Raw genomic sequence first — 143,736 nt, forward strand, 5'->3', positions numbered from 1 at the left:
CCCGACGGTGCGTGCCGGGCTCCAAGGGCGGTACACAAAGGGGGGGGGGGAGGCTCGGCCGTTCCTCCTCTTCCCCGGGAGCTCCACCCACCCGCCTTTCTTCTCCCGGTCGTGGGGACCGTGCGGTGCCGTTGCAAGCGGGGTGTGAGCAGGGAGGGGATTTTTTTTGTAATATTAAAGGTGCAATTTAAAAAGAAATTAAAGGCGGGCGGGAAGGCGCCTTTCTCGAGCTTGGGCGCCTGGCCGGGCTTCGCGTGCCGCGCCTGCTGCCTGAACGCGAGTCCCCGGCGCCGCAGCCGCACCTGCCCGCCGAGCGGCGTTCGCTCTGCAGGGGGAGAGGCGGGGCGCGGCCAGCCTCTGCAAGCCTTGCTGCGGGCAGAGAGGCGAGCGAAGCCGGGCGGCTCCCGGGCCCTTGGCGCTGCAGTCCCCGCTTCGGCCCATCAGAAAGGTAAGCGAGCCTGGCGAGGGGGCACCTGCCGCGGAAGGGCCGCCCGCGTGTCCGCTGCAGCGCCCGGAAGGTCTGTTTCCGAAGACCGGGTGCGGGGAGAGCGGCGGAAGGCGCGGCGGGCAGGGCAGAGCCTTGCAGCCCTTCCGGGATGGCATTGAAGGGTGGCCCCTCTCGGGCGTCGCCGCTCAGGAGAAGGCGAACTCGCGTCCTCGGGAACGAAAAGGGCTCTTCTGCACCGCGCGCATTTGGCAGCGCTGCAGCGTCGCCCCGCTCGTGCGTTGGTTCGGCGGCTTCGGGCGAGCCCCTTTTGCAGAGAGGAGACCCCTGAGCCGCTTCTTCCCCCTAGAAATAAGGCGCATGCTCTGCCAGGACTTTACCCTGTACAAGAAAACGGTTTTCATGTTGCAGAGGTGATGTAGATTTCCCAGACAGGAGTGGCTCTCGGCCCCGTGTCATTCTGTGGCTGAGGGGAGGGTGCGATGTTTATTGGGATTGATATGATAACTGATGATGACTTGGACATTTGATGGCAATCTTTTGATTTATGAAGGCCAGCTGTTGATTTCTGGATGAGGCAGATTCTGGTGGGGGCTGGCAGAAACTGGAGTGTAATGGGGCATTTGAAATCTCAGAAATCTGGGCTGCTTGGTGTGGTCGTCTGTGGTGCACGAGAATCTCTTCCAGGTGATCAGCCAGCTAAACTTTTGTCAGTTGGAAAGGAGCTGATTCTCCTTTTCTTCCAGGCAATTAGTGTGTTGAATATTTGTTAACAGAAGTATTTGTGGGCATTTTATGGGCAGTGAGCAAGCAACCCTTGTGGACTTATTTCCAAGGCTGCAGGAACTGGTACTAGGCAGAATATGGGCCAAGCACTGGCAGTCTGATTTTGGTTAGCCTGGTAACGTTCAGAAGAGGTGAGTCCCCATAGCTGTACTTAGAAATCTGTTTCTTCCCCTTTTATTATAGTTTGATCTCAAATGACACATTCCAGAATTGCCTTTTCTATTTCTTGACATTTACAGAAATAGTTAAATACTTGTAAAATATTTTATCCTCTCAAAGCAAGATGGAGATCCCTCATTCTTCATAGGGTGTGCAGTTAAGTAGAATAGAATAGACTGGCCCTTACTTCTGAACAGACCTGCTTAGATGGTTCACTTGATCACTTGTATTTGGGGAGGGGTGGAAATATCACATCACATTCCATAAAACAAGCCAGAAAGGTCTTATTATTTTTGAATATTATTCAGCAAAATCTGTTTCCCCCCAAATTCTTCTCCCATTTCAGTGTCCATTTACAGACAACACCAAATAATTCTCATCTAGCAGCAGTTAACAACTCCATTGTAATGAGCATTCTGGGTTTCCCCCCCCCCCTCCTTGCAAAATATGTCTGTAATGGAGTGGAAATGGTATGGAATACTACGTTTTACTTATTGTGAATTACTTAATGCCGAGTAAAAGGGTGTGCTGTTTCTCTGTCCTTCTCTGTGCTTACGTTTAGGGACGGGTCATGGCTTGATGGTTGCTTGGCACGCAGAAGGTCTCCGGTTCAATCCCTGCCTGACATGTCCAGTTAAAAGCACCAGGTTTTTGTTGATAGGAAAGACCTCTGTCTGAGGCCGGGAGAGCTACTGCTAGTCTTAAGCAGACAAATACAGGCTTTGATGGACCACTGCTTCATGTATTCATGTGTTGGAGGGATAGTTAAAGCTGTTGACCAATACTGTAGGACAGGGCTTTTTTTCTGGGAAAAGAGGTGGTGGAACTCAGTGGGTTGCCCTCAAAGAAAATGGTCACATGGCTGGTGGCCCCGCCCCCTGATCTCCAGACAGAGGGGAGTTGAGATGGCCCTCCGTGCCGGCAATCTAAGCTCCCCTCTGTCTGGAGATCAGGGGGCGGGGCCATCAGCCATGTGACCATTTTCAAGAGGTTCTGGAACTCCGTTCCACCGCATTCCCGCTGAAAAAAAGCCCTGCTGTAGGAGATGTTGATTGTTCTGACTTTGGAAAACTGGATGAAGATGAGCAAAAGGATGTTTTTAAAAAGTGCTTCAGCCAGAACCAAGGCCTAGATGTTACTGAAATGAGGAAAGAAAATGGTCGGTGGCATTCTCCTTTTCATTCTCACGATAACCCGGTTGGTAGGTAGATTAGACTGAGAGTGCTCCTTGCTGTCACTGAAGGCTTCTAATTACAAAGGTGGTGCTTAAATTTAATTTTTAAAATTTAAATACGTAAACCCATTGTGCTCTGTGTCCCTCTTCTGTAACTTCAGAATGCCACAGTAGGTGATCCTGATTCCTGACCCTTTTGCTCCAAGAAGGGGTTAGGGTGCTCTCAGGTGCTAGGTGATTGCATGGAGACGTTGCTTGGTGTCACTTGAACTGGCGCTAATTGCTGTGTGCTAATCACCAAGTGCTGGAGAACACGAGAATTGCTTTGCCTTGTTCAGATAAACACCCGTCGATTTCAGCATTCTCTTTCTAGCAGCCCCTGGAAGCTCGAAAGCAGGGCATAAAAGTAGCAGCTGTATGCTGGTGCCTGGAACCAGCAGCTAGCATCTCCATACCGAAACTAGGAATTATTTATATTCTTTATGTCTAAAGTTGCCAAATGCCTGGAGAGAAAAAGTCCTGAGTCTTTATCAGAGGTCTGATAGGATGTTGTTTTGTGGGTGGTATTATTTACCTGTCAGCAATAAAAAGCTTCAAGTGCCCATCTCTGTGCATTATGTCTCTTTTAAAGAGACAGAAAATTTTTATCCAGACCTGTTGGCAGCCTTCCTCCTCCTATGTGCCTCCCTTTCTTATCCCTACAATCTCGGGACAAATAACACTAACGCAGGAAAACTAGCAAACCCTGTCCCCAATAAATGGATTAAAGCTAGTCGTTTGGTGTCTCTTGACTTATTTATTTGCTGCATTTGTTCTCTGCTCGTCTCTCAACCCAGTTGTTTACCTGAAAAACACAACTGCTGGAGACGTACCTACACTGGAAGCGCCTTTAGAGACTGGATGAGATAGCCAAGAGGTCTTCTCGGTTGATCTGAAAGACTGTGTGAGAGGAACCAATATTATTGTAGCATAAGCTTCCGAGAGCCACAGCTTTCTTCGTCTTCGTCTGGCAATGCATCTGACAAAGAAAGCTGTGGCTCTTGAAAGCTTATGCCACAATAAAGTTGGTTAGTCTTAAAGGGAATCTATGACAAATCTATGAATCGGTCAAGAAGCACCAGTTTTTAAATTGCCTGTTCAATGGATGTAAAATACTTTTGTGATGTGCTTGTTCCTTCAGTGCTGCCCCATCATACCCGTCTCCCATGCTGTATCAGGAACATGTGGATTTTTTATCACAAGACATATATTCAGGTCCTTTGAGTACTTTCTATGGCTAATGAGATGGTGGTTCTATATCAAAATTCTGGCATGGGGAACTACCCACGTGATCTGGGCTAGCCCCCCAGTCCAAACAAAATGCTGCTGTTCCCGAAATAAATGTGTATTTGGAGCCCTTTGAACAAGCATTAAATGAATGCTAAGGCTTCTTAGAACTAAGGCCTGGTCGCACTGCTTCACATTCACCTAAGTGGATTAAGGGCTGGGCAGCACCCCCAAATAGTTGGGGAGGGGGCTCACGGCAAATGCTCATACTTGAGGAAAGGCTTGAATGCATCAGGAAGTTGAGTGTGCGGAAGAATGAGGGTTTGTGGGATAAGGGGTGAGGAGTGCATGCCCCCCCTCCCATTTCTGGGTGTCAGTAGCCGATATTATTTTTCTAGCTCTCGGCCCCTGGAGTTGAGGATTGAATTTTCCTGCTTGGTGATTTTTTTCATCTTCCGAGATGGGGTTTCCACGGCTCCCCTTAGCTCAGATGATCAGACGGCTAATTAAGCGTGACATTAGCAATTTCTCTTAGGGCCTTAAAGTATGCTTACAAGCAGGGTGGATTTGATTTAAATCAAACTGATTTAAATCACGATTTAAATCACGATTTAAATCACTAGTCATTAAGGCTTGATTTAAATCATAGTTTTCTACATAAAGACTAATTCTTGCTGGTATAACTTTAATATGCAAGTAGATGCCTGCCTTACCGATAGGTAAAGGAACTTCATTAAAGTATTCCCAAACTGGGTCTCTTTTACGGCCTGCTGCCATTATAGGTTTTTTCCTCCAAGGAAATAATGTGATAAACCTCAGGTCATACACACAAAAGATCCAAAGACTTGTGCAGTATTGTGCTCAAAAAGTTTCACTTTCATTTTGTACTGCTTGCCCCTCCCTCCTCACACTTAGTTTCTTCTTGTGCAGATCTATTCCACTCCAAACAGTCAGAAAAATATTGTTTCTGTTTACTGAACTTCTTGAAACTTAGCACTGAAGGGGTTGGTTCTGTCTTCATAGGTTTGTAGAACAATAGGATTAAGGTCTTTTTCTCAACTCTGTTCATGTTATAACATTTTTGCTGTGAAGAAGAGGCATGTGATCTCTGCTGAGCTGACACAAATTCAGTTTTCAGAACTGCAAAACCAAGCATCTGTGATAATATCTTGTAGGCAGAGAAACTGCCCAATAATTTTACAAAAACCTCTGGAAGAGCATGACATTGTGAATGGATTAATGGAATTTATTTACCAAAAAAATTAAACATATACAGCCTTATTCTACGTAATTAAAAACTAATCTTTATTTCATGATGGAATAACCTTTGGATGGTAATATATTTTCCTCAAAAAGCATTTTATTTTAAAAAAATCCGATTTAAATAAAAAAAAATCCGATTTAAATAAAAAAAATCCGATTTTTTTTTTAAAAAAAATCATTGATTTTTATCCACCCTGCTTACAAGGGAGAGAGCAGGGGAGTGTGAAGAAGGACCTTCCATAGAAATGGGACGGCCAGCATCAGGGCCACACTTAGGCTGTGGGTGGCCATAAGCGCATGATGCTACCTTATCCTAAGGGCCGTGCTACAAGTGAGGAGTGACCCTTGCCTGGCAAGTGAACAGACTCACGTGTATTCCTCCCTGTTCACTTGCCGTTCACTTGCGCTCCACTTGATCACGTAGACCCTCTGCGTGCAAAGCAGTTGCTTAACCGCTGAGCCATGGCTCATTCTCACATCTAGCCAGGGAAGGTGTTTTGACCAGCCCGCGGCTCCTGAGATCAGCTACTGAACCTGGAAGAAAAGCCAGCAGAATCATAGAATCGTAGGATTGGAAGGGACCTCTAGTGTCATCTAGTCCACCCAGAGTTTGCTCTGTTGACCAGGCCAAGATTGAAGACCAGATTTTAAATGTTTATATCAGGCCTGACTGATCCTGATATTTCGTACTGCCTGCAAGTATGTACACCTTCTGTTGTCTTTTTTATCTGAACTTGAGCATGTGCGTTCCTGGGGACTTCTCTAGTTTCAAGATCAGCTTCATACTTCTTTTTCAGGCTCTTGGTTCAAGTTCTGGAGTTCCTTTTTTTCCTTTTTCATGAGCACAAAGAAAGGCAAGGGAACAGCAAATAGCATTGCAAGGGGTGCTGCTGAATTACACTCTTGCCACACCTGTCAAATGAATTAGGATCCTGAGCCACCCCTGGTAAAAGAGCTTTTGTTGACCTCACACGTGCCGAACAATGCAGTAGGGAAGTGCCCTTTCGTGGAGTTTTTAAAAGGGAAGTTCATGCACACCTCGGCTTTGTGAAGTGTGTGATTCTTCACCGTGTCAAGATGGTCTGCAAGCCAAACGTTCCATGTAGATCGGTTCTCTTTTAGTCCACAAAGGCCTCTGTGTGATGCAGAACCCTTGTTGAATAGCTCCAATGTGAAGCTAATGAAAGGTAAAATGATGCTCAGATAAGCTTGTTTTCCTGCCGTGGAGGTGTAAAACGATCATTATGCCAGGGGCCAAGGAGAGACTTTATGGCACAGAAGAGATGATGATGTTGGGACTAGTTCTGAGCTCCTTTTGTCTTAGAGCCCCGGTTAAGGTAGGAGAATGAAAGAGATGCTGTGGTCTTCTGTTAATGTACTGAATGCTGAGTGATGCCACCTCAAGGTGCTTAAGTATTGTTGGTTCTTCCAAGAGCCAAGAACTGCATGCCATATGATACTGATTTTATTTTCTGCTGCTGCTGTGTTAAAAATACTGGCTTTGGGTTATTACTACTTCATGCTGTTTTGGCTTGCTCATAGTGGGCAAGCCGGATGCTCTAGCCTCACCAGGGCTTTTCTTCAGCTGGAACGTGGGGGAACGGAGTTCCGGCACCCTCTTGAAAATGGTCACATGGCCGGTGGCCCCGCCCCCCGATCTCCAGACAGAGGGGAGTTGAGGATGCCCTCCGTGCTGCTCGGCTACTACAGAATAGTGAATGGTTACAAAGGTTATGAGATGATGCCTAATATTGCGCTGACTGGTGGTTCACAAACTAAAAATTTACAGCTTCCTTTCATACAGTCAATGCCTTTAATGTGTGTTTGTGGTAATTTTTACAGTAGCTTTTTGGTGCTGCAGACCGTTGTTATTTCTTAAGGTTCTTGAGGCTGAGATATTTGTGTCTTACAGGTTTTGTGGCTGATTGAAAGAGTTCTGTACTCATAGCTCACATCACTAACTGCCAGGAGTTCTGTCTTAAGCAGAGTGATATTCCCTTCCAGGGCTTTTTTTCAGCTGGAACGCTGAATGGTGGAATGGAGTTCCAGAGCCTCTTGAAAATGGCCACATGGCTGGTGGCCCCACCCCCTGATCTCCAGACAGAGGGGAGTTGAGAGGGCCCTCTGCACCACTCTAGCAGCGTGGAAGGCAATCTCAACTCCCCTCTGGCTGGAGATCAGGGGGTGGGGCCACCAGCCATGTGGCCATTTTCTCCGAGGGCAACCCACTGAGTTCCACCACCTCTTTTCCCAGAAAAAAGCCCTGTCCCCTTCTAAGCCCGCTGTCTTCATTGGATTTAAAAGGGGGTAACTCTACATAAGATGGCACTGTAAGCTACATCGTGTTCTAAGGCCCCATGTAATTCCAAGCAGCAGGTTACCATTCTCATTGAAAATCCATTGCTGACAACTTTGCCAAGTGAGAACTGGCGTTATCTAGAATCACAGGATCATAGAGTTGGAAGAGACCTCTAGGGTCATCTAGTCCAACCCTCTGCACAGTGCAGGAAATTAACAGCTACCTCCCATCACCACAGCCCCAGGGACCCCTGCTCCATGTCCAGAAGATGCCAAAATACTACTAGAGGCTGCCAAGGGTATAAGTCCACAACCAACACAGAAAATTCTCAATTACTGCTCCATAAAGCGCTCACGCAGATAACCTCACACACTGTATGTCCAAAATGCATCAAACCCCAAACACAGAACAAACATGAATAAACATGAACACAAACGTGATTCTTTTTTTCAGCTGATGATTCGAGTGTCACAGAAAAGGAAGAGTTCATCCTCCTGCCCAGCGCTGATATCGTTGTTCTTCCACGGTGAATGCTTGGGTTGAGTGGAGGCAGATAACGGTGTCATGCCAGAATAGGTTCTGAAAGTAAGGAGAGATTTCTATAACCAATTCTTTCCTAAGGATTTTTTGTTGATCTCATGGATGGATTTGCATCTGTGTCTGATTAACTAAGCCAATCCGTTAATTATTTTTACTGTACTGCTAATCAGTACAGTAAATGGCAGTTTAATGATCTGTTGACTGACTGCAAATGAAGCTGAGGAGACCTTTCCAACCTTCAGCAAAGTGGTGGTGGTGCCAGCCAGGACATTGCTGCCTGGCTTCCATTGAACTAATTGTGGTCCTTCAAGCAAGGCTGTGATAGATGGTCACTCCATCCGGAAAGGAACAGAGTGAGGCAGGAAGTAGATTTGGAACGTCACTCCTATGATGGGAAAGCTGATGTCCTCCTTTTCAGTGGAGAACACGGTGCACAGATAGATCAGAAAGACAACAACGCCGCTGGTACGTTAGGAGCCTGACTCAATGCCAGAAGGACCTCTCATAGGCTCATCACGGATAAAAATGGGACAGTTGTCATTGCAGCTTCTGCAGAAAATCGGAATTGCTCTTGTATTGTGTTGCCAACCCATGCAGGATGGCCAACTGCTGATCTCTCGGCAGCATCAGGCTTGCATTTTAATGTCTGGGCCTTGCAGTGTTATCTGTGGTCCATAGCACAGGAGGCTTGGAGCAAAGGAGGAGGAGGCAATTTCTACGCCTTGAGGAGTTCATTAATAATGGAAGCCATGAGGCACGAAGCCCCTTTTGGCCATTAACTGATCCATAGGTACGCAGGGAACAATTCTATGCTGGTCAGCTCAGAACAGTAAGACCCATTTTATCCAGTGGGGTTTAGTCTCAGGAAACTAGGGTTGCCAGCCTCCAGGTAATGGCTGGAGATCTCCCGGAATTACAACTGGTCTCCAGGCCACAGAGATCAGTTCACCTGGAGAAAATGGCTACTTTGGGGGGTGGACTCTATGGAATTATGCCATGCCAAGGTCCTTTCCCTCCCCAAACCCCACTTTCTCCAGGTTTCATCCCCCAGATCTCCAGGAATTTCTCAAGTTGGAGCTGGCAACCCTACAGGAAAGTCTAAGTAGCAGAACAAAGGGGCAAAGCCAAGTCCAGCCATAATCAAAAGATTAAAGATTCACAGAGCCGGAATAGATCCAGAGGAGTTAGCCGTGTTAGTCTGTAGTAGCAAAATCAAAAAGAGTCCAGTAGCACCTTTAAGACTAACCAATTTTATTGTAGCATAAGCTTTCGAGAATCACAGCTGTCTTGGTCAGATGCCTGATCGGGCGGAGGTTCACTTCGGTGAGCTGTGCAGAGACGGATTGTTCTATGCTGATACACCAAATGGGTTAGCTGAAGCTAGAGAGCCAGTTTACACAGCCTGCAAGTAGATTAAAAATCTTGGCAATGAATCTGTTATCAAGGGAAGATAATACAGCTGTTGTGGTCAAAGTATTAAAAACAGGTTAAAATCACAATACATACAATTGCAACAACTGAAATCATCAGTAGATGAAAAGAAGGCCTGTTTTCCGCCTGAGTATCTGCTCCACCCTTGTGGTGCGCTTTGTATTCTCTTGCCAAATTTTTGAGGGCTTCCTTGGCTCGAGATTCGGTTGTGTACAAAGTGCAGATAGCTTTGCAGTGGTGCTGCTTGTCATCAAAAGTGATTTGAATAGTTATTTTCCATGGAGGCGCTCGCATCCAGTAACTGCTGGCTCTTTGCAGCGAACAAATAGAAATATGGATAGTGTAACGTGACACGTTTTGCCCAAGACACCCTGAGGCGACTCAGCTATTTTGCTAATAATTTTCTGGCTTGCTTTTGCTACTAGGGTTCTTTCCTCCTCTTAATGTCTTGTTCCTTCACTTCCTACAAGATAGTGCTGTGCCTGAACTTCTTGTCATGAACATAAAGATTGAAGGCCACATTGGACGCCTTCCATAAGGAAGTAAATGTATATAGGAGTGTGAATTTTTATCCAGTCTGTGCCTTTAGGGCGATTCTTAATCTAGTAAGGGAATAATAATAATAACCGTGCTTATATACCACTCTTCTAGACGGATCAGTGCCCCACTCAGATCAGTGAACAAAGTCTGTGTTATTGTGATCCCCTCAATACAGCTGGGGAGCTGGGCTGAGAGGAGTGGCTGACCCAAGGCCACCTGCTGAGCTGGTGGCAGGAATGGGATTCCAACCCAGCAGAGTGCCGATTCACAACCCAACCACAACCGCTATGCTACAGAATATCTGTGCTGAAGTAGATTCTCTGTGGATCTCTCCCTTTCTGGATTGGACTTTAAAAAATGCAGTATGTATTCTCTCTGGTCATGTTCAGTTGAAAAATACAACATTTTATCTAGCCCCATTTATCTCCAGAAATCAATGCTTTCCAGTTTTGTGGCTAGTATACTCTAATACACAGTTCTTTTCTATTGGGGACTGATTCACCTCTGTTTTTAGATTATCCTTTTCTGTTTTCCTGCTATATTTTGTCTGAATAAGTGAAAAAGGTATTGTCAAGAAGAAAAAGCTTTGTAACCTGGAGTTTGCCCTATTACTGAAACCAGAAAGACACAGTTGGTTTACTTCTCTTATTGTTCTATGGAGAAAACTGATAAGGGGCAATATTTTCTTGGTGTCAAGGTAACAGAGTGTGAAGTTAAATGCAGCATTGTCTCTAAGGGAAGTAGATTGAAGGATTTTGATTTGTTTGTCTTGGTGATCCTTTAGAAAAGAGGAGTGCAGTGAACAAGCAAGATGGACTCATTCATCGAGTAATTCCAAAGGGGTGGCTATGTCAGTCTGTTGCACCAAAGATAAACAGGAGTCTTGCAGTACCTCAAAGACTGACAGAATTGAAAATCAAAGAAATAACTGGTTATGCAATACCTAAACATCCTGAAACAATATTACTGAGCTTGTGGAGAGATCCAACAGTACCAACAATCAGGAAAAAATTTAATATTCATACTGCTTGCTGCAGCTAAAATGTTGTTAGCGTCAACTTGGAAACAAGAGAGATTGCCAAGCATAGCACAATGGAACGGGAAACTGTGGGACATTTTCAACATGGAAAAAATAGCTGATCATCTTCATTCTATAGACAATCCACAACATCAATCAATGTTTTTTGAACACTGGTTACCCTTTCTGAACTATCTGTGCAACACCAATCGGTTACCTAATGCGGACCCTTATACATTCAAATCTTTTTGCTACAACTTGAACATGTATATTTACTGTACTTCACATAATGGCTGAATCCACACTTATCAGCACAGCGCTAAACAGGCAGAGTGAGTGTGTCTGGCGCATTTTATGATGTCATCACGCCATGATGCCGCTCTCGTGGTGTGATGATGTCATAAAATGCGCCAGAAAGACGCTCTAACTCTGCCTGTTTAGCGCTGTGCCAGTAAGTGTGGATTTGCCCAATGTTATTATCATTAATCTAGTCTATGAAACTATCTTTACTTCCAAGAATTGTTAAGCTTTTGTATTTTGTTCGTGTTATATGTTGTTAACTAAAGTTTTAGAAAAGTTTGGAAAAAAATGACAAAATAAAAAGTTTTTTAAAAGACTGACAAAATTTTGTTCCAGTGTAAGCTTTTGTGGACTAAAATCCATTTCTGTGGATTTCTTTCATCTGAAAAAGTGGGCTATATTCACAAAATATAGGAGAACTTAAGGGCCCTTCGTTAGTTACATGAGGAGGCGGTACATCTATCTAACATGACCCTTCGTGCTTCCCATTCTAACCAGAGCACTGCTGCCCAAATAGTTTACTTCTCTTATTGTTCCGACCCTATGGCATCCTTCTCAGATCAGTTCTCCAGTTTCCTGGGACAGATATCTTTTCTTTTTTGCCTATATTGCTCCATAAAACACTACGGTCACTGATCGAGCTATGACCTTCAAAGCCCTTCACGGGCTGGGGCCCTCGTGTCTAAAGGACCATATCCTCTCGTATGTCTTGTGCACAGCTACTGTCTTCATCTGCTGACCGATCCCTTCCTTAGGGGGGGGGAACTACCTGGCTTCCCCCAGAGCTGGGCCTTTTCCGTCATGGCCCCGTCTCTTTGGAATGAACTGCATGAAGAGGTATGGGGAGATGTGCTGCAAAGTCTTGTTTGCTGGGGCGTTTGATGGTGTGTAAGCAGCAGGCATCTTGGGTAGGAGTATTTGAGATTTTTAATTTTATTTGGTTTTAATTCACGTTTTAATGTAAGCCAACTTGAGCCCAGAGGAAAGGTGGGGTATAAATATTTTAATAAATAAATGTTGGTGGTGATAATCTCTTGAGTTGGGACAGTGGCATGGGGGAAAGAGCTGAATCCGTCTCTCTTCTCCTTGCCTCAGTTTGGAGTTGGATTGGGGGTCCTGTGTGGTTGCTGTTTACAAAGAACAAATGCTTAGGAGATCTAACCCATGGAGCTCCCATGGGCCCTCATAAATGCTTTCTGACCTGTGTTGCTGCGGCTGTGTCAGCTGCTCTGCTGTGATTAGTCTCTGTGCCATAAATCTTTCCAATTGTTCAGATTGTACTGGGGGGAAAAACCCTTTTGAGTTGTTAGATCAAGATGGGCAGCCCTGTAAGTCTGCCTGTAGCAGTAGAAAAGAGCAAGAGTCCAGTAGCACCTATAAGACTCACAATGTATGGTAGGATGTGAGCTTTTGTGAGCCACAGCTTATACCCTACCACAAATTTTGTTAGTCTCATAGGTGCTACCTGGACTCTTGCTCTTTTCTATTATTCCTCTAGGGTTTTTTGACAGCAGTTTCCCCCTCCCCTTTGCTAATGCTCAAGAACAATGAAAAGATAAAATGCTATTATGTGCCTCATCTGTGCCCCTTAGCCAAGTCTCTCTGCTAACACAGGGTCTAGAAGCGAACAATCACTGCTGTTCTCTCTCCTTCCCCTTCGATTTTATGAGGGCATACTGCAGATAACACACACAGAAAGTTGACATCCCTCTGAGTAGAGGTTGAGAACTTTATGAAGGGAGCATCATTTCTCTGGCACGTCGTGTAGACTTCACAGGGCCAGTTGGCTGCATCCAGGTGCTGAGGCCCTGTCATTGCTGTCTTGAGAGACATTCACCCTAGCAACAAAAATCTCCACACAAGAGTCGCTGAGCGCTTTCCTTGGTCAGTCATTCTTTCCCTAGCATTTCTCCACCCCCACCACTGGAGGACTTTCCCCTCACGTTCTTAAAAATTGGTAATTGCTGGAGCGCTGTAGCATTATAATGTTACAGTGCCACGAATCGATCTGCTAGTTCCTCTGAATTCCCAGCTCTTGTTTTTTAGGAGTAAATTTCTAGTTCAAGCCCAAACAAAGTTCTCTTGGTTGGCAAAACAAGCCAGGTTACACCCCTCAGCCATCCCCACGTTGAAGGGAGGCGCAGACATCCCAGAGCCTTCTGGGGCCTTGCTCTGCTCAGGTACTCAAAGGAGTGCTAGTCAGGGGTGCTCTTAGCCGATGGACAAGAACGGCAGCTGTCCCAGGCCCCGAGAAAAGCAGGCTCCTGCTCCTCCTTGCAGCCTGGCCTGTATGGGGCTTGGGCAGCTGGCTTCCAGAGGCAGCAGTGGCTCCCACCTGCCTTGCAGGGGGTGAGGCCTGCTTCTTGCTGGGCCCCAGCAAGGTGGGGGGTGGCAGCGATTTTAGGTAGGGTTGCCATCTCCAAGTTGGAAAATTCCTGGAGATTTGGGGGGTGAAGCCGGGAGAAGGCAGGGTTTGGGGAGGGAAAGGACCTCAGTGGGGTATAATTCCAGAGTCTGCCCTCCAAAGCAGCCATTTTCTCCCGGTGAACTGATCTCTGTGACCTGGAGATCAGTTGTAATTCCAGGAGATCTCCAGCCACCACCTGGAGGCTGGCAACCCTAACTTTAGAGCCCCATCCTGGACTTTTGCCCAGGTCCTCAGAATCACTAAGAGCAGAACCACAAGTGACAAAAGGCACAGGTTGGACACTTGTCAGCTTCCCTCAAGTTTTGATGGGAAATGTAGGGCGTCCTGGTCTCGCAGCTTCGCTCTCCGACTGCTGCCCAATGGACTTTTCAACTGTCACTTGTCCAACATTCCGCCAAGCTGCCTACATTTCCCATCAAAACTTGAGGGAAGCTGACAAGTGTCCAATCTGTGCCTTTTGTCACTTGTGGTTCTGCTCTAAGACTGCCCTTGGTGGCAGTGAGCTAGGAGGGAAGCCTGAGAATGGGGTTGATACAACAGGAGCTCAGGGTGGGGGATCTCCTACCCTGACCGGGGGGCTGGCAATCCTAATGGATAGAGAAACAAGAGCAGGGTCTCCATTATGGAAATACCACTTATCTTTAGCACTGACTGGACCGAACAGAAGCAAGAAGAAAACCCGGTGGTACTCTGTGTTGGCAAAGGCCGTTTCCACACATCCTTAAAGGGACGGCCCACTCACTGAAGGCTGGCAGCTTTTCCCCTTGACTAGTCCAGACGTCTCCATTTTCAAAATGGTTGCAGTCTGTTTGGCTTCTGTTCTTTTGGCTGAAAAAATGGAAGCCAAACAGCCTGCAACTATTTTGAAAACGAAGATGTCTGGAGGCAAGGGGAAAAGCCGCCAGCGTTTGGTGAGTGGGCTGTCCCTTTCAGGACGTGTGGAAACGGCCAAAGCTAGAGAGAAATTTTAGAAGCTAGTGGTCTTTCAACCACAGAATTGATAAAAGTTGTATTAGGTAATGTAACCTGGTAGTTGGAGGCCTCCCTGTTGTTTCCGCATGGACAAAGTCCCATTGAAGGTGGTAGAAGGTCAGGATGGCTCATCATGGACTGCTTTTTCTACTTTTAGAATTCCCCTCTTGGATTGCTAGATGAGGCATTTTCCGAAATAGTTCCAAAGCGGTTTGAAACCAGATGGCTGTGTTGGTCTTTTACTCTGGGAAATCCACATGATTTACTAATGTTAATTGATTTCATATATTCCAGACAGGAAGATTAGATAGTGACTTTATTGGGGAATCAGATGTTTGAGGCAGCTAAGGGGACTCACTCGATATTACAACAGGATGTTAAATATTTCTTTGAGACTTGATGTGGAAGGTTTTAAACAATTGCTCACAGGTCTTATTTCCTCAAAATGGTTACAGGCGAGAAAGGTAATTGGACGGTAATAAATCTTACTGGTTTTGTACTGCGATAGCTGTGGGAACATATGGATTTTTCAAAGATTTTGCTGTGAGAACTGAACTGTAAAGATAAACAAGACTTCTGCTGGTCCGAGCTTGTGGAATCCTTCCGCCTCAGCTACGTCACTGTGAACAACAAACAAGGCAAGAGCATGGCTCTCCTCAGGGAGGGGGTGCCTGGCCCAGCCGGTGGCTGACTCCTTAGCAACTCTGATAAACAGAGATGATTTCACAGCCCTCGTGGATAATCTCGGGAGTGTCTACTTGCCTTTTTCTTTGCTAGGCTTGCTCTTGAGATAAAGCTGCCTAGGAACAAACTAGAACCCTATAAAAGTGAAGCAAAAACCAATATCCTTTTTGGCCATTATGTTACCTTAGGAAGGTTAGCCAAAGGCCCCGTTAAAGTTAATGGGGATCATTCTTTTGATTTTGATTTTTCAATCGGTTTGCTTCTCGCTGTCTGGCATGAATATATAGTTTCATACTCTCTTTTCTTAACAGACCAGCCTTTAAAGGTTCGATTTCCTTTGAAAGCAAATGAGTAGACCTGGCTCACACAAGCATTGCACATCTCTTGATTTCTCTGTACTGGATCATAGATCCAGAGGAGTTAGCCGTGTTAGTCCGTAGTAGCAAAATTGAAAAGAGTCCAGTAGCACCTTTAAGACTAACCAACTTCACTGTAGCATAAGCTTTCGAGAACCACAGCACGGTTGCATCTGACGAAGAGAGCTGTGATTCTCAAAAGCTTATGCTACAGTTAAGTTGGTTAGTCTTAAAGGTGCTACTGGACTCTTTTTGATTCTGTACTGGATGATTGTGTAAGCTGGTTCCATTGAACAGCATTGTGTTTGCAGTGATGCTGAAGCCTCTGTGTTGTTAGATCCGCAAGAGCCCATTCACACATCCAAGTCATCACGAGTGTCCTCATGAATGTGTGAATCAGAGGCAAGCCGTAGATTGGGGTCCTCGCAAAAATCACGTTTCCTACTCATTGACACGGGAAGGAATTGCATCATTCAGCCAGCCCAGCGCAGATGGTTTCTTTTGCAGACAATACCAGAGTGATATAAGACAAGATGCAGAAGTAGCCCCCACTTATATAAATCAGATCTTAACAGTAGTAGTAGTTCCAAATTAATTACTGCAGAGTGTTAAGGGTGTTTGTGATAGAGTAGGTGGTGAGATTCAGAGAGCAAAAACTGAAACTACCATGTATGGGAATGTGAACTAATTCCAGAATAAACCATCTAGACAGCTGAATCTCTGAGGTTTATCAGCATCTTCTCCCCTTTGAAATCTCTTTTCAATATGCCTCTGTGTTCTGTTTTTGAATTACATTTGTGAGCAGCTGGTGAATCAGCCCTTCGTGTTCGTTTCTCTTGGTACCCAGAACAGATAACTTCAGTGTGGGAATTATCTTGTGGGGTTCCACAGGGCACAGTCTTATCCCCCATATTATTCAACCCCTTGGTAAAGCCCTTAGGAGAAATCATTCCTAGCTCTGGAATTGGATGTCACCAATATGCAGATGACGCCCAGCTCTGTATCTCGCTATCCAAAGCCCCTGCTGATGCACGAGAGGTCTTGAGTCGCTGACTGACAGCTGATCGGGGGTGGGTGGGTGGGGAGGAAGACTGAACCCAGACAAGATTGGAAGTGATGCTGGTTGGGAAGACGGAGGTATCAAAGGACACTGTGCTCCCCACTTTTGATGGGGTTCAGTTGACCCTTGCAGACTCATTTAAAATCCTAGGGGTTATTCTCGATCCAGCCCTGCTACTAGGGAAGTAAGTTAATGCAGCTGCAAGAAACGCCTTCTTCCAACTCAGTCTAGCCTGGAAGATGGCCCTCTTCCTTGACATGGCCGTTCTGGCCACCTGGATCCATTGAGACTAGACTACTGTAATGCACTCTACATAGGTCTCCCCTCAAAGTCAACTTGGAGACTCCGGTCGTTGCAGAATGCCACAGCTTGACTATTATCTTTTTTTTTTTAATAAAATTTTTATTGGATTAGAATCATTTAATTTCACACTACAATCAATTCCCCCATTTCCCAATTTCTAACCCCCTCCCTTTCCCCCCCTTTTTGTAGACTTCCAACAGTTTTCCAACCCTTTGTCCCTTTTCCCTTACTCATTTTAAATTCATCTATCTAACAAACATATACTTTCCCTTTATTCTAAGCAATAATTCTTTAACTATTTTTAATACTCTGTACCCTATCTTTAAGTCCCTTCTTCCATATTAGACAAACAATTTGTCTCACTTTTCATAATTTCAAATATTTCTATAAACCATAAACCATATAAACCATACATTCATATAAGTCAACAAATTTAACTTATACTCTATATGTTACTTTTCCTGCCTATCTTATCTTCATTCTGCTTTAGTTATATTTAATTATATTATTATTTTTATTCTACTTTGATTATACATCTATATAACTATCATCAAAAGTTATCGATCAATTTGACCCATATATATCTTCAGGTAGACTTATTCAATTTAGTACATCATACAATTTTTACCAAAAGTAATATTCGTTAGTCTGTCCATATAATTAGTTCTTTTCTATCAATATTCTATATATTATTCTATATATAATAATCTAACAAAATAACTGCTTAGAAATTCTCATTTACTTCTCCACCCCCCAGTAAAGTCACCCCCCTCTGCATTTTATTATGTTTCAATAGTTCTCGAACTGCCACAGTTCTCCCACCTCCCATTTCTTCACCAAATATTGTTTCAGCTTCTCCCAGTCTGTGTTGAACTGTCCTGGGTCAAGGTTTCTCAATTTTCTTGTCATTTTGTCCATTTCCGCCATATACAGCAATTTGTAAATCCAATCCTCAATAGTTGGCACTTCTTGTACTTTCCATTTTTGCGCATACAAAAGTCTAGCCGCTGCTGTCATGTAAAATAACAGTGTCCTGTGTTGGGCTGGAATGTCCTCCATTCCCAAGTTCAGTAGCAGGAGTTCTGGGTTCTTATTAATTTGAAATTGTAGAATCTCACTTATTACTCTTATTATTTCCCCCCAGTACTGCCTAGCTACCTCACACGTCCACCACATATGATACAGGGAACCCTCATGTTTTTTACATTTCCAGCATTTGTTAGAAGTGTTCAGATTCCCTAGCGCAATCTTCTTTGGTGTCATGTACCAACGATAAATCATTTTGTAAATGTTCTCTTTAATATTAGTACACGTCGTAGTCTTCATTGTATTCTTCCACAAGTATTCCCATGCCTCCATTGTTATTTCTTTGTTGAAATTTATGGCCCACTTCACCATTTGTACTTTAACTGTTTCATCTTCAGTATACCATTTCAGCAGTACTTGGTATACCTTGGAAATTTCCTTCTTGTCCTCTTTTAAAAGTGTCTGCTCTAGTTCCGAGTTCTCTGTTCTTATGCCTCCCTTTGCACAGTCCGAATTGTAGAGATCTCTGATCTGTCTGTACTGAAACCAATCATAGTTTGGTGATAACTCGTCCTGTGTCTTTATTTTAAGTTTAGAAGATTCTATTCGGGTTATCTCCTTATACGTTAAACACTGTTGCTCAGTATCGACAGCTCTCGGATCTATTACCTCATATGGAACCACCCATAGGGGGGTTCCTTCTTGTAAATAGTCTCTGTACTTCTTCCAAGTTGCATATAGGCTTCTCCGTATGTAATGATGCAAAAACATAGAGTTCACTTTTACTTTATCATACCATAGGTATGCATGCCATCCAAATATTTTTTATATCCCTCTAGGGCCAATAATTTCTTATTCTTCAGCATCATCCAGTCTTTCAACCACACTAGGCAGATTGCATCGTAGTAAAGTCTTAGATTGGGCAGTTGCATTCCGCCTCTTTCTTTTGCATCTTGTAAAACTTTCATTTTCACTCGAGGCTTCTTGCCTGCCCAAACAAAGTCTGATATTTTCCTCTGCCATTTTTCAAACTGCTTAGAGTCTCGGATAATTGGTATTGTCTGTAGCAAAAACATTACTCTTGGTAACACATTCATCTTAACTGCTGCAATCCTTCCCAACCATGACAAGTTCAGTCTATTCCATTTAATCAGATCTTGCTCTATCTGAGTCCATAATTTTTCATAATTATTTTTGAATAGATCTATGTTCTTTGCAGTCAGTTCAATTCCCAAATATTTCACCTTACTTGTTACTTCACAGTCTGTTATTTCCATTAACAGTTGTTGTTTTTGCTTAGTCATATTTTTACATAATATCTTTGACTTCTTTTTGTTAATATAAAACCCTGCCAAGCCCCCAAACTCCTCAATCTTCTCTATCACTTTTGGCATGTTCTCCATTGGGTCTTCTACAATTAACATTATATCGTCCGCAAATGCTCTGACCTTATAAGAAAAGTCCTTTATTTTTATTCCACGAATTTCTTCATCTTGTCGTATTTGTATCATCAGAATCTCCAATACCAGAATAAATAACAGCGGAGACAACGGGCAACCTTGTCTTGTTCCTTTACTTATAGTCAGTTTCTTAGTGGCCTCGTCATTCACTACAATTGCTGCATTCTGGTCTCTATAGATTTCTTTAATTGCTCTTATGAATCTTTCTCCCATTTGTAGCTTTTCCATAGTGGCAAACATAAAGTCCCAGTTTAGGTTGTCAAACGCTTTTTCAGCATCAACAAAGAAGAAACCAACCTCTTTATCACAACGCTTATCATAATATTCAATAGCATTGATCACTGTCCTTAGGTTATCTCTGATTTGTCTATCTGGCAAAAAGCCTGCTTGTTCCTCCTCAATAACTTCCGAAAGCCATCCCTTCACTCTCTCCGCCAGTATCTTCGCAAAGATTTTATAGTCATTATTAAGTAACGATATAGGTCTGTAATTTTTCACATTAGTCAGATCTTGACCCTCTTTGGGGATCAATGATATGTTAGCTTCATTCCAGGTGTCTGGAATCCGTTGATCCTTTAAGACTCCATTGATCACCTCTTTTAGGAATGGTGCCAGTTCGTTAGCCATTACCTTATAAAATTTAGCTGTAAGTCCATCTGGCCCTGGTGCCTTTCCTAGATTTGTTGACTGTATTGCCTTTCTTATTTCCTCATCCGTTACTTCGTTATTCAATCTATCTCTCCAAGCTTCCGAAATTACTGGGAGCTTCATTTTCTCCAAATATGTCGCTATTGATTCTTTGTTCACCTCTTTCTTATTGTACAATTTGGCATAAAATTTATAGAAGGCTCTACTAATGGCTGTCTGTTCAAGATACATTTTGTTATCTTCACAAATTTTATTTATTGTTTTCTTTTCCTTTCTCTTTTTCAGTTGCCATGCCAAATATTTCCCAGGTTTGTTTGCACCTTCAAACGCTTTTTGGTTCAATCTTTTAAGATTCCACTCCAATTCTTTGTTATTCATTGCTGTCAGCTGTTCTTGAAGTATTTTAATGTCCTGATAAATTTTCTTTTTCCCTGGTCTCTTCTTTAACTGTATTTCTTTGGCTTTTATTTTCTCCATAATCTCCTGTCTCTTCTCCTCTTTCTTTTTTCTGGCTCTTCCATTTAAGTCCATTAGTATGCCCCTAATTACCGCCTTGTAGGTGTCCCAAACCTTGTTGGTTGGTACTTCTTTATTCATGTTGTATTGTATGAAGAACTTTATCTCTTTTCTGAGCATCTCCATGTTCTCTCCCTCTTGTAACAAGTCCTCATTTATTCTCCATCCTTTCCTTTTGCTCCTTCTCCCCAATTTCCACATAATTGGATTGTGATCCGAGCCTACCATCGGCATTATTTCCACCTCCTTAGTCCATAACGCTAAGTCTTTTGAGGCCCAGATCATGTCAATTCTCGATAGTGTAGAATGTCTTGCAGAGAAGAACGTGAGTTGTCTACTTTTAGGGTTTTGTCTTCTCCATACATCTTCTAAGGTTTCCTGTTGTGTCAATTCGAAAAACAGCTTTGGTAACAGTCCTCTTTTCTTTTGTGCAGTTGGTGATTTTTTATCTAATTCCAAATTTGTCACTCCGTTGAAATCTCCAGCAAGAATTATCTGGTCATATGAAAGTTCATCTAGTTGCTTCTTCAAATCCTCAAAGAAGCTTTCTTTTGCTCCATTAGGTGCATAAATTCCGACTACCAGCACTCTCTTTAAATTCCATATACATTCCACTGCTATAAATCTGGCTTCCACATCCTTCATTACAAACTTTGGCTGCAGCTCCTCTTTTATATACAACACCACTCCTCTTTTTTTCTTATTAGAGGCCGCTGCAAAATCATTACCCAATTTTTTCGATTTTAAATATTTTACGTCCTGTTTTCGAATATGGGTCTCTTGCAAACATACAATATCACATTTTTGTTTTAATAGCCAGTGGAAAATGCTTTTTCTCTTATTCGGTGAATTAAGTCCATTTACATTCCAAGATAAGACTTTACACTCCATAATCATAATCTTGTTGCTGGTAAGTCCTTTTCATTGTCCCTTAAAAAACGCTCCATCTCTTGTTCAGATCTGATACGCTTTTTGGCCCCTCCAAATTCAAAGGACACTCCTTCTGGTAATTCCCATCTATACCTGATTTTCATGTCCTTCAGAATCTGAATTAGCGCTTTGTATTTTTTCCGATCTAGTAACACCGATCTCGGTAATTCCTTCATAATGATAATCGTCTTGCCATCAATCTCCAATGGATCTTGAAACTGTTTAGTCACAATCTTCTCTTTCATATTTCGAGTCATGAACTGCACAATCACGTCTCTTGGTAATTTCCTCTGGGTCGCAATTCTTGAATTTACGCGATATACCACGTCCAGGATAGCCACAACTTCCTCCTCCTCCTTTCCCAGGTATTCAGCTAACACCTCAGTAATCTGTTCTTGCGCTGTCTTTCCTTCCACTTCCGGCAAGCCGCGAAATCTCAGCTGCTTCTCCATGTGTTTACTTTCCGCAACCGCCATTCTTCCCCTCATCAATCTCATCTCTGTTTGTTGCGTATCAGCTAGATTCTCCACCGCGCCTTCCACTACTTTGACTCTCTGCTGTGTTCCTTGCAATTCATTTTGCATTGTTTCCATACCTTTCTTCACTTCTGACAGCTCACTTTTCACTGTCTGTTTAACCTCTTTGATCAGCTCCGGTTTCATGTCCTTAAGTTCTTTAATCACTTCTAAGAGTTTTTTGTCTAGATTTTCTATTGCCGATTGCCACTCTTTTTTCGACATCGTGGGGCTTGCTTTGGCTCGCTCCCACGAGTCCGCCCTCTTCCTTAGCTCCGTGGCGTAAAATTTAATATCCTTTTAATTTAAACGTCCCGGTCTTCTTGCAAAAAAAACTTTTAGAAAATCCAAAATGTCGGGCGTCTTTTCACAGCTTGACTATTATCAGGAGCTAGGCAGAACATGCATATCAGTCCCATTCTGCAGTTACTCCATTGGCTTCTGGTCATTTACTAGGCTCCGTTGAAGGTTTTGGCTGTCAGGCACAAATGCTTCATGGCCTTGGCTCCTCATGTCTACAGGACTGCCTCCTGATGCTCCTCCGCAGCAGCTTTGCACATCTGAGCAGGTTCTTCTGCAGGTTCCACCTTGCAAATGGGCAGAATCAGCAGCTGCCCGTACAGGTGCATTTTCTGGGGTGGTGTCCACATTCATTGTTCATTCAACGGTAGCTCCCCCATAGTCCATGATTCACTTTCCATTCAAACTACAGACTGTCCTCCCAACCCCCCACAGGGTGCCAGTCTTAGACGCCACCCTCTGCATCTGGATTGCCCATTCAGGAAAAAAACCTTCATTAGCTCCCACTGAGGAAATTTCAGCCATTCTTTCTGGGTCCTCCAGCAAGCTGTCTTATGAGTAGTGGAGTAAGTCTGTTGGAGCAAAAATAAACTAGATACTTGTGGCACCTTTTAAAGACATTTTATCTCACCACAAGCTTTCATGGTGGGATAAATCCCACTTCTTCAGATACAGTAAGTGCATCCTCACCATGAAGGGGTGTGTGTGTGTGCTTGCACAAAGTGTTGTCAAGTCACAGCTGACTTACGGTGGCCCTGTAGGGCTTTCAAAGTAAGAGACAAACGGGGGTGCTTTTGCCATTGCCTGCCTCTGTATACTGACCTCGGCCTTCCCATCCAAGTACTCACCAGGACTGGCCCTGCTTAGCTTCTGAGATCTGATGAGACCGGGCCATCCAGGGCAGGGCTCCTTTTAAGTGGAAGATGTGAAAAAATAATAAATCTGGTTCAAGGGGCCATGAAACGCAGGAAGTACAAGGTAATTATGTACGATTCAAGAAAAACACAGAGACCATTAACTAGTTGTGCTAAACTAGCTAACTCCTGCAATGGGTAGGGGAGTCCAGGGACGCAGTCTGGCGTTACTGAACACCACACTGTTGTTGCACTGGCAGAACATAGTGAGTATTGAAGTGCGAGAGGAGATGTAAATCAACAGCTGCGGCGCACGGGCTTTCTCTGTGGTGGCCTCCACCTTGTGGAACGGCCTGCCTGAGGTGGTCAGGAAAGCCCCCACTCTCCTGGCTTTCCACAAATGATGCAAAACTGAATTATTCAGGAGGGCTTTCTACCCAGATTATAGGACTGTGTCATAAAAAATAGTTCAGACAGATGCAAGATTCAAGATGGTCTTGACAGGCTGGAAAACTGGGCTAAAACTAACAAAATGAATTTCAGCAGAGATAAATTGAAAGTTCTCCCTCTGAGGTGGAGGACATCTTGGGTGATTCCCACCGTCCAATCAGAGAGGCAGGAAGTCAATTTTTCTTCCTCTTCCTTGATGAGTGGGACCACCCCTTGACTCTTCAGTTCTGTTCCTGCCTCAGGGGAGAGCAGTTCTTAGTAGGCTAGCTCTGCTGCCTTCTTTCCTTTTTTCACATCTTCTACTCACTTTTCTTCCTTATCCCATTCTCTTTCATACCCACGCTTCTCTCTACCTTCCTTAACCCCTTCCCTCTCTGTGGAGCGGCTGAAAGGAGATCGTCCCATCGGGGACAGATGGCCTCGAGGGAGTCATCGGACTCCGAGGACAGCTTTATGGAGAGGGCTGAGAGATGTTCCCCTGGAGCCGTCCTTCCGGCGGCGGGAACAGGCCCTGCTGGCACCGGCTTGCCTACTCGGCTTGCGCGGCTACCCAGCCATGGAGCAACACCAGAGGAAGCGCAACCCTCTAAGAAGCGGCCCCGACTCTCGCAGAGGGAGCCGAAAACACCTGCACTGCGGCCAAACGGAGCACGAAGATGGCGAGGCAGAGCAGAGCCCTTTTTCGGCGGGAAAAGCCGCGGCTGGCGATTTCCCGCCAATTTCGAAAGACGTGCTTGCCAACCCCCCGGCGGGAGAAATGGTGCCAAATCGACCCGTTTCCAGAGAGGGCTACTGCAGAGAAGCTCCAGATCAGCATGCATGTGAGTCTACTGCCACCTTATCACCAGTTATAAGGTCAGTAATTAGACAAACGTTGAGAGACGAGCTCAGGGCACTCTGTCAAGCAGAGGGACCCGGACCTTCGCTGACTGCCTCCACCAGTCGACCCGAGACGTCTCAGAAGGGTCTGAGCCAGAGTGGGTCATGGCCTACTAAGGTGACCAAAAAGCAATCCCAGGGATGGGTCCCGGACAAAAATCCTGGCTGGGCAGATGAAGTCTCCTCCCACAGTGAGGGTTCTGAAGAGGGGGAGTTTTTATCTGAGGATGAGCATGATATGGAGATCAGTACCCCCGAACAATCCAATAGGCTCTTTCAGGCTGATGATTACCAATATCTGTTAGCCAAGACTTTAGCAACCTTGGATTTGAGAGAACCCAGTCCAGGGGGGGAGGAGGAAGAAGATAAAAAACTCCAAAGACCCAAAGGGAACAGGGAATTCTTCCCTAGGTCGGATGAGAAACCCAAAGTGTTCCCATTCCCAGATTATTTCGAGCGTCAATTAAAAGCTGAATGGGCTATGCCGGGGGCTTGCAAACAGGTGCCAAATGCAATTAAAAAGTTATATGCCTTGCCTAATTTTGCTGCAGAGTTATTGCAGGTTCCCATTGTGGACGCTCCAGTGGCTGCTCTACAGACCCAAGACCTACTCGCAGAGGATGGCGAGGGTAACATCAAAGACCCATTAGACAGAAAAGGAGACGTGTTCCTGAGAAGAGCTCACGAAGCCCTGGCCTTCTCCATCAGAGCCTCCTCTATAGCATCTATCGTCTCCAGGGCATCCGTGGTGTGAATCAGGAGACTTCTTCAACTGCTCCCAGACAACAACAGAAGGCTGCTCGAGGGAGCAAATAGGATCTTAAACCCTGCACATTCGCGTCGGATGCCACTCTAGACGCCCTATCGTTTTCTTCTAGAGCGATGGCCGCCACCACGGCTACCAGACGTCTACTTTGGCTCAGAGCCTGGCCAGCAGATCTACAAGCCAAAGTCATCCTTATGGCATATCCTTTCCAGGGAAAGAAGCTTTTCGGGGACCAATTAGACAAAATTCTGGTAGAAACTAGGGACAAAAAGAAGGCCCTTCCGAAGTCCCTAAAGAGACGGGAAAGGCGGTCCTTCGGCTTTCAAACCTTCAGATCCCACCATACCCTGCCCAGGCACCGTCAAGACCAAAGACGTGGATGGAATCCCCCAAAATCTCAACCACGCAGAGGGAACTTCCAGAACAGGTTTAACAGGCAGCAGGGTCATCGCAGCAACAGGCAAGACCCCGAGGACAAGGGGCAGAAGCCCTGTCTTGCAACCAGCTCCGGTGGGGGGCAGGCTACTTCTGTTTCAACAAGCCTGGATAGAGTCCAAAGCAGACGCCTGGGCCACAGAAGTAGTCTCTCAGGGTTACTCGATAGAATTCGTGTCCTTGCCACTGGAGCGCTTTCTGATTTCCCCCTTAAAGAAAAATCTCCACAGAAGATCCATCACAATGCAGGCCATTCAACATCTGTTGTCCATCAAAGCGGTCGAACCAGTCCCCCCCTGCGAAGAGGGACACGGAGTGTACTCCATTTTCTTCACAGTCCCCAAAAGGAACAGGGACTGGAGGTCAGTCCTGGATCTGAAATATGTGAACAAGTTCATCAAAATTCGGCACTTCCGGATGGAAACTCTCCGATCCATCGCAGAGGCTCTACAGCCGGGAGAGTTTCTGACCTCGATAGATTTAACAGAGGCTTATCTACATGTACCAGTGTCCCCAGCGCATCAGAGATTCCTCAGGTTCTGCGTGAAGAACCTTCACTTTCAGTTCAGGGCAATGCCCTTCAGCCTGGCAACCGCACCCAGGGTTTTTACCAAGCTGTTGATCGTCCCAGTCCTCAAGTTGAGGGAAATGGGCATCCACCTACACCCTTACTTGGACGACCTGCTGATAAGGTCGGGATCCAGAGAGGAATCCGTCCGAGTGACGACGTTCACCATTCAGTTCCTGGAGAAACATGGCTTCATAATAAACCTAGCCAAATGTTCATTGCAACCCTCTCAACGCCTGGAACATCTGGGGCTAATTATCGACACCAAGGAGGGCCGATTCTTCCTTCCTCCCAAGAAGCGCGACAAGACCAGGATACTGGCAGGAGCAATAATTAAGCAAGCTTCCTCCATGCTCATGGATTTGTCGAAGTTCATGGGCCTACTGGTATCCAATGCAGAGGCAATCTACTGGGGTCGATTCCACTCTAGACCACTCCAAGCCTTGCTATGCCCCTTCCAACTGCAGATAGCACAGCGGGCGAACATCAAGGTGCAGGTGCCCAGAGCGGTCAAGGACAGCTTGCTGTGGTGGACAGTGGATGCCAATCTACAGCAGGGCAAGAGTTTCCTCTCCCACCAGCTTATACAGATATTCACCGATGCCAGCCTCAAGGGCTGGGGAGCGATGTTGGAGGGCATTCCAGCCCAGGGCAAGTGGTCCGAGAAGGAGGCGACTCTTCCCATCAGTGTCCTGGAACTGAGGGCCATCCTGCTGGCGTTGACACACTCCAGGGAGAGGATCCTCCACAGCCATGTCCTGATACGCATGGACAACATAGCTGCAAAAGCATATATAAACAAACAAGGGGAATCCAAGTCATCTCGACTCCAGAGAGAAGCCCACAAGATCATCAGGTGGGCAGAGTGCAATCTCAGATCGATCCAGGCGGAACACATAAGAGGTGTTCTCAAAGTACATGCGGACTGGCTGGGAAGGGAGTCCCTGCATCCGGGGGAATGGTCCCTGAAGAAGGAAATGTTCACTCTCATAACAACACACTTCGGAATTCCACTAGTGGACCTCTTTGCCTCTCACCTGAACAATCAAGTCCCCAGATTTTTCTCCAGGTTCTTCCATCCGAGGGCAGAGGGCACGGACGCTCTCAATTCACACTGGCCGAAAGGTTTGCTATACGCCTTTCCTCCGCTTCCGACCATACCCAAACTTCTGCAGAAGATCAGAGAACAAGGAGCCAAAATAATTTTGGTTGCCCCTTGGTGGCCACGGAGACCGTGGTTTTCGTCTCTTCTGCTTCTGTCAGTAGCAACTCCACTCAAACTCCTGGTGCAGCCAGACATGGTACAGCAAGGTCCGATCTGGCACCCGCGTCCGGAATGGTGGTCTCTGACAGGGTGGAAATTGAACGGGGCTATCTCCAAAGAGAAGGCTATACTCCAGACGTCATCGACACATTATTAGCGTCCAGGAAGAAGTCCACTGTCAGAATCTATAACATCTCCTGGAAGGCATTCAGCAGATGGTGCAGGAGGAAAAAGGTGTCCACACTCAATCCACCAATGCAAGTGATCCTGTCCTTTCTACAGGAAGGACTAGACAGAGGTCTTCGACCGGCGACCCTAAGGCGACAGATAGCAGCCTTAAGCACAGTCGTCACCACCGAGGAAGGGGCCCCTCTAATGTAACATCCTCATATCAAACGATTCCTTCGAGGTGCAACCTTAATGAGTCCACCAGTGGTCCACAGGTTCCCGACATGGCGCTTGAACGTAGTACTATCAGCTCTTACAAAGCCGCCATTTGAACCTCTCAAGGATGTTTCCTTCAGGTGGCTTAAGCTCAAGACCATTTTTCTCGTGGCCATAACATCTGCGAGGTGCATCTCAGAACTGGGTGTACTATCAATCAGACCAGAATTATGCGTTTTTCATAAGGACAAGGTGGTCCTGAGGACGGACCCGGCCTTCATGCCCAAGGCTATGTCTAGATTCCATCGTTCGCAGGAGATTAATCTCCCATCGTTCTGTCCGTCCCCTCGTCATCCCAGGGAACTTGAATGGCACAACCTTGATGTCCGTAGGGCTATCAAGACCTACATTATTAGAACAGAACCGCTTCGTCAGACGGACTCTCTTTTTGTGAATATTGCTCGTCCCAAGCTTGGACAAAGAATGTCTTCCTCGGCTATTGCATACAGCATCAAAACATGCATCGCAGAAGCCTACAGAGCTCTTAAGTCGGGAATTACGGCACACTCGGCCAGGAGTGCAGCAACCAACACAGCTTTGAGAAGGAACGCATCAATACATCTGTAAAGCGGCCACCTGGTCATCCATGTCCACATTCATTAAACACTATCACATCCATACATACGCGTCAGCTGATGCGGCATTTGGAAGAAGAGTGCTTCAGCATGTACTAATGGACGAAGATCTCCCACCCGAACATTAAAGGACTGTTTTGGGAGTTCCCAAGATGTCCTCCGCCTCAGAGGGAGAACGGCCCTTGGATACTCACCATGAAGGGTCCTTCTCCTCTGAGGAAAGGGGGACATCTTGCCCTCCCAAGATCTTCGTCATCTGCAGAAGCCAAGCCAGAGCCGCACTCTTCTTCCTTCCTGTTTCTATTTTTCCCTTCATGCAATGGCACCTGAGTGCCATTAATTTCATAATGTCTGTTTTACACTTTGTTCTCTGCTGTTAGTTCATGGTTGACAAGCTGGAATGTGTCCAAAGGAAAGCAAAGAAGATGGTGAGGGGTTTGGAGACCAAATCCTATGAGCAAAGGTTGAAGGAGCTTGGTATGTTTAGCTTGGAAAGGTGATGACTGAGAGGTGATATGACAGCCCTCTTCAGGTATTTAAAGGGCTGTCAGAGTTGTTCTCTGTTGCCTCAGCTGATTGAACCAGAAACAATAGGTTAAAATATAATCAAAAGAGTTTGCGGCTAAACAGTAGGAAGAAGTTCCAGAAAGTTTAAGCAGTCCCTCAGTAGAACAGGCTTCCTCGGGAGGTGGTGGGCTCTCCTTCCTTGGAGGTATTTAAGAAGAGGCTAGATGGTCATCTGACAGCTATGATGATTCTCCAACTCAGTATGAATGTACACAGATCAAGAGAGGGAGGGCAGGAAAGGATGAGCCGATGCTTGGCTCTCGTGGCCCTTCCTTATATGCCCAGGGTAGTGCCAATCACCACTTGGGGGTCAGGAAGGAATTTTCCTCCAGGCCAGAGGCTGTATTCCTTCCTGTGGGCATAAAGCCAGGGTCACTAAGGGAGGTAGGGGAGATTAGCTGTGAACTTCCTGTGTTGTGCAGGGGGCTGGACTAGATGACCTTTGATGTCCCTTTCAGCTCTGTGTTTCTGTGCCTTGACAAGGACTAAATGCTATGCTGTTGGGTACTGTCTGCTGATGTAGATATGTGCCTACAAGCGAGGTTCTACACTGCAAAACATGCTATGGAAATTAGTTGTGCTTTGTTTCAGATAGATTTCATCTCCGTGCTCAGCTTTATGCATGTTTAAAATTTTTCTGCTACCACTCCCTGTTGTATCTCTTTTCCCTGAATGTCCTAATTATAGTTCATTATTGTACTTTGCTCAGTAAATGTCCTGTCTGTTGATTATATTGTATTTTCTCTTGTGCTTTTGTATTCTGCTTTGGATCTCAGTGAGAAAAGGAGACTAACATAAATAAATAAACAAACAAACAAACAAACAAATAAATAAATAAATAAATAAATAAATAAATAAATAAATAAATAAAAGCTGTTTTTAGATCCCAATCAGGAAGAAAAGTGGGATATAAATAAAATCACAACAACAATAATAAACTTGCAACTGGATTACACAGGAAAATCCAGTTGCTAATGTTTGCAACAGTTGTAATGACGGCACAATCTCCCACGATGTGTGAATGCAGCTTTACTTTTGCTAAGATAATTAACAGTCATAACAGCTTCAAACTGTACCTTCAGATGCTGGGGCAAAACTTCAGCTGGGCGATTCCTAATCCGCACTCCCTGTCAACACTTGTGATGAGTAAGAAAATCCCAGGTCTTTGTTCAAGTGTGTGTGAGTGTGTGTGTGGGGGGGGGGGTGGAAGGGGGATAATGGAAAACCTCTTAATGAATCCTAACCCAGCAGTTTCCCCCTCGAGTCTCCCTTTGAAGTTCCTTTGAAGATCTATGAATTTTGCTGTCCATTGTCTCGGGCTTTTCCAAACCTGGCACTGCCTCTTGTTTGTTCAAACCACACGTGGCTTCAGGGAGGCGAGAGGGGGTCCCGAGATGCTTCAGAAACCCCCTCCCTCTTTCATGCAGCCCTGGGACTGCCTCCTGAAGGGGAGGGAGGCCACTTCCCCCCCTGGGAACTTTTGGGCTGTTCTGTGTCTGGGGCGGTGGGCTGGTTTTTTTGGCCTTGCATTGTTTCCCCAAAATGCAGAGCTCTGCTTTGTCTTCTAGGTACGAATGGCAGCCGCTTACTTAATGAGGAACTCAAGAGTGCAGCCCTGCCCCTGGTGATGGTCTTGGCTTTTGGGGATCAAACCTTTTCTTACCTGCCTAGTCCTCCCTCCCCATCAAGGTTTCCCAACCTGGGATTGTTTCTTAGTCATGCAAAAATGAGGAGGAATGCTGGGAGTGTGGGACCAAACGCTGACAACTGGCTTTTCCTTGGATGGATAGATAGAGGCAGGGCTTTTTTTCAGGGGGAACGCAGGGGAACGGAGTTCCGGCACCTCTTGAAAATGGTCACATGGCTGGTGGCCCCGCCCCCTGATCTCCAGACAGAGGGGAGTTTAGATTGACCTCCGCACCATTCAGCGGCGCAGATAGGGTTGCCAGGCCCCCTCAATCTCCCAGCGGGATATTGAGACTTGGCTCCAACCTGGAGGGGGGGTGCACGCGCTCCTGCAAGCATGATGATGTCACTGCTGGGAAGTGATGTCACCACGCAGCCTGTTTGGGCGCGGATCAGGCCCGTTGTGGGCCCCTGTGGAGCACAGGAGCGTTCCTGCACTCCGCAGGGGCCCACAACGGGCCCGATCCGTGCCCAGACGGGCCTGATCCGCGCCCATTTTGGCACGGATCGGGTCCGTTTCAGCGCGGATTGGGCCTGTTTTAGGCCCCTGTGGAGTGTGGGAGCGTTCCTGCGCTCCACAGGGGCCCACAACGGGCCCAATCCGCGCCAAAACCAGCCCGATCCGCGCCCATTTTGGCGTGGATTGGACCCGTTGTGGGCCCCTGCGGAGCGCAGGAACGCTCCGGCGCTCCACAGGGGCCCTGATCCAGGCCAAAGCAGGCCTGATCCTGGCGGTTGCTGTGCGCGGGGGTGCGCAGCCCTGCAGGGGGGCGCGCATGGATGGTGCCGCCCCCCCCCCCCCGCTGGCCAGGTAGAGAGGGGCGGGGGTGGCAGGGTGGGGGCAGGAGATCCCCCGCCCCCACCAGGGGTCTGGCAGCCCTAGGCGCAGAGGGCAATCTCAACTCCCCCCTATCTGGAGATCAGGGGGCGGGGCCACCAGCCACGTGACCATTTTCACCGAGGGCAACCCACTGAGTTCCACCACCTCTTTCCCCAGAAAAAAAGCCCTGGATAGAGGCACGTCTTGTCTTCTGATCATGCGTAGTTCCTATGTAGGCCAGAATTGGAACAATTGTTAATTGTATTTTACTTGTGCTCAGCAGCGTGAATAAATCCTTTTGTAATGAATGGCTAGAAAATTGTGTGTGTGTGTGTGTGTGTGTGTGAGAGAGAGAGAGAGAGAAGGTGTAAACTCTGCTTATCAACAACTGTTTTGTCCTTGGTTCCTTAGGGCTTTCCATCTCTTCCTATTTACCTGGACTTCCTTCTTTTGAACTTAAGTGCAGAGTTCATCTTTTTGTTCTCATCCAATACTGAAATATTGATTAGCCACTGAGTTGCTTATTATGCACCCTTTACCGTAGGCCAGTCAGGTCCCAGTAGACTCATGGCGACCCCAGCAAGGGGCTTTCCGAAGCAGAGGTGGTTTGCCATTGCCTTCCTCTGCAGAGTCTTCCCTGGGGGTCTCCCATCCAAGTACTGACCCTGCTTAGCTAACCAGGATCTGAGGAGGTCAAGCTATACCATGCTGCCTTCTTTCCACCCATATGTCCTATGCTAATGAGATGCCTGTGTTGTTTGCTGTTAGTTATTTATGAAGTATAAAAACATCTTAAAATATGCAGCTCATCCAGGAAAGGCTTTGCTGAATCTTGAATTCTTCCTCTAGTGACATTTTTTCTCTCCCAAGTGAGATCTGAAACGGCAGTCCTCGTTGCTTAACAGGTGACAGATAAACTGCTCTGCAGAGAGTTAATCTTGGGCAAGACACAGCCTTGTTGGGATGCAGAAATTTGAAAACAAGCATAAATCCAAACATAGAGGCGAAAACATTGCTGAAACAAAGCACAACTAATTAAACTTGACATTTCAGCCATGCAGGAACTACTCAGTAGGAGCATCAACAGACAGTACCCAGTAGAATGGTCTACAGTCCCAGACGCTTTATCAAGGCATCTTTCTGAACCATTTCTTACAACATAGCCCTTTTACCTGAGTCTTGAAAAATTCAGTTTTGCAAAGTTTGTGAAAGTTAGGAGAGCAGGAGCATTCCTGACCTCCTCAAGTAGGCTGTTCCATAAGATGGGGGCTAGCACAGGAAAAGCGCATGTACCGGCAGCTGTTTATTTTTCCCATTTCCAGGCTGGTATCTGCAGTAGGGAGAGGGACAGCCCTGTAGGTAAGAGGAGCCAAGGCCAGTGAAGGGCTTTGTATGTGATAGCCAAAACCTTGAGTTGAGTCCTGCAACGGATGTGACTGCAGAATGGGAGTAATGCGCATGATCCGCCTCGTTTCTGATAATAACCAAACTGTGGTCTTCTGCTCCAACTGGATTTTCTGAGTGGACTTTGAGGGGAGACCTATACAGAGTGCATTACAGTAGTCTCGTCTCGATGTTACCATGGTATGGATCCAGGTGGCCAGATCACCCATGCCGAGGTCATCTTCTGGGCTCGACTAAGTTAGGAGTAAGCCTTTTTTGCAGCTGCACTTACTTGCTTCTCTAGCAGTAGTGCTGCTGGGTTCAGTATAACTGCTAGGCTCTTAACTCATGAATAACATAACTCAGTGGTTCAGGAGCCCCCTGTGGCTCTTTGACATGCCCCCTGTGGCTCTTCTGGCCGGGTTCCTCAATGTGCAATGTGTCCCATGTTTCAGGAAATCAGGCAAGGCCTTTGCCTGGTGGGGTTTGTGGTTGGCTGGTAGTTCCACCTTGAAACAGCTGCTGCTGGAGGAATAGGTAAGCTGAAAACCTCCCTGAGGTACAGGCTTCAAGCCGCATGGTTTAGTATGTACTAAATTTCTAAATCACTGTGAATGCCGGTTCATTAGGTAGGCAAAGAGGCTTCCTGTTTGACTCTGTGTGTAAGCCACTGACCTGAGGGTAGGGTTGACAACTCCCTATTAGGAAATTCCTGGAGGTGTGGGTTGGAACATGGGGAGGGGGAGGGTTTGAGGAGGGAAGGGATCTCAGCAGGGTCTAATGCTATGGAGTCCACCCTTCAAAGCCACCATATTCTCCTGGGGAACTGATATCTATGGGCTGGAGAGCAGGTGTAATTCCAGGAGATCTTCAATTCCCACCTGGAAGTTGGCAAACCCGTCTAAAGCTCAGATTGCCTATTAACCTTAGGCAGTATGAGCCAGTACAGTGTGGGATCCCAGACCGTCCTCTTTGCCTCCCCCACGCTCCTGCAGCTAAACCGAGGTTTGTGAACTTTTGTCCTTTATTTACTATATTTATGTCTGTTTTACTAAGGCTCGAAGCAGATTACACACAGATGACAATTGATACAATCAGTATGAAGTGACTCCTCATAAGCAACGTACTAGGATTAGAATGACAGAAATACGAATAAGCACGACATGTTAGACAGGACACAGAGTTCAGATTGTGACCTTGCCCCCTTCTGTGTTTTGCAGAGCTGCTTGGAAGAAGGGCTGAATACAAGCATGATAAATACACGCAGATAGAAATCCCAGAAAGAGTAGCTGATGCAGGCATACTCCAAGAAAACTGTAGTTTGCTGGACCAGAAGAACCCAGGGCTGGGAACCCAAAATAGATGGCCCTGGAGATACAGAAATACCCAGTCAAGTGACTCAGCAAAAAAAGTAGAATTTTTACTTGAAATTCATGCCTACTGAACCTTGTAAAATTATTGCAGTAATCTCTCTGTCAGTGAATGGTGTTGAGTGAGGGCTTCTTTAATCGTTTTAGGCAAGAATCCAAAGGAAAAGCACATTTTGACATGAAGGGGGTAATGCTAGGAAATTCAGTCAGTGGGAGCTGCTCGTCTGTTCTTGAAAGCAGTGCACTAAAAACCTACAAATGATTTATTCCTTCTCGCTGAGTAAAAGGCCTTGCCTGAGGGGGACCTGCTGTTCGTGTGTTTTTCTCTCCTTTTATCAGAGACCCTGCTGTAATGGAAAGCAAACTCTACCCCGGGGGGGGGGCAGTCTGCAACCTGCCCCCCACCTTTAATGTTAGGATTGGTGTTTTGGCATATAACTGTCTCTTACCATGCTTAATCATGATGGCAAAATAAAACAAGAGTCGAGTGGCTCAGATATCTTAAAGATGAATTTATTCTAGCATCAGCTTTCGTGAGTCAGAGCTTACCTCATCAGGTGCTTTGAAGTGTACATCCATTATGTCGATGCTTTTATATTTACGACAGGAAATGTTTGTGGTATGAGAGGACATTACAAAGGAAAGCCAGTTTAAAATAAGATCCAATAAAAGGATTCCCATTCCCATAAACAACTCAGAACTGGTGAGGGGCTGTTACCAATGGTTGTCAGATAAGCAAAGTAGGTTAGCATAAAATGTAAAGCAAGATAAGCAGATACATTAGGCAGTTACAGAGGCACTGATGAATTACTTGACGTCTGTATTAGGTGGGATAGAAAAGGTGGTAGCACCTACTGGAGGGGGTCCCCAACCTCTTTGAACCTGTGGGTACCTTTGAAAAGATGGGAGAGGCCGTGGTTTAGTGGCAAAGCATCTTTGCATGCAGAAGGTCTCACACTGATTCCCGTCTAACATACTCCTGTTAAAAGGATCGGATAATGTGTGATGTGAACGACCTCTGCCTCAAAGCCGCTGCCAATCAGTAGACAATACTGACCTTGATAAGGCCGATGGTCTACAAAGCAGCTTCATAATTCATATAGTTCTATGTGATTTGAGTATAATAATCTCCAGAATAAAGTTGTGTTCTCTGTAGTTGTCATTTTCAGATCAATGGGGGATTGGTTGCACAACCAGAGATGTTTTCAGAAATTTTTGATGCAAAGATAATATCTAGAATCAGGGCTTTTTTTCAGCTGGAATGCGGTGGAATGGAGTTCCGGAACCTCTTGAAAATGGTCACACGGCTGGTGGCCCCGCCCCCTGATCTCCAGATGGAGGGGAGTTGAGATGGCCCTCCGCGCCGCTTGGCGGCGCGGAGGGCCATCTCAACTCCCCTCTGTCTGGAGATCAGGGGGCGGGGCCACCGGCCATGTGACCATTTTCTCCGAGGGCAACCCACTGAGTTCCACCACCTCTTTCCCCAGAAAAAAAGCCCTGTCTAGAATCAACCTCTTCCCCGTTCCCATGAGCAACTCTCTCTCTCCCTGATCCAAACTCAAGGCCTTCTGCTTCCCTGGGGGGGGTCTGCTGCCTTCTTGCAGTTTAGCCATTGATTTCCTGTGCTCATGCACCGTCTGTTACTCTTTTCTGAAGCCCTTCCGTAGATTGACAGGTAACAGCCCTCTCTGTCATTAGGGCAGTTCAAAGTATTGCTGCCAGCGAGTCCTCTACACAGTCCTTCCATACATAGATTAAAATGCCCCTTGCATTTTGGAAGCACATCGGGAGATCTGGGAGACCCAGGTTCGAATCCCCACCCTGCCGTGGAAGCTTGCTGAGTGGCCTTGGGCCAGTCACACACTCTCAGCCTAACCTACCTTACAGGGTTGTAGTGAAGATAAAATAGAGGAGAGGGGGCAGATGCAAGCTGATTTGGCTTGCTGTTGGGGTGAAAAGTGGAGTAGAAATGAACTTAAACAAGCAGTAGATAGAAATGCCTGCAGTGATATCAACAGGTTCATAAGGCTTGATAGAACGATCAGGCAAACGGAACGACTATCAGTGGAAATTGTTCGGGTCGTGCATCTTCATACCGGCTCTACCGTGGCAGTCTTCAGCCTTTCCAGATGTGGAAATTCATGGCCGTGGGACCCACTGAACTTCAAGCATGTGACTCAAAGTCACATGGCAGGAAACGGCAAAGGCGCATCCACAGAGTAAAGTACAGGAAGTGCAAGGTGAACACCAGGAGTCACCTTGCCACTCTGTTGCTGTGCTGCGTGCGCATGCAGAGACAGGCAGGAGGCATGTCTCCCCCGCTCGCTATGCTCTAGAAACACGGGCCGTCCCAAAGACAGCAGCAACATGGCAGCTGCATGGGGGATTGCTCCACATTTTACCTTGGTATCCCAACTGCTGGGTGAAAGTTTGCTGCTCTGCATTTTAAGCCCTGGGTTGCAAAGAGTTGTATTGGTTTGGTCACCCGTTTTTAATTCCTGTTTAACCCGGTTGTGGGATTGTTCAGACCCCGTTTCCTTCACGATCTTTCCTCTCCCAACTCTCTTTAGAAGATATAGATGTGACACATCGTAGCAACTGCAAAATCTCGGGCACATTCTGAAAGAGATTGTACAATTATTTTGAGTTGTAGAACACACTGCTTTGAAACTGTTTCACAGTTCAGGAATGTGGTAGATGAAGATATCGAGTTAACAGCATTTTGTCTAATCTGCCTTATTCTTTTAACAATGTTTTAATTGGGTGTTTTTTTGTGGCCCCAATGTTCCCATAGACTTCTCTGAAAATTATCCTTTTTAGAACACAAGAGTTTTGTTCCTTATCCCTGGATGGTAGGAAGGGTAATCTGGGATGAGTTTCCTTCAGAGCCAGGACAGATTTGTTTTCTAAATTAAAGGATGGTTTTGTGGCAGGGAGATTAATTGTACCATACAGGGCTTTTTTTCTGGGAAAAGAGGTGGTGGAACACACAATGACATCACTTTGGGTCAGCTAGGACAAGGGGGGAGTTTTTAAACGTTTAAATCGCCCTCAGCGAAAATAGTCACATGGCCAGTGGCCCGGCCCCCTGATCTCCAGACAGAGGGGAGTTCAGATTGCCCTCCGTGCAACAGCGCGGAGGGCGATCTCAACTCCCCTCTGCCTGGAGATCAGGGGGCCGGGCCACTGGCCATGTGACCATTTTCAAGAGGTGCCGGAACTCCGTTCCACCGCGTTCCAGCTGAAAAAAAGTCCTGGTACCATATCAAATACACTATTTTCTGCCCATTTCTGATCATTTGGCTCATGCTGTCTCACGCTAAGAAAAATTGTCACAGTGGCTGACATGCGTTGCTTTTAGATCTGAACTTGTTCTAAGGTTAACATTTCAACTTGGTTGTGAAGCTTACGAGTAACTCTTCTCTTACCTGATGCACCTCACAGAGTGGTTGTGAGGGAGAAATGAGAAACTCACATAAGTCGTCCTGAGCTCTTGAAGAAAGTGTTGGGGTACCCATATGGCAGAGAAAATCAATTAGTGGACAGTATCCTATGTTCGGCTGGGTATTGTGGAGACAAAAACCAGGTGGGTGGAGGTGGAGTCAGTGGGCGAACTTTGCAAGGTGCTGAATGGGAGGTGCAGGAATGGCAGCATTTCTGAGAGGCAAAGCTGTATGACTGACTCTGGGTTTTCATCTGGCAACTCTAGTCTGAAGAGTTCTAGGTGGTTAATCTTTGCCTCGTGGGAATAAGTGATTTAAAAAAAAATCATACAAAATCACATTAATACATGCATACACAAAAATAGACACAGACATGTAGGAATCCAAATCCCTGTGATGTATGGACTTTAAAGACCTACGACCTCAAACATTTGCTGTCAGCTTACAGAAAGTTTAGTTGGATGCTGCTACACAGAAGGAAAAATAATCTCCTCTTGTGATATTGAGGGCTGTGGTTAACATTTGGACTCGGTTACATGTACAGGAACTGACACTTTATCGATCGCTATGGCCAGCTTTGAACAGTTAATTCTGCATTTCGGAGTTTTAAAAGGCATCTCTGAGGCGATTGCTCAGCTTGGGTAGCAGAAAGAGGTGGTAGCTGTTTTGTGCACCTTCTGTTTTCCCAACGGGAGCCTCCCTTTGGATACAGCATCCAGTGTAACGTATCACAGTGTGAATGGAAGGAGCAGATGGCAGATGCCCGGCAAGCTCTTAGATAATGTAGCCTCTGAAGGAGGGAAGCAGCAGCAGGCTGTGGGCCCAGGCTGTCCAGCTCGTGTTTTGTGCTGCGGCAGGACAGCTAAGCCAGCGGCATCCAGGCTTGGTTCTGTATCATGGCAAAAAAGCTCTGTTTAGTTGAACTCTGATGCCATCTTAATATATTTAAAGGCAGGGCTTTTTTCTGGGAAAAGAGGTGGTGGAACTCAGTGGTGGAACTCAAGACCGCACAATGACGTCACTTTGGGTCAGCTGGAACAAGAGGGGAGTTTTTTAAAGTTTAAATCACCCTTGGTGAAAATGGTCACATGGCTGGTGGCTCCGCCCCCTGATCTCCAGACAGAGGGGAGTTTAGATTGCCCTCGCGGGGGGCAGTCTAAACTCCCCTCTGTCTGGAGATCAGGGGGCGGGGCCACTGGCCATGTGACCATTTTTAAAAGGTGCTGGAACTCCGTTCCAACGCGTTCCCACTGAAAAAAAGCCCTGCTTAAAGGTATCTGTTCCATCGGGCTTTGACTGGTGGGTCAGGACCCAAGAAGTGAGTTATGGTCTCGCCTGAGGTGGGTCACTTCAGCAATAATGTCACATCATATTATGGCAATAAGAGAGACTTACACACAAGAAGATGTTACGAATTCTCTGTTGGAGATACCTAGCCTTCAGAGCTGAAGTTTCCAATTTTCCTTATAAAGAAGGAGCAATTACTAAACCACTTTTTGTAGATATGCACAGAGAGAGAGAGAGAGAGAGAGAGAGAAGGGAAAAAAATGTAAAAAAGAAAACTAGGTGGTTCAAGTCGTAGTTAAAAGTGAGTCCCTCACCCAAAGGGGGTGAAGGGTACTTTCTTTTCTACTCTGGGATGGAGGGTTGGCTGAATTTTGAGAGTGAGCATGCAAAATAGAAGCTGCTTATAAGATTTTTTTTTAAAAAAATTAAAAATGAAAATTAAGACAACCCATTCACCTGTGGATGCAACATCCAGAATGAGAGCGACGGCTCTCTCTGCTCTTCTTACTAGGACCTGCTGTGCCAGTTCACCACTGAAATGTAGGTGCCAGCGTGTATCTTGTGGTTGGCAGTTCTTCCCTGTCCTTCCTTGGGGGCAGAAGAATTCTCTGCTCCGTATGGTCTTCATTCGATTGCTTTCTTCATTAAAAGCAAACACACAGCCCTCCCCTGAACAGAGCAACGTTAACACATTAGTAAGATTCTGTGAAAAAAATCCAGCCTGTTAAAGAAGTAAATATATTTCTAGGAACCAGGGAGGGGTATAAGCTGCTAATCTTACATCTTGGGTTTTTTTCCTTTCTGTGTAGCCCGCAGAACATTTGGAAATGCTTTGCAGTTAACGTCCATTAGACAAGTCCTGTAATGGGGTGTGGATGGGGTTTTCATCCATCTCTATTTGAGAGCACCTTCCAGCTCCTCAGTGTGTGCATGCCAGGCAGGCTTTGATATTAGGTGATAACAAGTGGGGGACCCGCAAGCAGGGGGGGCGATCTCATTTCCCCCTCTCCCCCCATGTCCCCCTTCCCTTCCCTGCCTCCATAGCCTCACCCCCTTTTCCTGCTTCCTTTTCTCCCTCCTACCCACCTTTATTTGCCCCCTGTCTTTACCTTCTTCTCCTCGGCCACCTCTCCCCTATGGTCCAGTTGAGTGGTGCCAGCTGAGCCAGGCCCAGTTGCATGGTGGGGAACCTGCAGTGGAACAGAGTTCTGGAACCTCTTGAAAATGGTCACATGGCTGGTGGCCCTGCCCCCTGATCTCCAGACAGAGGGGAGTTGAGATTGCCCTCCGCGCTGCATGGCACAGAGGGCAATCTCAACTCCCCTCTGTCTGGAGATCAGGGGGCGGGGCCACCAGCCATGTGACCATTTTCTCCGAGGGCAACCCACTGAGTTCCACCACCTCTTTCCCTAGAAAAAAAGCCCTGCTCGCAACCACCCTAAGACGTCATGGAATAGGCGACTCAGCATGCCTTGGACGTTGGGTGGCACGGCATGTCTCTGTGTGTGTTACTCTCTTGCTTAAGAAAGCTGCTTCCCTTTGTCTAAGGTGGAAATGCCTCCTGATTTCTCCTCTCTGTCTGTTTCTTTTGAGATATTCTTTTTTTCTTGCCTCTTGGCCTTTCAAGGGGAAGGATGTATTCTTCAGAGCTCCTGCCACGAAGGCCTCATCCACGTATCCACATGCAAGTATGACACTGGATTAGCTGGCCATGCCCAGTAGGAAGAGTTCACTATTAGACTAGAACTCTTTCTTTCTACTTCAGGATAGTGGCATGAATGGAATCCACCTCAGTAAATTATGTCTTTTCTACAGTTTGGTTGCCCGAGGGTTAATTACTACAGATTGGAGAAAACACTTCTGACTGAGTAACACTGTTACCATTCTACTACCAAACAAAATATAACTGTTTCTAATAAGATGTAGGTTAGACTGAGTGTGTGTGACTGTATCAAAGTCACCCAGTGAGCTTCTACAGCAGAGTGGTGATTCGAACCTGGTCTCCCACATCCTACTCTGAAACTTTACACTAGATGGGCTTATGAGAGGTGGCGGCACTTCTGTTTAACAGTAGCAAGCAGCCAGACCTGAGTGAATCATGCACTATCAAGTCACACAGTGGTTGCTTTCTGGGCCTGGCCACAATGAGTTCTCCCTCAAAGGCCAAAACAACTCTGGAAAGGGCCCTACTCCCCCACCTTTTACTGATAAAAACCAAGCCTGGAATACCGGCTAAACTGTTATCATTGGCTAACGACAGCTACTGAAGGCATCTGGTTAAAGACACAGCACTCCTTTTATCATTTTGAGGTTCTTTAACCCCTCGTACTTTTTTTGGTTAGATTTCAGATTTTTTTCCTGCAATCCCAGGGCGTTTTTCAGGTGTGTAGGAAGATCTGTTGTCCATTTGTGGCTCCAGTCTCCGTATTTAAGTATCCTCAGATCAAGCCCACTTGGGTATTAGTATATACAAGGTATCAAGGCCCCTAATTGGTGTTAGGTTATGGTATGGATGGGCATAAAAGGTGGGATGTGAAAGAGGTTGATGAAGTTCTGAAAAGTATGGCGAGAGAGAGTGTGTCTCCTAATAATAGTGACGCTTACGGTCACCCAGCAGTGTCGGTTTAGCAATAGGTTCATGCCACTCAAAAGAGAGTAATTTTTTGCACGCTGCATAATTAACTTACGGATTTTATCACCCACTGGCTGCACCGGCAGCTTTGAAAGGGACACATTCATGGCAGCTGAGCCTGCCAACGGCTCTGATAGCACCATCTTTAGAGACAGCGTACCTCTGAATATGGGGTGCCGGGGATGAGCGGCGGGGGAAAGCTCTGCTTTCTGGGAGCCTCTGGGCTGGCCAGGGTTGAAAACAGGCTGCTGGAGAAGATAGAATGCACATCCGTTGAGTTGTATTGGGGCCCGTGGAACTTATCCAGCATGCAAATTAGGGATGTAGAATAATAAACATTTAAATAAGAAATGATAAGGATGTGTTTACTGTTCGTATATTACTGAAAATGTTTAAAGTCTTGGAAAACTGGCAGAGGGTTACCTGTGCATTCAGGGATAATCAGTGCTGGAAAAATGTGTGTTTCCAATGCTGGTGTTGCAATTAGTCATCTGTGCACAAGACCAACACTGGAAAGTATCAAATTGTAAAACATCAATTTTTCAAGGGATGCTTTTTTTAAATAGAGGTTTTGACCAGCAGGGGGAGCTGGTCAACAGACAGAATTGCTTTTCCTCAAGGAAAGATGAATCACGCCTGAAGTTCCAAAGGGGTAACTGTGTTAGAGCCAAGCTACAAGTGACGAATTACACTTGCCTGGCAAGTGAACAGACTCACTTGCCCTCCACTTGCGTGTCAGACTGTGGCTTGCTAAAAGTTGCAATTCAGCCTACCCCTTGCAATGAGACAAAAGTCCATCGATTTCAAAAGGCTTTACTGAAGATAAACAACCATTAGAAGAACACATTCCAAGATACACGGATCTTAGCTGAACTTGGAAATTGTTACGAATGACGAGCAAAGGCTGAGGTGCAGAATAAGCAGTTCCCAGCAGGCCCCATCCTCCCCCACAGTTCTCAAAACAAACGGCCCGAGGGTGAGAAAGTGAAACTTTCTCAAGGGTGTCGAAAAGGCAGATAGGCATAGACATAACATCCCTCTTCTCTCTGTAAGCTGTCATCGAGAGGCTTCTCACCTGCAAAAGAAACACTTAATACACTGACAAGATTAAAATGGAGTCCCTTTGGTTAGAACACAATCAGAATCTGACATTGCGCTCCACTTGATCACGTAGTTGCTGTGGAAATAAACAGCAGTCTAGTGGCACCTGACAGTCAAACATGATTTTTAGCCCAGCATAAGCTTTCCTGAACTAGAGCCCAGCGTCTCTGACAAATTAAACCCTGGCCCGTGAAAGTTTATGCTGGAATCAGATCTTGTGCACCTTTAAAGTCCTATTAGATTCCAGCGATTCATGCTATTATTTCACTGTGTTTCTCCTAGAACAGCGTGTGAAAGATTTTGTCATAAGACCACCACCATCCTGCCCATTTTTAAAGATGTTTAAATTGATGATGTTTACTCCTCCTCCTCCTCCTCTCTGAATAGTGACAAGCAATTGAAAGGCAAGGGAGCAATCAGTGCATATTGTGTATGTTCTGGTAAATATCCACTGTTAATAAATAGTGGCACTGACTGCTGAATATTTACAGGCCCTGGTTGAATTTCTGATCTACCCCACACAGCTCTCGGTAGGGGTGAACGATGCTGACACCATGTCAGAGGGGAAGAGACAGAGAGGAGAGTGTAATTAGAAGCTATTAAGACAAGTCTGAGAAAAGTAGATATATTTTCAGTAAGAGCTGCTTTACGCGTGCACCTCCTGCCAGCCAGCCCTGGCTCTTCCCCAGAAGCAGAGGTCTAGCTTGCTGGCAAGGTGTAAAACTTCCTGGTTCAGCAAAATTGTTCTGACTACAAAGTCAGCATCTTTCTAGAAATGCTTGCAGGGGGAGGCTTGTCTCCTCCCAGGTCAATAAATGCACATTTTGATTGCACAGCAGTGGAGATACTAAACTTCCCAGCAGCAATCCCCCTTGGAAGCTCAGAAGCAAAAACGGCAATGGTAGCATATCCAAAGGGGCATGGCCATTTTCACATTTCCACCCATCCTTGACCATGTCTCAGAATCACTGCTGGGGGGGGGGGGTGGAGATTTGACTGGGAAAAAACACAATTTGTGACGAAATGTTAGGCGTGACAGAAGTACGACACTACTTGAATTTTCAAAGCTTGCGACCTCCAGGGAATCCTTTCTGCATAACTTAGCCTGCCAAGGCCCCCTTGCATATCTGCCACAGAGCCCCTAGCGTGTTGCAGAGAATCCTGGGAAGTGTTCGGGGTGCAAATTCAGCTCATGCAGGACCTTGTTATTTTGCATGCGCACCAGGATATGCCCAAATTTCCCCTCCGGTTGCTCACTGGAGGAAAAGTTTGGTAATGGCTGGCAAGTTTCTTGGGAAAGCTTTTCTGCCATTCTCCTCATTGAGGAACCCCTAGATGTTCCATCTGAAAACCGGTGCCACAGTTATTTCAGCAGTTTATTTATTAAACTCTTTCTCCAGGTATTCAAGGTAGTAAGTTCTGTGGCTAGGGTTGCCAGACTCCAGGTGGAGCCTGGAGGTCTGGAATTACAACTGATCTCCAGACTACAGAGATCAGTTCCCCTGGAGAAAAACGGCTCTTTGAAGGGTGGATTCATTGGCATTATATGCTGTTAAGGTCCATCCCGCCCCAAACCTTACCCTTCCCAAGGCCCCACCCTCAAATTTCCAGGAATTTCCACAGACAGTGTTGGCAGCATGGAAGAGCAGCTGCTTTGTATGCAGAAGCTCCCAAGTTCGATTTACAGCATCTCCGTTTTTTTGGATTGAGTCAATATAACAGAGTCCCTGGAGAACCTCTTGATAGGCCAGCTTCAGTATTAGGTCGCTTCTCGTGTGTTCGAAAAGATGCCGGCAGGCACAAATTGGGACAAAATCAATACAAGTGAAAATGAACCAGCCTAAAAACAGGCACAGCCGGCCTAAAAACAGGCACCTCTTGAGCTGAGGTTGCAGCCGGGTCCTGGGCAGAGTGTAGGATGTTTAACTGGATAGCATCAAGCCATAATTAGCCTCAGCAGAAGAACGGCCACTGGATGTTGTCATAGTTCATAGATTCTAAAAAAAAGATCTTTGGTTGCATCAGGAATAACAATAGGATGATGGACACTTTCAAGGACTTCCCTGTTTCAAGTGTGATGACTCAGAACATGCCTTGAAAGCCAAGAAGTTTCTGGTTGACGTTTCACTCAGCCATCGACTAACCTTCATCAGCCTTCCCAGAATGAAGTTTGATTGGGTGGATAGCCTGCCCCCTCCAAAAGTTTTGAGATGTGTACAAAATCAGTCAAACAGGCAGATGTCACCCAATTCAGTGAAATCCCCCCTTCCTACTTAACCCAGAAGGTAAACAGCAAGGTCTGGCGGTACTTCTAAAAGGCACTTACGTGGGTATGTGAGAAGGAATCCCATAATTGGGGCGGGAAAGGCACCAGGATCACTCTGAGAGACTGGAGAAGAGATGAGTTGCTTCCACATGGGGTATTTGCTCTGGCTTTGCTGCTGATGGGAAGTGGGATCCACCCCCCACCCCGCTTCCCTGTACCTTCTTCCTGGCTTCACTGCAATCAGGGCCGTTTCCAGATGGCTTACCTGCCTCCGGAACGTTGCGCCATCTTGTGGGGAAAACGCGAAATATTTCGCGTTTTCCCCGCAAGATGGCGCAACGTTCTGGAGGCCGATAAGCCATCTGGAAACGGCCCTTGTGTCTGAAGAAAATCTTGTTGGTCTCTAAAGTGCCACTGGACTCAAATCCTGCTGTTCTACTGCAGACCAACACGGCTACCCACCTAACCATACTAGTCAAGAGGAACTCCTCAGGTTTTGTTTTGTTTTGTTTTTTGGAGCCACATTGTTATTCCTGAACCAAACAAGGAACATTAATTGTTTTTGGAATCTATGAGCTATGACAATATTTAGCGCACCGTTTCTGCTGGGGTGATTCACAGCTTGGACTTGGGCCGAGTGATCTGCCAGTGACTCTGCCTAGGATCAGGCTGCTGGGTGGATTGAACGGTGACCTGCTCTGTTCAACTGTTGTGGAAATTGTGCACCAAACCCATTTGGGGGGTCAAGAATGGAACTGGGGCCTCTTGGGATCGGTGGGCAGTATGAAGACTATATACTGAAAGGCACTCTTTTCTGCCTTTGGTTAGTTATAGTTATAGTCAGGGCTTTTTTTCTGGGAAAAGAGGTGATGGAACTCAGTGGGTTGCTCTTCGAGAAAATGGTCACATGGCTGGTGGCCCCGCCCCCTGATCTCCAGACAGAGGGGAGTTGAGATTGCCCTCCGCGCCGCCCAGTGGCGCGGAGGGCCATCTAAGCTTCCCTCTGTCTGGAGATCAGGGGGCGGGGCCACCAGCCATGTGACCATTTTCAAGAGGTTCCAGAACTCCGTTCCACCGCATTCCAGCTGAAAAAAAGCCCTGGTTATAATTATAGTTATAGCATTTTTTTTTTTTTTTGTCCACAGTAGCCAGCCCCATTTTCTCCAGCCCATTGGGATGCCTCGTTTAAAGGGCCATACCATCTAGGTCTGTGTTTGAGTGTGGCCAGCCAGTCCACCTCCCTCACACACTCTGAATTCCCCTTTTCATGAGACCATCAACTTTGGCAATGAACTCAGCTTGGAATTCAAGAATGGAGGGAACAGTTATGGAAGGCTAGCCTTGGCAGTTGCAGGGAACGTAAACAGGCGCTTGTAGTGGTTCGTTGATGGGGTTTTTTTGTTTGTTCTTGTGGACTAGAGTCAGATTCGTGGAGTGGGTCTTCACTAGGTAGACATATGTATCTAGAATCGAGGGAACTTTATATATGAGCTTATGAAGAAATAAAAGCAGTAAACAGAGTCACATGACCACAAGATGCCGGAAGAACAGGGGTGAGACATAATTTTGTCAAATTCAGTTGTAATTGGGGGTGTGGCTTCACTCGCAGCAATGGCTGACGCCTAATTTGGAGCTCCAACAGCCCAGCTCCCTCCCCGGGTATGCAACAATGCTTCTAAACATATTTCTGGCAATCGAACAATGGGAAAGGCTGGAGGGGGGAAAGGGAAGACTGTAGCTATTAAAAGTGCCGAGGTATTTTGAAGTTTGGTGAATATTCAGGATTCAAAATTATTCCTAAACTTTTAACAAAGCATGAGGAAATAAAAATCCAGGAAGTATCCGGATGTGAGATAGCAGTAAACCCAGTGAAGTGTTTGGGCATCTATCTGACAAGACATAAAGACACTCTGTTTAGAGATAATTATGAGACATTGTGGAATAGAATTCAAAAAGATTTGGAAAGATGGTCCAAATTAAATTTGTCTTGGATTGGAAGGATTTCGGCGATTAAAATGAACGTTTTACCGAAAATTAATTTTTTGTTTCAAATATTAACCAATCAGCATAAAAGATAAGACATTGAAGGATTGGAAGAGACAAATTAATCAATTTATCTGGAACAGTAAAAAACCAAGAGTAAGATTCAAGGTATAACAAGATGAAACTTCCAGAGGAGGGTTGGCAGTCCCAAATATTATATTACGAAGCAGCTGGTCTAGTTTGGATTATAGACTGGATAAGAAACCCCAAAGACAGACTAATACGGCTAGAAGCAGCGGACCTGACAGATGGACTGCACAACCTCCAAGTGTGACCAATCTGGTGATGGCTTATTTGGAAGAGCAATTCATATGTAGTTCGGTATCGAACCCATTTTTGGACATCATGCCAGTATATTACCGTTTTATTGACGACTGCTTCCTTATTTTGGATAAATCAGGGAGTCAGATTGATTTTGGTAATTGGATTAACTCCATTCATACGAATATCAAATTCACCTGGGAGGCCAGTAGAATGAGTATTAATTTTTTGGACATTGTGGTATATAGGCAGTGTGACAACACTTTAGCAGTAAGACCTTTCTGTAAGAACACAGCCCAGAACTCATATTTATCCTTCAGTTCCCATCATCCTCGACATTTACGTAACAATATTCCATATGGCCAATTATTGAGGGTCAAACGTAACTCGTCTGACCCACTAGAATGGGAGAAAGAAGCGGACAGCGTGGTGCAGGCCTTCCGCCACAGCGGGTATCCAGACAACGTATTAGAATACACATACCAACGCGCCAGGGACACTCAGAGACAGGATCTTTTTGTCTCCAATAGAAAGGACAGATGAGACAGGTTAATCTGTTCGATGGAATTTACCCCCAAATCCCAGAAAATTAAAAACGCCATCATTAAACACTTTTAAGACTAACCAATTTTATTGTAGCATAAGCTTTCGAGAATCACGTTCTCTTCGTCAGATGCATGGAGGGCAGAAAGAGAAACTGGTCAAATATAGGGGAGGGGAGGGGAGGGGGGATGTAAACCACTCCTTTGATATGGAGATGCAGACAGCTCCTTTTGGTGTGGGGATCAGTTTGCTTGTGTAAAGGTTCAAAGGAGTTTGCCGTGTTAGTCTGTACAGCTGCTCATCCTCCAATCTGATATATGCCCTCATGTGCCAACAATGTCCTTCTGCTCTGTACATCGGACAAACCAGCCAACCTCTACGCAAAACAATAAATGGACACAAATCTGACATTAGAAATGGAAACGTCCAGAAACCAGTGGGAGAACACTTCAATCTACCAGGACATTCCATCAAAGACTTAAAGGTCGCTGTGGTTCAACAGAAACCTTTCAAAAACAAAATCCAACGGGAAGCTGCTGAATTGGAATTCATATGCAAATTTGACTCTGTCAAGCTGGGACTGAATAGGGACTATGAATGGTTATCTCATTATCACAGGTAACTGATTTCCTTTACAGAGGCGGGGTCTGGGGGAGTCCAGTGGCACCTGGCGTGGGCTTTCGAGGACCACAGTTCTCTTTGTCAGATGCATCTGGCGGGGAGGACTGTGGTTATCGAAGGCTTGTGCTGCAGTGGAATTGGATAGTCTAGGTGCTGCTGCTGAACTCTTTTTGATTTTGCTACTACAGACTAACACGGCAAACTCCTTAATAAATACATTCTCCCTTGTGACTACCTTTACTGGTCAGAGTTGGCTCAAACCAGCAGAAAGCAAAGAGGCATATAACGTTTGGAGAAAGGGAACTCTAGTAAGGATCATAGATACTGTTAGTAATAAAAAGCTATTAGATAAGGCCAAATTGGAAGACAAAATTAAAGACAAGGTACCCTGGTTTGAATATTTGCAAATTAAACACCTGCTAGAAAGTGAAGCCATTAAAAAGGCTCTAGCCAATCCATTAACAGATTTTGAAATATTAATCAAAAGAGGTGGCAGTAATGCAAAGGGTCTTTCTTGTCTTTGTTATATAAATTACTTCCCTACCAGAGAGCGGTGGACAAAGAATGCAATATTGACACCTCTGAGGACAAATGGCAAGAAATCTGGAGGGCTTATATATTTAACTCCAGTATAGTGGACATCAAAATACAATCAATAAAGATCATGACTCGCTGGTACTTAACCCCTTCAAGATTACAGCACATAGATCTTTCCATATCACCCAAGTGCTGGAAAGGCTGTGGGGAAAGGGGGCACTTACCTACATTGTTGGTGGGATTGCACTCACATTAATCAATTTTGGCAAGAAGTGATTGAATATATTAATGACATCTTATCAACTCCCACTCTGACCAGAAATAATTTTGTTAAACGATGGGCAAGCTACTCCGATCCTAAACGTAAGAAAAATCTTGATAGCCCATTTGCTAGCTGCAGCTAAATCAGCAATCGCTGCAGCATAGGAAAACAAAAAGAGTCCTACCATTTCAACTTGGTTATTGAGAGTTTGGGACCAGTTGATTTCAGCTAAGCTTACTGACTATATTAAACAATCTGAAACGCCGAACTATAGGTCGAAATTTATTGAGCTTTGCAGAGGTCATTTCGTAGAAAAAAAGCTGGAGGGACTCATTAGCATAATTCATTAGCATAACTCATTAGCGTATGCCACAACCCTTTCAATCACCAGAAGTGGTTCATTGGCATAATTGATTTGCATATGCTGCATCCCCTGGCATCACCTATCCTGGCTGTTTTGGACCCAATCCTAGCCATTCAGGGCCGAAATTGGCCTCAAATGAGGCTGAAAATGGCCAAAAAGGGTCCCAAAATGGTCAGGATCGGGCCACTGCTGAGCGGGAGAGTGATCCACCACCCGTCAGAGGCCCAATCCAGGCCATTTTGGCCCCAATCCTGGTCGAAACAGGATCAAATGGCCGAGAGTCAGGTGGGCGGGGCCACCTGACATGTGACCTCTTTGGGAAACTGCCGGAACTGCGTTCCGGCGCGTTCCCCCTCGAAATGAGCCCTGGAGCTTTGGTACCCAATCCTAGAATTTTTAACTAAAGATGAATGTACAAAACAGCTAGTTAGACCTGAAGACTATTTTCAAGTACTGCTCACCATGGTAGGACTCTTTTTGAAATCAGTTACTTCTGATAATGAGATAACCATTCATAGTCTCTATTCAATCCAAGTCTGACTGAGTCAAATTTACATATGAATTCCAGTTCAGCAGCTTCCCGTTGGATTTTGTTTTTGAAAGGTTTCTGTTGAACGATGGTAACCTTTAAGTCCTTGATGGAATGTCCTGGTAGATTGAAGTGTTCTCCTACCGGTTTCTGGATGTTGCCATTTTTAATGTCAGATTTGTGTCCATTTATTCTTTTGTGCAGAGGTTGGCTGGTTTCAGGGCCAGATCGAGGGGGGGCAGGGGGGGTAGTCTGCCCCCGGCGCCGCCAGGGAGAGAGCGCCGGGAGCAGCAGCCAGCTGCTGGGAGCGCGCAGGCGGCAGCGCGGGCAGCCTCGCAACCTCCCGTGCTGCCTTTCGCATGCTCCGCAGGACGGGGTGGCCAGCTTGCCGCGCGCCCTGTCCTGCGGGGCAGGCTAATGGCGCAGGCGGCCTCGCAGCCCCGCACGCTGCCTTTCGCCTGCCCTGCAGGACAAGGCGTGCATGGCAAGCCGGCCGCCCCCTGTCCTGCAGGGCAGGCGAAAGGCAGCGCGGGGGGTTGCGAGGCCACCCGCCCCACTTGCCTGCGGGGAGGCGAATGGCGCGGGTGGGTTCCCAGCCCCGCACGCTACCTCCGCCCTGCGTGATGACATCACCAAAATGACATCACGCAGCGCCGGGAGCGTGCACGAGCGGTTGGACTAGCGTAGGATATTTCCTGGGTAGGATATGAGGGCAGAGCTGGCATCTGGGTCTGTTGCAGGGCCTGGTACCTGTGCTGGTGACTCTGCTAACCGATTCATGGTTGTAAGTGAGAAGTCGTTTAAGGTTGGGGGGGGCTGTCTGTAGGCTGTCTTGGCACACTCCTCTTATCTAAGCTCAATTCAAGAGAAAACCCCCTGGGGAGACAGACACCACGGAGGTAATCTGTAGGTAGGTGGAAGGTTCTGCTGCTGTGCCAATTTTGCAGTTTTAAGACCAGACCTCCCACTCCACTCTTCCTACGTAATTAGGATATCATCTGTGTTTAAATGTATAGATTTGGTGCTGTGGAGTGCTCAAGTGAAAGAAAAGACCTTTGCATATGTATTGCTCTTGGAGGAGAAAGGGGTTATCTCTGGATCAAAATAAAAGTCCAGTGGCACCTTAGACCACTCTGCATATCTGAAGACGAGAGAAGTGACTTACAAAAGCTCATAAATGTGGTTAGTCCTTAAAACGCCAACGTGAGAGCCTTGTTTTGTTTTGCTGCAATGGTCTGACAGAGCTGACTACCTCTTTGCAGTCTTCTGGATCAAGCCATTTAGGGGGGACCAGGAATCTCTCCCCCACCATCTCCTCCCTCTCACCTCCCACTGTGTTTCAGACTAAATTTGATTAGGAGCAGGGCTTTTTTCCTGGGAAAAGAGGTGGTGGAACTCAGTGGGTTGCCCTTGGAGAAAATGGTCACATGGCTGGTGGCCCCGCCCCCTGATCTCCAGACAGAGGGAAGTTGAGATGGCCCTCCACGCCGCTGGAGCGGCGCGGAGGGCAATCTCAACTCCCCTCTGCCTGGAGATCAGGGGGCGGGGCCACCAGCCATGTGACCATTTTCAAGAGGTGCTGGAACTCCGTTCCACCGCATTCCCGCTGAAAAAAAGCCCTGATTAGGAGCACTGACATTTCAGGCCAGCTGGCAACTATGCACGGCATGACCATTCTTAACTAATGTCAAAGGCATACATCCTTTTGCTTTAAAAGAAAAGATCGTGGTGTTGATGACATCGCTATGGTTATTCCATGATACGAGAGAGGTTCCCCCACCTCTAAAATCTGTAACAATGCCCCTGCCCGTTCATGGCTTCCTGGGGGGGGGGGGGCTTCTTGTGCTGCCTTTCCTGCTCTGCTTTCCATAGAAGGTGCCAGGCAGTGGCAGGCAGGTTATGAAGTAGGGTGGGTCGGTGTGATTGAATAATGGGAGGATTCAGGACAACAGCTTTCAAGACTAGGAACATGTCAGAAGTGCAAATTAATAAAAATATTTTTTTAAAAACAAGTGCAAATTAAGCTGCCTTCCTCTGGCGAGGTTTAACCCAACAGACTTGCACAGTTTGTGATCCTCCAAGCCAAGTGCAGTCGCCTTTAGAGCCAAGCGGGTGACTGAGGGTTATAATGGCCTTTAAATAAGTAAGGTGGCTTGCCAGCCGTGTATTGGTCCACCAAACACTTGGCACCTTCCTTGTCCCTAGAAGACATCAACACGTGGAAATACATAGATTTTTAAAAAATAGGGTTCCAGGCTATAGTTGATATTGATTTGGCAAGTCCCAAGTTGGGAAGGCCTGCCTCGTTTACAGTGCGATCCCCAATAGATTGACATTCTCTGAAGCCCATTGAAGTTAATTGGCTTGGAAGGGCACAACTCTGTGAGAAGCCTCCATCCTACCACTCCACGAACTCTGAAGCCATCCACCCATTGAAGCGACTCTCACCTTAAGTTAAAGGAAGGCTCCTTTGGTTGGAGGAAGGCTTCACGCTTAGCTGAGTGGAGTGGAAGGGTGCAGGCCAGTACATGCAGAATAAGCTACTGAACCTCATTTTGATAATGGGGCTCTACTGGCAAGTCCTACAATAGAACAGCCCACCGAGCCTTTACGGTGATGAGGAACCCCAGACTCTTATCACATTATCACAGGTAACAGATTTCCTTTACAGAGGCAGGGTCTGGGGGAGCCCAGTGGCACCTGGCGTGGGCTTCCGGGGACCACAGTTCTCTTTGTCAGATGCATCTGGCGGGGAGAGCTGTGGTTATCGAAGGCTTATACTACATTGGAATTGGATGGTCTGGTTGTTTTGCTGCCACAAACCAACACGGCAAACTCCTTTGAAGCCTCACACAAGCCAATTAATCTCCATTCCAAGAGGAGATGTTTACATTTACTAGCAAAGGAATGTTTTGGTTGCACCCTCCCTCTCCCACCCTAACTGCATCTTCTCTCTCCTCCCCTTCTCCCCCCTCCTATATTTGACCAGTTTCTGTACCATGCATCTGACGAAGAGAACTTGATTCTCGAAAGCTTATGCTACAATAAAATTGGTTAGTCTTAAAGGTGCTACTGGACTCTTTTTGATTTTCCAGACTCTTAGTGAAGTCTTTGACAGAAATATTGAGGGGCTGTGGCTCAGTGGTGGGGTGCAGAAGGTCCCAGGTTCGATCTCCGATGTGAAAGACCTCGGTCTGAGACAGTGGAGAGCCACCGCCAATCTGAGTAGACAAGACTGACCTTGATGGCCGTCTGGTCTGAGTCAGGTCTGTCTGGTATGGAGTGTTAAAGGGATGCATGTGTTTTAACAATGGCGCCTGCATGTTTTAGCATAACCTGCCTTGAAAGATTTTTTTTTTTTTTGCAAGGGTAGAACAGAAAAGGAGTTTACGTCACATCAAAGTTTGAACTGCCTCTAAGCATGGAGTCTACAGTAGAGGAAACTGTCTAGACCCACATGCGTTCGTTTAGAACAGAAATCCCCTAAGTGGAAGCCCTTGGAATTATACTTGAGCCTTGGCTGGTGCCCCCAGGCAGGTTAGTCAAACAACAGAGCAGATAACTGATACCCGGAGGTCACGGGCAAACATGCAAAGACTGTAAACAGAGCTGATTCACCTGACTGGCAAGGAGGCAGCTGCAGCCACACCCAAGCAGGCAGGGTTTCGAGTTCCAATTTCATTGTTTTATTTGCTCTGTACTCAGACCAGACGGGTGCAGGCAGGGAATTAGATGTGTGCAGTCAGCATGGGCTGCGTTTGTTCCTAATTCTTTTTCATCTAATTTAATTTCTTTTTAAATCGTTCCACATCCTTGGTTTCGCAAAAAGTGGCAGAGCATAACCCACCGGCGTGCCAAGAAACATTTAATCTAATGTAAACAGATCGCAAATCAATGAAAGGTAAGTAGCTTCAAAAGAAACTGGTTTATTATTAATTATGCCTAGGGTTCTGACAGTGTAACTTAGGCCTGCTTGACTTGGGACCCGCCAAGCTGAACCCAGCCAGCCAGTTCTATACAGCAGCCTGCTTGGTATATGCCGAAGCCCCTGTCAGTCCAGGGCTGGTGGGCTGGCCGGCCAGACGAATCAAAACTGAAGCAGCCAGACTTGTGCCTCTGCCTTTTAGAACAGTTTGATCTGCAGACATTAGCAGCCGATAATACCTCCATAGTGAAGAAAGATTTGCTAGCTGATTTCTGCCGACCAAGCTGTTGTCAGTAGACTGGCCGTGTTGCCCATCAGCCTGCGTTGTGTCCTGCCTCACCAGGTAGCAGAAACAAAAGGTTTCTCTTGACCCTGATAAGAGTACATTGGCTGTGCTCAGCTTAATGGGTCACAAGTCACGCGGGCCTGATTTAACATAGGCCAAAACCGATGGGGGAGGAAAGAAGGCACGGCATAGCCTGATCTCGTCGGATCTTGGAAGCTAAGCGGGGTCAGTACTTGGATGGGAGACCACCAAGGAAGGCAAAGGAAGGCAATGGCAAACCACCTCTGCTTCTCACTTGCCTTGAAAGACCCCTTGTTGGGGCCGCCATAAGTTAGTTACGATTTATGAGCACATACACATGCACAAAATTGATGGATCCCTGCCCCAAAGAGCTTCCAATATGTTTCACCAGAATGGGAGATGTCAGAGGGGTGACTTGGTGTAACCTTATGTCACTAATTTTGACAGATCCGGTATCTTGGTCTCAGGTGTCAGGTTCCTTTGCAAAATAATTAGCAAGTAACAAATCTGTTCTTCAAAGTGAAAATGAGATTGAGAGGTTACCAAAATTACGGACTAGAAAGTGGTCGTTTTACATATTGGAAATACCAGTGACTGATCGGACAAAAAGGAGAGCCGGTATGGTTTAGTGGTTAGAGTGTCAGACTAGGATTTGGGAGCACCTGGCTTCAGCCACCTCACTTGGCCACAGAACTCCCTGGATCCTCTTCGGCCGGGCATCCTCTGCCTGCCTGCCGTGCTTGCTGTGGGGTGGTTCTAAGAATAAAACGAAGAGGCGAGAATCATAAAGGCCGCCCCCTTGAGCTTTGGAGGAAGGGCAGGATCAAAATGTTCAAGAGATGCAGATTATCTAGAGACTATAGTTAGTGGATTTTCACGTCATTTGTCTATCATTCCTTGTTTCCATTTTCTGGTTGATAACTTTAAGAAATGGGCTGTACTTCTTTGAGAAGCAGTGCTTATAACTGCTCGGATATTGGCAGAGCTAAAGGCGTTGAGTGTGGTTTCACTTTCTGTATAAAAAAAACAAAATCGTCCAAGTTTCACTTGGCACTGCAAGACGTACCTTTTTTTAAAAAACAACAACATTAATTACTCCTTTAGTAATGTATTGTGGATAGAGTACCGTGTGATGACATCCCTGCTTTGATAAATTATGCGTGCCATCCTGTGTAATTGCCATAGTTTGTTTTCTCTTCCTAAAGTGGATACAAGCACTCTGGAGTCTCGTCAGTATTTATCCTTGTTGGATTTGGATTCAGTGGGGGTGGCGGTGGGTTAGGGGCTGCCTTCATACAGAAAAAAAAACCCCAACATATTTGGAAGAAACGCTTTGCTAGAACTCCTTCTCTGATGTCCCCATTTCCCGTAGATAGGGAAACACTGATGTGAAAGAACATTCAGATATGCACTTCCTGCCTGTATCTAGAAATGGCACACCAGGGAGTCTCTGTACCACCTGGTGGGATGTGCAAGTAGACGAGAAGGGAGACCAGAGGCCCAGAAGCTCTTTGATGTCAGAAGCTTTGGAATGGGAAGTTGTAAAGTGATGGAGCCTTTCTTGAAGGAGATGTTTCACTGTATCTGACTAAGAGCTGGAATAGCATGCAAGTTCATATTTGACAGTGTCCTGTTGTAATCATAGAAATACAAAAAAAGATGAAAGTGAAACAAATCCTGAACGTCCAGTAAACCTCAGAAGCCTCCAGGGGCCGTGATTCTTGGTGGGTTCCAAGTATGGGTCTTGTACTAGGCTGTCTCTGTTGTAAAAACTATACAATATGCTTTGAAAGAGAGCAGTAGTTCAGTTTTATACAGGGAGGGACTGAAATCTTTTTCAGTCTTTAGGTAAGTGTCCCTCTTGTTACGGGAACAGCTTGATGCTAAACAGCTTGAAGTAAAAGGGTGCTAGCTAAGGCCAAAGGATGTGATTCTCTGTTGTTTTTATAATGTCATTCTTCTAATATTACAAAGGCGAGGAATTCAGCTTCGTGTGACACTGCAAGTTCCATGAGCAGAGCTCCCAGCATTCTCTTCTTCATTTTGGTGTTATGCATTAGAATCCAGTTTGGATCAGCACGAGGCAAGGGGGAACTTAGCCTTCTTCTGCGTGCCATTTTCTTAAGTGAAAATGGACCCTGGAAGCTATTTGCCCCTTTGGGGTAAACATAAAGGGCCGAGCTAGAAGTGACAAATTACACTTGAATGGCAAGTGAACAGATCACTACGTGATCAAGTGGAGTGCAAGTGAACAGGGAGGAATACATGTGAGGGCCAAGCTACACATGACGAATGACACTTGAACGGCAAGTGGATTGAGTGGAGGGCAAGTGAACAGGGAGAAATACACTTGCCGTTCAAGTGTCATTCGTCATGTGTAGCTTGGCCCTGAGTCTGTTGACTTGCCATTGCAGTGTAATTCGTCACTTCTCGCTTGGCCCACAGGTACCCATATTGGGGGCTGATGCAATTGGCAGAGCAGGGCTTTTTGTTTTTGTTTTTTTAAACAAACCAAAATGTTCTCGGGCCTCAGTGTTAACCATCTTTCCTGAAGTGTGTTGTTTTTCATCTGTTCGTATTTTTGGTCCCTCTTTATAGTACCACTGTGCCATTAAACTCACAAACATGAGTCTATGAAATGTTTCTGTGTGTGCATGACCTGTGCTTGGACATTTGTGATGCTCTGATGACTTGGGAGGAAAAGACAAAAGGGTAAAATTTTCAGAAGCTTTCCAGCGTTATCGCCTGGAGGCGAATGTTACTTACTGCAGGCGAACAGCTCTTTACAGGCCTATTCTAGAACGTGTGTCGTCAGACTGGGTGCAAGCCGGCCTCGATGGCAGAGTTCGGTTTGACGCTTGAAGTCTTTGAGTGATGTCTTTGAATTTTGGGGGTGGGGAAAGAGGGATTGGGATGTTTTGTTCTTTGGAATACTAACAGTTTTTGATAGGTGAGCGTGTCCACTATTTTTACAAATTAATAAAGTATGGAAGAATGAGAGAGCCTGGGCATGGAGCTGCAGCACTATCTTTGTTAGCCAGCCTGAACATCTGAACTCCACAACTCTCTGGAGCAGGGCTCCCCAGTGTGGAATCTGTGGACGCCTTGGCTTCCGCCAGTACTTCACTTGGTACCCACCAAGCTTTTCAGAAAGTAGACAGGGCTTGTTACTGGGTGCCGTCATCCATATGAAAGGATTTTCCATGACTGCAGTAGCAGCCACAACCACTGGCTGATCAGAAGGACTGGTAAGCACTCAGGCTTGTGATGATTCAATTTCCCCTTCAGGCTTTTCTTTTTATTTCCTTTTCTTCTCTTCCCTCCTCTCCCCTGGGCTTTCCTTCATTTCTTTTTCCTCCCCTTCTACAATTCTTCTGCAAATCCAGGAGGGGGGCACTGCAATTAGGCTTCTTCTCCAGTGGCAGCCATTGGGGGTTTGGCTCTGTCCCCCCACTCACCCACCCACCCACCCCCCAATTCCAAAGGTGCCTGCAGGCTCAAAAAGATTAGGGACCTCTATATTAGGGCCACAGTCCTATGCACACTTCACTGGCAGCAAGTGCTGTCAAAATGAGGGGGACCTACTTTCACTTAATGTGTAGAATGGGACTATAGAATGGAACTGAGATTTGGACTGCCATTTTAGGTGATAAAGTGTGAAGCCTAATGTAGTCCATAATATGCAGTGGGAATGGCAACACACACCCTGTTGCTCGATGGACCCCAGAGTCCAGACTGCACATAGATAAAGAGCTACTTAGATAATTCAGGGAAATGTTTCTTTCGAGCTCTGGGCAAACTTCCTGCTTTCTTTAAAAGAGAGAGAACAGTCTCTTCTCTGTTTAGTGCCAAGAAATCTGATTGTTAAATTCCTTTTTATTGTGCAAAGAAATCACCTAGTACATTCATAGTTACAATGCGTGGTAAAGGGGTTAAGACACATGCTGGAATTTAACCTTAGGTGCTGCTTAATAATGCTGTTTACCTGTGTTTGATATTTTTAAAACATAGCTTATCCAGTTAAGGCAGCAGGGCGTAATTCCCACTATGCCCTTGTATGGACCTTGCATTCTTTGGCAATTTCCCAGCTTGATTACTGTAATGAAGTCTTTGTGTGGCTGCCCTTGAAGACTGTTCAAGAAAAAAAACTACCCACATAATTGGCCAGTGACATGAGTGGAGACCACATTATACCAGTACTAAAAGATCACCACTGGCTTCCAGATTCTGGCATTAATCGGTTAAAGAGTTTAGATCCATGGTTTCTCAAGGACAAACTTCCCCACCCTTTACCCAGTAAGCTAAGAGGATCAAGGAATGCCCTGATCTGGAGTAGTTTGCTGTCGGAGACTAAATGGATGACCACAAGAAGCAGAGTCTTTTCTGTCCCTCTTAGGAATGCCCACCACCAAGCCCTTTCTGCTGAGACTTCCAGAGGTCTAGTAAAAACCTTTCTGTTCTGTTCTTTGAGGCTGCTGGGTAGATGTGAAGAGATTCTGGCTGCCGATTCTGTGATTTTGGTTCTTCTGTGATTGTTTTATATGATGATTACGCTCCTGCATTAAACTTGCTGGGTGAATTTGGGCCAGTCACATGCTCTCAACCTAACCTTCCGCGCAGGGTTGTTGTGAGGATAAAATGGTGGACCATGTGCACATTCCTGAGCTCTTTGGAGGAAGAACAGGATACAAATGTGTCAGATAAATAGAAGTGTGTGTGTGTGTGTGGCTGTGAGAGAGAGAGGGAGAGGGAAGAGGATGCATGCTAAGGATGCAGGCAGGCCAGTGGCCAATAAGCACCACAGTTGAGGCCATGCCATAATGTAGCTTCCTGCACAGTGCTTAATACTTTCATCCTAGAACGTAACCCCATTGCACCATGTGCTTTGCAACCGCAGTGTCAAACATGGACAAGGTTATCTTGGTAGCAGGCAAACCTCCTTATTCCCTTGGCCAACAGACTCTATCCATGGCAGAGTCAAGGGAGGAAGTCAGGTTCATGCCGCTACTGGGGATCCTCTGTGAGTTCTTGATTTTTAGATTTCTGTCACACTGATAAATCTCCCTCAGTACGTGCTCCAACTGTCCTTATTTCCTAGCAGCCATTCCTGTTTTGCGTCCGTGTCCCTAATGAGTCACATCCCTAATTAATCCCTGCTTGATCCTGCGGAGATCTGGGGGGGGGGGCTTTTGAGAACACTGATGCTGTGTCTACATATACCCTCGAATGTATTTACTTTCTCTCCCACACCGTAACTGCTCATCCCAGGAACAGAACAGAGGTGGGTGAATGTGTTTCTGAGCGGAGGCCTGTATCCAGCCACTCAGAGCCAAGCTACAAGTGACACCTTATACAGGTTGGACACTTGTCAGCTTCCCTCAAGTTTTGATGGGAAATGTAGGCATCCTGGTCTTGCGGCTCTTCGACTGCTGCCCAATGGACTTTTCAACTGTCACTTGTCCAACATTCCGCCAAGCTGTCTACATTTCCCATCAAAACTTGAGGGAAGCTGGCAAGTGTCCAACCTGTGTCATTCATCACTTGTAGCTTGGCTCTGAGTACAGAGCAGTTAAGGGCACTAAAGTGATCTTAAGAGGGTTCAGCTGTTTTCACCAATTCCCACTGAAATCCACTGAACCTGCCTTGCCAGTACAGTTCTATAGGTGTGCAGAACCTCAAGAATAGCCTACGGGCAGGCCATGGGGTCTGCAATAGGAGCGGGAGACTTAATGGAAACCTTAAGGAAACAGAAGTGTCCGTCAGTGGTTGGAGACAGGCCGATGTGTGTAACAAGACTCATTGTTAAGTTTGTTTTGTTTATTCGGCAAAGTAAGCGTTATGCTCCATTTGTTGCTTGAGAAGCCAGTGAAACGCTAAAGGAACGGTCTTCAGTGGTCTTCAATTATGGGAGTTGGTGGGTGAGACGAGACTTTGCCATAGATTATCGCTGTGAGACTCGGGCATAGATTGTGGACGTGAGGCGCAGGATCGTCCCTCTTTTCCCCTATGACCCATGAGGGTACATCGCGGTGGCCAAGGCTGGAGTGTTCACGCGCGTCTTCCCTTTGCCCGTTGCAGATGTCATGGTTCCCTCAGTATCGCAGTTCAAAGTTCCGCCACGTCTACGGCAAGGCCGCCAGCAAGGAGAACTGCTATGACTGCATCCCCATCACCCGGAGCGTCCATGACAACCACTTTTGCGCTGTGAACCCACGTTTCATTGCTGTGGTAACAGAGTGTGCGGGAGGCGGCGCCTTTCTTGTGATACCAGTAAATCAAGTAAGTATCACTTCAGTCTGTCAGTTATAGAAGGGGTTTGTGTGGGGGAGGGGGGGTGTAGGGCTGCCAGACCCCCAGTGGGTCCCACCCCCGCCCCCACCTACCTGGCCAGTGGGGGGGCACACCTTCAATGCGCGCCCCCCTGCAGTGCTGTGCGCCCCTGTGCACAGCAGCCGCCAGGATCAGGCCTGTTTTGGCCTGGATTGGGGCCCCTGTGGAGCGCGGGAGCGTTCTTGCACTCCGCAAGGGCCCACAACGGACCCGGCCCATGTCAAAACGGGCCCGATCCACGCCAAAACAGGCACGGATTGGGCCCGTTGTGGGCCCCTGCGGAGCGCAGGAACGCACCCATGCTCCACAGTGGCCTAAAACAGGCCCGATCCGTGCCAAAACGGACCCGATCCGTGCCAAAATGGGCGCGGATTGGGCCCATTGTGGGCCCCTGTAGAGCGCAGGAACGCTCCAGCGCTCCACAGGGGCCCACAACGGGCCCAATCCACGCCCAAACGGGCTGCGTGGTGATGTCACTAAGTGACGTCATTGCGCTCGCAGGAGCGCACACGCACACAGCCCCCCCCCCAGGTAAGAGCCAGGCCCCAATCTCCCACTGGGAGATCGAGGGGGCCTGGCAGCCCTAGGGGGGTGAGAGGCCAGCTCCTTCAGCAACCATGTTTTGCACTGAGCCAGGGCTTGAAAAGTTGAAACACGTTGGGTCTGTCTACCAATTCATTCCCCCATGAGCATAATTCTCATTTGCCTGTATTTCACCATGCAGTTTTGAACCTTCGGGGGCATTTTTTTTTAAGAGAGGGTGGGAGTTTCTGCTGATTCCCCACGCTGGCCCCCTGAGTACCTCCTCTTCAACTTTGTTCTTTGAGTCAGCAGATTGTGAGCATCTTTGGGAAGGAGGAGGAAACAATCTCTGAACGGTTCTCTGGGTGTTTTCTTGAGCATTAAAAAGCAGTTGGTGTGGTTGGATTGGGCTGTAGCATTTGGGACAGGTGGGGGGGCGCTAACCTTTCCCCTCCCCTCCTATTTTATTTATTTATTTACGCTAACAACAAAGCCCATTGTGGGAAAATATACAATGGGCTTTAGAAAGGGGAGGGCGGGCAGGCAGGCATCCGCTCCTCCTCCGTCACTGATTTTTAGCCGGTGGAGGAGGGGGGTGGGCATTGTCATCTGCTTCACGCCTGATCTCGGCCCTGTGAAGGGGTGGTGGGTTTTGCTACCTGCTCCATGCCTGATACATGCCAGGTACGGCTGGGTAAAGAGGGGTGGGCATTGCCACCTGCTCCCCGCTGGGTGAAGGGAGGAACAGTCATTGCCTCTTGCTCTGCGCCTGGTCCTGACAGGTGAAGGTGGGCGGTGGGCTTTACTACCTGTTCTGTTCCTAATCCCAGCTGGGTAAAGCGGGTGTGGGCATTGCCACCTGCATTGCTCCTGATTCAAAAAAAGCAACAGGAGCAACCCTCAAGGGAGTACCAAAACAAGCAATATGAGGGCAACACAGTGAAAAAATAGTATAAAGTGTTATTGAAAAAGTAACAACAAATGTATAGTCAATTAAAGTGCAACATGCTACAGTACCATAATAATACAATCAGAACAGGCAGCGGCAACCAATACAACCAACCAAGGTAAGGGAGTACAAGGTGAGCGCTACATATAAAGCCATGAAATTGTTTTCATAATAAAAGTACTTCTGTTCTTTTTTACAGGTGTCAGGAAGGAAAGCCTGGGGGCACAAGACCCCAGCGACCCTACAAGCAGCCAGGCAAAGAACTTGCTTCAAAACGTCTTCCTCGGGAGTCGCAACACAGATAACACCTGAAAATAATAAATCACCACCATGAAGCTCTTTGGTGGAAAAGCAAGCACCTCCAAAGGAGGTGCTTATTATTTTCAGGTGTTACCTGTGTTGCAACTCCAAAAGTGGAACCAGCTGCCTAGGGAGGTGGTGAGCTCCCCCTCACTGGCAGTTTTCAAGAAGAGGCTGGATGAATACTTGTCAGAGATGCTTTAGGCTGATCCTGCACTGGGCAGGGGTTGGACTAGGAGGTCTGTATGGCCCCTTCCAACTCTGTGATTCTGTGACTCCTGAGGAAGACGTTTTGAAGCACGTTCTTTGCCTGGCTGCTTGTAGGGTCGCTGGGGTCTTGTGCCCCCGGGCTTTCCTTCCTGACACCTGTAAAAAAGAACAGAAGTACTTTTATTATGAAAACAATTTCATGGCTTTATATGTAGCGCTCACCTTATACTCCATTACCTTGGTTGATTGTATTGGTCGCCACTGCCTGTTCTGATTGTATTACTGTGGTACTTTAGCATGTTGCACTTCAATTGAGTCAGCCTAATCTTCCAATTTAAACAAGAGACGGCGGGTGTATAATTTGGAGGAAATGTCTAGCAAAATGATAGGGCAATAGTTTGCAGAGTCTTGCCTATTACCGTTTTTTGTCAATGGGAATTATAATGTTTTGTTTCCAGTTAAGAGGATGGTACAAGTGTGGTCAATTTCTTTAAAAAGCCTGGCTAAAATTGGGCATCGCCACTTGAGAGTTTAAATACCTCCGGGTGGCCCATATCCTCCCCTGGGGCTTTGCCTGTAGGAAAGGAGTCGACCAGCCGCTTACATTCTGAGGTTGTTACAGGGGCCCAAGCTGGAAGAGTCTCTAAGTCACAAGGTGAATAATCAACAGGTGTTATTATAAAGAAGGGAGAAGTGGCGAAACCACAAGTCAGCATCAACATTTGGATCACATACTTGTGTAGCTAAAGATATTAAGTCCCAGAAACTCTTTATAATTTTTTTGTGAAATAGAGAGGCTCAGCTCTTCCCACTGGGATTTATAATAAGCAAGATTTTGTCTCGGAGAAGCTGCTCATAAAAGGAGCAAAACTGGGACAGGAGCTGGATTGAGGACTCTGTCCTGAGTTCTCTAACTCTACTTTGTAATGTATATAATGTATGCCTCATGTCTCCGCACTCTTGATCAAGCCAAGATTTTCTAGGGTGGGCTAATTTGACTTGGCTATCAGTAGTCACATAAGGGTTTAGTAGAGAAATTATATTTGTAACAATAACAAAGCTATCCAGGTCAGGGGAGTTCACCGAGTTTCTCGGGTCCATTAATTGTTGGGAATTGAGAATAATTTTAATTTTATTATATAATTTTTCACTCCATATTAGGTGATCTTTACCCTGCTTTGGACCCACCATATTATGGGGTATCATAGGCTGATTCCGCACATGTTGGATAATGCACTTTCAGTGCACTTTATCAGTTGTTTGAGGTGGATTTTTTGTTCCGCACACAAAAAAATCCGTTCCAAATGATCTATAAAGAGGATTGGAAGTGCATTATCGAACATGTGTGGAATCAGCCATAGCTGGAAGATCTGTAAAAGTAGAGAGGACTGCAACCTGGGGCAGATGATCGCTTTCGGTTCTATTGTGAATATCAAAGTTTTGAATCGTCTGTAGTAGTGATGAAGAGAGTAAAATATAGTCAGTGGCACTGGCCCCATAAGAACTTTAAAAGGTATAGTACCCATTTGAATTGTCATATTCTGTGCCATGGAGACCAAATCTAAAGGTCAGATTTAAGAGACGTGCACCACTCTTATTCAAAGTTACATCCAATGAGGACCACGGCAGATATCAAGAGTCCACTATGTGAGTTTGTTCTTTTTGAATGAAACTGTTAATACCTTGCACCACTCTGGCATTGAAGTCTCTAACTAGCAAAATGTCAATGTTTGGATAGACCTCCTCCACTCTCTCAAAAACTCTATTTTCTAGGGAAAGACTCTGGACCCCTTCCCCCCCCCGCCCCCATGAGCTTTTGCTAGTCAAGTGTTAGATTTGACTAATGGGGTTATTTCGCATATAAGCTCCTGGTTCGTTAAGTGGGGTAACTTTAAAGATTGAGCTGACAGCAGTTGCAATTGGATATTCAGTTGGTATTGGACATTCAATCGATATTCAGTTGAATATTCAGTCGTTTTTGCCATCTTCTGCGCATGGAGCAGAGGTCACTGGGACAGTCAAAGAGTGAATGTCCTGCATTGTGCAGGGGGTTGGACTAGATGACCCTAGAGGTCCCTTCCAGACCTAGGATTCTATGACCCTCTGGTGTACATGCTGCTGTGTGGCTCTCTGACTTGCTAGCAAGATCTTCAGTTATCACATCTAAGTTAGGTGGGTCCACTGGCACTGCCAGATTAGAATACCTGCTCTCCTTGTTTATTTTAATAATGGATGTCAAGGGGTAACAACTTGCTTCAGGTAAAGGAGTGTCCACTCCCCATGGGGGCTCCTGCAAGGATTTGAGAGAGTTGGGGCTGGAGCTCACCCCCAGTTCACTGGCTTCTGAAGTTCGTCTTAGATCCTTCATAGCAGGGCTTTTTTTCAGCTGGAACACGGTGGAACGGAGTTCCGGCACCTCTTGAAAATGGTCACATGGCTGGTGGCCCCGCCCCCTGATCTCCAGACAGAGGGGAGTTGAGATTGCCCTCCGCGCCAGTGGCGCGGAGGGCAATCTCAACTCCCCTCTGTCTGGAGATCAGGGGGCGGGGCCACCGGCCATGTGACCATTTTCGCTGAGCACGATTTAAACTTTAAAAAACTGCCCCCTTGTTCCAGCTGACCCAAAGTGACGTCATTGTGCGGTCCTGAGTTCCACCACTGAGTTCCACCACCTCTTTTCCCAGAAAAAAAGCCCTGCTTCATAGTGTTTATCAGGTTCTCAAGATGGCTTATTAGATAGTTCGGATTGCTTGAGTGATGAGGTTGAATTTTCCAATCCAGTGAAGATGTTAGATTTCAGGTTAGAGACCTCCATCAGGGAGAGTGGAACAAGAAGTATTGGGTGATCAGCAGTTGCTGGAAGGGTTGTAGTGACACCCAAGGAAACATTTTTGAATTCTGTATACTTTCCTTAGGTTCAAGTAAACCAAACTTCGGGGATAGCCTCAGCATATCAGAATTCTTAAAATGCCTTTGAAGCTTGATTCCCGTCTTTGAGAGCCTAGAGGCAGGGATTCTTTCCGTACGAAAATGGAGGAAACACTCATCGCTCGGGTTGCCAGCTCTAGTTTGGGAAATTCCTGGAGATTTGGGGATAGAGCCTGGAGAGGGTGGGGTTTAGAGAGGGGAAGAACCCCTGCAGGGTGTAAAGCCACAGAGTCCACCCTCCAAAGCAGCATTTTCTCCAGGGGAACTGATGTCTGTCGGCTGGCGATCAGTTGTAATTCCAGGAGATGTCCAGCCACCACCTGGAGGCTGGCAACCCTACTCATAGCGCAGTGTGCCTATTAAACTTGCCAACCTAACCACGTCTAGGAACTTTGGAGTAGTTTTAAGGATGGCAGCTAGGTGGTGCCTTGCGTTCATTTTTGCACTCCAATCAATGGCCGATTCCAGATGGGCATAAATAAAGCAAGTGCTTTCGTTTTTCCAGCGACCTCACTCGTAAAAACCCGTAATGTCCCGTCCCTGCTTACCTCCGGTTCATGGCGCTGTGTTGCGCTCCAGAAGCAGACGGTGTGAACGCCGTATTGTGGGTTTGCACACTTCTGGACGCTTCGTCGCCGTGGAGAGGCCCTCCCCTTTCCCTCCTTCCTTTGCCGGCCGGCCGGCAACAATATTCCCTTAATTTTTTTTTTAAACCGGGTACCATTTGCGCAGTCGCACGTTTGTGCACATCGAACTGCGCAAATGCGCACAAATGCACAAAAGTTGACGCTGCGTATTCGCATACCTGCACATTTGCGCATTTGCGCAAAACACGTAAAAAAATTTTTTTTAAAAAAATGAAATGCGAACCAATGAAGGCCCCCGACATCAACTGTGACGGGGAGGAAACAACCAATCCCGGGTACCTCAGTTGGCCGTGCGAAGATCTGGAAGTGGGATGGCACGGCACACTGCGAGACAAAGCGGATGGAGACGAAAGTGAACGTGTGGCCGGTAAGCGATTATTTCCGCAGAAAAACCGCAATTTCTGGCCATCTGGAATCGGCCAATGTGTCTTCTCTTCAGAGAGAACGCATTTATTACCACACTGTTGGGGTCATAGACTAAGGAGAAGGAAAACTGCCTAGAAACCTTCTGCTTATTCAATAAAGCTGCTGGCTTTGCATCAGTTAGCCCAGCTGGGGGCAGAGTCTCTCTCTCTCTCTCTCTCTCTCTCTGTCTCTCTCTCTCTCCCTCTCTCTCTCCCTCCCTCCCTCCCTCCCTCCTCTGAACCAGAGATAGGATTTCTGCCTGCCGGTGAAATAACCTGCAGGGTGTCTGCAGCCAGAGATGATCGAGGAGCTGAAAACTCCAGCTCTTCACTGCGCCTGAACATTTGCAAGGCCCGTAGGGAGCGGGATGGTGGAGGAGAAGTTCCCGTTAAGATGTCTTGGCTGTGATTCGGCAAGTGCTCCAGCCCCTCGGCAGTGCCCTTCAAGCACTCGTACCTGTTCTGGAGCTTGAATGGAGCATAAAAGCCCTCCTGCGTTTCCCCCCTCAGACAGGCGTGCTCTTTTTTGCCCCATAGTTCGTAGCTATTTGTGAGCTCAGGTCCCGTGGCTTTAAATGATTGGGGGATGGTTTGGGAAAGTTCAGATTTAGATTTAAGTTTTAAAGTTCATAAGCCACCAAAGCAAGTCTTTAACAGTTGTAGAGGTTATTTTCTGCTTCACCCCCAAGACGGCCAATAAGTTCTCCTGATAGACCCCAATAGGACGCCAAATTCCAAGGGAGCCTTTAACACCTTCAGACACCAAGCAGTAAATAAAGCAGATAGGCTGTTATTTTTCTACTTGGAGAGTTTCTCAGCTTAAAATGCATTCCCCAAAGCTCTAAAAACAGAGGAGCTCTAATAACAAACACAGCCGCAGGCAGAGAAGACTGATAGAAGGCTAAAACTTACCTTAAAACGTAGAAATCCGCAGAGCTTCCAACTGAATCAGCTGCAGCGACCATCTTTCTTCATACCCACTGGGGACTCTAGGCGGATTGCACAGTATAAGTCAATCCAGTCAACAGAATGGAGCATCCAATAGACAATGCAGTTGGATTGGATTTGCAGAAATCTGGAACCCAACAGCAGCTCCTGGTGTTGAATTTGCATTACCTGTTTGGGGTGGGAGGGGAAGGACAAGGTCTTGTTGTTGGTCTTTTGGTGGCTCATAGCAACTCTGGGAGAAATGTCTTCTGGGGAAACAGCATATGAAAGGGTCAACCATCTTCCTACTGCAATCCCACCCCCTGTGGTGGTGGAGAGTGCTCTCAAGTCATAGCTGACTTATGGTGACCCTTGGTGGGGTTTTCATGGCAAGGGACTAACAGACGTGGTTTGCCGTTGCCTGCCTCTGCAACCCTGGTCTTCGTTGGAGGTCTCTCATCCAATTACTAACCAAGGCCGACCCTGCTTAGCTTCCGAGATCTGACGAGATCAAGCTCACCTGGGCTTTGCAGCTCAGAGCCCCACCCCCTATAACTACTTTTTAATGCTGAAGAAAACATGCAGGGAGCAGGGAGCACCTAAGGAAAGGCGGGATAAAAACATAGTTAAATAAATAATATTTTGCATTCCCCCCACCCTCCTTAAGGTTTGGTGTTTGAACTTCACGCACAGGATGATATACACCTTTCACTGTGAGATCTCAGTGGTCAGGGGAGGAGCTGCGTTACCGGATGTGTCGCGTCTTTCCCAGGTGTTGAGACCGGTGCAGTGCTTGACCTGTGGAAGCGTAGCCTGAAAAGAGGGACCCTGACGGGGATTCTGAAGTCTCAGAGCCAAGCTACAAGTGACGCCTGACACAGGTTGGACACTTGTCAGCTTCCCTCAAGTTTTGATGGGAAATGTCGGCATCCTGGTCTTGTAGCTGTAATGAAGAGCCAAGGTGTAAAACCAGGACGCCTACATTTCCCATCAAAACATGAGGGAAGCTGACAAGTGTCCAACCTGTGTAAGGCGTCACTTGTAGCTTGGCTCTCATTCTCTAAGGCAGAGACCCATGTTGCAGTGCGAACGGACGAACAGAAGCACGCATTGCTAACCGGCAGATTAAGTCCAAAGGTCCTACTTGATTAGTCGAGAAGATCACAACATGGATAAAGGAGGTGGCTTGTTTATCATAACTGACGTCCTGGGCACTAGCTGTTAGGTGCCTTTTAGACTCTTGCAACCAACCAACCAAGGCTTTGCAAATCATTGAACTGGGGTCACTCTACACATTACTTCCTTCATGTGTTGCCACAGAGCCAACTTGGGCTCTGTGCAGACACACAACAGCTCTAGGGAGTGGCTTGCATTTAGAAAGGAGAGCTCAAATGGGCTCAGAAGGCTGCTGCCAGGGGAAGAAAAGCTCTAGTCTTTCTTTCAAGTGTTTTTCCCTGTGCAAAGACAGTGTGTGTGGGCGGGGCAGGGAGAGTTTTCCCCTTTCTGCTTGCCCCGTGTGGGGCGGGGGAAATGCTTGGGATAAAGGTAAGAGTTTCCTTCCCCTGGCAGCAGCTTTCTGAGGCCATTTGAGCTCTCCTTTTTTAATGCCAGCTATTCCCCAGTGCTGCTCTGTGTCTGCCCGAGTCTATGTTGGCCCAGTGGGTTGGCTCCGTGGCGAACTCACGAAAGAAGAAACATTTAGAGTGACCCTAGGCATGCCACCTGGAAAAAAAATTGTGTTGTCCCAGTATCAAAGTATAGGGTGTTTAAGTGTTTGGAAAAGATGATTTTTTCCCCCCTCCCAAGAAGCACTTCCTTGAGGGAAAATTTCCAGAGTTCCCACAACTGTTGAGTAATAGCTGCATGTTTATTGTATGAAAGAAGGTTGTTCTGGAAAGACCCATGTTTCTTGCCTATGGATTTTCATCAGAGAGCAGATACGGCTGCTGAACAAATTATCATCTCTGTGTAACAAACCGATGTGGGACTTAGCTCCTGCTTTATGCTGGAGCCTTGGTCAATTTGTTTTTTTTTTTTTTGAATTTTTTTTATTTTTATTATCTACATTAACTAACAATACAGAGGGAAAGAAGGGGGGCAGGAAAAGGAAAGAAAAAGAAACAACAATATATAACAACACTACACTACAAATAATGCTTTCCCTTCATACTGCCGTTATTAAAAAATTAAAACTTTGTAAGATATTGATGGAGTAGTTGACCTTGCAAAATACAGATTACAATCCAAATTAAGTCTTCCCCCCGTCCCCTGGGCCTTGGACACAGTTCTCTCTGAGCAGCTGCAACCGCAGTGCTCATTCCTCCCCCCCCCCCCTTCAGACTTCAAATCCTTTTCTTCTTGCTTGGTGTCTTGCTGAAATTCTTGGTTTTTGTCCTCAAAATCCCTTAGTTGATCTTCTGATGTTATCTTGTAAGCTTGATCTTTATAACTAAACCAGATACCTTCCGGAAATAGCCATTTATACTTTATTCCACGTTCCCTCAGAAGAGCTGCGAACTTTTTATACTTAAATCTTCTTTTCCGAACTGAAAATGGAACGTCCTTCAGTATCTTAACTTTGAGCCTTGGTCAATTTGAATGTGCTCTAAGGCAGTCAGTCTTGCAAGGTTACCCTTCCCATAAAACCTGTTATCAGCTGGTCTGCAAGCATGTGGTTGACTGTCAGTGACAATCTGTGATGAAGGCCTGGAGAGTTCTGTGCTCAGAAGCCATTTTAATTCACCCTAGGCAAGGCTCTACTAAGGTGACTGCAAACTTTTCAGAAGTGGAAGTCACGAAACCTTAAACAGAACAAAATTGCAAAGCTCTTCATGATACGGGACAACAAGATGCTCCCACTCCGTGAGGGTTGTTAAATCTGGGTCTGGAAATTTTTGAAGACCTGGTGAAAGTGGGTTTTGGGGAGGGGAGAGATCTCATCCGGGCACAATGCCATAGAGACCACCCTCCCGAGCTGCCATTTTCTCCAGGGAAAGTGGTGTCTGTAGTCTGGAGATCAGTGGTAATTCTGGGAGATCTTCAGGCCCCACCTGGCGGCCACACTCGACAAAGACGCTCCCCCGGTTCTAGAGCACAATGCAGGGAATGGATAACCCATAACCGAGGGAATAAAAATCACCAATATCAATGAATAATAAATCTATTTTTGAGTATATAAAAATTAAAGATGCAGCATGCTAAAGTTACTATGTACTTATATAAATACTGGCTTGATGCCCGTGCTTCGCTACAGTATTTTAACTACTTTAAATCCATTTATAATATTTAAGCGTATGTAACATTTTTTGGTTTGTGGGGGGTGGGTGGGTTAGTTGTTTTTTTAGTATAATAGCATAGTACCCGAGCTTCACAAACACAAACAAAACGTGTTGATGCTGAAAACTGATGAAGTGAATTTTGAAATTTAACATTTTTTGAAGAGATTTTAAAAGGAAAAGATTGTAGTGTAATAAATAAAGTGAAAAATACGTACCATTTTTTTCTACTGAAGGACTTCTTTGTAGACCACATTGGTGGTTTTCCCCTCAGGTGCTGGGATCGCCAGGCTGCTGGGTGAGCTCACTCTGGAGCAGGCCACGTAGAACTGCCCGTGTGAGAAGCAGTCCTCCCTCAAGCCAATTCCTGCCACCTTCAGTGTCTGCCCCCGGGACTTGTTGATCGTCACAGCAAAGCAGACCTTGAGGGGGAACTGCAGTCTCTTGAATTTGAAGGGGTTCTCTGATGGTATGCATGGTATGAACACTGACTCCCCCCCCACCCAGCACTGCTGTTGAACAATGTGGCCTTATGATGCTCCTGTGGAGGGCTTTCACACATAGTCTGGTGCCAAACTCGCTATGGGCTGTGCCACATCTCCTAGTGTGTCAAACCTTGTTATGGCTCAACTGGAAGAACAATTTATATATAATTGGGCTATTAACCCTTTCTACGACAGGATCTGTCTCTTTAAGAGATTTATTGATGGTTTGTTTATTATCTTTAAAGGTCCTGATCTGATACAGACATTTAGAGGATGGATGAACTCAGTCAATGAGACTATTCAACACACGTGGCAAGCAGACCCAAATCATATTAGTTTTTTGGACAATGTGGTCTACCGTAATAGCCACCATGAAATCGGAGTGAGACCATATAAAAAGACCACCAACAGGAACTCCTATTTAGAATACAGCTCACACAATCCTCGACACCTCTGAAATAATATCCCGTACGGTCAGTTCCTAAGACTCAAACGGAACTCGGTCAGCGGGAACTACCACAGGGAGAGTAAGATCACGCAAGGTGCTTTTCTTGACAGAGGCTACCCACCCCATATTTTAGCAGAAGCTCAGCACAGAGCCGCAGTTGTGGATAGATGAGACCTTTTCAACCCCACAAGAAAGGGGTTGTTTTTATAAGCATTATCGAGATGTCATTGCTTAGCTGAGACTAGATGGTTCTGTACCTTTAATTTTGGCATTGTGAGTGTCTGTTTGTTGCTTAAATTGCCCGCTTCCGGGTGTGGTTTTGCGCATGGCTGGAGACTGTGGTGCTCCAAGACTGGTGTTTGTAAAACATTTGTCTTTGAATGTGGTGAGTTTTGTATACGTCCAGGGCTTTTTTTCAGCTGGCACCTGGTGGAACAGAGTTCCGGAACCTCTTGAAAATGGTCACATGGCTGGTGGCCCCGCCCCCCGATCTCCAGACAGAGGGGAGTTGAGATTGCCCTCGGCGCGGAGGGCAATCTCAACTCCCCTCTGTCTGGAGATCGGGGGGCGGGGCCACAAGCCATGTGACCATTTTCTCTGAGGGCATTGAGTTCCACCACCTCTTTCCCCCCCCCCCAAAAGCCCTGTATACATCCATATGCACTTCAACTTTGAACAAATTAACAATTGAGAATTTTTATTGAGAGCATTTTTCTGTTTCAGAAAAATTGTAATTGGACCGGGTTCATGGACCCTGAGGAAGTAGACTGATGAAACAAGCGGTATAAGTAGCTGGACCCTTGTTGGGTTGGTTGGGGGGGGGGGTTTCCCCACACACACCTGCGGTGTATGGTTTCACCTGTAAAAGAAAAGACAAGAGGATTATAGACTAAGGTAACTAGAGTTACCTTCTGCGCAACTAGAAGAAAAAAAAGAGGAGAGACTGAATTATTTCCAAAATATCTGAGAAGAAGAGAAAGAGACTGTATTATGCCCAGAAAATGTTGGACTGACACTGATTGTGTATTTACGGTCGATAATCAAGACGTTGTTGAATTAATTTATGTGTACCTTCAATTGGAATGTTGATTAGGGTTTATATGATTTTTATAATATTTATATAAGCACATAGTAACTTTAGCACACTGCATCTTTGGTATTTATATACTCAAAAATAGATTTATTATTCATTGATACTGGTGATTTTTATTCCCTCAGTTGTGGGTTATCCATCCCCTGTATTGTGCCCACCTTGAGGCTGGAAACCCCACCCTCTTGAAGGATCGCCTTTTAAAAATAAATAAATGGTGCCTGCCCATCAGTTTTGCTGATTCTCAGAAGCCTGTCTGTTCGTTTTTTGCGGCAAGGTAGGACAGTCTCGGGACACCCTTTCCTCAACAACTCACCTGCCACCAGGTGAATTTAATTTGCTTGCCCAGCCTGTTGCTCCCATGTATGTAGGTTTGGGCAGGGGGTGGGGTGGATTTATTTGACCCACTTGTTTTAGTATTAATTGCTGATCCTGCTCAGTTGCTTAGACAAGGGGCTCTTTGCAAGCCTGAGAGAGCTTTTTTGCTCCCATTTCATGACATTGCACCGGAGTCTGCCCGCCCCTCTCCTCCTTGCGCTGTTCCTTTTGTTCTGAGCCTCCCATCTTCCCTGGGTTGCTGGGCTTCCTTCAGTTGGTCCTCTGCTCCATCCCAGTCACCACTGCCCTTGATCCCCATGAGGCACAGGGCAGTGGTCTTCAGGCCATGGGTTGCAGTGACCCACCTCCTCAAGCCCCGACAGAGCTGCCTTTTTGCTGTGTCTTGGAAGGACCTGCTTGCAGAGAGCAAGGGAATAACTGTCAGCATATCGGCCGTGCATCAACTGCACTGTGTTAACAGTATTGTGCTGCGGCGCCTCTGAGCAGGTGCAAAGTGAAACCTGTATTCTGTCTGCTTTGTTGCTAACCGCTTCTCTCTCAGGCAAGGTGTTTTGGCGTCGAGTTCCTGATGAAGCCTGGGAAAACGACCTTGGACTAAAGGCAGAGACCGAGTAGGACTCCTTCCTCTCCCCCTCCCTTCTGCCCATGCCATGCGCGCCAAAACCTCCAGCGGCCCCCCCTTCTTCCCATCGAGAGGGGGGACGGAGATAGTACCCTGTAACTGACCCTGCTCTGCTACCTTTCGGCAGTGCAGCCAATTCTCCTGTCGTAGTCTCTTGATACTGGCATCTTTCTTTAATAAAAACATCTTTGACTCATACCCCTGAGGGATGCAGTGAAGTGTTTGGGAAGGACCTGGCAAGACCCGACAATAACCTTCCTTCCTTCCTTCCTTTCTTAGCATGTGTGCTGTGAAGGGCAGCAAAGTGCAGTCCCTTGACTGGTGGGAAGGATTCCTCCCTGGCTTCTTCCTCATGGTGGTTCACTCCCTGCTGCTCCGCTTGCATTTCCTGCCCCAGCTCTTTTGGTGGCTGTTTTGGCCTTGAAAACAGTGAGGTCATCACTCTGGCTTCCCCTCTTCCTGTCACATGACTCTCTCCCCTGACGCGCTTGCAGTACAATGGGGCCCAGGCCTGGGAAGGTTGAAGACAAGTGGCGTCGGGTGTTGGACTTAAATGGGAAGGCTCTGGATTCAAATCCCCACCCAGTCATGAAACTGATTGGGAGGCCTGGGACAAGTCGGCTGTCTGTTCACCAAGCCATCACTGCAAGGTCGTTCTGAAGATAAAATGGAATGATCCTACACATGTCACTTTGGGCTCCTTGGAGGAAGCACGGGGAAAGGGTGTGGCAAGAAGCTCAGGGCCTTTACTGTAACTGTTCTGTGGGCACAGCCTCCTTGTCCAAAGCTGCAGCTGTTCTTGGGATTTTTCAGATGAACGGCCCGTGCCTGTTGAGGGGTCCAGGAATCCTGCGGCTCTTGAGCATTCAGCATTTCCTCTCCAGCTGGTTTCTCCCCTCCCCTCCCCTCCCCTCTGGAGTTTGTTCTCAGCCGTAGAGAGACTGGATTTGAAGGCTTAAAATGATTAAAAATACACCGCCGCCCTGGGCTGTGCCACTTGAACCTGAGGTGAACTTGGTCCCTCAGTGGGCAGGATTTATGTTCCCACTCCTCGCAAGACGCTCTCTTATACTGAGACGGGGAGTGGTCGGATGCCCCTTGGCATCAGGCACACTGTGGCAAACTGCCACTTGATAAACTGGCATCCGACTTTCACACACACACACCCCGTCTCACTATTGCCTTTGAGGTTTGCGTTTAAGAGAGTGCCGAGGGATACAGCGTGAGGCCATTCTCCTTCGGGGGCAGCCTTTGGAAAGGAATTGTGTCTTAGAACAGCGTTTTATCCCTCCACACGTACATACAGCATCAGCTGTATGATCTGGAACTACTAAGCTGCCTTCTCTGTATCTCATTCCACTTTGTACCACAGAGGAAAATATTTAAGTCTGGTATAGACCCCTTGTTTGGGGGGGAAATAAGCCCTTGTTGTATTCGCTTCAAGAAATACACATTTCTGTTCTCATTAAAATGTTTAAAGGATGCTGTCTGGATACAATTACAGACAACGACGTGTGTCCAGCTTAAGACAATGACTGGGAATTTCACGTTTCTGCCTGTGTTGGAAATACATACACTGCCCAGGGCTGGTTCATGCAGATGCAGGATCAGCCATCATTCTTGCGTTCTTTTCTTAATGTATCAAACAAGTTGTCCACTTTGGGTTTTTTATAGGTGCATTGAATGATTATTCATTAACACATTGATCCGTCTCCTTGCAAAAACCCGCAAAAAACATTCTGAAGTGTTGTTACTGTTACTAATTTAATTTAATTTTAATTTTTTAGATTTATATTCCGCCCTCCCCACGCCAGCAAGCTCAGGGCGGATTACAATTGGCATACATTTAAAATACATCTAACAATTTACACCGTTTAAAATTACAAATATATAAACATCCTAACATTTAAAATACATATACATACACGTATACTCAGCGGCATAATAAAATGCACAGTACACATACACAAGGTACCTCCCTTTCACCTTCACCAGAGCATTTACAGTGGAGCTCAACAGATGGAGGACGGCGCTAGTGGGGAGATATTTTTACTCGCCACTTACCCTCAGGTCTTGAGGCACCTTTCAATATTTAACAAGGTAGTAAGTTAAAACTAACTTGAGAACAGATGATAACAATAATGAAATATTAAGATACATTAAAATACACGGCTTAGCGCTATTGCTCTATCAGGACCAACCCAAAAATATCTGATTAATTATCCAAGGAACCCGCTAGAGTGATAATGTGGTTATTTTACAGTTGCCAGCTCCAGGTTGGGAAATTGCAGGAGATTTGGGGGAATAGAGCCTGGGAGGGAAGAATTAGGGGAGGGACCTCAGTAGGCTATAATGCCATAGAGTCCACCCTCCACAGCAGCCATTTTCTCCAGGGGAACTAATCTCTAGCCTGGAGATCGGCTGTAATTTTGGGAGAGGCTGAAAACCCTAAACTCCTCAAAAGTGGTTCACAGCAAAGAGGAAAATACTCGATAACACACATCACTGTGAAACAGGTTGAAGCGGGGTGGGGGTGGGTGGGAATATTAGCACCAGGGGTTTGAACCTGGGTCTTCCCACTGCAAGTCCAGGATTCTAACCACTAGGAGGCACTGTCTGCCCCATCACTCCGTGGAGAACATTTTGAAAACTGGACTGGGGCATGGTGATGATGCCACAGGTACTAGCCAGTTGGTGCTCTTCACAGCCAGCTTTCCCCCAGTTCAAAGTGACCACACTGGCAAAGTGACAGAATAGGTATTTCTGCATGTGCTGCCGGAAAGAAAACGATGTGTCTCTATTGAGCATGACGTGGACACTTTCAGACCACTCCCACTGCTCTAAAAATGGCCAATATCTCTTCAAATGGAGTTTGTGTACTTTTTCCTTTTCAGCCCTTCTTTCCAGTGCGTGCTTAATCCACAGCCTTGTCATTTTTATTCTTGAGGTTGAGATAAAAGGTAGCGCTATCACATTATAAGCTGAGCTGTGGCACCGGTTATTGGATATGAGTGGGAAGCGGCCCCAAGAGATGGAAATAATGTTTTAAGTTGTTGGGATAAAACTAAGAAGGCGGCTATGCTCTGGAAACCTTGCCTTCATTTTGGCTGCTATCTGTTGCCAAGCCTCGTCGTAGACCCTGCAGTTTGAGGACTGAATTCTTCTGTTTGCTTTTCAGACAGGAAAACTTGATCCGCACTACCCTCGCGTCTGTGGGCACAAAGGCAATGTGCTGGATATTAAGTGGAACCCCTTCAACGACTTCGTCATCGCTTCTTGCTCTGAAGACACTTCTGTGAGTTGGAGGGCGGGATGTTCGAGTCTGTGAAATACTTGGCTGGTGCAGATAGGAAGCTGTCTGATCTCCCCCCCCCCCCACCCCCCGTCATGGACAGGAGATGAGAAATGCTTCGGGAGCTCTTGTGCCTCTTCATTTCACCCTTTTGAATGCAAGTTTCCACCTCCTTTTCATGACAATAATTAGTGTTCTGTAACTGTTTCTAATCATGGTTAGCTCAAACCCCTGGACTGATTTGAAAATGTTGGGGCAGGTATAACACTGAACCATGGTTAGCCCTGGAGATAAAAGGGGAATTCATGTGCAAGGCAGAGCAGGAGCACGCCACGAAGTGCCCAGCATTTGAACCATGGCTAGCATGCAGGGCATCATCACGTCTGCATGGGTTCTAAAGATGCTGTTTGCTTGGAAGGCCCCAAGGGGTGATTGACAAGGAGCATGTTGTCACCCCAGGTTCCAGACCTGTTCACTGAGTGCTCCTGTATGAGTCGTGATCTTTCTTCTAAATGCCTCATAGGGTGGCTGAAAACCTAAAATGCCGTTCTGAAGTCCTTGAGGGATCGGGTGGTATACATGAGGGTGGCTGTTGTGAGGATAACGTGAAGGAGGGGAGGATGTTGTTGCAAGCCACTTTTGGTTCTCATTGCAGAGGAAAGTGGGACTTGAACGAATGAATTGGGATATAATAGAAGATTTAATTGGATTAGACATAGAACAAAATGCACTTCATGTGAAGGCCGTGTCCAGAGAGTGATGGGTAGAACCTTTATTTGGTGCTTCCCCCCTATCAGAAATCACCCCCACCTGGCTGTCTGCTGTGCCCGAGGAGCATCACGTTTCTGGCCTTCTCGTTGCTTTTTCTTGCAGCACAGGCAGGTGAACATAAGAGAAGCCATGTTCGATCAGGCCAATGGCCCATCCAGTCCAGCACTCTGTGTCACACAGTGGCCAAAAAACCAGGTGTCACCAGGAGGTCTGCCAGTGGGGAAGGGGCACTAGAAGCCCTCCCACTGATTCCCCCCTCCCCAAACACCAAGCATACAGAGCATCACTGCCCTAGACAGAGAGTTCCATCTATACCTTGTGGCTAACAGCCTCGGATGGACCTCTGCTCCATATGTTGATCCAGTCCCCTCTTGAAGCTGTCTGTGCTTGAAGCTGCCACCACCTCCTGAGGCAGGGAATTCCATGTGTTAATCACCCTTGGGGGGAAGAAGTACTTCCTTTTATCCATTCTAACCCGACTGCTCAGCAATTTCATTGAGTGCCCACGAGTTCTTGTCTTGTGAGAAAGGGAGACAAATACTTCTTTCTCTACCTTCTTTATCCCATGCATAATCTTGTCAACCTCTATCATGTCACCCCTCAGTCGTCGTTTCTCCAAGCTAAAGAGCCCCAAGCGCTTTAACCTTCCTTCACAGGGAAAGTGTTCCATCCCTTTAATCATTCTGATTGCCCTTTTCTGCACTTTTTCCAGTGCTATAATCTCTTTTTTGAGGTGTGGTGACCAGAATTGTACACAGTATTCCAAATGAGGCCGTACCATTGATTTATACAGGGGCATTATGATACTGGCCGATTTGTTTTCAATTCCCTTCCTAATAATCTCCAGCATAGCGTTGGCCTTTTTTATTGCCGTCGCACACTGTATTGACATTTTCAGTGAGTTATCCACCACGACTCCAAGATCTCTCTCTTGGATTTATATTTGGGGTTTTTGGCCCCAATGTGCATTACTTTGCACTTGGCCACGTTGAACCAAATTTGCCACGTTGACGCCCCCTTGCCCAGCCTCGACAGATCCGTTTGGAGTGCCTCACAATCCTCCCTGGTTCTCACCACCCTGAACAATTTAGTGTCATCCGCAAATTCAGGGCCAAGCTACAAGTGACGAATGACACTTGAACGGCAAGTGAACAGACTCACGTGTATTCCTCCCTGTTCACTTGAGCTCCACTTGCGCTCCACTTGATCACATGGTGTAGCTTGGCTCTTATTTATTTATTTATTTTTATTTCAAATTTGTATTCTGCCCTCCCCGCGAGTGGGCTTAGGATGGATAACAACATGTTAAAAATACAATTAAAATACAAGTAAAAATTCACGTTCATTAAAAACAACACATTTAAGATGGTGGACAGCCTTCACAGGGAGGGTTTTATACACCCCTTTTTTCCAAGCTGGCGAAGGTCCAGCCTCAGCCATATGCCTGGCGGAACAACTCTGTCTTGCAGGCCCGGCGAAAAGATAGTAAGTCCTGCCGGGCCCTGATTTCAGCAGACAGAGCGTTCCACCAGGTGGGAGCCAGGACCGAAAAGGCCCTGGCTCTAGTCGAGGCTAGGCGGGCCTCCTTGGGGCCAGGGACCACCAACAGCTGTTTGTCCCGTGATCAGAGTGTCCTCTGGGAAATATATGGGGAGAGACGGTCCCGTAGATACGCTGGTCCCAGTCCGCACAGGGCCTTATCGGTCTTAGCCACTTCACAGCTTACTTCCAACTCTAAATCATTAATGAATAAGTTAAAAAAGGGAAAAGATCACAAGGAAGTTGTGAAGGGGCTTAGCTGGGCATGTACTGGGGGGGACCCCTCTCCCATCCCCCCCTTGCAGATTTAATATTGTTACAGGTCTCAATTGCTGCTGCTTTTACAGTGGAAGTGTTAATTAACGGAACAGCCTCTTCCCCCATTTTGTTTCTCAGGTGAAAGTCTGGAATATTCCACATCATGTGCTAACCAAAAACATTACACATGCGCAGAAGGAACTTCTGGGTCATGCGCGAAGGGTGGGGCTTATTGAATGGCACCCAACAGCAAGTAACATCCTTTTCAGCACTGGTTATGATTACAAGGTAAATTGTCGTTTAGGAAACTAATTTCAACCCCAAATTTTCTGTTTTCATGTGGGATGTGCACATAATAGGAAAGGGAGGTAGTGCGTCCGTGCCAAGGGAAGAGAATTTTGCTTCCAAGTTTCTGTCTTGTCTTCCCGATCATGGGGGTCAGAAATCCAACTCTTCCGGACATGGTGGATAGGAAAGCCGGTAATTGCCGGGGAGAAATGGGAGGAAAGGGAAGTAACGTTTATTCCTAGGGGGAGTTTATATTCTTGGGATTTTTTCAAAAATTGCTTTTATTATGCATACTTGTTGCAATTCTGATGGAACAGTAGCATATAGATCTTAAAAACGTGCTGCTGCTCCACATGGGCTGCTTCCACACACGTTGGATAATCCACTTTCAATACTCTTTAGTGAACATTTGAAACTGATTTTCCATGTGTGGAACAAAAAATCCACTTCAAAAGGATTGCGAAAGTGCATTAAAAGTGCATTATTCAATGTGTGTGGAAATGGCCATGGAGTACAGAAAGGCTGTACAGGCTGGTGCTAGCGGCAGATATGAACTTTCTAAGGATCTCTGTTTTCATTTAAAGCAACTGCAAAACAAACTTTCTAGTCCTTAGGGAGACAACAAAAGCATGCAGCCCCATTTCCAACTGTGAATAGACTGAGGCTGCTTGGGGAAGAAGCGTGCCCTGGGCTCCCTCGCTGGGCAGTTTTTTTTATGTTCTTGTCTATAAAATGATGAATCAGAAGGTTCCCAAGCCAGAGCAGTTGCTGAATATGTTTTGGGTGGGTGGAGGGAGCAGAGCTTCAGTGCCCTGAATGGCTTCTTGTGTTTTGTTGGGACTAGCAGAGTAGATAAGGTAAAAAGGTAAAGGTAGAGTCCCCTGTGCAAGCACCGAGTCATTACTGACCCATGGGGGGACGTCGCATCACGACGTTTTCTTGGCAGACATTTTGCTATGGGGTGGGTCTGCCATTGCCTTCCCCAGTCATCTACACTTTACCCCCAGGAAACTGGGGACTCATTTTACCGACCTCGGAAGGATGGAAGGCTGAGTCAACCTTGAGTCGGCAACCTGAACCCGGCTTCCGCCAGGATCTGAGCAGAGCTTGGGCTGCAGTACTGCAGTTTACCACTCTGTGCCACAGGGCTCTTCGACACTAGCAGAGTACAGATTATCCCCCCAAAAAGTGCCAAACACAAAGAAGCATGGATCTTGTTTCCATCGTTTATTTGGGTTGCAGAATTCAAATACGGCTTTTGCAGAACTTGGATTACCTTAAGGCAGATCTCTTGCCTGCGTGTTTTCCTCCCCCTTTTTCAGTGACAGCAGCTTACCCCAGGCATGGGTCTCCTCCGTACCGTGCATGGGGAGGAAGCACACTGTCGGTCACTGTGCTGTTTCTTTCGTGAAGGCACTGACGAGCACCCCTCCCTCTCTGCCGCAGGTCATGATCTGGAACCTTGACACCAAAGAGTCCGTCGTTCAAGTGCCGGTGAAGACAATCAGCTTTCACACAGACGTGATTCTCTCCATGTCATTCAACACAGATGGGAGCCTCCTGGCCACAGCCTGCAGGGACAGGAAAATAAGGATCCTTGACCCACGAGCAGGAACCCTGGTACAGGTCTGGAGAGATTTCATCAGGACCGTTCTCGTATGCAAGGGAGGGCTCGCGTAGATGGGGAGCAGGGGCTTGCATCTTTTTCCCCCCTGAAGCTTTGTAGCCAGAGACAGAACATGCTGCACAAAGGACAGGCAGCAGATCTAATCCCACATCAACGTATTTGGTAATATCTGGTAAACTGGGATTTTCAGATTTGTCACATTCGCAAGCAAGGCGGTAACTAAATATTTCACAAGGATAAAGGAGCTTATTGCAGCAGAGCTTGGACCTTTGTTTGTCTTTGTTGTGTCTTTGTTGTGACCTCTCTTCACCACCAAAGCAGCCCTTTTAAGCTATCAACAATGTTATCATTTAAATGTCAACAGTTTGGTGTAGTGGTTAAGAGCGGCGGGACTGTAATCTGGAGAGCCAGGTTTGATTCCCCACTCCTCTGCTTGAAGCCAGCCGGGTGACCTTGTGTAACTCTCTCAGAGCTCCCTCAGCCCCACCCTGCCTCGCAGGGTGATTGTTGTGGGGATAATAATAACACACTTTGTAAAGTGCTCAGAGTGGGTGTTGTCCTGAAGGGTGGTATATAAATCTGTTGTTGTTGTCCTTTTAAATTGCCAGACAACTTCTGAGCACAGAGGGTTGTCTATCCCCACCGCAGCTGTATCTGGAGGGAGGCTGAATTCAGGGCTTCCCTCTCTGTCTTTGCACTCTCTTCTCAGCATGAGGCACAGCAGCTCAGGCAAGAGAACGAGATTGTCAAGACTTCTCAGGGGGGAGCAAATCGATAACTGGAGAAGGGGGCGGTAAAGCCACAACTGCCTCTGTGGCCGGGTAGTTCTCTTCCCGGGGGGCTGCCGTACCACGGGTTGGGCTTGTTCTCCTTTGTGACCTGCCTGTCGCCCTCCTGGCAGCCACTGCAGAGAAGGGAGAGAGGTGGGCATCTACTTCCCCGTTGGAGAACGGTGCTTGGAAGAGCGACCAGGGGCATGTCAAAGAGCCACATGTGGCCCCCAAGGCGCTGAACGTCGCTGCATTAAGGAGTAGTTGGTGAGCAGGTGAAGGAAGAGCTTTTGCCTAGAGTTCATTGCAGGTTTCACAGCTGGGACCCTGCAGAAAACGTGGAGGTGGCCCTGATAGGTGAGAATCCACATTTGAGTTTTTGAAAGCAGTTTTCTTTCCATAGCACATCAGTAGCTCATCAGCTGTGGTCAGCAACTGCACCTCAGAGGCTTAACTCTGTCCTTACTGCAGCGTGTGAAGGGACTATATGAAACTGGTTTTACTTAGTTTAGTTTTTCCCCCCGGGCCCTTGCAGGTGCACGTTTGGGAGGGGTCTTGGGATTCTTAGCAGTCCCTTGGCCTCTTCCGCTGAGCTGCTGCCCTCAGAATGACTGAAAGAACGCCCCAAGGTCATTCCCGCACGTGGTGTTTGCAAGTATCCCTCTTGCATGCGTTGCACCATTGGTGGTGGGGGCCCGAGAAGCATCTTGCATCCAAGTTTTGCAACCTCTGCCGAACGTGGCCCAAATCTGGGTCTGCCCCTGTGGACTTCTGCACCATTATTAGTTCACATGCGACTTCTGTTGTACAAGATGTAGTCTTCCTTTCTGTCCCCAGCTGCAGAAACCTTGCAAATGTTGTGTAAACAAAGCCACTTCGGAAGAAGCTTCCCTGTTTCTCTTATTTTTTTCTTTTTAACAAATGCCCTCCAGTACTGCCAGATCAAGGTATTGCAGAGGGCTGGGGTGTTCACTGTAACAGATTCTGTGCTAACGGGAGTTCGTTTTATGAGACTCTTTGGGTCAGCGAGGCTCTTCCCCTGGACAATGGAGGCCAGACAGGTGTGTGGGGTGGAGAGCAGGTTGCTTTCTAGTTCTGGAACAGTGGGTGAGCTTGCTCCCTTCCCCACAGAGGGCAGCGTGTGGAGGCCAGGCACTCAGCTGCATGCTTCTTTAGAGTACCCCCCCCCCATGCACAATTTAGCTGCTGAAATCCTTCTATCAGCCCCACTCCCAGTTAATCCTGGCTTACTCCGGCCTGCCCTGATCCTCCCCGCTACGATACACAACTTCCTAGCATCCAAGCCCGGTCCCATCTGTTGCTGTTCTACATCCAAAACTTGATTTCATTTTGTAGCCAGTGCGGTACAGTGGTTAAGAGCGTTGCAGGAGGACCTGGGAGACCCAGGTTCAAATCGCCACTCTGCTGTGGAGGCTCACAGGGGGACCTTGGTTACACTTTCAGCCTACCCTGCCTCGCAGGGTTGTTGTGAAGATTCCATTGGAGGAGAGGAGAACAATATTGGCTGTTTTGGGTCCCCTGTAGGCAGATAGGCTGGGTGAAAATGGGATAAATAAATAAATACGTTTGACAACCGCACCTCAGGTGGCCCGGCATCCTTTCAGAACATAGCTACTGAACATGCGGATACATGAGCATTGTTGGTTGTAGCGATGATGGGTTTTTGAGAGCACAGATTGGCTCCCATCACAGCTTTTTGATCTTGGAGGGCTTAGGCTGGGATAACTGCCTAGAACTGCAAAAACTCGTCACGAGAGTCCATGAGCTTAATTGGAAAGAGAAACACGCGGCGCAGGTGATTCCCTGTCGCTGACACTTCGTGTTTTCTTGCAGGAGGCGAGCAACAAGTCCCACCGAGTGAACAAGGTTTTGTTTTTAGGCGATATGAAAAAGCTCATCTCCACGGGGACGTCCAGGTGGAATAACAGGCAAATTGCACTATGGGACCAGGTGAGTCAGGCAGCCTCCCCCCCCCCCCCCCGCTTCCCCAGGGACCATTCTAGGGCCCTGTCTTGCTGCTCTGCAGTCATTTAAGACAGGATGGCTGCATTTTTCTCTGTGCAAAGAAGGCGGAAACAAATCTCACAAAGGCGCCAGGAGCAGCAGTTTGTTTCTGCTCCGAAGTTGCCGTGCCTTGTGTGTCGTCAAAGGCATTGAAAGCAACTTTTTAAAAAGTATAAATCGGATGGATGTTTAAACGTACAAACAGACTGCGCAACTTGTCAAACCAAGAAATGGCAGGGGTTTAAATGTTTAAAGACTGATTTTTGTGTGGTCTGCAAACAGATGCTGCTCCCTTCTGAATTTTTCTCTTCCTCCTTCTCCAAACCTGGAGGTCGGCTAGTGGCAGCCTCCAGCTCAGAGCCCAGGGCAGGGTGAGAAAGGGAAGAGAGGCTGGTGGTCCTACAGTGAGCATGCCCTGATGGTACCCCAAGGCACGGGGGAGAAGGTCCAGACAATTTCCGTGGCTTTACTTGGGTTCTGTTTGTGCTAGACTTGCCTAGGAAAAGAGACTTTTTCTCTCTTCCTTTTTAAACCCAGAGGGCCAAACTCTTGCCTTCGGAACCTCTCTGGAACAGCAGGTGGTATGTGCCTGTTTACGAGCCATCGTAGCCGTGGCATGGCTTAGTTGGGCACTGATCAACTGTAGTTCTTAAACCTGTATTGGGGCTGAATTGTGTTAGGAAACCTAGTGGTGCCTCACAGGACTTGAACGCTGCTACACACACACACACGCACGCACAATTCCCTTCACGTAGAAAACTAACACGTCAGGGAGAAGCCTGATGATAGAACTCCTCTCCCTGATAATCTAGCTTTCTGAGTGGAGGGATGTTCTAGGGGTGGAAGAAAATTCGGCTACATAGGTTTCCATCTTCAGTCCAGGCAGGGGCTCCCCACTTCACTGAGAACTAGCCCTCCCCTCCCCTCCCTCGGCTCCCCAGTTATCCCCCCACTTTCTCATTGTAGAGGGATGGTGTAATCTTCCCGCAGCTGTTCTGCATCTCCCCCTCCTCTCCTTTCTCTGCAGGATGACCTTTCTGTGCCTTTACTAGAGGAGGACGTTGACGGCTCGTCGGGGCTCTTGTTTCCTTTCTATGACTCTGACACACACATGCTGTATGTATTGGGCAAGGTGAGTTCTTACCTGTGGCACAAGGCGTGAATAAGTGCCCTGACAGGCCTCCGGGGATTCCTTGGCCCCTTCCAAATAAACACGATTTCACTGTTGCTGTCTTCATGAGCGGTCTACCTGACGTACAAAATGTTTCTTTAAAAACTTTTCTCTTGTTCTGTGATACATAAGCTTTGTATGTTATGGTTATTTTGGGACACTTACTGCGTAGTCATTACGGTTGGCTTTTACTCTACATATTCCCCCCCCCCTTAAACTTTTTTGTTTTGGGTTATTTGCGGATTTAATATCTCCCTGTCAGTCCCTGGCAGTTAGATCCCCAAGTTCTCCACAGTCAACACACAGGAGTTCCAGTTGAAGTAACTTTATTAGAGATCCATTCGGTACAAGGTGCTCAGACAGTGGAATTGGCAGAAGTGACGTATGTGGGGCTGGCAATGTTCGTTATAGGGAATCTTCCCGCCTTGGGAAAGAGGACCGTTAATAGGGGGGTTGGAGTGAGACATTGTTTTAGAGTAGACAGTGAGAATGATGAACTTATCTTTGGTTCTCAAGAAGGATACATTTTGAGCCAGTTTCAGCTGGCAGTCAAGGACACTGGCTCAGCGGAGCGAGGAAGAGAAAGTAAACATTTGCGAGATAACCTACTGGCATTGCAGCAAGAAAGAACTTCCCACAATCTCAGCGACCAGAGGCAGAGCCCATATACATTCATGGCAGATATGCAGGAGGCATCTCTGACACGCCCCTTTTATTCTATGCCAACTTCACCTTCCCCTCATAGGCAACCAGGGGAGTTAAGAGAAGCTGCTGATGTTTAAGCTGAAATTCTGGGCAGTACTTGCTGCCCAGAAAGGCTCCTGGTCCAGAAACAGACGTGGTCCAGGGTTCCAGTTGTTTACCTTCCTCACTGAAGTGTTCAGGGGCAGGGCAGGAGAGGAAATTCAGGGGGGTTCCTTTCACTAGTCTGCTGCTCTTGCACAAAGGCTTGCGACAAGAGCAGAGCATGTGTCCAGGTGGTCACCACTTACTCTGCTGCAATCATATATTCATTTACTGCAACTCCACTTTTTCCCTAATGAGGTCACAAAGCTCGTAACATCATCCAGAGCTCCATTTTATCCTCCCAACAGTCTTTTGAGGTAAGAGCAGGGCTTTTTTCTAGAAAAAGAGGTGGGGGAACTCAGTGGGTTGCCCTCAAAGAAAATGGTCACATGGGTGGTGGCCCCACCCCCTGATCTCCAGACAGAGGGGAGTTGAGATTGCCCTCCGCGCCGTGTGGCGCGGAGGGCAATCTCAACTCCCCTCTGTCTGGAGATCAAGGGGCGGGGCCACCACCCATGTGACTGTTTTCAAGAGGTGCCAGAACTCCATTACCTCGCGTTCCTGCTGAAAAAAAGCCCTGGGTAAGAGAGAGGATAAGAGGAAGGGAGTGACTGGCCCTATAGAGGGATTGAGTGACAGGTCACCAGTAGGCGTTCATGGCTGGTTAAGCTGTTGTGTGAAACAAGACTCTGATCCAGCAGGGCTCTTCTTCTTATTTTCTCGTGAGTGAGATTTCGAACTGGGGCCTCCCCAATCCTAGTCCAATGCAGCTGTTTCTTGCAGCTCTCCCCTTCCTCCAGCAGCAGATGGATCCCTGCCCTCTTAGAGGCTTTAGGCTTGATCAACAACACAACCCCAGATGGGAGAATGATTCCTACTGAGCCAGGCTAGAGGTATTACTAGAACCGTGGTGATAGGAGAAACTTGCGGAAGGTCTCTAAACGTGATTGGACCGCTGGCCGTTGAGAGGAGGACTTAATCCTTTTCCCGGGGAGGGGGGGCACTTTCTCCTGCTAAAATTGGCCCTCTGGTCCACTGTTCTCCCCCCACGGGAAAGAGTCTTTCCACACGTATCTCTCCTTAGAGGAGAGGGGCCAGCCGGGCGAGGCCTATAGCAAAATGGCTGCCATGGAGCCTGAAGCCAGCCACTGCATTCTGTAAGATTCTGAGCCAAATGTCCTCCTGGGATGCAGCTGGTTTCTTCATGCTCCCAGCAAGCTCCATAAAGCTGAGATTGATTCTTTGTGTTGGAGAAGCGTTTGGTTTTAGTTTCCCAAGAAAAGGTGGGCCTATTCACTTTGCGACCAGAGTTTTGCAAGCTCAGAGACTTAAGATTTGTGTCTGTGGGGGTGCTTGGCTGTGACATGGCTGCCCAGGATGAGCTCACAGGTTTTCTAGTCAGTCAGCCGGCAGGGAGCAGCATGAATCTCTCCTTCCACGTGTTTATTCAGTGCAAGTCCCGGGAAGCACATGGGCAGTCCACGGCACCACAGTCAGGATTTCGTAAAGCACTAGAGGCGGCGATCAGGGCTTACACAGCACGCTTCAGGATTTGAATGAGTCCAGCGCTCCGACTGCTCCTCTGCTATGGCTCTCTTTTGCACAAAGGGCCTTACCTATTTCTGCCATTTCAACAACAACGTGCTCCTCGGAAGGGTGTCAGAAGTTGAAACGGTCTCTCCTTGGTGTCAACATGACTTCAGCGCTGATCCCCCTTTTTTGTCTCTCATTATGTCTAGGGTGATGGGAACATCAGGTACTACGAGATAAGTTTGGAGAAGCCATACCTCAATTACCTGATGGAATACCGTTCCCCTTTACCCCAGAAAGGAATCGGTAAGTGTGCAGCCGGTTCATGAGCAGTCCTGGAATAGTGATAAACGGGTGTGTGCGTAACTGTTGGGGAAGGCAGCTGGCTGGAGACTGATAACAGGCCTTGCTGTGTTCTCCTCCTCTTCAGTTTTGTCACAGCAGAGCCACATGGCTCAGCACGTCCGTTGCTGTTTCTCCGTGCTCTTGGAAGGCAGACTGAGGGTCAAGCTACAAGTGACGAATTACACTTGCCTGGCAAGTGAACAGACTCACGTGGATTCCTCCCTGTTCACTTGCCAGGCAAGTGTAATTCGTCACTTGTAGCTTGACCCTCAGTCATTCGGCAGCAGAGAAGAGAAGCTTGACATTGGGGTTTTAATTGATCCTTTGAAAATATTTTTCTGAGGAGACTTTCCCCTTCCTCTCTCATGTCTTTGTCCAAATGTGTAAGCACAGTACAGTATAATCACATTGACTTAGTCAGTCTGTCCAAGGAACTGGTGCTCAGAGCAGCGTACAAATGTCACGCCCAAACCCCTTTGCATGATGTATACAGTTCATAAAGCCACCATCAAAAACAGCCGCTAAGCTGCTCAAAATCTAGCAGGGGCTGTGAAGCCAGCCTCACATTAAACAGAGGAGAGACCTTTCAGTCTGAAGCTTTAAAGGATTTTCAGCTCAGCCAGGAAGGTCTGGGTCGATCGTTTTCTGTTTTGGACACTTGACTGTGCAGCCTTGCTTTCCAGGGGTAATGTCAGGCAGCAGCCCGGAGAACTCTCCTCTAGGATAAATTCCTCCTCTGTAGCGGAAGGGGCAGCAAGGACTTCTTAGTCCCCTTCCCCTCTCTGCCCCTTGCTTGCCTGCCGCAGGTGACGAAAGGAGTGGAGCAGAGCAGCTGTAAAGTGACAGGAAGGCTGCCTAGTGGTTTCTCCCCCACCTAAACTCAGTATCATTTGTCTCATTGTCGTCGTCCCGTCCCCCCCTCCACCTCCCAGGTACCTTTTTCTTCAAGATTTCTCCATTGTTTTTTCAGACCGTTCCAAAAGAGGTCTGGGGAAAAAAACGGGAAACTTGAAGAAAAAACTGGGAGAATAATGAGAAACAATACTGTGTGTAAGGGAAGGGGGAAATTGCTGCCGTTATGGAGCTGTGTGGGGGTGCCAGACAACACATCATCTGATGTGTTTCCTGGCATTTGTGTCCTCCTTTTCCAAAGCAAGGAGCCAATTACGGCTTTCATCCACCTCGTTGGAGCAGGAGGTGCTTTAAAAGAGCCCATTTTCACATCTACAGGGAGCACACATTTGGAAACAGCTGCCTCCGCTGTAGGCAAATGCTTGGCCAAGGACCTCCCAATATTTGGTGTAGTGGTTAAGAGCGCAGGACTCTAATCTGGAGAGTCAGGTTTGATTCCCCACTCCTCCGCTTGAAGCCAGCTGGGTGACCTTGGGTCAGTCACAGCTCTCTCAGAGCTCTCTCAGCACCACCCACCTCACAGGGTGTTTGTTGTGGGGATAATAAAAACATACTTTGTAAACTGCTCTGACTGGGTGTTAAGTTGCCCTGAAAGGGCAGTATATAAATTGAATGATGTTGTTGTTGTTGTTGTTGTATTTTGTGACTGACCCCAGCCCCACGTGGCAGCCATTTTGTAGTTGATAGCGCACGCACACACATCACACACACAGCAGCCGTTTTGCAATGACACCTACTACTTTTTCCTCCAGAGTTCGAAAGCGCCCACAGGTTCAGCAAGGCTGGGGTTCCTTGCACGCAGCAGTCCTCTGCTTCTTGCCTGTGAATCCCCCGTCCCCTTCTTTGCAAGAGGGAAGCAGCAGCCAGGGCCCCCAGCCCTGGGTTTGCCACTGTGCGTGTTATTTGTCCCACTGTGTAGATGTATCCTTGTTCTCTAGGAACCATGCCAAAGAGGGGTCTGGATGTCTCTTCCTGTGAGATCTTCCGATTCTATAAACTGATTCCAGTGAAGAGCTTGATTGAGCCTGTTTCGATGATTGTGCCTCGGCGGGTGAGTGAGGGCTGCGACTGGGGGGTGGGGTTGCCTGCAGGGGCTGCTTGCTCTGACGTCCTCAATGCGTGTTGCTGTGTCTTTGCAGTCTGAATCGTACCAGGAAGACATTTACCCATTGACAGCTGGAGTCCAGCCAGCACTGACAGCGCAAGAATGGCTGAACGGCTTAAACAAAGGTCAGACTTCGCACTGAAAAAGCAGGAGCCAGAACCATTTTGTCAACTATCTGGTGTGTATGCTGCATCCTCTTAAGAGCCAAGCTACAAGTGACTTTTTTCACGTGGAGAACACGTGATTGTTCTCGCAAGTTTTCCTGGGAAGTGAAGTCCGAGTGTCCTTCCCCTCTCTGTTAGAATCCCTGCCTGAAGAGGCAGCGTTTGCAAATCGTTCCTCCAGTCACAAGCCTGCTGGACAAGAGGGCTCCCAACGATCGTTTGGGGGGCGGGGGGAGCTGCTACTTTCTCCCTGGGCGTCCTGCTCCCGGGGAGCTGCTCTGGAGAAAGCCGCCCTTCCCTTGCTTCTGAGCTCCTAGAGAAAAACTGGAATGAGGGCATGTTAGAGCAGCAGCAGATTCTTCCGCTGTTGCTGCGGCTGAAGCTTCACCGACACAGCGGCTTTCTCCAGAGCAGCTCCCTAGGGGCAGGACGCCCAGGGAGAAAACTGCAGCTGCCCGCCCCCAAACGATCGTTGAGAGCAGGCTTGTGGCTGGAGGAACAATTTGCAAAAGCTGCTGCTGCAGCCGGCTTTCTCTGGCTCTTCAGGCAGCGATTCTAACAGAGAGGGGAAGGACACTGGGACTACACTTCCCAGGAAAATTTGCGAGAACAATCACGTGTTCTCCACGTGAAAAAAGTCACTTGTAGCTTGGCTCTCAGATGCAGATCTGTAAATAAAATTCTTGGCAAGAGACAGCAGCTTAGATCCCATGGTAAATGTCTGCTGAATGAAAGGGTGTGTATTTGGGGGGTGACTTTTCCCTGAGTCCCTGCTCCCACTGCAGACCCCTGCATTCATCCTTCATGTTGTTCCTCAAGACCCCCTGTCCATCAGGTCCAGAGGAGTTAGCCATATAGTCTGTAGTTGCAAAATAGTAAAGAGTCCAGTAGCATCTTTAAGACTAACCCACTTTCGAGAACCACAGCTCTCTTTGTCAGATGCATCCATTAGGAGTATTTCTGGCTGCAGCAGGGAAGAGGAGACGTCCCATTCCAGTGATAGAAATTCCCTTTCGTTGGTGGAGATTTACCACAGGAGCTGAGCTTAAGTGGGTTGCAATGCCTTGAAGAGGTTTTGCTTCACCTGGCGTGTACACATATTTTGTTTGTCTCATATACGTCTCTGCTCAAACAGGTTTTGCAGGTTTTCAAATAATGGGAAAGTCTGCGAAACCTGTTTATTCAGAGGCGAAAATGGGGCGAGTGTGCATATCGCAGGCAGCCCATCCCACTGGCCTAAGAGTGGGAAAGCAAAGCACATGTTTTTATGACACAAGGTAAGGGGGAAGTTGTGAATAAATAAACTAAAGCGGCTGTGCCAAGAAAAACAGAATTCTTGCAGCCTAGTTAAAGTATACAAATGCTTCTCTCAGACTCTGGAGGTGGCTCTATGTGTGTGTGTGTGAGAGAGAGGGAGGGAGATAGAGACAGAGACAGGCTGTTAAGTTGCAGCTGACTGTCAAGACCCCGAGACCCTCACTCCTATTCCTGAATGCTGAATCACAGCCACTTCAGGACCCCCAGGACTACCCGAAAGGCTCTGGCCTGTGTTTTGTGAGGCTTTTCGGCCTCAGGTCCACTCTTGATTGCGTGCATACCTTTGGCAAGTAACTCTGGACACAGGCAGGTAAAATATATTATTGTAGTTTATTCAAGAAAGAACATAGGAGCATATGCCAAGCAGAAATTGCTTTTCAAAGACATTCAGCCAAGGCACAAAGCAAATAAGGCTTTGCTATTCTAAATATAATCTATCTGACTAAAATACTGCAAGTTGGTTATCTAACCATTCTCTGACTTGGTTCCAAGGCTGGTCATTCTTACCAAGGCATTAGCAAAGAGTCCATCCGTGCCAGCCAACTCTAGGCATGCTGATAGAGTGGCATGGAGCAGAGAAGCTCTCTCTCAGACATAGTGGTAGTGGACAATAAGAGACGATGAGACTCCTTGCCACCTGAGGAGGTCAGCCCACCAAACCAAGGAACCAATCAGGGCTCAGCAACTTATTTGGCATTACAGCATGAGAAACTATGGGGAGTACAGATTGCAGATGACTTCAGCTCCCAGGCTCTGAGCTTCTCAAGGACATTTCTCAAGGGGACAGAGCAACCCACAGGTGTATCCCGTTAAGAGACAAAGAGACTCTTTTCCCAAACAGGCCTAACACAGACATGCACAGACAACAGCCTGAACTAAAGAATCAAATTTGTACCGTTGGGGGTCTGCTTGAGAACATTTCCCTTACACTGACTTACGACAACCCCTCATGGGGCTTTCAAGGCAAGAGACAACGGGAAGTGGGTTTGCCATTGCCTGGATTTCCGTGGTGGTCTCCCATCCAAGTACTTTCATGGCCAACCCTGTTTAGCTTCCAAGATCGGGCTAACCTGGAGCATCCAGGTCAAGGCACTTAATATACGGCCTTATAATAAAAATATTAAAAAGGCATCAGTATTAAAATAGTAACCTGAAAGTCTGAAACAAGAACCTGCACAGTAATAAAACTACAGCACTGGTGGTTGATACAAAGTCCAGGGGAGTCAGATGGATTCGTCCTTAGGGGGGGGGGGGCGCAATTTCATCAGGCACCTGAGGCTAAGCTAGGTCTGTGCTGGGGGTTATGTGTCTGGAGCCTCAAGTTATTTATTCATTTATTTTAAATCTGTGTTGGCCCTTTAAAACTACCGTGAGTTTATTGCCAGACAGATATCTGAGGTCTAAGGCTCTGTTAGGGAAGGTGAGTGAGCAAAATTGTTTCTACAGGAGAGTCGGGAGTTTAATGCAAGAGGAGCCCGCCTCCCCGCCTCCCTCAAAATTAGGCTGCTCTATATGGACACCTGTGAAGCTTCCAGCCGCTATAAGAAAGTCTACAGGTTATGCAGCAGCAAGGCACGAGCCGCTTTCCTGTGACTTTGTCCCTTGATGGTGCTTGTGAATATTCGAAGGCTGGGCTTTGCATCCGTGGTACCAGTGGCACAAACCCTTATATAAAGCAGCCTCCCACACTGCTGCTGGAGAGTAACCAGGTGCTTGAAGGATAAGCGACCCTAAAGACTGCCTGATTTTTTTCCCTTCGGGAGATGTGTGCACGAGCAGTTCTGTGGTGCAGAAGTGGCTCTTGTGTCAGACTCAAGGCAGAGAAGATCCAGTCTTTTCTCACTGCTGTTTATCTTGCAGAGCTGTTGTGAGGGTAAAGTGTGTGCTGAATTCTGTGGAATTGTATTAAATAAGAGCATGTGCTTCTTTTACACCTACTGGATAACGCACGTTCAATGCACTTTAGCGATCATCTGCATTATTCAACATGTGTGAAAGCAGCCTGCAAAACTGCTTAATTTGAATGATTTCTAGAGGTTGCAGAACTCAACATTTCTTTCAGATTTCAAATTTTGAAGAGGGGTTGGGTGGGATATACCCACCCTGCACACAAAATGGCTTGGCTTTGTTACTAGAGAGTGTGTGTGTTACGTGCCCATCAAGTCGTCTCTGACCTATGGCGACCCTATGAATGATAGATGTCCAAAACATTCTCTCTCTAACAGACTTACTCAGATCCTGCAAACTGGAGGACGTGCCTTCTTTTATTGAGTCAAGCCAACTCATTTGATCTAGTACCCCCTTATTTGTCTTTTTGGCTGTCCATGGTATCCACAAAACTCCGGCACCACATTTCAAGTGAATCAATTTTCTTCCTGTCAGCTTTCTTCACTGTCCAGCTTTCACATCCATACATAGCAATGGGGAATACCATAGTCTGGATTATCTTGATCTTGGTTCCCAGAGAGACTTCTTTTTCTTTAAGGATCTTCTCTAGCTCCCTCACAGCTGTTCTTCCAAGTCTCAATCTTTTGATTTCTTCATTGCAGACTCCCTGTAGGTTGCTGGTTGAGCCAAGGAATAGAAAATCTTGAACAATTTCAATTTCCTCATTGTCAGCTTTAAAATTGAGTAATTCCTCAGTAGTCATACTTTTGTCTTCTTGATGTTCAGCTGTAATCCTGCTTTGGCGCTTTCTCCTTTAACCTTTCATCAGTAATCGTTTCAAGTCTTCACTATTTTCTGCCAGTAACGTGGTGTCTTCTGCATATCTCAAATTGTTAATGTTCCTCCCTCCAATTTTCACTCCACCTTCTTCTAGATCTAATCCAGCTTTCCTTATGATATACGCTGCATAGAGGTTGAACAGGTAGGGAGATGATATGCATCCTTGTCTGACACCCTTGCCAATTGGAAACCATTCTGTTTCCCCATATTCTGTCCTGACAGTAGCCTCTTGTCCAGAGTACAGGCTGTACATCAAAACAATCAGATGTTGTGGCACCCCCATTTCTTTTAACACTCTCCATAGCTTTTCATGATCCACACAGTCAAAAGCTTTGCTGTAATCTATAAAAAACAGGCTGATTTTCTTCTGAAATTCCCTGGTATGTTCCATTAGCCATTGTAAATTTGCAATGTGATCTCTGGTGCCTCTTCCTTTTCCGAATCCAGCTTGAACATCTGGCATTTCTCGTTCCATATGTGGTAAGAATCTTTGCTGTATAATTCTGAGCATCACTTTGCTTGCATGGGAGATTAACGCGATTGTCTGATAGTTGCTGCAATCCTTGGCATCCCCTTTGGGCGGGATTGGAATGTAGACTAGAGAGTAATAAAGATCTGTTTATTTCTGTCCTTCACTGGCTTGGCTGTCACTGTCCTTTAAATGCTGCAGCTTTTTTATGTTTCTGTTGTTGTCCTGGTTTTTTGTGTGTGCACAAAACGCTCTTTTCGATTGTGTACAGGTCCGGTCTTGATGTCGCTGAGACCTGGCTCTGTAATCTTAAACTCACCGCTGGAAGCAACAGAGCCAGTCCCGTACCAGAACGGGCCCGAAACCACTGAAAAGCCAAGCAGAATCCAGGAGAAATGGGGGCACTGGAAAGCAGAGGAAAGGGGTCCGGAGGACAAGAAAGTGGGGCTGACTAATGGCTTTGATGCATTTGAGTGTCCTCCACCTAAAACTGAAAATGAGGTATGGCAGCGTATCTGATTCCGTCATTAGGACGACCAGTTTAAACTAAGCTGCAAATGAACTGGGAGAGCTTGGAGCCCAGTGACCACGGGAGATCCAGTGCTGGGAACCAGTGACCACGGGAGATCCAGAATCTGCTGGTGAGAGCTCAGCCTCTCCTGGGGGTGGGGGGTGGGGGGGGAGCGCAATCTGCCTTCTCCCTACCCCCTCCCTTCCCTTCTTGGGCTCCAGAATAAAGGAATTCACACCATGCCTGGGTGTGCCACAGTTGTTGTATGTTGTGGTGCACGTATGCCAGAGGGGGGACATGGCTCTTAACTACCATGCCAACTCCTCTAAGCCGATGGATGGATGGAAGTCCTAAGCGAGTATTGTCATTGCTAAAAATACCGTATTGTTATAAAAATAGGGTTCTGTACGAGTTATATATATATATAACAAAAGCACGTTATAAAGATGTGGATTTGTTTTCAATGTAGCACCCATGGGAGGGGGCATTCCCAAATTTGGGTCCTTGTTCTTCTGCACAAACACACCTTTTATAATTCCATTGGGCAAACTGAGGTTCGTAGTGGATGGATAGCCCAGTGACAGACCTCCTGCTTGTTTTCTAGCTGCTACAGGTGTTCTACAGGCAGCAGGAAGAAATCCGGAGACTGCGGGAAGCGCTAATCCAGCGGGATGTCCAGATTAAACAGTTGGAGCTGGAGATCAAAAACATTCCTACGGATACGGGCCGATTCTGACCAGATGTGGCCTGGCAGCCTGCAGAAGGGAGCTCAGCTCCAGGGAAAATGTGGCCTCCCGCTTACTACTGTTGGGAGATGGCGGCCTGGAAGAAGGAAAAACCTCAGATTCTCCTGTCGGATGCCCAGTTTCTTGCCACTGGGTGCGGCCGGGGTTGTCACTGGTGCTGTTTTGCTTAGTGCTTTCCACGAGGATCTCCTATTAAAATGGGCCCGAGTGTCCCTCCCCCACAAAAGCTGGAGCAGCCTCAAGGTGAAGAAAGACCCCCCACCAGCCTTCTGTGCCTTTGCATGCGTGGAGTTTCCACTTAGGAGCAAACAGCCTGCAGCACCCGTCCGTGCTTATTTGGACTCTCTTTGGACCCTGCCGGGCTGCCCAGCGCTGTACTCTAGACGATCCCCAAAGGAGATGAAGATCATCCTCCATTAGCTTTATGGATATTTCTTTGCAAATACTATTGTTTCCTACAGGTAAAGGGCAGAAGAAGGGAATTCTGGAATCCACTATCAAAAGAAATCATGTTTTTTTAATAATAACACTTAATTTGATTTGATTTATATACCGCCCTTCAGGACTACTTAATGCCACACTCAGAGCAGCTTACAGGGTGTGATGTTGTTATCCTCATGACAATCACCCTGTGAGGTGGGTGGGGCTGAGAGAGCTCTGAGAGAGCTGTGACTGACCCACGGTCACCCAGCTGGCATCACTCAGAGGAGGGGGGAACCTGATCCGGTTCTCCAGATTAGAGTCCTGTCACTTTTAACCACTTCACCAAGAAGGCTCTTTTGAGCGGACTAATTGACTGTGGGGAGGAGGAGAAATGCCAGGCATTTGAAAGGGACATTTTGGTTGTTGAGCAGAGGGGAAGACGGCCAGGTCTTACTGCTGAAGCTCAGCATGTCTGAACCGGAGAATGCCTGTTGGTACACAACTATCTTGCAGCTTTGCCGATAGTCTTTTCCTCCTAGGATCAGTTCATGCCTTAAGCCAGCAAGGGAGAGCTTGTCCCATTCTGTAAGATGACTTCTTTCCACTTGTCACTGGGCTGCCTTTACTCTTTTTCGGCTTCCTTCCCTCCGAACAGTGAGCCAGAGAGTCAGGCAGTGCAGTCTAGTGTTCGGAGAAAGGCCTAGTCCCAGGCCTGGTCCCAATCATATATTCTATCTCTTACCCACTTTTCAGAGTGCTTCAGTCTGCTCTTCTTTCAGATTCCTTTCCATTTGGGCCATTGATGCTGGGTGAAGCATCAGGCATTTATTTCATTATAAATTAAACAAATAACTACCTGATGCTTCACCCAGCCTTCTGTTCAGTCTGTTCCTTGTTAATTTTTTTCTTTCATGCTAGTCCATGCAAAGCACTACCGTCCAGATCATTTTCCTTGCCTGTCTCAGGGCTGACCACTTCAGTTGTCCAAAGATTGTCAAACCCTGGGTGGTAATGGGAGAGGTCCTTTTTGAATCTATCAGGCTTTTAAGCATTTCTTTCTGACCTTGGGGACTAGAAACATTAAAGAGCTTCTGAGTTCTGACGAGACCGGGCTGACCTGGGCTATCCAGCTCAGAGCCCCACCCCCTATAACTGCTTTCTAATGCTGAAGAAAACATGCAGCGGGCACCTAAGGAAAGGCAGGATAAAAACACAATTAAATAAATAATATTTGGCATTCCCCCCTCCTTAAGGTTTGGTGTTTGAACTTCACGCACAGGACGATATACACCTTTCACTGTGAGATCTCAGTGGTCAGGGGAGGAGCTGCGTTACCGGACGTGACGTGTCTTTCCCAGGTGTTGAGGCCGGTGCAGTGCTTGACCTGTGGAAGCATAGCCTGAAAAGGGGGACCCTGACGGGGATTCTGAAGTCTCAGTCTCTAAGGCAGAGACCCATGTTGCAGTGCGAACGGACAAACAGAAGCATCCATTCCCAAAAGCAGGGCTTTTTTTCTAGAAAAAGAGGTGGTGGAACTCAGTGGGTTGCCCTCAAAGAAAACGGTCACATGGCTGGTGGCCCCGCCCCCTGGTCTCCAGACAGAGGGGAGTTGAGATGGCGCTGAGCGGCGCGGAGGGCAATCTCAACTCCCCTCTGTCTGGCGATCAGGGGGCGGGGCCACCAGCCATGTGACCATTTTCAAGAGGTTCCGTAACTCCGTTCCACCATGTTCCTGCTGAAAAAAAGCCCAGGCAAAGCTGCTACTTGATTAGTCAAAAAGAAGGAGGTGACTTGTTTATCATAATTGATGCCCTGGGCACAAGCCGAGAGGTGCCTTTTAGGCTGTAGGTGTCCGTGTCAGTGTGCAGAGATGGGCTTACAGCGTTCACACTTTTGCCTCTGGGAGACCCCTGCAGTTGCCAGGGCTAAGATCACTTCTCAAAGCCTGTTTTCACTGCTGGTCTCCCCAGTGGCTTGATAAAAATTGCGCCCAATGATACGACTGCTACACAGAGTAGTTCAAAAAAATCATAGAACAACGAGCAGAAGTTATTCTGATAGCGCCTTCCTGGCCGAGGAGGTTGTGGTTCCAAGAACTGAAGAGGTCTCAGTAATGGACCCCTGGCAACGTAGGGACAATGGTGCGCCCTCAACCAGCTCTTCTAAACCTCACAGCCTAGACGGGGCTAGGCTAGCCTCTAGAAAAAGCTCTACAAACAGAATTTATAACAACGCCTGGCAGGTATTTCAGGCATGGTGTCTAGTTAGAAATATGGATCCTTCATCAGCACCAGTTAAGGAAATTTTATTTTTCTTACAAGAAGGATTAGTTAAAGGGCTTAGCACCAACACTATTAAAAGGCAGGTAGCAGCCATCTCGGCAATAAGGGGATCTGAGAAGGGAAATTCTTTCGTGCAACATCCCCACGTTAAAAAGATTCTTAAGGGGAACTTCTCTGATTAATCCTCCCCAGGTTCATAGGTTTCCCGTGTGGAACCTTCAGTTGGAACTGAAAGCCTTATCTAGGGAACAGTTTGAGCCCATGGCCTCATGCCCGCTAAAACGAGCTATCTTTGTAGTAGGAATTACATCAGCCAGATGAGTGTTGGAGCTGCAAGCTCTTCCAGTTGATAGAAAGCTCTGCATTTTCCGTAACAACAGAGTGGTATTAACACCTTCATTCTGAAGGTAAATTCTACCTTTCGTCGGACAGAAGAGCTAGTATTACCCTCCTGCCCAAATCCAAAACACAAAAAGAAAAGGGAGTGGCACTGCCTTGATGTGCGTAGAGCTTGGATAGGACACACCAGTTTTTCCAAGTCTGTCTTATTCAGGAAATCCTCTCTAGGACAGAAAGTGTCCACATCCACCTACGATCAGGGGATGCATTATCCTAACATAGAAGGCTAGAGGGCTGGAACCACCCTAAGGAATCATGTCACATTCCTTAAGGGGAGCAGCAATCTCTGCACCCTACAGGTCCTTCCTGTCGTTAGAGACAATCTGTAAGGTTGCTACCTGGAAGTCAGTACACTCCTTCACCAGACACTATGGCATTGACAAGTGGGCCTCTGCAGAAGCGACTTTTGGTAGGCGGGTACTACAGCACACCATCTAGACCCGGAAGCCGAACATCCCACCCTGGTGCATACTGCTTTTCTATGTCCCAAGAGTAAGGACTGCCCACTCTTAGGACCAGAGAATGGAAGGTTTTCACTTACCATGACGCTTCCATTCTTGGAGGTCCAGGAGTGAGGCAGTCCCACCCACCCCAAGTTCTACCAGGGAAGGCTTCTGGGGAAAGCTGGTGTGCTGGAGAACCAAAAGAATAGTCATTCTCACATTAACTACAGAGAATCTAGGGGATAAATCGTTACATGAGAATACCTGGGCAGCTAGTCTAGAAGGTTATGTTAGTTGCTGTTAACGTTGCTTACTCAGTTATAACGTTTATACCAATCAGAGTTGAGATGAAAGTTCTTTCAGTTATATTTTGGGGATCGATGAGGAGAGTCAAGGCCTGGCGATCCCGGGGATAAACCTCTCCCCTTCAGGATCCAATCAGCTGACATTTTAAACAAATTGACCCTTGAACATTCAGAGCTTCTTGTATTCATTTCTCATGAAATTTTAATCAACCCCCTTATAAAATGAAGACATCAGCACAGGTTACATGGATGATCAGGAACTCGTCTGGGGTTCGCGTGTACTACCACCTGTGGTCAGCAGAGAGGTTCGCAATTGGGACATTGTGAGACTGTATCCTCTAATCAATTAGCTTGTCAGAGATTTTCCCCTACACACCATCACCAGAAAATAGAAACTCTGGGCCAGGCTACAAGTGACGAATGACACTTGAACGGCAAGTGATCGCTATGGGATCAAGTGGAGCGCAAGTGAATGGGGAGGAATACACGTGAGTCTGTTCATTTGCCGTTCGTGTCATTTGTTACTTGTAGCTTGGGCCTAAGAGAGGGGCAGTGTGTGTGTGTGTGTTCCAGTGTTTCTTGTAGCCATTCATGGTCATGATCGAGCAGAGTTAGACTAGCAGCCAGAGCTACAACTATTCTGTCCTTTGAAAGAAAGGTAGAATTTTGTGTTATCAGCTGTTGGGGAGGACAACAAAGCAGAGTTTGGCATCCCCTTCTCCCTCGGCAACTGATCAAGCGGCATCATCTTCAGTGGGACTGGGGAATTGGCCGTCAGAAAGCATGCCGCATTCTCCTCCCCCTCTCAATCCAGAATGAATTACTTATGTTTGTCAGTGAAGGCGAAGTCGGTTTTACATGTTTTAAAAACGTCCTTATAATTGTTCTGCTTATGATTTGTTTTTATGCATTTTGACTAGATCAGCAAATGAATTTTTTTTAGCCGTTTATGAAGGGGGACTGGTTAATCCCAACTTTACTTGAAAAAAAATTATGTATGTTAACTGCTTTTTTGTTTACCAACAGCGAACAAAGGCTATCAAATCAGCACTTGAAATTTTATTTTTTAAATATTACTTCTGTATAAAATGTAAACTTTTAAGATACTGTATTTCAAAGAAAAAAGTTTACTCTTGTATGTTTTATTGGGAGGAGAGAATGAAGATGTGTGGGAGGATGAGAAAAGCGTATACAGTAAATGGCAAACTGGTTATGCTTTATTAAACAGTGCCTAATTATACATAAAAGTGAATGTTGATATTCTTGCTTAAAAGGAGGGAAATAACCCCTAATGGGTGAGAATGTACTAGAAAAATAATATGATCAAATTATTTGGCTGGCAAAGATTGAATATCCCATGTCTGTTTTTCTAACATCATACGGCACTTTCAGGAGCCTCTTATGTTGGGGTAAAGGCGCTGCTGCTAACAGAACACATCTACAGGATCAGGCCAGGGAATCTAGCGAAGCAATCATAAGGCCTCACGGACTTCAGAAGAAAAGATCAGTGGCTTCGGTGGGGAATTAAACACATGCTTAGCACACAGTGTTTTTTGGAAACTGGAAATGCATCACCGATATAGTAGGCGGTCTGTACTGGCAAACCCATAGAAGTTTCTGGTTCTCATATGGAGTCACTCGCTTGACTGCATATAGTGGCTTAAGATATTCAGCAGTACATCAATAGACTGCAAAACTTGCACGCATCCTAGTTACTCACCTGGAGAACAGGCAAGTGACTATTACAAGTGTTCTTTGCATGTATCCTCAGCTGGGTAAGGAGCCATATGGGCAAATGGTGCTACATGCAAGGTCCCCCCTGGATCCACCACCTGGGCCTATACCTGATATTTTATAATAGCTGAAATCCCACCGATCCTCTGTGAGGAATGGGAAAGGGCTTGATTCAGTGATCTCCCACTTCTCCCTTACTAAACAGATGGTAGGCAGGATACTTGCCTGGCTGGCATGTGCCAACACTTCTAGCATTATAGGAAAAATCCATTCCTGGTGTAGCCTTAAAATTATTACTGATTTATTTGGAAAATTTCAATGCCACCTCTCCAGAGGACCTACCCAAGGTGGCTTATGAAACAAAAAAACCATTTAGCACATCCCAGAAGTGATGTATTCTTACAGCTGCATCTATCTTCTAGAAGCCTGGTCACCTGCACCTTTAGTCTAGGCTGTTGGCAGGGCTGTTTGTGCTGCTGTTCTACTGGAGCATAGAAACAGTGCAGGCACCAACATTCAGCTTGCTTATTGATACACTGCATTTCTCCCCAACAGAACCAGAAACAGCCTCTCCTCCCCCATTTTAGGAATTACTGAGACTTGGTGGGATGATTCTCATGACTGGAATGTGGTAGTGGATGGGTCCAAGTTGTTCAAGAAAAAATGGAAGAGTAGAAGAGGAGGCAGAGTGGCATTGCATGTGAGGAGAGGGCTTGATTGTCAGCAAGTTCTGGAGAATGTGGTTGACAGCCCCATGGAAAGTGGAAATAAGGGGAGGAAGGACAAAGGGTGGTGGTGTTGGGAGTCTGCTACAGACTGCCTGACCAGGGAGAGGAAATGGATGCTGCCCTCCTCAAACATATTGGTAGAGTATCCAGACATCAGAACCTTATAATTATGGGTGACTTCAACTTCCCCGATGTGTGCTGGGAGAGCAGCTCAGCAAAGCGACAAGACTCACGCAACTTCCTGACCTGCCTGGTCAGTAACTTCCTCTTTCAAATGGTGGAGGAAGCTACAAGGGTCTCAGCCATACTAGACTTAATATTAACCAACAGGGAAGAATTGGTAGATGGGGCGAAGGTGGTGGGGACCTTAGGGGGAAATGACCATATCCTCCTTGAATTCCAGTTGCTGTGGGGGGCCAAGGAAGTTCGTAGCCAGACTCGTAGGTTAGATTTTCGTAAGGCCAACTTCAATGAACTCAGAGGCTTGATGAGTCATTCCATGGGGGAGTTTGCTGGAAGGGAAAGGAGCGAGTAAAGGGTAGCTCAAACACCAGCAAGCTCAAGCTCTCACTATTCCAGCAAGACGGAAACATGGTATGGGCTCCAAGAAACGGACATGGATGAACAGAGAGCTCCAGAATAAGCTGAGGGAGAAAAAGGAAATGTTCAGGAAATGGAGAGGAGGACAGACCTCTAAAGAGGAGTATATGAGGGTTACTAGGTACTGCAGATCAGCCATCAGGCTGGAGGACTGGGGATGTGCTGCAAGATTGAAGAGTGAATGTTATCCCAATCTTTAAGAAAGGGAGGAAGGATGACCTGGGAAACTACAGGCCAGTCAGTCTGACTTCTGTTGCTGGGAAGATATTAGAACAGATTTTAAAGGGATCAATCTGTAAGCATCTGAAGGACCGCTCAGTGATCCGGGAAGTCAGCATGGTTTTGTCCCTAACAGATCTTGCCAGACCAACCTGGTTTCCTTCTTTGATCAAGTGACAAGCTTACTGGATCGTGGGAACTGTTGACGAGATTTACCTGGATTTCAGTAAAGCTTTTGATAAGGTATCCCATGACATTCTAATGGGTAAACTGGAAAACTGCGGACTGGACTATAGGACAGTTTGGTGGATAGGGAACTGGTTAGAGGACCGTACCCAAAGAGTGGTGGTCAGTGGCTTTACATCAGATTGGAGGGAGGTGTTCAGTGGGGTGCCACAGGGCTCAGTTTTGGGCCCGGTACTTTTCAATATTTTTATCAATGATCTGAATGAAGATAGATCCAGAGGAGTTAGCCGTGTTAGTCTGTAGTAGCAAAATCAAAAAGAGTCCAGTAGCACCTTTAAGACTAACCAATTTTATTGTAGCATAAGCTTTTGAGAATCACAGTTCTCAAACGGGCTACTCATTAAATTTGCTGATGATACCAAATTGGGAGGAGTGGCAAACACCCAAGAAGACAGAGTTAAAATTCAACAAGACCTGAATACTCTGGAGAAGTGGGAGGATGCAATTCAACATAGATAAGTGCACAGTATTACATCTGGGCCACAAAAATGGGAAGCACAAATACAGAATGGGGGATACACTTCTGGGTAGTAGAGTATGCAAAAGAGATCTTGGAGTAAGAGTGGACTGTAAACTAAATATGAGCGGTGTGATGTGGTGGCAAAAACGGCAAACTCAGTCTTGGGTTGTATCAAAAGGGCCATAGCATCAAAATTGCAGGTCATAGTCCCTCTCTTTACTGCCTTGGTCAGGCTGCACCTGGAGTATTGTGTGCAGTTCTGGAGGCCTCACTTCAAAAAGGATGTGGACAAAATTGAGAGGGTGCAGAAGAGAGCGACAAGAATGATCAGGGGTCTGGAGACTGAGCCCTACGAGGAAAGGCTGAGGGCCTTGGGAATGCTTAGTTTGGAGGAGATTGCTCTCTTTAAACATTTGAAAGGCTGTCATTTGGAGGAGGGCAAGGAGCTGTTCCAGTTGGCAGCAGAGGATAAGACTCGAAGCAACAGGCTTAAATTACATGCACAAAGGTACCGGCTGGATCTTAGGAAAAACTTTTTCACGGTCAGAGTTCAAAGGTGGAATCAGCTGCCTAGGGAGGTGGTGAGCTCCCCTTCACTGGCAGTTTTCAAGAAGAGGCTGGATGAGTATTTGCCAGAGATGCTTTAGGTTCATCCTGCATTGGGCAGGGGGTTGGACTAGGAGGTCTGTATGGCCCCTTCCATCTCTGTGATTGTGATTTTATCCTCTCAACAATCCCTGTGAAGTATGGCCCATAGTTATACTTCACAGTCTAATACAATCAATTTTTTGTTTTGCCAACTTTGCCAGTTACAGCCCTGCCAAAAGTGTATCTTACCAAATATATACCAGCAGGATAAATTTTGATCTTGTAATGAGCAGGATTTCATCATATAGTGGTAGAATGTTAGAAAAGCCCCATTTAACTCTTTTTGAGTTTCCTCCAGTACTTAAATCTGAACATTAATTTCCCCCAAAGAGCAACTTTTTGATCTTTTGCTTCTCAACTACTGCACTCAGCAGAAATCTGAAAGGGAAAAGAGGGCCAATGTGCTTACTTTTGGCAGACCGGTGGGGAGGGGGGGGGGCGGAAATCAGTCATGTTTCAATGCAAGTGTAATTTGTTCCCCATCATGAGCCTCCCAATCTGCTCTAAGGATGAATGTATTCTATAATGTAGGAATAGTCACACTAGGAATTTTTTTTTGGTCTGAAACATACAGGAGGAGGGCAAATGGTTATAGACCTACAGGTGCAAAAAACTACACAATAAGCCATTTGTTCTCCCCCTGCCCTGTGCCTTTCTGCCTCTTAGACACAGGACGATCTTTCTTTTGCTTGTTGCGCAACAATATCGTTGATATTCCATGGCCCACTACAGTACTTACGGTGCTCTGAGCTTATGGTCACTACTGCAGAACCCACCAAACTCATGTGGATTGCCCCGTGATTGGGGGAGAAGGTGGCTGGAGGTAGAAATATTATATCCATCTTCAAGGAAATGGTGTAAAAAACACAACATGACATTTGAAATCAGTGGGTCCAAAAGACGGGAATAATACACAGATAAATTGACTGCAGTTAAGGGACAGCATTTAAAAAGTAAGCTATAGCTGATGTCCCATCTTCAAGGCACTATATTTCTCCACAGACCAAACGAGCAATAGAACGATCTGCAGTGGAAATGAGGAAACCTCCGTGTGTGCGCGCGCATCTTCCTTCTTCCCTCACTCCTCCCCGACTATCAAAAGCAGAATTACGCAAACTTTTAAAAATATGCATAAAAATATGCATAATTCATACAGGTCAATGAATTCAGCTTTTATAGGTGCAGTTAAGGGACAGTGTCATGAATGCCAGCCTACCTGCCATGATTGTATTCTGCTGGGCAGTGCTGTTTGCCAGAATTGTATACTGTATTCTGTATAGATCTGTGTAGATCATCTGAGACTGTCTTAACTTCTGATATTAATTGCAGCAGAGCCAGCGGGCCCCTCCATTATCTGTTGAAAATATGTACTTTCACTTTTCCCAGCAGGTGTCCTTGAGGAGAGCTGCTAGCAGCAAATGTTGTATATTTTCCCAGAGACTGGGATATTTTCCTGTGTACTTCATGTAGTCTAAACTAATCTGTCCCCATGCAGCCTTTTTGGGGTTTCGCGCCAGAATGTCAACGGACTCGAGGAGGGCGGGAAGTTTCCCTATAAACAGTAATGCCTTTGTTTGAATTGTCACTTCTGCCAATTTGCCACCTTCGGGTACACCTGTACTGTAGGGATCTCAATAAAGCTACTTCAATTGGAACACCTACGTGTTAACCGTGGACGGCTTGAGGGACATAACTGCCAGGGACTGACAGTATTAAAAAAGTTAGCTATAGCCGTTCTCCCATCTTCAAGGCACTGTATTTCTCCACAGACCAAACGAGCGATTGAACAATCTGCAAGGGGAAATGAGGAAACTTCCATGTCCGTGTCTCTCCCCCACCCCCCCCTCTCTCTCATAGGATAATATAGTTGTGTCAATGAATTCAGCTTTTATAGGTGCACAATTCTTTATTTTTGTTTCCAATGCAGAGAATATACTACCCTACCCATCTTCTAGCTTCAGAGAGGGGCCACAAACCAGATAAAAGACTTTGAATATAATGAATTTACAAGACTAGTTTACCAAATAACGTTTATTTCTTTCAAGTTCTTAAAAATACTTTTCTGTTGTTGCATAAAACATCCTAATGTAAAAAATATCCAACGTCTTAGAAAAGGAAGAGGGAGGCAGGGAAAGCAAAGCATGAAGAAACAGTCCCCAAAACATTAGGACTCTTATTTACAAAGCCTCATCCCACAGAAAGTTAAAAGGGACTACCGTCAGTACAGTAGTGTGTAGCCCCTGACAACCAGGACTGACTGACCCATCACACTCGCTCTTCTCGCTATGGCAACAGTGGGAGATGAAGGCTGGGAACCCCAAGAGGATAAGGGATGGTGCTAGCCCAGGAGAGGCTAGATCTGTAACCACCTGGAGAGAGGTCAGCTGCAGGGTATGTGGAATGTCACAGGAATGGCCGACTCTTTGGCTCTTTAGGTGCTGCACCTGGGGGGAGGGGGGCTTGTTAGACAACTACCGATGTGCCTCACGTGCTCCTCAGTCACAGATCATCCAAGGGGTGGCCCAAGCAATACTGAACAGTTCTTTGAGGGCATGTGAGGCCTTAGTCATCGTCTTCGTCCCCTTCATCGTCTGCTTCTCTTTTCCTCTTTTCACCTTTCCCGCTATCTTCTTCATCTGTATAACATGAGGGAGGGGAAGGACCACATCATAATGACTTCTCCAAAATGGACAGGGGAAACTCCAACATGCCAGCCCAACAAATGACAACTGTATTATCTTATACTTCTACTCTAAGGCTATAGGAAGAAGGGCAGGAGACTTCCAGAGCTGTGTATTGGGTGAGCAAGGTAACAGTTGCTGCTTCAGAAATGGGAGGGCCTTGCTAAGTAGTAGAGGGCAATTTAAGAAGTGACTACTGGTTTGAGAGAGAGAATCCTTTTGAGGCAAGGCTGGCAGAATAGCAGTCAAGCAGTTTCCAGAATCCCTACGGATACTAGCACCATGCTCATCTAGTCATGGTTGCATCCTCAGCTGCAGAAAGGGCCCCACAAGATCCTGCTGCTCTAAGGGTTGGGAGGGAATTGTGCTTCTACCCAGTAACTGGGGCACAAGGAGTATTCAGAAGGCAACATTTAAAGTTAGCAACCTCAGCACTACGTCCAGTGTTGCAATATGTGATAGTCCTGGGGTGAGGATTCTCATCAGTCACACTTGCCCAACTATAAAATAAGGAACCCAGGGCTGTAAGTTTAAGTCAGGGTGACTGAACAGGATGAGATTTTGTTTCATTTTGCTGGGCTTGTACCGTGTCTGTTAGATAACTGAAGCCTTTGGGGAAGGTTAGGATACCCGTATCTAAATAACGATCTGCTGCTCCCTCCATCCCATCCCATCCCATCCCACTGGCAGTCTTATTCTTAATGCTTCCTAAAATTATTATGAGAGGTGGCACAAACCTTCTTCTTCATCTTCCTCCTCCTCTCCCCCGTCATGGCCAATCCCTTCCTCCTAGTAAAGCAAAGACCACATTTGCCATTGAAACAGCAGTACTTTCTCTCGGATTAGCACAATTAGCCCTGGAAAGGTTCACAATTTTTGTTGGGTAACAACTTGCTGGATGTTATTACAGCTCAGCCCCTTTGGGAGATCAATACTCAAGAGAGCCCAGAGTGGCAGTTTTGATCTCAGCTCTGTGGTACAGACTAACGCATCCACACATTCTAGTATCAAGATGCACATAAGGGCACAGTTCAGATAACACACAGCAGAGTCAGATTTTTTCAGCAGGGGCGGGGCGGGGTGTCCAATCTGGCTAATCTACCAGGTGCCAAAAAGGGCGCAGGCCAAGACTGGCATTTGGGACCAGCATTCTCTGACAGCTCAGCACTGGAAGGTCCACTGCCATCTCCTGACAAGCGAGACTGGGCCAGAAGGGGCCATCGCTAACCATCTCCCTTTCAGCAGCAGTGAAGATGGGGCCATTTCCAGCTATTTGCTCCCTGCCTTCGAGGGCTCCCCCCTGCCCCCCCCGCAGGAAACAGGAGACTGCACCATCACAGAATATGTTCCTATCTCCTGCTGACAGAGGAACTAGGATGCAATTTTTTCATGCTCCTTTAAGCCACAGTAGAGTCAGCAGAGCTAAAGCGTATGAAAGAGCTGCCTCTCAGGTGCCCCTCACACATGAAGTGTGAGACCACCAGTGGCTCATTTTCTGGTCAGACATACTAGGGGGAAAGGAGCATACTTCTTTAAACCCAACGAGCACCAAAGGTGCACAAGAGAAATGACCCAACTTACTCAAGAGGAGAAAGGTACGTAGACTTGCATTTGTGCTTTCTGTGTGTGTGTGATACAAGAAGACCACTGGAGGATTACCTTGCCCAGCCCCCACTCCCAACCAGGAACTGACTCTGCCCAAAGCTTCCAATACTAAAACAATAGTAGGCATGAAATACTTATGGCCCAACCTCTCCACTGATCTCATCTTCTATTTCTTCTTCTTCATCCTCCTCCTCATCTTCCTCATCAAATTCTTCCTCCTCCTCCTCTTCCTCCTCCTCCTCATCTTCATCTTCTTCTTCGACTTCTAAGAAAGAGATGGAGTTTGCACCACTTCCCTCAAAATCCAGCTATCCTGGTTATGTCCATTTCATGAACACACAGGAAAACACGAGCGTATCAGTACGGCAAGAAGGAGTACAAAGAGGAGGAGGTCATCCTTGCAAGCCAAGATCCACCATAGCTGACCTCAACCATTTCCAACAATGAACACCACAACGATTTATATATCAAAGTCTCCCTGCTGGATTGAGAGCCCAACAGTGATCCTATGCACATGATTATGTAAAGCGATGTCCGATGTCTGAACTGAGCTATCATTTATACATGCTTACTCTGAAAACAGCCATGCAAATAAATGAAAAACAGAAATGACACCTCCCACACACACTCCCACAGTTACACCTTAAGTCCACGGGAAGTAACACAGTTCCAAGCAGGCAGGCAGTTATTTTGCAGTCATGCCAAAAACAAAATACCTGCCTCGTTTTTGAGGGCCAAGAGAAAAACACGTATGTTAAATGGACCACAATGCAACACTAATTCTGACACTAACAGGGAGATGACTGTAATTTGACAGGGAAGAGCATCTGTGTTTAACCTACTGCAAAACAAGCTTGCAGAGTACAAAATGATCCCTGTTTAATATGTATGAAGCATTGGGGTGGGTGTTAAACAAACAGATGTTAGTGCCCAGTCTTACTGTTCAGATAGATTATGTTCTCAGAAGTACGCAACTATCATTTGAAACAGAGGATGTGCATTTTGTGGTTTACAGGACATTTTTGCACCAGGTAGCAAGTTCTGACTAAAATCCCAAAGACACCAGAACAAAGCAAGCTCTTGAATCCCTATCCACTAAATAGCTGCTGAAATAACTTTACATCTACAATGATCGAAAGTTCACACACTTCGGAGGCAGATTTGCTTATCTGTTTAAATTCAAATGCACATTCATGGAAATAGGACACAGCATCCTTAACAGTGCGAGTTAAGGACCAGCCTGCTCTGATTTAGCTTTTTTTTTGTTAGAGGTGTGATGCGTGTACACAATGGGCTGTCTTAATTCGGAAGGTCTAACTATTCCTTCTGCAATTAAGCTACAGACAGTTCTGCCATTCCAGTTTGAGATCCTCGAAAACACACACAGCTAGAAACGAGTCCTTTTCAATTTAATTGAGATGCAACAGCCCTGGGCAGCCTTTGCCTCACCCTCCTCATCTTCCTCATCTTCCTCATCAACGCCATCGACTTCAGCATCTGAGTCAGAAGCCTCTTTGTCCTCCTGATCATACCCATCCAGGTAGGTGAGCTGAGGGAGAAGCTTGAAGACGCTCTCTCGGTAGTCGTTCAGATTGGTGACCTCACAGTTGAACAGATCAAGGCTTTTCAGAGATTCCAATTTTTTCTAAATTAGAAAAACACTCAAGTTATTACTGCGTAGAATAATTATTGTATGATTAGTGCCCTGCCCTGACTCGCAAAGCATTCTCACCCGGAAGCAAGGGCATGACTCTGAACGGGAGTTAGTTGCAATCCTTTGCCTCCTCTATCCTCAACCTTTACCAAACTTAGACTGGATAACACTACGTTAATTTCCACGTACCCAAGCCCCATCCCTTTACCAGGAAACTATCTAACAACTTTGCTGCAGCAGCAATCTGTCCTCTGTCCTCTGAAACTGGGATGATACTTTTCGCTGATCCATATTATTCATCTTTATACACGTTTTACATTCCTTGGTGTAGGAGCTTAAAATGTGTATCAGTATAGTGTAGTGGCAAGACAAAGTTCCCCATCAGTAACATGAGGATAACTACATTACAAAAGCTTATGCAAGTTTTTTTTTCTAGGCACGTCATAAAAAGAAGGGGTCGTCTTACGTTCACATACAAGTTACAGTTATGTCCAGTAAAACTTTTTTTGATGTATAACATTTTATGGGGGTCGTCTTACATTCAAAGATCCAGAGGAGTTAGCCGTGTTAGTCTGTAGTAGCAAAATCAAAAAGAGTCCAGTAGCACCTTTAAGACTAACCAATTTTATTGTAGCATAAGCTTTCGAGAATCACAGTTCTCTTCGTCAGATGCATGGTACATAAACTGGTCAAATATAGAAGAGGAGACATACTAGCAAAGGTATGTTTTGATTGCACCCTCCCTCTCCCCCCCACCCCTAACTGCATCTTCTCTCTTCTCTCTCCTCCCCTCCTCTTCTATATTTGACCAGTTTATGTATCAGGCATCTGACGAAGAGAACCTGATTCTCGAAAGCTTATGCTACAATAAAATTGGTTAGTCTTAAAGGTGATACTGGACTCTTTTTGTCTTACATTCAGGGTCACTTTCCTTTCAAGTAAATATGGTAAATAGTTTAAACGTAACAGCAAAGCATATTTTGCTGAAAAGCAGAAGTTACTAATTGGCTTCATGCAGTGTGTGCAGGGGGGTTCATATCACAGCAAATCATGTTTGATATGCCATCTGAACATATGCCTTTTTTGAGAATATAAGTTACCCTTTGTATGAAAATTTCTGCCTACAAACAACGCCCCACCCCCCCCCCACGAAAAGCAGCACTGTTAGAAAACCCATTAATAGCATACCAATGGCTCCAAGGTACTGATATCCTTCAGCTTATTTCCACTGAGGTTTAGATGTGTGAGGTTAGGAAGCTTCTCAGCTAATACATCAAGACCTCCAGAAATTCTGTTGTCACTAAGTTCAAGCTGCAAAAGGGGGAGTGTAAAAATGAGAACGTCAGCAACATCCACAAGGGCAAAAACTAAGCATTTTCTAAGGTTATGGAATGGAGAAGGAAAAATCAAGTATCGATCAAGATCAATAACAACAACAACAACAACATTCGATTTATAAACTGCCCTTCAGGGCGACTTAACACTCAGAGCGGTTTACAAAGTATGTTATCATTACAAAGTATGTTATCACAACAAGACACCCTGTGAGGTGGGTGGGGCTGAGAGAGCTCTGGAAGAGCCGTGACTGACCCAAGGTCACCCAGCTGGCTTGAAGTGGAGGAGTGAGGAATCAAACCCGGTTCTCCAGATTAGAGTCCCACCATTCTTAACCACTACACCAAACATGATATAAAAATGACATCATAAAGATGTTCAAATTCTTTACCCACTGAGACACATGATGAGATGCCAGCATTAAGTTCCTGATTATACCACATTAGCTTGTCATCAGAAGAAGCTATATCAAGGAGGAAATGGCATATTGGCTCCAACCTCTGTAGCTTGGTGGAGTGCTGAAATGTCTACCTCAGATCCCTAGACTCTTGACCTCCAAACTTTTACAAGAGGGAAAGGCTATTAGAACAGTTGAAGTCTGGAGTACCCCAATATTTTATAAAAAGTCTGTTCCAAGAGAGAGCAAGTCGTTTCATACAAATCTTTGAAGGCTCTGACCAACAGAAATGCCATTTCCCTGTTCAAATCTTTCCTTAGAGCAGTCTCATGACCAGTCACTAAACATGAATATGTAAACAACTGTTGATTTTATATCATTTTTTTTTCTCTGAATGCATTTTCCTGGTGAAAAAGCTCATAGAGCCTGAAATAAATCTGGGGTTTTAGAACTTATCCAGTAAAAGATATCACCTTTGATCTATTCTCAGTTTCATGAAAAGAGGCTTTGGCTGCAGAGTTATACACTTGGGGAGTAACTTTTAAAGAAAGGCAGTTAGGAAATGTGGGCTGTTATCTAGCCAAAGTTAAGCCCTTTCAAGTCCCATAGACCTCAACAGAATTAAGTATGTTCCTAATTGTTGTCACAGAAATCTGCGGGACTTAAATGTGCTCAAATTTGGTGGATGTCAGATAAGCCTCTAGCATATCTGTCATGGGTTGTGGATTTCTTGCTGAAGTAATTAGTGTGCCTCTGAGACCATGCAGAGGGAAACCTGTTTTGCTGAATGGTTGCTAGCTGCTCATCTTGCAGGTGTTTTGGTTACGATTTCCTGGCAGACCTGGGAACACGGCCTTGAAGTTACAGCAGAGACTGCACCAAGCTCCTAAGAGACTGAGCAGAGCTCATCCCTTCCCTCCTCCCAGGCTCTGCGCACCAAAATCCTAAAGGACTTTCTTTCCCACTGGGGGTGGGGACTTTGACCTATAATTAACCTTGCTTTACTACCTTGGGCAATTCTGGCCAATATTCCTGTCATAGCATCTTGATACTGGTATTAATAAAACCAACTTTAACTCATTCACACCCATGACGCAGTGAAGTGTTTTGAGAAGTACCTGGCAAGACCTGACAGTGGGATCAACCCCCTAAAGTTGATAGGTTTCAAGACTCATGATCTGGACAGGGTTTTTATTCAGGTGGGTGACAACTATAGCAGAATACCTGTAAAACCAAACCACGGACCTGTCTTAATGAGTGATGCTTGCACAGCTGCAAAACTATTACTCTGTTTCACGAAGCTTTGCCAACAATAACATCCAAATTCCTGCCATTAAACATGGGAGGGGCAGCAAGTTCCAAGAACAGACTTCAGTTTCTGAGGCAAGAATTCGGCTGATGGCCAACCACACCAACTTTTCATACATGGTAGTTATTTAACAAAGTCAACATCCTTGTCTTGCATATGCTACTTTTTTACAACAATATCCTACACTGTGACCTAACTATGATAAAACTCCCACTTTTCTTCACAATTCAGCCTGCTATGCCCACTTCCCTTGCACACAGGGCCCAACAGAAAAATGCTGTCCAGCCAAGTGCTTCACATTACCTATCAGGAATACTGGCCTAGTCGGAGATTCCTCCACTCCCACCCTGGCATTTCTCTAAAAGGACAGGCTCCCCCCCCTCCAATCCAGCAGGACTAGAGGACATTAACTTTCTAATCAATCTTTTAAGGGATATTCTCAGTCACAAAGTGAACAAATGGGACACACATGCTCCAAGCCAAATAAAATCCATACACTGTACCAAGGAAACTCAATTTTTTCTTACAAATTAAATATATTTATAATCTTGAACTTGGTGCTTGTTTAACAGTGTCCTTGAATAATAATGTCAGGAGTAAAACGCTGTGATTCATATTCAAATCCCAGGCTGCCAGAAGTCTACTTTCCACAGGTTTCTAAGCTTTCATTACAATCTACTCATATGCTTCTAAGATGATTTCCTCTAATCATGAGGACTAACAATCTGTTTTCTAAAAGCCCAGGTGACAAGGACACTGGCTTTTGTGCTTGTGATGCATACTCCTAAGACAGGGGTCACCAGCGTAGTGCCCATGGGCATTGTTGCGCCCGCCAACACCTTTCCCTGTGCCTGTCAACTGTTTTTAGAAAGTGGGTGGGACCAGATGGGGCTTTTGCTAAGAATGGCTTCTGATTGGCAACTGGAGATTTGACTGTCTGTGCAGATTTTTTAAAAACACATTGCTTTGGTGGCAGCTGCCACCACTGCATAAGGATCTTCACTGTGTGACTGAAAGTAAGCTGTAGCAGTAGTTTTGTGAATGGCTCCACCTCCTGCACCAGCCATTTTGTTGCTGCGCCCACCACACTGTGTCAGAATTCCAAATATGCCCGCAGGCTCAGAAAGGTTGGGGATCCCTGGACATGGCCCTGGCTACAGTTCAAATTCTACTGGGCATGGAACAACCCTAAATCTCCCTTAATGGCTAACAGTTTGGGCAATGATCTTATGGAAGTTTGTATCTCATACCGAATTTCCTTTAAACCTGGTGTTTATAGCTTAACATATCTAATGTGTCTTGGAAAACCACCTGAGACAAAGGTATGTTGAACAGAGTAAAGTTTACATTTTTTGCGACCTTATAGCAAGACTACTCAAGAGGAGAAAACTAGCACCTGCATTAATGGACTTGGTAACATCATCATGGAAATGGTCATTAATATAACTGTGCACCAGTACAGAGCTAGTCCACCACTTGCTGGCATTAGATAAAGCCTTACCTTTTTCAATTTGGGAAGCTTAGGGAGATTCAAAACGGATGTCAGCCCCACATTTATTAAACTGAGGAACTCCAAATTGACAAACTCTCCTGACAGCCCCTCAATTTTGCCTTCATTTGATCTGCAGTTGTCAAGAACAAGCTCTTGTACCTGAAAGTGGACAAAGAAGAAACAATCCCTTTAAAAACAGCAACAAGTAGCAGTTGAGATAATGACACCTAGTAAAATGAAACATGGGCAAATATATGTGGACAGGTCTCTTGCTACAGTTTATTGTAAGTTATAATCACAAGGGGCCTAGCACAAACAATACATTAATGACAAAATTCCAAATGTCACTGACTGAACACCCAAAGCCAATTTTAATTAAAAACAACAACAAACTAACTGCTCAGAATACCTAGGTTTTGGTGAAAGACAATATCAGAGTTCTGGGGCAGCTACTCTTTTGATATGTACTTATGGTACTTACAGACTTGTCACAAAAACAATGAACTTTATTTGTTTTAGAACCTTAGCCTTATTTACATTCACGGTTCATTTACATGGATCTTTTCCCAAGGAACAAATGTGTTTTAGCTTGAACAATTCCTATGAATATATGCCAAATGATATTGACTCCCCAGCAATTGGGAAACAGAGCTTACATCCATTGTGTGGAGAACTCGCGGCCAGCATCCCTTCTTCATCTTATGCTTCCAGTATAAATGCTACAGAGCTGAAGAGAGCTACTCCAAAGTTCCCATATAGACACACCATCAGAAATCAGAAAGTTTAAACAGCTGGTGGATGCTATATTGAACACATCTTTTATCCATCTTCCACCAGTGAATGATTCAAAAGCTACTTATAATTATATTAAAACCATTAAAGCAGATTTAACTGCAAAACAGCCAACTAGAGATTATATATCACAGTATCAAGTGCACAGAGAAACCCTCAGAAATTCATCATCTAACACAAAACTATTTATTTATTTAACAAATTTATATGCCTACGTGAGCATTTCAGAACCCAAAGTCTGTGCAATACTGCTTTACAGAGTTTCTGGAAGATTAAAGGGCATTTTAGGAAGCCTATTCCACTGAACAGAATCATTACAGAAAACAACTACACGGTAGTGGCCATTCTAACAGACCTCTGCCAGAATGTAGACATCGTTGCTACTCAAGGGACTAACTGAAAGGGCTGTTATTGGAGACCAGCTATCCTCATTGTGGGAATTATCATGTGTGGTTCCACAAGGCCCAATCTTATCCCCCATGTTATTCAACCTCTATGTAAAGCCCTTAAGAGAACTCATTCATAGCTAAGGAATTGGATGTCATTATAATATGCAGATCACACCCAGCACTATATCTCTTTATCCAAATCCCTTGGTAATACAGTAGAGGTACTGAGTAGGGGTGTACAATTCAGGTTTCCGATTCGGGAAAAATGCCCAAATAGGACCCAATTTGTAAGGATTCAGGAATCCCAAATCAAAGCTTTCCAAAGCGATTCAAATCGCTTCAGGTTTAAAACCCACGCCCTTGCTCCAGCTGGCTGGCAGGCTCCGCCAGTCAGCTGGAGCAAGGGCAGGGGGTTTAAACTTTAAAGCGCCCCCATGCCGCTAGCAAGTGGGGGGCACTTTAAAGCTTGCACCGTTGCTCCAGCTGACTGGCGGGCTCTGCCAGTGAGCTGGAGCAAGGGCAGGGGGGGTTAAACTTTAAAATGCTCCCAAAGCAAAATTCAACTATTCTGTACTCGAGCTTTCTACCTAGATTAGGGTTGTGGCTGAGAGAGATGCATTGGTAGGGACAAGGACTATATGCTTCTCTGTTGGATATGGTCTGCTGATAAGAGTTTCCATGTTGCTAAATATGCCACGTAAATGAGTTGCTGCAGAAAGATGTCATCTTTATTCTTTTTTTTTTCAAATTTTCTGCAACAATACCCTATTGTATTTCTTTCAGTGAACGTCCTAACTGCTCATTACTGTATTTTGCTCAGTGGATGCCCTAGCTGTTGATGATATTGTATTTTTACTTGCACTGTGTAATCCACCTTGGACCTCAGTAAGACGGGCAGACTATAAATTAATAGGAAGAAATAGGAAGAAGAGGAGATGATGGTATGTAGGAGAAAGGTAGTCTCCTCTCTAATCTGTAAATGAATATACCGAAACAGTAGAAACGAATGCCACCACCTGCTTCCTGGCAGACTCAGTGCCCGAACTGCTACCAATAGAGACATACACCACCAGACCAGGCAAAGGCCCACAGAAAGGCAAGACCCCTATTCTGCTAGATTCAGATCATCTTAATTTGAACAAAACAGGAAGAGTACTTTGAACTGTACTATAATCTATGGACAACAGAGGTAGAAAGACTGAGTAACTTGCTCACAGTAGTCAAGGACCCTACCACAAGAAACCAACAAAGCACCACTGTGCTTCAAGTAAAATTACCTGCACCAGAGTTCTGCTTTGGGTAATAATATGAACCGTTAGGTGTAATTTGCATATTGCAGGAAGGTAGAGCATACTGGTGCATGTCTTCATACACAGTGAAGTAGCATAATGGATGGGAAAATGTTTGGAAGTTCTAATGCCACAAAAGCTGGTCCACACTAAAATCCTTTGGCTAGCTGTTGCCACCACTGATTCTGGTCACCCAGACAGCCCCAGTGAATCACTAGCCACCTCCTGCAGCATCAGCTGACTTCTTTGGACAGGGCAAAGAAAGAACAAGAAATCACCATAATACTAGAAGCAACCAAGGGAAACTGAGGAGGGTGAGCAAGCGGCAGGAACTCCTGCAAAAAGCCCAGCAGAGGGGCACTGGCTGTGCCTATAAGAAACTGTCAGAGCCGATAGATGCTGCACAATTGGATTGGTTCACTGGCTATCCTTTGTGAACCGGCCAAAATCAGCTCTGCACAAATGAAACCATTTTTCAAAACAGTATTTCTAAGATCATAATGAAAACAGAGTCACACATCCAAGGACGTGTTATGACGGAAATCTTGCCCAGTCTTAGAAACCAGAACGAAAACAGCCAGCCCACAGCAATGCTCCTCTGTGTATCTAGTGCTTCTGACTGGAAGTGCTAAGAGATAATGCATCAAGTAGGCAGCAAAACAATGTTCAGCTGTCTTGAGTTGTTTAGATAAAATACAGAGACCAATTTAGATAAATGCACAAGTCATACACTGAATAAAAAGCTACCTGTTTGGGGACATCGTTTAAACAAACAGTACAGAACTCTAAAGATAGATGACAAGGGGGGTGGGGGGAGACCATTCAGGGCACAAGACTGCCACTACTAGGCTTTCTACATGGTTTCCAAATACAGCGGCTTATCCAAAACTCTGGCAAAAAACTATTCACACAGCAAATAATTCACCTGTTACTTTTAAATACAAGATTGAAATAAAAACAGTTTCTATTTTTCCCCATGTGCACGCAAGTGAATTTTGATAAAATTCCCTGATGTCACTCAAGCCAAGAGAATTGTCGGCATTCAATATTTTAATATTTTTGTATATTACAGGAAATGCTTGCAACCCATTACCATATTTGATTCTTCCTACATATATGACTAACATTACTATGACTAAAAATATACCGAATGTGGATGTTTGTGTTTCCTAAGCTATCAGTACATTCTGTCAGGCTGGTTTAAGATATGTGTTACTGGACAGTAATCATGTGCACATGGCAAAATGAAAGGTTCATGCACCAAGGAGCATACAATTTAAACTATATGACCCAGGAAGAAACAGGAAAATGGAGAGATAAGGGTACCCAAACAACATTCTATTGGGAGACATAATGTGGGACTAGATGGACCCTTTTTCACTATGTTCTGATGGACTAGACCAGCGATACTACTCCCTCAGCAGCTCAGGAGCCACCTGTGGCTCTTCTGACCACTGTTTCCCAGTAGGGCACCTGCTCAGTGCTCCAGGAAAAGTAGGGCTTATTGAGAAACAGCGATGCTTGTGGCTGACAGGTGGTTCCCATCTTAAAACAGCTGTCACCAGAAGAACAAGTAAGCCACAAGCCTCCCTGAGGTCCGGGCTTCATGCCAGAGATGTCTCTTTTGGTGGATGATAATTGTGAATGCAGCTCTTCAAAAGCCGCAAACTGAGACTAGACTAAGTTACTCGTAAAGAACTACATGAAGAAGCCAGAACAGATTATAACTATTTATTGGGAAGCACTAAGAGATAGATCAACTATGAGAAAAAAGAGGCCTACATTTTCCAACCCTGTGATTAAACAAAATAATCAAAAAACAAAGTGTAAGACAGACACAAGAATCAAAACACCACAAATCTGCTTATGTAAATTTACATAAATAAAAATAAATAAATATAAAATAAATAAATTAGAGTAATTGTTGGGGGTGAATAAGAGTCTCAACTTCTTCCTTAGTACACTTAGTTCAAATATTAATCCTTCTCAGGGCTTTTTTTCTGGGAAAAGAGGTGATGGAGCTCTCTATTATCACATGTGCATGTGCAAAGTGCACGCACTCTCCCAGAAATGTGTGGTGACGTCACTCTTGGAAGTGATGCCGCTTCCCAGAACCCAGCACGATCCATTACGATGAAATAAATGTTAGTAAGCTTGGGAAATTACACTATTATGAGAAAGAGTTTTTTTCCTTTCTGTATTCTCTACAAAAAGTGAAATCTTCCATTCCTAGCATAAAACTGAAATAACCATAACTGTTATTTTAACTAATACAAATAACCATAAATGATATATTTAACTAACACACAACCAATCTGCATTCAAAAGTTGTGGGAACCATAACAATGTCAACTTCAGTCAACAAAAGATTGAAAGCAACACACACACACACACACACACAGCCCCACCTACCCCCATGAAAAGAAAGCAGAATAAACTCAAAGCAGCGCACACATACAGAAACCCCTGAATGAAATGAAAGCAGAATGAACTCAAAGGAACACACAAACACAGAGCCCCACCCCCTGAAAAGAAAGCAGAATGAACTCAAAGCAGCACACACGCACACACAGCCTCACCCACCCACTCCCCCAATGAAAATAAAACAATGAACTCAAAGTAGCACACACATACACAGAAACTCCTGAATGAAATGAAAGCAGAATAAACTCAAAGCAGCTTAACCTCCTCTGGAGAGCCAGCCCCAACAACTCTGCTTGCTCTCTCTGTCTCTGTCTCTCACACACACAAACACTCACAAATAAAAAAAGGCAGAATGAACTCAAAGCAGCTAAGCCTCCTCTGCAGAGCCCATGCCATGCCCCAGCTCTCGCTCTCACTCACAAATGAAAAAAAGCAGAATGAACTCAAAGTAGCCAAGCCTCCTCTGGAGAACCAGCACCAGGCCCGAGCAGCATCTGCTTGCAATCAATCAATCAATCAATCAATCAATCAATCAATCAATCAATCAATCAATCAATCTCTCTCTCTCTCTCTCTCTCTCTCTCTCTCTCTCTCTCAAGAAAGCAGAATAACCTCAAAGCAGCTTAACCTCCTCTGCACAGCCCACAGGGCCGAAGGAGCAAGGAATCACGTGGGCAGATTCTAGAGCTGCCAGAACAGTGTTCCGGAGCATTCCCCCTCAAAAAAGCCCTGGTCCTTCTTATACATTAGAAGTATTTTGGGCCAATTTCAGAGATTTTACAATGTGAACTAAGTAAGATCGGTTTTTATAAATGCCTGTTATATTCTACTTATTCATTTAAAGAGCATCTACCTTGTTTTCCCATCAAAACTGGCCTTTAAGGCAGCTTACCATTCAAGTGGGGGGGGGGGGAGAAAAGGACATTAAATATACCTTATCAAAACAGGTTTAAAATATAATCTGTGAGGACTTTCCTGGGCACTGGTCTTACCCAAAAAAATTCAAAAGCAAAATATGTGGACCTTAAAATGCACAATGGACAACACGAGGATGTCATTCTTGGGCTGCAATACTTTATTAAGTGATACTCGTGCCAAGAGTCCTTATTCATCTTAAAAGTCTAAAGGAAAACAGCAGAAATGCATAAATTGAATTGAAACTGTGACCCAAAGCCACTTCCTTTTACCTTACACAGATCATAATTTGCAGTAAATTGGTTTAGGACTACTATACAAGCAAATCCAAAATATCTGACATCACACAGGTTACTGAACCACTATGATTAAGGGAAGGTTTAATCTGAAGAGATTGAGGAAAATAATTGTTTCAAGTTTAAAAGTACGTTCCTGTGCAATTACTTTGGTGTAACTCCACACAGCCGTTAGAAATTCTCATTCACTAACATACATTTTTCTATACAAAACGTGGCTAAAAAGATCAAACAAGGAGTCTAAAGAACTCTATACAGAATTGCCTAACATCCGTTATTTGCAACTTAATGAAAGAATTTCACCAGTAGCTTCTATTCCTTTAACTCAGGCTAGAGATTTTTCCCATTCTGGAACAGAACAGAAGAAGCATACTGCCATACTGAGTTCCAGCTGTTCTGAATCGACAACACGAAACCCAAATCACCACATCCAAAAGTTACAAAAAGCAAGCAAAGCTTTCCAAAATGACAGCATATGTTAGGGAATTTATCTGCCAATTTCATTTGGGCATTGCAGGAACATTATTTTTTTTCAAGACTTACCCAGTGTCTCTGCAGAATGTATGCAGCAGCACAGATAATTCTGCCATGAGCTCATAAGAACTAAAACATGAATCACACATCAATTTTTCTCAATTTATTGACCAATTAAAATCAATTCAAGCTCCCATTTAAAAAAAACCTACCCAGTGAATCATGGGTATTTTTAAGTCAGTTTGATTAATTCTAATTATAATGCCACCACAGTGCAGCATTAACATACACCTGAACATATTTTATTACGACCATTATCATAAAGAAAATTAATCTTATCAACTAGTAAATGTTTTGTCAAATTAACTATACTCATCACTTTATAAACTTCCTGTTTGTTACAGCATATAGGAAAGGCCAGTTTCTTGTATATTATTTTCTCCCTGCTAAGTAATTTTAATTGCACCAAAGCAAGTCCACCTGCTTGCTTGTCTCACAAGCCTGATTTGGTTCTCTGAGTAATCTCCAAATCACTCCAAATCACTACTATGGAAAATTATTACCAGTACCCCATCAAAACACATTAGCTCATTTTTGAACTTCTGCCCTTTCTGGGCAAAGTGATTGAGAGAGCAGTAGCTGACCAACTCCAGATCTTCTTGGATAGCTCTAACGCTCTGGACCCTTTCCAGCCAGGATTCAGACCAAGGCATGGGACAAATACAGCACTAGAAGTGTTAGTGGATGATCTCCACCTGAATGTAGACAAAGGTCATGTATCCTTATTGCTCCTCCTCGATCTACAGCCTTTGACACAGTAGATCATGCCATCCTGTTAAGGTGTTTAGAAACAGAAGTGGGCATCAAAGGATGTGCCCTGGACTGGTTTAAATCGTTTCTCATGGAACGTACTCAAAGGGTTGCCATCGAAGATCAGCTATCTCCAGAATGGGAGCTATCTTGTGGAGTTCTGCAGGGCACAATCTTATCTCCCATGTTATTCAACTTCTACATAAAGCCTCTAGGAGAACTCATTTGCAGCTATGGAGTTGGGTGTCATCAATATGCAGATAACAACCAACTCTATATTTGTATTTGGCAAGGTCAGCCACTCCATCAATATCATACAAAGCTGTAATTTTTTTAATAATGGCAGTATGAAGGGAAAGCATTATGTGTAGTGTAGTGTTGTTATATGTTGCTGTTTTTTTTTCTTTCCTTCCCTTGTCCCCTCTCTTTCCCTCTGTATCGTTAGTTAATGTAGTTAATAAAAAGAATAAAAAATCTTAAAAAAAAAAAAAACAACCAACTCTATATCTCGCTATCCAGGTGCCCACAGAATGCAGTGGAATTTTTGATCACTGCCTGACAGCTGTGGTGAAATGACTGAGAAACAACAAATTGAAACTGAACCCAGACAAGGCTGAAGTAATGCTGCAGACTTGGACAACCTGAAAAATCAGCAGTGGCTGAACATAGCCTAACTCAAACAGGGCACAGTATCTTATTCCAGGACACCAAAATACTGGACAACACTTCCAACTACTTTGTCAGACTGCACAGGGAAGCCATTGAAATTCACAAGCATAAGCAAAACTTCAACAGGAAAGAAGAAACCTTAAGAATGAACAGAGCATGGTTTCCAGTTCTGAAAAACACCAAGCTAACGAAACACTCTACACCCAACAATAGCCCTGCAGAGAAGATTAGCACATCAAGCACCAATCCATATGCAAAAGAACCTCCTCAGGATACATTGAAGCCTCCCGCCATTAGCATTCCACACCCTGGGAAACTCTTACAGGATGACTCAGCTCAACCCCACCCCTCCTGAGTAGATATAAATGACCTGCCAACATCTTTTCCACACTGTGACACTGAGAGATCTCTGCCTTTTGGTGCTACACCTCTGAAGATGCCAGCCACAGCTGCTGGCGAAACATCAGGAACTACAATGCCAAGACCACGGCAATACAGCCCGGAAAACCCACAACAACCATCGCTGAAGTAATGCTTGTTGGGAAGGCAGAGATCTTGAAGGATATTGTACTCCCCAGTTTCAACGGAGTTTGTCTGACCCTTGCAGACTCAGTTAAGAGCTTAGGAGTTATACCGGATCCAGTGCTACCACTAGAAAAATAAGTCAAGGTAGCTGCAAAAAAAGTGCTTTCTACAATCTCACTGTAGCCTGGAAGATGGCTTCTTATCTAGATACAGCAGACCTGGCCACCTGGATCCATACTATGGTAACATCAAGACTTGACTATTGTAACGCACTATACATAGGTCTCCCATCTAAGTTAACTAGGAGATTCCAATTGGTGCAAAATGCTGTAGCTCGACTTTTAGCAGAAGCGAGGAGCATGGACATCACTCCCATCCTATAGTTATTCCATTGGCTACCTATCAATTACCATGCTCAGTTCAAGGTATTGGTTATTACATACAAAGCTCTTCACGGCCTTGGTCCAGCATACCTATGGGACTGCCTCCCTCCCTATGTTCCCCCACAGCAGCTTCACTCATCTGAACAGGGTCTCCTGCAGATGCCAGGCTGCACATGGGCAAAATCAACAGCAGCCTGTACACGGACTTTCTCTGTGGTGGCCCCTACCCTGTGGAACGGCCTGCCTGAGGAGGACAGGAGAGCCCCCACTCTCCTGGCTTTCCACAAACAATGCAAAACCAAATTATTCAGAAAGGCTTTTTACTCAGATAGGAGGGCTGTATTGTATGGATGGGGTCTCAGATGCTTCACTAATGAGTTAGGGACCATAGACTTCACCACTATGTTGCCTTACATATCATCTGCTGCTTTAAATATATACTCCTATGTACTACCATGCTTCATATTGTCTAATGTCAGTCCTAAAACTGATTATGTTCCGTTTCAGCATTTCTTCTACTCTGTATTGGATTCTTGGCAATGTTATGTCTTTGTAAACTTGTATACATTTACCCTATGGCAATGTTTATGGAAATGTCCTTGACACTGATTGTATTAATCTCATACTGTGTAATCCACCTTGAGTCTCAGTGAGAAGGGAGGACTATAAATGACATAAATAATAAATACATTTGGAAGAGTTTCCCAACAGGTGTTTGAAAAGTTAGTAAAATTCAATTAAGGCACTGTAATGTGCCTTTTAAAATGATCAAAAGAAAACTGGTATGTGCTAACAGGAAATAATTCCTTTGATTCTAATCCTCAATAACCATACACTGACAACTATGTGTGTACAGACATTTGTACAGAATTTCAATAAATGTGCTTTTCTTTCTCTGGTTTCTAAATGATTGAAGGCACAATACACTTAAAAGGAGTAACAAAATCATCTGGGGCAAATATAAAATTCTGAAAAGAACATTCAAATAACTTGATCAAAGACATTCCCCCCATATTTTTTTTAAAAATCAATCATTTAACTCCAGGGTGGTACCACAACTGTCTTAAAGTAGTGGACAACCCTTTATTTCAAGAAAATATTTCAGACTAGATGTTCAGCAGAAAGACATAAACCCCAAAAAGAGCAGAGAAGAAGCAGACAGAGGAAGACAGAAAAAGTTAGTACAGGATGCAAAAGCACACATTCTGCAAGTCATTAAAACTTTGGAGACCAAGAAATTCAACCTCACCTCACCTGCCATTTTAAAATTCAGCCTGATGGTGTGGGAAAGTCAAAGCTTGTGACAGTCGACTGATCCGAACAGAAAGTAGATACATTACGATTATGGATGTTAGCAGTAGCACATGTTGCATCACCATGCGCACTAAAATTTTGCCACAGGAAAGGAAAGAGCTATGGAAGGGAAAAGAGGGTAACAGCATTCCAAGGTGTCACTCTTAATAGTAGTGTTGAATAATGATCAACTGGTAACAAGATTGTGCAGCAGTTCAGAGCATCTGCTGCATTCTATGACTCTGTTCTGCTGTGCAAGAAGCGATGAAGTCATCTTACACAGAAGTGAACTATAGAATCCAATACTGTGTTTCAAACTGCTTGATTTATTATTATGGAACTGGGTGCATTCACATGGAAATTAATGTATGTAACAAAGTACATTTCTTAACAGAGAATGAAGCCGGAGCCAAAGCAAACAGTTGTTCTCTGGCATTCTGGCTTGATTCTTCACATTACAGCCAAACTACCCGTTCAGGTTTTTAAGTAGTTAGGCCCGGAATACATTTTTAAAAACAAAAGAGAGCTCAAGGGGGAAGAACAGGCTCCTGCACCCCCCCCCCAGCTGTCTTCCCATGCAGAAACAGCACTGGGGGTGGGGAAGTTATTTACTTGATACTACTGCTCCACATCGAGTAATCTGTCCACGTGAAAATAACTCCCCCAGTGCTGTTTTCACATGGGAAAACAGCTTTCAGGGAAGACAAGAATTCTTCCTCCCCTGTAATGCCATTCTGAACTCATTTGGACTCTATCTTTTACAAGCCATTCCAGACCTTGCTTGTTAAAAAATCCAGACTTGCAGTTTGGCCCTTAGAAACCAGAGCCACTCCATCTTATTGGGGATTCTTAAATCGGGCACTGCAGCATCTCATCAGCTCTCCTCTATCCAAGCTGAGAAACTTTACAGCCTCCCAAGTACAACTGTAATCAACCAAGCAAAATATGAAGCTACTGTTCCTAACCAAGGTTTTTCAAGGCCACTGAAATCAGCCTAGAACAGATTAGTGTTTAACAATGAAGCAACAATTATGAGGTTGATTATACAGCATATGCCAAAAAAGTGTCCAGTTTTTCAAGAAAAAGCATCAGAAAAGTATAATTAGTTGAAATTTGATTCTCCCTCCCCTGTAAACCATAATTGTATTAAATGGATTACTTTTTGCCAACATATCTTCATATTTGTTAGAGTAGGCCCACTCTGAGATACAGAACTGCTTCCTGTATTTTAGATGCATGCTTGTTACTTTTGAGGTATCATCTAAAATATGAATAGGAAAAAAAATTCCACGTTTTTTTGCCCTGTTCCTGTAACTTTAACAGATAACTGAAGAAACTAAGTAAAGTTAAAATGAAAAAAAACAACCCTCCTTAACCTGCTTAATGTTTTTACTGTCAGGCTTGCTTGTTAAAACAGCAGGCCAAGCCGGAAGTATTTTAAAGGGGGTGATACAGTTCACCATGAACAAATGAGCTTTGTGAAGACCATTTCATTTCAGCATCTTTTATGGACTAGCTCACTTGGTAAGAAAAAAAAAACCCGCCCACACCTTGTCCTTCATCTTTCGCTGCCGACCCCTCTCGAAGCACAAGCTGGCCGTGTTCTCCTTATCAAAAGAGCGTGGATTTTGTAGCCAGGCGAGCGAGGCCTTCGCAGGCGGCACCACAGGCCACCATGACGAGGAGTCGAGACTGAGGCAAGAGGCCGCGAGTCTGCCGCGTATAAAAGCCCAACGATTTCCGCGGCTGGGATTTAGGCTCACATTTGCACACAAACACACACCTCACAGGCATTTATAGGGGCTTAACTCTGAGGGGAGAGGCGAGAGGGCGCTTTTGGCGGGAACGCGAGGAAAACGCTGGGGGGGGGGAGGAGAAGCAGGAAGCGCGCGCACGTGCACGCACCCGCTCCCCTCCGCAGCCGTCGCCCGTTTAAAGAGGGAGGAAGGCGGGAAAGGCGCAGGGAGCGCGCCCGCAAGGGACGAAGAGAGCGAGAACGAAACAAGCGCGCGCTCCCCTCCCCTCAGCGGTTGCCAGTTTAAGGCTGGGGGAAGGGCGGCGGCTCCGGAACGCGCGTGCGCGACACTGGGCCGAGTGGGAAACGACCGCGGGCGGCCTGTCACGCGCACGCGCCTCGCCAACTGCCCTCTCCCCCCCCTCCTCTCCTCTGCAGGCAGGCAAACGGCGCGCGCTCTCGCAGGAGACGCAGCGGCGGAACAACATGGCGGCGGCAGATTCCCTCAGCCGCTCGCTCGCCGACACGCGCTTGCTTCCCGCCCCCTCTCCCGCCCCAGGAGCCACAACTCGTGCCCGACCCCGACCCCCCTGGCCCTGCACGCGCTGCCCTCCCCTCCGCCCCGCCGCGGAGCCCCGCTCGGCTCTCCTCGGGCCCGCCTTCCTCACACGCCTCCCGCTCCCGCCCGTTCAGCTCTCGCGCCCGCGCTCACGTCCGGCGGGGTCCGGTTCCGCAGCTCCAGGTGGATGCGCTTCTTCATGTCCATGGCGGCGGCGGAGGCGGGCGCGTCGCGTTGTGAGGGGAAAGGAGACGCGCGGGGCGGGCCCGACCCGGGGACGCTCCGGCCCTGCGAGGCCGCGGGGGCGGCGCGGCGGAGAGGCGGCGCGCTCGGGGCCTCCTCCGCCGTCGCGACTGCGGTCCAACCGGCAAGGGAGGGCCCCCCTTGGCCTGAGCCGAATCGACCGAGCGAGCGACTGACTGGCCGGCCGACGGACCGCTAGGGGGCGCGGCGAAGGCGCCGAGGAGAGACTCCCCGGAACTCGGGCGTCATGGCCGCGCCCCGCCCGCCGCCCGCCCGCCGCCCGCCCGCCTTTTCCTTCCCCTCAGGAGCAAACGCCGCCTTCCCCCGCCGGGGCGCCCGGAGGGGAGGCCGAGGCTCGCCCGCCTGCCCGCCACGGGAAAGGTTCTCCCTCACGGAGCGAGGGCCCTCGGCGGAGAAGAGCGGGAGGCTAAGGCCGTTGGTGGCAGGGCGGGAGCTTTGTGTGCCTGAAGAAAGTGAGCTGCGGCTCATGAAAGCTCCTCCCCTGCCACAACTTGTGTGAGTCTTCTGTGTGCCCCTGGACGCTTGTTCTTTTCTATCTGAAGAAGTGAGCTGCGGCTCACGAAAGCTTGTGTTAGTCTTCCGGGTGCTGCTGGACTCTCCTTTTCTACTGCTACAGACAGACTAACAGGGCTACTCGCTTGGATGTTCCCCAGTTTAATATATCTGTTAGGTTTTTAGAATTATTATTAGAGGCCTCGTATGCATCACCCTGAGCAGAGCTACGCCCTTCTGAGCTCCTTTGCTCCGATGGACCTTGTGAAACTGGACTCTGGCGGACTCTAGTTTCAGTTTCCCTGCTCTGCCCATCAAGGCACTGGAGTGACTTTGGTCCAGCCTCCCTCAGCATAACCTGCTAAACCGGGGTGCTGTGGCGAGGATAAAATGGGAGAGGGGAGAACTGGGTCCCAGCTGACATCCCAGACTCTGGGTTCCTTCTCTCAGTGAACTTGCACACAGATGATGCGGAACTCAAGACGCAGGCTTAAATATAAGTGTCTATTGATTCAAGAGAACGTATGGAGGGTTGCAGGAACCACGCTATGAGGCCCAAGCAAAAGGCCGTAAAATAACAGCTTATCTATTTCTGACTAAAACTATTTGACATGAAATCTTGCTGGCTTGCTTTTCTCTGAAGTAGTTTCAAGTTGCTCATACTCACAAAGTCCCAAACTTTGCCAGGCAGTTCTGGTCATCGTAGGACCTGACATGGAGCAAAGTCTCGCATGCTGATGGAATCATGATAGCAATAGAAATGGTCAAGCCAGGTCCAAGTGAGAGCATGTCTGAGTGCAGTGAGGAACCATCTTTCCCAGGACTGCCAAGGGAGCTGCTTCCATCAAGGGCTGGGCTTTCCATCTGCCTGGCCCCGCCCCTTGTTGCTCCAGCCTACAAAGGTTGTTGTAGCCTGCACTGCTGCTGCTGCTGCCGCCAAGGGAGCTGCTTCCATCAAGGGCTGGGCTTTCCATCTGCCTGGCCCCGCCCCTTGTTGCTCCAGCCTACAAAGGTTGTTGTAGCCTGCACTGCTGCTGCTGCTGCCGCCAAGGGAGCTGCTTCCATCAAGGGCTGGGCTTTCCATCTGCCCGGCCCCGCCCCTTGTTGCTCCAGCCTACAAAGGTTGTTGTAGCCTGCACTGCTGCTGCTGCTGCCGCCAAGGGAGCTGCTTCCATCAAGGGCTGGGCTTTCCATCTGCCTGGCCCCGCCCCTTGTTGCTCCAGCCTACAAAGGTTGTTGTAGCCTGCACTGCTGCTGCTGCTGCCGCCAAGGGAGCTGCTTCCATCAAGGGCTGGGCTTTCCATCTGCCTGGCCCCGCCCCTTGTTGCTCCAGCCTACAAAGGTTGTTGTAGCCTGCACTGCTGCTGCTGCTGCCGCCAAGGGAGCTGCTTCCATCAAGGGCTGGGCTTTCCATCTGCCCGGCCCCGCCCCTTGTTGCTCCAGCCTACAAAGGTTGTTGTAGCCTGCACTGCTGCTGCTGCTGCCGCCAAGGGAGCTGCTTCCATCAAGGGCTGGGCTTTCCATCTGCCTGGCCCCGCCCCTTGTTGCTCCAGCCTACAAAGGTTGTTGTAGCCTGCACTGCTGCTGCTGCTGCCGCCAAGGGAGCTGCTTCCATCAAGGGCTGGGCTTTCCATCTGCCCGGCCCCGCCCCTTGTTGCTCCAGCCTATAAGACTGCTGCTAGGGGACTGCTCGCCTTGTTACTGTTTATTGTTTTTATACTATGTGTGTTAGTTACTGTAGTCTGTGTTGTTAATTTGGTAGGGTATTGGGGTTTTGTGTATGTTTGATAGCTTAGTCTGTGATAGTTGGTGGGCTGTTGATTTTGTGAGGGTGGTGGGTTAGCACTATGTTCATTGGTGAGGAGGCCGGCTTGGGGTCGGGGATCCCAGTGATCCGGGGACGCGGGAGGTATGGTGGTGGGAGCAGATTATGGAAGGGAAGGGCATTGAGACATGGTAGGGCTCGGTGCCCTTCCAATCTGCGTCCCATCCCAAGATATACCTGTTGTGGGGCTAGGATATTAAACCACTCTACGACACTGGCGCTGTGCAATGCCAGGTCCATAAATAATAAGACCAAAACGCTGCAAGATTATCTTGCAGCATTGAATGTGGACCTGGCTTGCATGACCGAGACATGGGTGAGGGAGGGCGAGACGGTCGCTTTGAAAGAACTAGCCCCCCCAGGTTATACGGTCCTCCACCAGTCCCGGACAAGTGGTCGGGGGGGAGGCGTGGCTTTGCTCATTCGGGAGTCTTTCTCCTTCAGACCACTCCCCACCCCAAAAATTACTGGCATTGATTGTGTGGGCCTAGTGTTGGACGCCGAGGAGAGGTTGGCAATATGCGTGGTGTACCGACCGCCTACTGCACCTGCATCTTCCCTGTCTGGTCTCTTGGAGGCGGTGGCCAGCTGGGCCTTGGAATTCCCGAAACTTTTGGTTCTCGGGGATTTCAACGTCCATGCTGACGACGATGCCTCCATGCAGGCCATTGACCTGGTGTCCTCCATGGCGGCCCTAGGACTCTCCCAGTTTGTTTCGGCTCCCACGCATCAAGCAGGTCACATGCTGGATTTGATTTTTGGGGCAGGGATGATGGTGGTCCTGGATGCCTATGATGCAGTGCCATGGTCAGATCACTTTGTTCTGAAGGCTCGTCTGAGCATGCCGCTCCTTTCCCGGGTGGGCGGTGAGCGGATTTACGCTCGCCCGCGGAGGCTTATGGATCCAATTGGTTTCCAGGCGGCTCTGCGGGATCCGATGCCCCCTGGCAGTACGTTAGATGAGCTGGTGGATGATTGGCATGGCCGTCTTTCCGAAGCCATCGACACTATTGCCCCCTGCCGTCCTCTCCGAGCCCGCAAACGGGTAGCTCCTTGGTTTACCGAGGAGCTTCGCCAGATGAAGCGGTCTCTGAGACGACTAGAGCGAGTGTGGAGGCGGGGGGCGCGACGAAGAGGCAAGAACATCTTATAGGACGTTTATGAAAGCCTATGAGGTGGCAGTGAAAGCAGCAAAGAGGGATTTCTTTGCTGCTTCCATTGCATCCGCTAGCTCACGCCCGGCTCAATTATTTCAAACAGTTCGGTCCTTGGTCTCCCTCTCTCAGGGAGACCACCAAATTCTTAATTCAACTATTGGCTGCGAGGCTTTTGCGAGCTATTTTGCGGGTAAAATCTTGTCCCTTCGCCGTGGCCTGCCACCCACTGTTGATACAGTAAGGGAACTGGAGACCCCTTGGCCGTCTTCTGGGTCCGTATTAGACCATTCAGCCTGCTCTCTCAGGACGATGTTGACAGGATCCTGCAGGGGATGAGGCCAACCACCTGTCCTCTGGACCCCTGCCCATCCTGGCTGGTGAAGGCCAGCTCGGAGGGGCTACGGGACCATCTGGAGGCCATTGTTAACATCTCCCTGAGCTCTGGGGTTTTTCCAGGAGTGTTAAAGGAGGCGGTAGTGCGGCCCCTCCTGAAAAAACCATCTTTGGACCCCACCGACCCATCCAGTTACCGCCCAGTGTCGAACCTCCCGTTCCTGGGCAAGGTGATTGAGCGGGCGGTGGCGGTACAACTGCAGGAATTCCTGAATGATGCTCTAGTCCTGGACCCATTCCAGTCTGGCTTCCGTCCTGGCCATGGGACGGAGACAGCCTTGGTTGCCCTCACAGACGACCTTCGCAGGCATCTGGATCGAGGCGGGTCAGCGCTGCTTGTGTTACTTGATCTCACAGCAGCGTTTGACACGGTTGACTATGATTTGTTGGCCAGCCGCCTTGCCGACGTGGGGATTAGGGGGACAGTCTTACAGTGGCTGGTCTCCTTTCTCCAGGGTCGGGGACAGAGGGTGGCGCTCGGGGGAGATCTATCGGCCCGTCACCCTTTGGTGTGCGGGGTTCCCCAAGGGGCGAAACTCTCCCCAATGTTATTTAACATCTATATGCGCCCCCTCGCCCAGTTGGTGCGGAGGTTTGGGCTGGGTTGTCATCAATACGCGGATGACACCCAACTTTTTCTGTTGATGGACGGCCGGCCAGACACGGCCCCAGACAATCTGGCCAGAGCTTTGGAGGCTGTGACGGCATGGTTGAAACAGAGCAGACTGAAATTGAACCCAGTGAAGACGGAGGTCCTGCAGCTGGGACGGGGGCTGCCAGATGTTGGGATCCAGCTCCCTGCCCTGGATGGGACACCACTGGCAACTTTGCCAGTGGTAAAGAGTCTGGGTGTGTTCCTGGATGCCTCCCTATCGATGGAGGCCCAGGTCACGGCGGTTGCCAAGTCTGCATTTTTCCATCTTCGTCAGATCAGGCAACTTGCCCCCTACCTGACGCCCCAGGACCTGGCTACAGTGATCCATGCAACGGTCACCTCCAGGCTAGATTACTGTAACTCACTCTACGCTGGGCTACCCCTGGGCCTGATCCGGAAACTACAACTGGTCCAGAATGCGGCGGCACGCGTCCTGACTGGTATACCTTACCAGTCACACATCACACCTGTCCTGCGCCAGCTGCACTGGCTTCCGGTTGAATTCCGAATCAGGTTCAAAGTGTTGGTTCTTACCTTTAAAGCCCTGAGTGGGTTGGGACCGACATATCTTCGGGACCGCCTCTCCCTGTACGTTCCCCGGAGATCGCTCCGATCAGCGAATAAATATTTACTTGTGGTCCCCGGCCCTAAGGAAGCCCGCCTCGCTTCAACCAGGGCCAGGGCTTTTTCAGTCCTGGCCCCAGCCTGGTGGAACGCTCTGTCAATGGAAACCCGGGCCCAGCGGGACATATTATCGTTCCGCCGGGCCTGTAAGACAGAGCTGTTCCGCCAGGCGTTTGGTGATTGAAGGGGGCGGTGCCATGTCGGCCTCCCACCTTTGCGGTGGGGAAGGTTCTCCCCACCACTGCACTTTGTTAATTTGTTTTATTATTTGTATATTGATTTTAGTTTTTGTTTTTATCAATTTTAACTGTTCACCGCCCAGAGCCCCTGGATGGGCGGTATATAAATTGAATAAATAATAATAATAATAATATCAGCGTTGCTAGGCCTGAGAAGGGGAAACAGGGCGAGCGGAGCTGAGACTCCCACCCAAGGACATCTGGGTCTGCAACAACAGGCTGCAGGTGCGATTAATTAAGGAGCCTGTTCATTCCATTCCCAGGGTGGCAAGCCAGAACTGGGTCTGTGAGAACTTGCAAGCCTGAACAAAAGTGTTCAGGCCAGGCATGTATATGTGGCTTTCCTAGACAATATCAAAAATAAATAAAACAATAATCCCAGTAGTGGCTGCCAACTGGACTCCAGGGGCGGCTCACAATAATAATTAAGGGTCATCAAATCACAACCAACTTCTGGGTTTCCCCTCATGGAGTTTTCAGTACAAGAGATGAGTGGAGATGGTTTGCTATTGCCTTCCTCTAGTACAGTGTTTCCCAACTTTTTTCCATGGAAGAACTGCTAAATTTTTCAAATTCCAAGGAACAGCTGCCTATGAAAACATTTACAGGCCAGGAGAAAAGATGGCAGGGAACACAATTCAATTTCAACTGCTTTATTGTCAAAAATGTACTTGTGAAAAGCTGAAGTGTGCTTGTGTCACAGACTAACATGGCTAACTCCTCTGGATCTATGTGTCGTCTTACAACCAAAGAAAAAAAGTGAAGTGTTTTCCAGTCGTATATTATCTATTTTTTCAGATATCAAATATTAAAATAAAGTTTACTTAAACATCAAAATAAAGTTTGCATCTAAAAATATAAAGTTTACTTTCACTGTGATTTTGGGGAATGTTTATTTTCGCACAAAGAGCCCCATGGCGCAGCGTGGTAAGCAGCAGTACTGCAGCCCAAGCTCTGCTCACGACCTGAGTTCGATCCTGGCGGAAGCCGGGTTCAGGTAGCCGGCTCAAGGTTGACTCAGCCTTCCATCCTTCCGAGGTCAGTAAAATGAGTACCCGGTTTCTTGGGGGTAAAGTGTAGATGACTGGGGAAGGTAATGGCAAACCCACCCCGTAACAAAAAGTCTGCCAAGAAAACGTCGTGATGCAACGTCCCCCGTGGGTCAGTTATGACTCGGTGCTTGCATAGGGGATTACCTTTACTTTTTAAAAAATTTTGCACAAATGTTGAATTCTTGGCTGATTTCTCATGAAACCCTTGATGACTCCCTGGTTGGGAATCACTGCTCTAGTGGCACCTTGAAGACTAATAAAGTTTATTTCTGTGAGAGAGTTCAACAGATATGGGAAGTGCAGGATCCCTAGCAGGTATAGTTATACTTGGAAGTTCCAAACAAGAGAAATAAAAAATAAATTCCATGACAAGCTTTTGAGTAGGGGTGTGTGCTTCAGGTAATTCTGGATTTTTTCCCCACTTCGAGTTTACCTGAATTTTTTGGGGGTGCACCCCCCTACTTTTGAGTTTTTCCAGTACACCAGATTGATGAGGTTTTATTTTTTGATTTTGCAAAGGACAACACAACTGTAAGACTTGTTTTAAGCAAGAGATAGGCATGGCAGATGCCAATTTAAAACAAAACCCAATCAAAAAGAAAGTCTACAGAGAATAGGTGAAGAATCACTCCCAGCCGCCAACAGACAGAGTGGGATTAACAAAATTAGATCTAATCAAGGAAGGCCCTGTGTAAAACGATAAACAGATCCAATTAGGACACTACAGAGGCTTGGAAAAGGTATAGATGAGCTGTTTAGATTCTGTAATGGGTGCAATTAGGACTTGTAAAGGTTTAGTTGGAACTGATAAGGGATTAAAATAAAACTACCGATCTTTTAATGCCTTGTATAAATCTATGGTGTCCCAGACTATGTACAGATAGTAACCAGAACTGTACATCTCAAAAAAGATTTCTGTGTATGAAGAAGTACAGAAGAGGGAAAACTAGATGATTAACAAGTTGCCAGTTGAGAGGGCAAAATACAAATACAGGCATCATAGAGGTTTATAAAATTGTACGTGGAATGGAGACAGTGGATAGAATTTTTCCCCTCCCTCTCCCATAATAACTAGAACTGGGGGGGGGGACCCCATTGAAGTAAATAAACACTAGATTACATATTTTACACAACAAGTAACTATAGAAATGATTGCTAGTCAAAAAGGGGATTAGATTAGTAAGAGATTAAATCCATCAATAGCTCCTAAACACAATGACTGTAGAGCTTCCACATCAGGAGGCAGTAAACCTCTGAAGAGGAGCCCTAGGAAACAACGTCAGGGAAAGGCTTTGACCCCTGCCCCCCTACCTTTTGCCGCTCCAGGGCAACTGGTTGACTCCAGTGTGACACAAGAAGCTGGACTAGATGGACCACCATTCTGATCCAGCAGGACACCTCTGATGTTCTCAGTCCTCTTGTTCCCATCCTCAGAACAGCCCGCTTTTCACAAAACCTAACGAAAAATATTTGCCCTCACTTAGGCCTGCGTCCATCATGCTAAATACATACCAGTGAGCCTGCCCTTGGAAGCTGACATTTCCTCCAAGGGAACTCTGGTCTCTGCAGTCCAGAGATCAGTTGTAATTTCAACAGAACTCCAGACTCTACCTTGATTGTTGGTTAACCCTACCTACTAACCACATTTTGCTTGCTCCCATTTTCAATTTATGGGAAGGCAAAAAAGGAGGAGGGGGTATCAAGAATTCCAGAAAGCTACAATGTGTGCCTGGTATTGGGTTAGGGTTGCTAGCCTCAAGGTGGTGGCTGGAGATCTCCTGGAATTACAACTGATCTCCAGGTCACAGAGATCAGTTTCCCTGGAGAAAATGGCTGCTTTGTAGAGTAGACTGTGTGGATTTATACCCTGCTGCGGTTCTCCACCTCCCCAAATCCCAACTTCTCCAGGATCCATCTCTTAAAATCACCAGGAATTTCCCAGCTTGGAGCTGGCAACCCTACATTGGGTCTCCTGGGTCTCAAGTTAGCCTGCCCCAATCAGAACCACTGGATCAGAGAGGCAGTTTTTTTCTTGGGGGGGGGGCTGACTGTACCCCCCCTTTCTGAGTCAGTGTTGTAACAGTCTCCCCAGAGAGATGTTTATGGAGTGTTGTGGGGGGCTCCAATCATAAGCATGCACACCAATCTTATGTGCAATTAGGTGCACTTTTTAAAAAAATCCATTACCTCATTCATGTCTCTGAAGATCATTCTTGAAAATCGAAAATGGATTGGAAATCTTTTCATAAAAAAATTTCTCTTGCCTTTATTGTTGCTAGTGTGTAAATCTCGCCTTCCAGAAGCCTGATTTTCAAAATCATATATCTTCCTTCAGAGACCCTTAATTCTTCTGTAGCATTTATTTGTAAATTGTTTATATAAACCGCAATTCCTTTTTTAATTTATTAATTATTAATAAACACACAAATACATACTAGCAAACAGGTACAAAGCCCCAAAGAATCATGGAACTGATCTCTGAGAACAAGACGCTGCAGTCAGAGGAAGAGAGAACACCTGCATCGCAGCCGTGTCACTAGAGCAGAGTAGAAAAGGAAGACCGAGCAGGTCTTGTGACCTTGCATTCCTATGCTTGGAAGCTCTTGAGGTCCCGTTATCTCCTGCTCCCTGCGGACGGACATCTTGGCTCATTAACTCCTGCTCGACACTCGGACTTGTACCTGCCTTGCTTTCCTGTGAACTGACTGGACAGTTGACTGACCCTTGAACCCTTGACCAGTGGTGAGTGCTTCACCTCTCAGATCCAGGGGAGGTTAGCCATGTTAGTCTGTAGTAGGAAAATAGTAAAGAGTCCAGTAGCACCTTTAAGACTAACCAGCTTTATTGTAGCATAAGCTTTTGAGAATCCCTGGCAGTGGTTTGCAAATTCTGGGTTGGGAAACTCCTGGAGATTTGGCTATGGAATTTAGCTATGAAAGAGAGCTCAGCAAGGGTGAGCCCCCCAAAGCTGTCCTTTTCTCCAGGGGGACTGATTGTTGTAGTCTGGAGATTACTGGTAGTTCTGGGAGAGCTCCAGGTCCCACCTGGACATTGGCAACCCTAATGTGATTATTGCCACACAATTGGCCAGTGTGGTGTAGTAGTTAGAGCCATGATACTCCATTGGCTCCCCCCAATGTGGCACCTGCCCCATGTTTCAGGAAAGTGGGCAAGGTCCTTGCCTGGTTGGGCTTCTGGTTGGCAGCTAGTTTCCACCTTAAAACTGCCACTACTGGAGGAAGAGGCAAGCTATGAGCCTGTCTGAGGTGCAGGCCTCGTGCCTGGGATGGGAGTAAATGTGGCTTTTGGGGGGGTTGATGGAAATTGGGAAAGTGACTCTCCCACTGGCTTCAACTGGATTCACTCCTACGTAAATGTACACAGGGGTTGCCAAGTTGTTGAGCCATGGTACCAAACTAGAAGCAGGGAGACCCAGGTTCAGATCGCCACTCTGCCACAGAAGCTTGCAGTAATTCTCTCGCCTCCGCCTTCCTTCAAGCGTCATTGCACCTCCACAACCCCATGTTTCCAGGCCTCGTTTCCAAAGGTCCCAACCTTACTCATCGTCTTACCAACAAACCTATCAACAACGGCAAAGAAGGTACCCATAATATCCTTATGGGCAGCGTTCTTTTCCTGCTTCTCAGTCACATGCCTCTAAGCGCTCGTCTAGACCCAGAGGGAAGCAAAGCTACTCTCAGTCTCCTAAGGCATCTGCTCAGGGACAGAAATCGTTATTCTGACTAGGACATATAGACGTCCAGTCAGTTGGCCCCTTCCTCAACAGGCTACATCCATACTTACTCTTCTGGAAGTCTACTACTAAGGACTCCTAGGTTCTCTCTATTGTTGCTAATGGTTACAAGTTGTTCTTTGTTGATGCTCCCCCACTTTCTCGGCCTCCTCGTTCGTTTCCCTGCTGTTCTGATGTTCTTAAAGTTAATGTTGATGATTTGTTAAACAAAGGTGCTGTTCGCAGAGTTGATCTGCATGCATCCCCTTACGGTTTCTACTCCAGATATTTTCTGGTTGACAAAAAATGATGGGGGTTCCAGGCCTATACTGGATTTGAGGGGCATCAATAAGTTTATTAGAAATCAGAGGTTCCTGATGCTGACCCTGGCTAAAGTTATAGAGCTTCTGGAGGTCGGTGTTTGGTTTGCCATCATCGATTTAAAGGATGCCTATGTCAGGATCTGTCATATTCGGGGTTCTTAACCTGACCAAAGTTATTGAAAGTTATGTTCTAAAGAATTATGTCTTTGTTCTAAAGTTACTGAGTCATGGACCTGACCTAAGTTCCGCCATGTTAAACAGGGTAGTTGTTTAGTCTTTCTCTCCCTCCAGGTCTAGCTGTGCCATGACCGCACTTTCCATGGGAGAGGATGCTGCTTCTTATCTGTTTTTCTTCAGAGTCGGCCTTGACGGACCAGCTTTCCCACAGAAAAGCGCCCAGCAATGTGAACTCTGGGGGGAGGCTGGGAACGGAGGATTTGATGTGTAACGACTTTCATTTTGTAACTCATTCCTAACAAAGCTTGTGTTCAGCCAGGACTATCTTGGTTCTGGAGTGTGGACCTCTGGGCCTGAATGCTGTCTTTCAAATAAAACTTTTGAAATCAAGGGACCTTGGCTTCCTGCAGAAGGGAAGAAGGCAGACTCTGGCTAACTGGGATGCCACAGCCTGACAGCCTATTTCTACATCTCTATCCATGAGGATCATAGAAAATACCTCTGTTTCATGTGTGGGGACACAGTCTTCGAATATACAGTGTTATCCTTTGGTCTGACTTCCACCCCTCGTGCGTTCACGAAGTGTATGTCAGTCGTGGTGGCTTTTCTCCAATCTAAGAGTTGCACAATTTACCCTTATTTAGTTGATTGGCTGTTGGTGGGCCCCACGGTAGAGTCGCTTTGTGACCACATTGGCCTCGTTGTATCTACATCATCCCAACTTGGCCTCCTGATTAATTGGGGAAAGTCCATTCTTATCCCTTCCAGGATGATCCGTTTTATTGGGGTCCAGTTTGACTCTCTGCAAGGCAGGGCGTTTTTGCCCCATGACAGGTTGCAAAGTTTGCGTTCCTTGGCGCATTTTTTCATATCCAATCATCATCAGTCGGCCCTTATGATCCAGACCTTATTAGGGCTCATGGTGTCAGCCACCGCTGTGGTGTTCTTTGCACAGCTTCGCATGAGGCCTTTGCAGAACTGGTTTGTCCGTAAATATAATCGGTTGACAATGAGTCAACAGCGGCGGTTCTCTATTCCTAGGGTGATTGTTAAATCCCTTTTTTGGTGGACTGTCCATGATAATTTGGCCGGTGGTTGCGCATTTGGTTCAGAGGTGATGATCTCTACAGATGCCTCTATCTTGGGTTGGGGTGGGCACTGCAGTGCATTGTCAGTTCAGGATACGTGGTCCCCTGCAGAATCTACCCTACATATCAATGTTCTTGAACTTCGAGCAATCCATTACTCCCTTGCTTCTCTTGCAGGTATCCTTCACAACAGACGGGTTCAGGTCCTCTCAGACAACACAACAGCCTGTTATTATCTGAACAAGCAAGGGGGAACGGCGTCACTAAAGCTCTGTGCCGAAGCCACGACTCTATGGGAGTGGGCTATGGGCAACAACATCTATCCCCAGGCCATGCACATAGCCGGGACAGTAAACACCACAGCTGACACTGTGGCGTTCTTGGTAGCCTTTACCTCATCTAGGTGGGTGGGGGAACGCTCTGAGCATTGATCCTCCATTTTTACAATTTTTCCCAGAAAAGGTAATATTGCACACTAGTATTGAGTTCCAATCCAAGATACTGTTGAAATTTCACTTACAACAAAAGGGGGTCCTACTGTTTGTCTTCCTGAACCCCACTTCGTATGCAGAAAAAGCGCTACACACATTAGATCTCAAGCGGGCTTTATTGTACTATTTGCATAGAACAAGGGGCATTAGGAAGTCATCTTCACAGTTTGTCTGCTATGCTGGCACATGCAAAGGGTTGGAGGTGTCCTCCCGATCTGTCTAGATGCATTGTTTTGGCAATTAAACTGTGTTATCGACAGATTGGTACCCAGTGCCCCATTTTGGTGAAAGCTCATTCCACTCGAGCCCAGGCAGCTTTGACTGCCTTTCTGTGTGGAATTCCTCTTTGGGACATCTGCCAAGCTGCGACCTGGTCCTTGCCCGACACCTCCACCAAGCATTATTTTGCAGATACGAATGTGAGATGTGAATCAGCAGTTGGAACGGCTGTCCTTCAGTCTTTGTTCAATTGATCACTCGCGCCCACCCCCATGGGTGAGTAGCTTGCTATACTCCCAATGTGGGGCTGCACAGAAGGACAATGACGAAAAACTGTTTCGCTTACCTGTAATTGTTGTTCGTCGAGTGTCTTCTCTGCAGACACACGTTCCCTCCTGCCTGCCCCGCTGTGAGTGTTATTTATTTGTCTTGACTCCTTGCTCTCCGGTGGCTCAGGTGAACTGAGGGAATGTCGGGGACGCTCGCCCTAGCAACCACGTTTTGGCTGGAATGCTGATGTGCATGCGCAGTACGGGCAGGCATCCCCTTTAACAGATTCTAAGCTAGAAAAATCTCTCCGAGGCTGGCCTACGCATGCCCAGTCCCCAATGTGTGTCTGCACAGAAGACACTCGACGAACAACAGTTACAGATAAGCGAAACACTGTTTTTCTAATTGGTTAATAATTTTCTCCCTAGCAGGACCCAAAACAACTTATATCATTCTCCCCTCCTCCATTTTTCCTCACAACAACCCTGTGAAGTAAGTTAGACTGGAAATGTGAAATTAGCCCAAGGTCATCTAATGAGCTTCCATGGCAGAGTGAGGATTTGAACTTGGGTCTCCCATATTCTAGACACTAACTCTGTGGTACTCAGTTTATATCTCATGAAAAGTCACTTTCCCAATTACCATCAACCAAAAAAAAAAAAGAGCCACATTTACTCCCATCTGTCATGTCTGTGTTCAGTCATGCCATGATTGACTGTATGTTGTAACCACAATGCTCATTACTAACCTGATGTATTCTCTCCTTAGTACATGTGTTACTTTTGAGACCCAGAGTCGGCTTCTCCTGTTATCTTATAGAAATATGTTCCTATAAGCGAGCACTGACCTTGGAGCATCCAGATGCCAGCTCTTGCTACTTCGCCCAGATGCTGGGAATGTATGATTGTATGCTGAATGTCTAGCCATAACTAAAAGGGTTCTCACAGGACCCATGTAGACTTGTGCACCAAAACCTTAACAGTTGAGTGTGGGAAAATCAAGTATAACATAGAACTGTTTGCCTTGCCTTATCACTTCTACCAAGCTCCGTGATGGAGCGCAAAGCTGAACTGTCAAATCCTAAATAAAGCTTTTCTACTGGAACCAATGTGTGTTCACTGGAGAGGGGCTGAGGGATCTACCTGGCAGGAACTGACGCCATCCCTGGCACGAGGCCTGCACCTCAGACAGGTTCACAGCTTGCCTCTTCCTCTGGTAGTGGAAGTTTTAAGGTGGAAACTAGGGTTACACTGCCCATCTCTGGCCCCCATGGAGCCAGGCTGTGAGAGCTTCATGGATTTTTTCTGCCGCTTTAAGTACAAGGAGCCTGACTAGGGTTGGTTCCAGGTTTGGGGGAAGAGAGTAAATGGGGCCTCTCCCCTGCCCTGCCCCCCACATCCGGCACTTGCACCTCCCATCCCATCCACCCGCCTGTGTGTCCTTCCTCTTCCCCCCCCCGTGAGCCCTGCCATCGCTGACAGCCGAGGAGCACCACCCAAAGCACCACCCCCACGCCCTTCCTCAGTGATGGTGAGTGGTACATGAGACAGGGAGTGTGGGTGGTGAAGTGCTAAACAGATGAGGGGAATGTCCCACCAGAGGGGAGCAGGGTGGGCATACGGAGAAGAAGGAAGGGGCAGTGGGCCCACCAGAAGCTTCGTGCCCGAGTAACTGCCCCACCTCCGGGAATGCTCCTGATTGATTGGAAGTGATAGACACATTCAGAGCGCGAAAAGCTAGTTAAGCAGATGCATTTATTTAGAATTCACCTTGCCAAGCGGAGGGGAGGGCGAGTAAAGCTCGGCTCCTTCAACTGGTACTGCAGCTTTTTCTCTTCACTGCTGGGCACTTTCACGCATGCAAGCCCTGGGTCTTTCGACGCCCTGAACGATGACTACGGAGTGAGCTCTCTAGGGAAGGACCGCCCTTACAATTTATGGGCCAGGGCCAAAATGCAGGCAAGGCTCAAGATTCAAGCCAGCAAAACAGTCGTGTGTCAAGTGCAACGAGATTTCCCACTTTCCCCTGATTTCCCTGCGTTAGGAAAGACCTGACGAGAAGGCGTGTTTCTCAGCGCTTTCTTATGACTCTGACAAAGATGCACAGAAGGGAAGTTCCCTGACTGTAGCAGGGGTGAGAGTCATCAAGAACTGGGATGTAAAGTCCCATGGTTCCAATAGTTTCAAATTAACCCCTTACTTAGTCAGCCCTCTATGAAAAATTTGACGTCTTGCATACCAACCAAATGTGAAAATCTCTTGAAACTGGAAAAGGACACCAGTAAGGGTTTACCTCTAGCACTGCCGGCGCCAGAGTTTCTGGCGCCAGCGGCTACCCTTTTGTTTGACGTCATCACACAGTAAAGCTGGGTCCATTGGCCGATGGGTGGCTGGGGCAGCGCAAGGAGGCTTCCCACGTTCCTCACGCTACCCCAGCTCCCTGCCATCCCTGGCGCGTGGCTGCTGCGCCTGCCCAGGGCATGTGGTGGTGGCGGCAGTGGCACAGGCCTGGCACGCCAGCTGCGTAGCATGCGCCTCCACCCCCAGTGCCCCCTCCAGCACCCCCTCCGGCCCCGCAGCACCCGAGGCCCCCACCTCACGGCCTCAATGGTGGCGCCGGGCCTGACCTCTAAGATTTATAAATTACTATGATCAAACTCAAAAACTAAACCAATCTCTTACCAGAAGGCTTGGGAAACAAACTGCAGTTCAACTATAACTGAATCCCAATCTTCTAAAATTTGGAGCTTGAATATCCTCAAGTCCAGATCTATAAACATCAAAACACAATC

At 46.5% G+C, this 143,736-nt stretch overlaps 2 protein-coding genes across 4 annotated transcripts; one reads left to right on the top strand and one right to left on the bottom strand.

The window, feature by feature from the left end:
* The first annotated feature begins 391 nt into the window (after nt 1-391).
* On the top strand, nt 392-98,388 carry CORO2A (coronin 2A). Of its 2 annotated transcripts, none has more exons than XM_054987164.1 (12): nt 392-448; nt 60,680-60,880; nt 77,256-77,372; nt 80,076-80,225; nt 81,672-81,851; nt 84,477-84,593; nt 85,675-85,779; nt 88,344-88,440; nt 90,330-90,442; nt 90,531-90,621; nt 95,445-95,674; nt 96,289-98,388. In XM_054987164.1, exons 2-12 carry the CDS (start codon nt 60,680-60,682, stop codon nt 96,418-96,420), a joined length of 1,533 nt encoding a protein of 510 aa, XP_054843139.1. In that variant the 5' UTR covers nt 392-448; the 3' UTR covers nt 96,421-98,388. The 2 variants fall into 2 exon arrangements, with proteins under 2 accessions (XP_054843139.1, XP_054843138.1); XM_054987163.1 differs by lacking the exon at nt 392-448 and adding an exon at nt 54,103-54,270.
* An 8,545-nt stretch (nt 98,389-106,933) lies between these two features.
* On the bottom strand, nt 106,934-128,405 carry ANP32B (acidic nuclear phosphoprotein 32 family member B). Of its 2 annotated transcripts, none has more exons than XM_054987166.1 (7): nt 128,097-128,405; nt 115,400-115,549; nt 112,046-112,168; nt 110,653-110,848; nt 109,350-109,468; nt 108,336-108,387; nt 106,934-107,553 (listed from the first exon to the last, which is right to left on the bottom strand). In XM_054987166.1, the coding sequence occupies exons 1-7, from the start codon at nt 128,148-128,150 to the stop codon at nt 107,480-107,482; spliced, it is 768 nt and encodes a 255-aa protein (XP_054843141.1). In that variant the 5' UTR covers nt 128,151-128,405; the 3' UTR covers nt 106,934-107,479. The 2 variants fall into 2 exon arrangements, with proteins under 2 accessions (XP_054843141.1, XP_054843142.1); XM_054987167.1 differs by lacking the exon at nt 128,097-128,405 and adding an exon at nt 127,200-127,299.
* Between the last annotated feature and the right edge of the window lie 15,331 nt (nt 128,406-143,736).

This window comes from Eublepharis macularius, chromosome 8 (genome assembly GCF_028583425.1).
Source record: "Eublepharis macularius isolate TG4126 chromosome 8, MPM_Emac_v1.0, whole genome shotgun sequence".
Taxonomy (NCBI): domain Eukaryota; kingdom Metazoa; phylum Chordata; class Lepidosauria; order Squamata; family Eublepharidae; genus Eublepharis; species Eublepharis macularius.

Coding starts and splice junctions, on each gene's coding strand:
- ANP32B (XM_054987166.1), bottom strand. CDS start 128,150: ATGGACATGAAGAAGCGCATCCACCTGGAGCTGCGGAACCGGACCCCG. Junction 108,388..109,349: donor AAGATGAGATCAGTGGAGAG/GTTGGGCCATAA, acceptor TTGCTTTACTAG/GAGGAAGGGATTGGCCATGA. Junction 107,554..108,335: donor GGAGGAAGATGAAGAAGAAG/GTTTGTGCCACC, acceptor CATGTTATACAG/ATGAAGAAGATAGCGGGAAA.
- CORO2A (XM_054987164.1), top strand. CDS start 60,680: ATGTCATGGTTCCCTCAGTATCGCAGTTCAAAGTTCCGCCACGTCTAC. Junction 90,443..90,530: donor CGATGATTGTGCCTCGGCGG/GTGAGTGAGGGC, acceptor GTGTCTTTGCAG/TCTGAATCGTACCAGGAAGA. Junction 90,622..95,444: donor GCTGAACGGCTTAAACAAAG/GTCAGACTTCGC, acceptor GATTGTGTACAG/GTCCGGTCTTGATGTCGCTG.